The sequence below is a fragment of the Phoenix dactylifera genome, chromosome 11 (genome assembly GCF_051530095.1).
Source record: "Phoenix dactylifera cultivar Ajwa chromosome 11, Ajwa_hap1_PhDact_Kaust_v1.1, whole genome shotgun sequence".
In the NCBI taxonomy this organism is placed as follows: domain Eukaryota; kingdom Viridiplantae; phylum Streptophyta; class Magnoliopsida; order Arecales; family Arecaceae; genus Phoenix; species Phoenix dactylifera.
In genome coordinates, this window is record NC_143200.1 from 23,831,952 (window position 1) to 23,976,130 (window position 144,179).

The 144,179-nt window shown below is 41.0% G+C and overlaps 7 protein-coding genes, 2 long non-coding RNA genes and 1 other non-coding gene across 15 annotated transcripts; 5 read left to right on the forward strand and 5 right to left on the reverse strand.

Annotated features, from left to right (window-relative positions):
* The first annotated feature begins 284 nt into the window (after positions 1-284).
* Positions 285-5,147, forward strand: LOC103710067 (xyloglucan O-acetyltransferase 4). Its single transcript, XM_008795657.6, has 3 exons — positions 285-634; positions 768-1,048; positions 4,383-5,147. Exons 1-3 carry the CDS (start codon positions 463-465, stop codon positions 5,145-5,147), a joined length of 1,218 nt encoding a protein of 405 aa, XP_008793879.5. The 5' UTR covers positions 285-462.
* On the reverse strand, positions 2,448-14,041 carry LOC120111322 (uncharacterized). 2 transcript variants are annotated; one of them, XM_039128125.3, is made up of 3 exons: positions 13,935-14,019; positions 13,115-13,762; positions 5,381-5,732 (listed from the first exon to the last, which is right to left on the reverse strand). In XM_039128125.3, the coding sequence occupies exon 2, from the start codon at positions 13,727-13,729 to the stop codon at positions 13,115-13,117; it is 615 nt and encodes a 204-aa protein (XP_038984053.3). In that variant the 5' UTR covers positions 13,730-13,762; positions 13,935-14,019; the 3' UTR covers positions 5,381-5,732. The 2 variants fall into 2 exon arrangements, with proteins under 2 accessions (XP_089782292.1, XP_038984053.3); XM_089926166.1 differs by having other exon boundaries at positions 2,448-5,732; positions 13,115-14,041.
* A 19,693-nt stretch (positions 14,042-33,734) lies between these two features.
* On the forward strand, positions 33,735-39,333 carry LOC149751657 (uncharacterized). Its single transcript, XR_016397896.1, has 3 exons — positions 33,735-33,770; positions 38,260-38,436; positions 39,127-39,333. It is a non-coding gene; the product is annotated as an uncharacterized LOC149751657 (long non-coding RNA).
* Positions 39,334-43,749: 4,416 nt separating this feature from the next.
* Positions 43,750-49,464, reverse strand: LOC120111319 (GCN5-related N-acetyltransferase 5, chloroplastic-like). Of its 2 annotated transcripts, none has more exons than XM_088707342.2 (2): positions 48,819-49,464; positions 43,750-44,091 (listed from the first exon to the last, which is right to left on the reverse strand). In XM_088707342.2, exons 1-2 carry the CDS (start codon positions 49,367-49,369, stop codon positions 43,920-43,922), a joined length of 723 nt encoding a protein of 240 aa, XP_088563468.2. In that variant the 5' UTR covers positions 49,370-49,464; the 3' UTR covers positions 43,750-43,919. The 2 variants fall into 2 exon arrangements, with proteins under 2 accessions (XP_088563468.2, XP_038984051.3); XM_039128123.3 differs by having other exon boundaries at positions 43,750-44,178; positions 48,819-49,460.
* Positions 49,465-55,763: 6,299 nt separating this feature from the next.
* Positions 55,764-56,814, forward strand: LOC120106396 (MLP-like protein 423). The gene is made up of 2 exons (XM_039119392.3): positions 55,764-56,009; positions 56,349-56,814. Exons 1-2 carry the CDS (start codon positions 55,829-55,831, stop codon positions 56,618-56,620), a joined length of 453 nt encoding a protein of 150 aa, XP_038975320.2. The 5' UTR covers positions 55,764-55,828; the 3' UTR covers positions 56,621-56,814.
* A 450-nt stretch (positions 56,815-57,264) lies between these two features.
* On the reverse strand, positions 57,265-69,301 carry LOC103710042 (rac-like GTP-binding protein 3). 2 transcript variants are annotated; one of them, XM_039128120.3, is made up of 10 exons: positions 68,848-69,301; positions 68,597-68,709; positions 68,367-68,454; positions 68,149-68,258; positions 67,980-68,043; positions 65,733-65,797; positions 65,546-65,611; positions 65,348-65,451; positions 63,520-63,611; positions 57,265-57,820 (listed from the first exon to the last, which is right to left on the reverse strand). In XM_039128120.3, exons 1-9 carry the CDS (start codon positions 68,885-68,887, stop codon positions 63,539-63,541), a joined length of 723 nt encoding a protein of 240 aa, XP_038984048.2. In that variant the 5' UTR covers positions 68,888-69,301; the 3' UTR covers positions 57,265-57,820; positions 63,520-63,538. The 2 variants fall into 2 exon arrangements, with proteins under 2 accessions (XP_038984048.2, XP_008793848.4); XM_008795626.6 differs by lacking the exon at positions 63,520-63,611 and having other exon boundaries at positions 68,848-69,049.
* A 2,381-nt stretch (positions 69,302-71,682) lies between these two features.
* LOC103710043 (protease Do-like 9) lies at positions 71,683-84,766 on the reverse strand. Its single transcript, XM_039128119.3, has 9 exons — positions 83,939-84,766; positions 79,867-80,066; positions 79,492-79,672; positions 77,019-77,210; positions 75,084-75,316; positions 73,185-73,286; positions 72,976-73,026; positions 72,655-72,759; positions 71,683-72,161 (listed from the first exon to the last, which is right to left on the reverse strand). The coding sequence occupies exons 1-9, from the start codon at positions 84,534-84,536 to the stop codon at positions 72,063-72,065; spliced, it is 1,761 nt and encodes a 586-aa protein (XP_038984047.3). The 5' UTR covers positions 84,537-84,766; the 3' UTR covers positions 71,683-72,062.
* Positions 84,767-87,958: 3,192 nt separating this feature from the next.
* Positions 87,959-102,423, forward strand: LOC103710044 (uncharacterized). Of its 3 annotated transcripts, none has more exons than XR_016397812.1 (3): positions 87,959-88,314; positions 93,128-93,276; positions 97,282-102,276. It is a non-coding gene; the product is annotated as an uncharacterized LOC103710044 (long non-coding RNA). The 3 variants fall into 3 exon arrangements; XR_016397810.1 differs by lacking the exon at positions 97,282-102,276 and adding an exon at positions 102,283-102,423 and having other exon boundaries at positions 87,960-88,314; XR_016397811.1 differs by lacking the exon at positions 97,282-102,276 and adding an exon at positions 102,283-102,423 and having other exon boundaries at positions 87,960-88,314; positions 93,131-93,276.
* A 12,758-nt stretch (positions 102,424-115,181) lies between these two features.
* Positions 115,182-117,718, forward strand: LOC103710069 (protein RICE SALT SENSITIVE 3). The gene is made up of 7 exons (XM_008795659.5): positions 115,182-115,464; positions 115,577-115,630; positions 115,732-115,890; positions 116,048-116,153; positions 116,291-116,332; positions 116,412-116,468; positions 116,820-117,718. Exons 1-7 carry the CDS (start codon positions 115,328-115,330, stop codon positions 117,288-117,290), a joined length of 1,026 nt encoding a protein of 341 aa, XP_008793881.4. The 5' UTR covers positions 115,182-115,327; the 3' UTR covers positions 117,291-117,718.
* A 17,483-nt stretch (positions 117,719-135,201) lies between these two features.
* LOC103700842 (uncharacterized) lies at positions 135,202-141,324 on the reverse strand. Its single transcript, XR_005512500.3, has 6 exons — positions 141,187-141,324; positions 140,796-140,985; positions 139,798-139,928; positions 138,267-138,364; positions 137,151-137,759; positions 135,202-136,037 (listed from the first exon to the last, which is right to left on the reverse strand). It is a non-coding gene; the product is annotated as an uncharacterized LOC103700842 (transcript).
* Positions 141,325-144,179: the final 2,855 nt, after the last annotated feature.

A 144,179-nucleotide genomic window follows, 5' to 3' on the forward strand; every position in this document is an offset into this window, starting at 1 on the left:
TGGAATTCTTGCCAAAACTTTCAACAAACCGTATCCTTATGAGCTGTGGGTTGGACCGGAACAGAAAAAAACAAAAAAAGAAAAAGAAAAAGACACGAGGTAAGTTTACCGCGTCCGTCAATGCACCCGCGGCTTTCTGAAATTTTCTTTCGAGGCTTCCGGCGATCACGTCGTGAGCGCGCCCCATGCATGCCCCGGTCAAAATCCTCTCATCGTGGACCAATGGTTTATAGTCCTCAAAGCTCTTTATATAAGGAAAGTTTTTTTATTCCCTTGGCCATTCCATCTGTCGCCATGGCACCAAAATCTCCAAATACTTGCTCTGATCTCAAGTGGGATTCATTGTATTCCACCTTGCCCACAAACACCACCATCATTTCTTTTCCTCCTCCTCCTCCTCCTCCTCCTCCTCCTATATATACATAATTAAAGAGTTCATTCCTTACCCCTCCCACCACCAGGATGAGTTCAAGGAAAACCAGGTCCTTCTTTTTATGGCCGCTCGTGGCTTCCGCCTGCTTTCTTCTTTCTGTTGCCTTCTTTCCTAATAACCCTTACAAGGTCACCCCACAAAAAGATCTCGATCAAAGAGAAGACCCAAAACAAAAGCTTACTTCGCATAACTCTACCAAAGGTATGATCCTCGAGAAAACAAATGAGTCTTATTTATCTTTTCTGATTACTATCGAAATGGTTTATTTGATTAATATATATTTGAATATGCAGCCTTTTAGTTTGGATTGATGATGACTGGTTTTATTGTGCAGTTAAAATGGGTTGTGATTTTTCCAAAGGTAAATGGGTACCAGATTCTGGAGGACCTGCTTACACTAACGCTACGTGCCGGACCCTGATGGAGTCCAAGGACTGTCTGAAGTATGGGAAAGACACGGACTATCTGAATTGGAGGTGGAAGCCCAACGGCTGCGAGTTGCCAAGATTCGAGGCTAGGATGTTTCTTGACATTGTTAGAGGGAAGAGGATGGCCTTCGCCGGCGACTCGGTCGCCCGGAATCAGTTAGAATCGCTTCTGTGCTTACTCTCTGAGGTGACAACTGGAGTTCCTCTTCCTTTCACTTTTATTTAGATCACCATCTTATATTTTTTTTTCTCGAAGTTCAGTAGATTTTAATACTGGAATTTTTGAGCCTTTGACGTCGATAAAGATGCGTAAGATAAATGTAACATCTTGTTAAAAAATGATAAAAATGCTTATGATGACAGCCATTGCATATTCCTTGGAAACATTACCATAGAGAGGGCATGGCCAAATTAGTTATAATTAAACTAGGTCATCAGACATATATATAAATCAATGATTGATATATACCATGCTCCATAATTTAGGATATGTGCAATTCCTATTAAAAAAATCGAAATGTTACGAAGCGTTGTATCCCTGTGAATGAAATGATCATTTCATGCACAATTTTTCAATAACAAAAAGGGAAAATGTTTGGCAAATTCGTTTCTGTAAATAATCAAAAACTTGAATTTTGGTTTATATGCATTTAAATTATGTCAAGCTCCATAATATAGAGTAGATGGTCAATATGGATCGCTCATAAAGCATAACGAATTTAGTCGTGTCCTCGGAATATTAAAGCCATACTTTTATAATATTTTTATACAATAGTCCCAGCTGTTAACAAGAAAACAGCTAATTTACACAAAACAGATATCAGTTTTTATGTTAATATTAATAAACTATATTAACATTCTTTAATTAAACGGTATTGTAGAAATATATTAAATTAATTGATAATCATAAAAAGTACCATTAAAAGATGCCCTTAAGGTATCTGCTACTATTAATGACTCTATAAATACTGTCAAGATATAGGGTTACTAAATTTATTTAAAAAACAATAATTCCAAAAGAGGAATAGGTGCACTGCATCATCAGATACGAATAAAATGTGGAGATTATGGAAAATTTATTATGGTGGTCATATTACCAACAGAAAATTTATTATGGTTGTCAAGGTCTATTAGGGAAGGTGGAAGCCTGCTGTCTTTGTTCGACTTGGCACCTGGGAGAAAAGTTGACGCTTCTTATTTGGAATACTCACATGTAGAAGGTTGGAAAAAAAATAGCTCCCTCGATCCGGTGATCACGGGAAAAGAAAGCACGGGGAAGTTGAATTGATCACTATATGTGACTTCTTTTACTACTTCGTGATATTTGCTTCCTCACCAACTTTCACTTCATTGAACCTGGGGAAGAGATGCCTTCTGTTTTTTCATCCCATGGAAGTCCATGGTGGTTCAGCATTTCCTTTGAGTTATCTTTTCAATTGGTTTGGATCACCAGAGAGTTGCCTTTCTACATAGCACTCCATAGGAATCGAATTTTTCTTCTAGTCTCAGCAATTTTTGGATACTTTGAAGGAAAGAGTCTTTGGTTGAACACTTCAGTAGGGGAAAAATTGGATCATACAAATAAGTCCAGAAAATCTGAAATTGATTATAATATTCTATAGTTCAGGATACGAAACCAATCTCCTGTATCAAACTGACAATAGAAATTCAGAAGATTATTGCCCTTGCATTTTGTCTCTCTTGTATAGGACCTCCTTGGGAGAATGACTTCATTAGATCACATCATGCTAGATTTGCTTCCACAAATTGTTGCCAATGGTTTGGCTTTATGTTGGTTTATTATCTGCCTGACCATCATCGACAAGAACATTCAAAAGAATACGCGTACATGAATATGGTTAGCCTTCTGCCAATCAATTATTGGCGATATGGACCTTACCCAGGTGCTAGTTATATACTAGAAGTATATGAAAAAGAAAATGCTGCCCTCTAGAAGTACAAAAGCCGAAAATCTATAGTTGAAGAATAAGAAAATAATAAATCGAGAATAAATCAGTAAGGAACGATCGGTTAACACTTAGATTCAGATTTACGATACTATTTTGGTTCAAACCTCAAAAACCAACATATTTGAAGTGGCAGATTACTAAATAGAAAATCAAATTTTAGTTCTTTGTCCCAGGATACTATGAACCCTATGTAAGAACAAGCTGATTCTGATCAATTTAATGAAACTTTCTCAAAAAGCAGACAGACAAAATTGCTTCTCAGTAATCAACTTGGAAATTTATGGTGAATGCTGACCAGAAGTTACATTTTTTTTTCCAAAAAAAAATATTTGAGTTCTTTGAAGTTGATAGTGATCTGCTTGCTACTGGTCTCCATATTAGGAGGAAATCAATCTTTAATTTCTATCACTAAATCTACATTATATAAAGTAAACTTTGGCAATCTACTACATATATTCTCCACCACCAATCTTTCAAGATCAACAATCAAGCATTGTCATTGCTCTTTGCAAGCATTCAGTAAGATTTGCACTGTCAGCTTCTCGTCCGGTGTACCTTCTAGAAAGCCTCTCTCTCTGTGTGCGTGCGTGCGTGTGCATGCTTGCGTGTGTGAAATAATGTTGGAAATCCTTATTTCACCATGATTTTAGGTTGACCATTACTAAGGCCAATGAAGCTTGAATATTTAGTGACAGTCATAAAAAATATAGGGATTTTTAATGCAATCAGTAGAATAACTGCCCAGTTATGCTATTGTCTAGTGAAGAGGTGGACAAATAGTTCCTACGACCAACTATATTTATGACTTCCATAACTTTATTGAAATCATACCTCTTGTTAAACACAACTATTCACTAATAACGTAAATCGGGTCTTTCAATAATCTTGCTCCTCATCCTTCTTCCCCTTTTTGGACTAATATTGCCTTCCCATCTCGTAAAATATGCTCAATTTTCCAGCAAGTTTAGAAGCTATGTGAATTAAAAGTATAAAAAAGATGAAATTGTGGTCAGTGATGTAATTTTTTCCCTGCTCCCCCTACTGTAGTCCAGCTAGCATCTGCTTCTTTAACAATTTCGAATCAACATTTTTTCATATTCTATTTAATAAGAAGAATAATGTTTGTAAATCATTTTAACTACATCAAAATTAGATGCAGATGAAAACTCAGAGTATCATAAGAGTATCATAATATCCTACAGAGGAGTGCTAACATTCCAAGACACTTCTTTTTTCATAATGTAAATTTTGAATCTAATATACAATAAATGCATCCCCTTTAGGCAAAACAAAAACCAATTATGTGAAATATGGTTTGTAGAATCTCTTTCCTTTAATTCTTGTTGTTTAAATAGATAATCAAAGAATTCAATTTATTCAATGACCAAGAATAGCAACAAAATGCAAGTTGAATAGGACAAATAACTGAATCGATCAGCTCACTTGGAATGCCCTTAAATTCCACTAATAAAGAAACTAGAGCAAATGCACTATATCCAATCATAGTCCATATATTACATAACTAATGATAATTCTTGAATCGATTTACAGGTGGAGACTCCATTAGATGTGGACAAGGATGCTGAAGACAAATTCCGGACTTGGTACTTCAAATCTTATGACTTCACCATCATGAAGCTGTGGACCAGATTTTTAGTAGAAGAAACAGAGAGAATGATCAATGGATCAGCCTCTGGGGTGTTTGATTTGCACTTAGACAGGATCAACACCAAATGGACCGAGAAACTTCCTTTGATCAACTATCTTGTCATCTCTGATAGTCATTGGTTCTTCAGGAAAAATTATCTCTATGAGGGAGGCAAGCTTATTGGTTGTACGTTCTGCTCAGAGGCAAATCTTACAGATCTAGGAATCAACTATGCTGTGCAGAGGGCCTTCAGAACAGCACTCAAATATCTAAGTAAATGTGAAAAATGTGAGGGGCTACTCACCTTCTTACGTACTTTTACACCAGCACATTTCGAGAATGGGACTTGGAATTCTGGAGGGGATTGCAAAAGGATTAGACCAGCGAATGAAGGGGATGTGAGCTTCAGTGGGACCGATTGGGAACTTAGGAACGCTCAAGTGGAGGAGGTGAAGAAATTGCAAGTAGAAAAGCCAAAAGGAGCAAAACATTTCATGCTTTTGGATGTGACTAGGGCTATGACGATGCGGCCTGATGCACACCCTGGGTCACATTGGAACAATAAATGGATGGGAGGCTCCAATGACTGTTTGCATTGGTGCCTTCCAGGGCCAATCGACATGTGGAATGAACTGTTGTTTGCACTGTTGAAGGAAGACACACCTTAGCAATCATCAAGTGGCTGAACTTCTACAATGATAATGATACTCATATTTTTTAGTGCCCCGACATTTGGCCCAAATTTGAAACTAAATTAGAGAACCTCATATGTGCTGCCCTCCAGTCCATCTGGGCTGAAATAGGCTAAAATTTTGCATGACAGGTGCTACAAAGTTAACAAGGAGCACAAAGGTATGAAGAGTTTTTTTTTTCCTTCACAAAAAATGGCAAGACAGAGATATGATGATTCTCAGAATAATATTGCTAGTTTCATATGCATGTCAGAAAAAGAACTAGCAATAAAAACCATTTAGTCAGTATCACTTACAAATGAGAACTTTTGCACAACACATACTGAAGCCTCCATAATTTAGAGGAAGCACTTTATCCTGGGGGGTTAAAAGCTTGCTACTAGTAATATCTTGCTTTGTCCTTCAGAAAGGTCAAGAATGCAGACCTCCTTTCTTGTCATTAGTTTGATGTAGAAGGAATTTTGATTAGCAGATGTAACAAGACTGCTTCCATAAAAGACACCTACTAAGATGTAGTTTTGTGTTTCCACTGGAAATTTTCGATGCTATAGCAAATACTACCTGCCAATTATGCTTGATTAGTGACTTAAAAGCCAAATACATATCTCAGTTATTAATGTAAAAAAGAGAAATCAAATTTAGAATGTTGCATTAAATTAGTGAATTACCTAACTAGACAAATAATCCACCTTTCCCATTTACTTGCTAATTCAGAATTGCAGCTGGAAATAATTGAAAACCAGACTCATATATTTATAATCAAATAGTAAACTTTATCTCTACACTCAAAACAATCAAAAATGTTAAAAATATATCTAACCATTTATTTGAAAAATATCAGATGTTTCTCAACTATGTGCTGAGGTCTGAGGTTTCTTAGTATATAAAAGTCAAGGTATACTTTCTAAATTAGTTTTCCAGAATTCTATTTGTTTATTAACTGGTGTACTAAAAATTCACAAGCATAAGGAATATCAGACAAGAAATCCTTACTCCCCATACACCATATATTTTGACAAGAGGTGCCTATTGAGTTGATATTGGATTCACAGCTGATTAGCTATTCATATTGGGATCCATCAAAATATTGCATTCCGCATCAATTTTCAGATGGAAATCTCATTCTTTGCGAAGATAGTGTAAATTCTTAACACAAATATAGCAAAAATCCTTGGACAGAATCAAGATGGGACTAATACAGGGCCATATCAAAGCTCTGGGTATGATCGTTATTCACTTGTTACACATATGATGAATTTCCAGATGAAACCTGCTAGGTTTCTTGAACCAATTTAGTTTTTCCAGCATAAAGAAATTTGTTAATGATTTGATTTTTCTTTCCTGACTTTCCAGATTTTTCATTCTTCTTTTTAAACCTTATGGGGAATTTTGTTGGTTCCATCTGAAAGTTTATCTTAAAAAAATTTATTAACATATCCAATTCCTATGAAAACCCGATCTTATTTAAAATCCTTTCCAGTATATCCAAATGGATATTTTGCTCTTACCATAAGAAAAAAAAATATTTTGTCTACATGTTCTTCTTTATGTTACTCCAAAGGTACTTGAGAACAACTTGCTAGGAATTCAGTGCCTGCTGCTGAAAATGTCCTGCTTCCAACAACTAACAATTGAAGTGGGACTTGTCTAATACCTCATCACACTATACTTCCCTTTGTTGAGCCTTATATAGCTTCACATACTCTTGGACTATGCAGATAACTTGTACATTGAGGCATTATTTGGATGACGGAAGCCACTTTCCACAGATAACATCTGACTGGTTGCAGCTTATGCCCAGAGGTGAGGAAAGGGAGGAGATAAGGGTAACCGTTGATTTCCAATCCTGATTTTTTGTAAGGATACTGAAAATCACCTTGGAACTGAATTTTGTTGTTCCAGAAAATGAGGAAATTTACATGAGATGGCTTGATCCATTTTTGCTTCCTTTTTTCCTTTGCCTCTATACAGGGAAATACCACCAATCCAGAGTTTTCAGAGGATAGCAACTTCTATCATCCAAATAAGCTCAAAATGCCCAAATGCCTGTCTTTCAGCATAGCGGCTGGTGTATGGGTGCCTTAACAAATTAAAAAGATCAAGCACACACTTTGACAGCTTAAAACTCTTCTTAACCTCCCCCACCTTTATAGGTATTTTGCAGCTGTAGAGAAGCAATCAGGCTTTGCAATAATGCATCCAAATGCAGGACTGGCATGGGGTTTGGGTTTTTGAAACCCATCCACGTAGGGAGAGAAGAAGAAAGAGAAAAAAAAAAGAAAGGAAGGAAATACGAAGAAAAAGGAAAAAAAGTGAAAGGAGAAAAGAAGAAGAAAAGGAACAAAAGAAAGGAATGGAGAAGAAAACGTAAAAGGAAAGAAAGGAAGGAGAAGAAAAAGAAAGAAGAAGAAAAAGGAAAAAAGAAAGAAAGGAAGGGATAAGAAAAAAAAAAGAAGAAAAGGAAAGAAAGGATTGAAAAAAAGAAGAAAAAAATAAAAAAAAGAAAAAAAGAAAGAAAGGAAAGGAAAGAAGAAAGGGCGAGAGGTGGAGGATATCTACCGGAATGTTTGATCAGGACTACCGTCGGGATGGGGCGGAACAGCAGAGCATCCTATTCCACGGAGAAACTAGGGCACCACTATTTCATAGGATTTAAAATCTTGATCAAAACTAATGGAACCCCGGTGACTAAATTTTGCTGAAACTCAATAGCAGAGAATTTTTTTGGTTCAGACTAAGCTGAAACTAGTCCATTTCAGCCAAAACTTCTACCCTCAGTGCCAAGTGGCAGCTATGGTCACGGTACATTCTGAAGGTCATTAAAACTGCAAGAATGACACTTTTTCAACATTTCTTCGGTTTCTAAAGTCATCCTTCCAATTTACAAAATGCACATTCCTATCTAAGCAATTGCCACAAAATGTCTTAATTATGTATCAAACCCGTATGCATTGGTTGTGCTCCTTTTGCTGAAAGCAGTCATATCTTAAGTGATATCCTGATACAAGCAATATGTGCCACATGATAAAAAAACTCCAGCATCTCAGGTGAGCTAAAACTCATCAAATCAACACATGCTCGACCAATTACCCAATTACCCTTTTCAATTCAGTGAAAACCAAAAGCTAACTTACCTATCCTACTCCTACATGAAAAATTTGAAACCAAAACAAAGAATAGAATTTATTACACAGTTATTAACATGAGGACAAAACATGTACATCATCATTTCTGCAATCCGAATACACTAGTCATTGGTTTATATCACATTGCCTTATGAAATCCAGAAGGAAACATGAGGACAAGTCATTGATAGAGCTAGCAACTCCTCTGCAGCTCAGGGCATTTCACATTGCTCAGTTTAGCAATCACACATTCCTACATCTATTTGTGGGCCAAGCATCAATTTAGTCATACCCCAGATGATGTATATAAGCGTTGCATGCTGTAGATGATATAATACATTCTAAAATTCTGAATGTGCTTCTATGCTTTCATGTAGATTAATAGGAGATCTGCTATCCAGATCCGAAAAAGATAGAGTAAAAAGATGGAGGATTTCTGACTTTCTGCCCAACCTACTTAGGTACAGCCAACAGCTATTGATTCATGAAAATAGCCGAAATACAATTCTAGATCTGTTTTGCACTTCATACTTCTTCTGACAACGTAATCTCATCAGGAAAATCCTCAAAAAGGTAAAGACCCCTAAAATATGACTTAACTAGGATAACTAATGCAAATGATAACTTAAGCAATAATGACAAAGATACCCATCATATACCTTCCAAGGATTATAAAATAATCTAAGTTGACTTTTTCAAACATACAAAAATTAAAATAAGATGTCAAAACCCTTTAGAAGAAAAGATAATGATCACAGCCTCCTATAATAATGATTATTAAATTGGATACGAGGAAAGTCAAAGATTATCATACAGCAATATTAAACTTGATTCAACATAGAGTTCCACATTTCAACTACTCAATCAGACCTCAGCTTTGCATTTAAATCATTGAGACCAGATAGTTCTTCCAATGGATTTTATCTTTCCTTCCGAGACTGCCTTTCCAACTTTGAACTTAAGGACGCCTTTTATAAGGTCAACACATCTTTCAAAGCTGTTACTAGAAGTCCTAAACACACGTACCTGACATTCTTTGAGAGTTGAGATATTAGTCCATTCTTTTGTGCACTTCTCAAGGTAACGAGATGAAGAATGTCATCTTTCCAATTCTTCAACTGTTTAAAGATGGAATTGCTTGCTGCAAGAGATTGCTGCTCTAATACAAAACTGGCGTTTGATGTGATGCAACTTGTCTGTTCTTACTACGTTATTTTACAGTGGAGGGTTTTAAAATTTCCACAATGATATAGGATTTAATGCAAAGAACTAGAGCGGAAAATTGTGGATTCTCACCATATTCTGAACTTATTGGACAGAACTAATTGTGCAACAGCTTGTTGCTCCAAGAAACTCATACAACTAAGAGTCAAACAGCATACAGACTGCTAATCATGACAGCCATTTAAATACAACCTAACTCAAATGCCTTCATGTATCTCAAACAGTTTAGATCATATAAAAGCTACAAACATGCCTATAATAAGTTTATGAACCAAGGGATAACTAAGAACCATAACCTATGCAAAAATGTCACATAAACAAGTTTCTTTAACCTTTGATGTCTGCCTAAAAATCAATCAAAAAATAAACTTGAAAGAGAAGAAAATTTATGATATAGGAATTTATACAGCAAAGTTTTCTGCTGTTCTGGTCTCATATCTCCCAGCACAAATAGCTGGCATCTGTGTCTGTATGCTTTTTGTTTCATATCTGGCACCTAAACATGAACATCGGTACCTCTTTCTTCGCCAAGTCTTCTCTCCTTGTTTTTACTTCGCCCTTTTGCTGAAACTTTCTACTTTGCATATCATTGATCTCTGCAACTCATCAAGAAGCATGGCCTTTTAGAAAACATATGTTTTAATGCTCATTCAGATCGGTGAACACCATCACAAATCTTTTCCACTTTGTCTTTGTAACAACCCAGGATCTCACCCAAAATAGCCAGCCGGAAGTTATTATTTGGGTTCCTTGATCCTGTATAAGTACCCAAGATCTACCCAGCAAATAACCGATATGGGACTAAACACACGCCCGCACAAGTCCTCACATACTCCCTTCGTTCAAGCCTTGATGTCCTCATCAGGCTAAGGGTTCAAATCCATTCAAATCTAATCACAAGCACCACGATCAGTCCGTGGTCAGCCCCAATGGATCCGTGCTGCAGTGTCCCCTAGTCCACATAGATTATGGGCCGGGTCCACTCTGATACCATTTGTAACAACCCAGGACCTCACCCAAAATAGCTAGCCGGAAGTTATTATTTGGGTTCCTTGATCCTGTATAAGTACCCAAGATCTACCCAGCAAATAACCGATATGGGACTAAACACACACCCGCACGAGTCCTCACAGTCTTGTTGGATTGTAGTTTTTGTTTAAGTTTAGGAGCTTTAATCTAGACCATAGACTGTAATGCCAGTTGATGATTCTAAGGGCCCTGCAAATTTTCTATATAAGAAAATTAGTTTGTCAAAGATTTTGAAGAAGGTTTTACTTCAGCGCCTAGTAAGACTGTCTAACAAAGCAATTTCTTGCTCTAGGCTCATTGAGAAATAATATATTTCATAATCAAAAAATTTTAATGTGATAACCATGCATGACATTTAACACATTCTTCTCGCCATCACTCAATATCTAGCCAAATCAAGTGACTAAACTACAAGAGCCGGAAAAGTGCAAGAAGCACCTTTACAAGTACCATTCAGGTTATAGCCAATGCACCTACACAGAATTTCTGCTGCTAGAAAATTCAAATGTGAGACTGATCATGGAAGCATTTTTGTATCCTGAATATCCTTATCTCCTTCCTTTTTTAGATGTGCCAGAAAAGCTCCCACTTTGCCACATTCTCATCATCCTTGTTTGAATCCCTTTTACAAGAAATTTCTTAGATTACGCACACTCCCCAGATTAGTTTAAAACTTACAGAACAGAACACCTGATAAGTATTGGATCATTGAGTGTAACTGAAGTTGTCCTTTAGGAGATTAACACCCAATTTCCCACCATTCAAATCTCTAACAATTAGGTACTCCTTGAAACATTGTAAAGAATTGCTGTCTGTAACCAACTTGCAATAAAGCAGATTCTTGCCAATTTCATTTTGCCCAAGGGCATTAACATGAAACACCTTAATTTGCTCTCGCATTCTCTTTGCTCTGGTATGATGTTAAAACTACTAAAAACATCAAACAGCAGCAGTACAAGGTGTCACCGCATCAGTCTACTGCTAACAACCAAATAACTAGAACAGATCAACTTTTGGAGAAACAGCCCAGCATTAAAAAGTTCACTAGCAGTATCCAAACACCCTCCCCTCCCTTTTCCCTAAACTTACAAATATCCAAACATGATAAGCATAGCCTAAAAATAAATCAATTCCTTGACTTTATATTCAATGTACTTGTAACTCTATTTTCTTTCCACAACAATTTTATGTCTTTGAGGATACTGTTATCACATAATCCTATCCCATAGCATCTAAGCAATTCAAAGACTAAAACGAGGGGCATTGGTATCATCTTCACTACATAACAACCCTGGTTCAACACCTACAATGTTTTTAATCTTTTATCTCAACTAAGGACCTTGGCCGTGATGACCTCCATTTACATATGTTCATTTTATCCGCTGACTGATTTCCAAAACTTGGCCTAGCTATGTTTGCATTAACGTGTATAAAGATCAGAGTGTCACATGGGATCTCCTAACTTTACGAGTGCAAAGAGTCTTGTCACTTACAATGAAGGACAATTATTAGACTAGAATTGACACTTTCAGTGCAAAAATACGCAATTCGTCAATAGACTAGCAAATTATGAACAATGGTTTGACCTGAAGAATCAACACATGGAGCTAGCAAATGATAGAGGACCAGAAAAGATGCTCTCATGGGCATTTAAAAGGTGTATGTATATGGTATATAGAATAACAAGGATACGTTTGTTGAGCTAGTGACAGATGCTAAAAGTAGTCGTGCCAACATAAAGTGCATTTTTAGTCACATGGGCATATGTGAATGGTCAGCACAAGCCTAGAACTTTTAATATTGATTATATATGAATTTGAGTTTATTCAAAAAGATGCATCATGATTTATTGGCAATTTAGGAGACACGGATAAGCTTAAATGCTAAATTGGAATGATGGAAGAAAATACCTAGAGGACAAGGACTTGGTCAATAGTAAAATGTAAGACATTGTCTGAAATACAATTCCCATGAAAATTGAAGTTGAACATGAGGGCCTAGTCAAAATTAGTGACCAAAAGATACCATATCATAAACTTGGATTCAAAAATGGAGATATGCTTTAGGGGTAATACCTAAGAACAAACAAAAAGTTGTCAATACTGAGAAAAACACCATGTCCTTGTTAATAAAGAACATAAAAAATCGAAGTCCTAAATTTCAGAATGCAAGTGCAAAACAAAGATATGTGCTAGTTTATCAGCCTCCACGATCATTGAAAACATCCCAACCAAAGATTTTCCATAGCCATTCAGTAAATGAACTGCTCATACAAAAAGGCGAAGAATAAAAAAAAAAATATCCAAGCATTAGAAGGAAAGGTACCTTGAGCAACTATCATCAAGATGAGATTTTGACACTACCAATACTAGTGCAAACGCATTCATATTATACTTCTATAAGAAGAAAATCCAATAAACTTCGGGAAGTCTCGCTTCAAAACCACTCAACTTTGTGCAACAACATAAAGATAAGATTTTGACACCACAACGCAATCAAACAATCCACATGGAACAAACATTTCAAGAAGAGGGGAAAAAAAAAAATCTAAATCTGATGGTCTACCTAGGCATCAGGGGCGCTTCCGAGAGGGAAGAAGAAGATCTCCCGGACAGGCGAGAATTCCACGAGGCCGATATCCATGGCGTAGCCAGAAACGGGGAGCTTGAGGTCGCGGAGGATGCAGAAGGCCTCAGCCATCCGGCTTCTGGGGACGTCCTGGGCCACGGAGCAGTGGGGGACCCAAGCATCGGGCCGGAACTCCTCGGGCAACTCCACCCCTTCCTTCTTGAGGGCGTCGCAAAGCTGGGAGTGGACGTGGAGGAGGGCAGATGAGGGGGTGGGAGCGAGGAAGAGGACTCCGCCGCCGCCGCTGCCCGCGGCGTCGGAGGAGGAAGACGAAGGGAAGGCACCGACGGAGGAGAGGGATAGAGGGAGGGGGTCGAGGCGGGAGGCGAGGGAGCGCAGGGCAGAATGGATCTTGAGGGGGTCGAGAGAGGGGGAGGAGAGGAGAGTGAGGTGGGGCCGGGCGGCCATCTCGATAAGCTGGGTGCTGATCTGCCGCCGGGCCAGCACGTTCCACGCCTTAAGCACCTGGTTCTCCAGCGCCGGATCGAAATACAGCTCCACCGCGTACCCCAGCTGCGCCGCCGTCTCCAGCGGCGTTGCACCCTGCAACATCCCTCCTCCGTCTACTCACCGGCAGCGTTGCACCTATTTTAATTCAATAAAGGACGTATCTTGGGCTTAGAAAAGAGTCAAAAGACTCGGAGAAAGAGAGAGAGAGAGGAACAGACGGAGATCAGAGAGTAGAGAAGGGAGAGAAGGAGTGAAGAGAGGAGATGCGGAGGTAGGAGAACGGATCGGGTTGGGGGGAGGGGCGTACGGAATCGCTGAGACGGCGGTCGGGATTCCGTTTGCATTGGGCAGACGCGTTGCAGAATTGGCGTTGTGGATAAAAAGAGCCGTTTGACCTTCGGTCGGCTGTGATGCGCCCCAGGTGTAACCTGTTGTCGAGCCGGATCTTGACCTAGATTTTGTCATAGCCCAATAAGATTTTTGATGGTAGTCCAGTAGGCGGAACCAGGTGAGGATTTAGGCCAAGGCCTAGGTCCCGGTTAGCCCGCTGACCTGGGATTAGGTCCAGGTGGAGGAAGAGGCGTACTACAACAGTACAACCCCTCTCCGTTTCTTAAAAAAAAAAAAGAGAGGCGACACCACAGGACGGGCTCACAAACCTTGTGAATTGTTCACCCTACGTAAAATTAGTTCTGAAATTGAAAAAATAAAGAAAAAGATCCGTGGTATCTCCGAGAGCAAAGCCAATGCACAAAGTTGGTCTAACGGCGGATGAAGTATTTAGAGGTCTAACGACGCACACTTGGTCTCACAGCACTTGGGATATAGCTTCAGGTAGCATGGAAGGAGATCTCTTATGTTAAGAGGGAGTTGGCCGCAGAGTATGTGCACCTTGAGGGTGACTCATCGATCGTGATTGATTGGATTCGGGGAGTGGATAGGTATGGTAATGACCATCCTCTCATTCGAGAGTGTTGCAGATTAGTCCAGGAGTTCAGGGAGGTTCAGATATCACATGTGTTCAGAGAGGCGAACAGTGTTGCAGATTAGGTCGCCTTTCTTGTCGCCCGACACTCCATGCAATAGTTGGCTTCAAGATCTGTACCAGCAGATGACTTGACAATTTGGTGTGCTTTGAGAGCCGTGTGAAGCAAGATTCGATGGGCGACGTTTAGGAAAGAAGATCAATCATTATTCTTTTGCCCAAAAGATACAACACAAACTCGGTATATGATGGCTGTACAACCCTCACGGTATTCACTCCGATCTCAAGGAAAAATCTTCCCTGTGGCACCTTGTTTAAGCGGCCACAGAACAAAAAAAGCGCTTCCCGACTTTGATCAGCGGAGTAAAGAGCCCGAAGCAGTAGCCCACAAGCAACGCACAAGCAGCAAGAAACGATAAACCAAGTGCAACATTATGCCGGCGAAAGATCTTCTCCGGGCCTTCTGTGAAGACCCGAATTGGGCCCATCCTAGGGCCCAATGAACTGAAGTCGGCAAGGAGTGCCGACTTCAGTTGAGTCATCGTGGTCTCCCCACGATGACCACGCCGGCCGAACGGCCGGCGAATCCCCCGCAAGCCCCCCTCTTCCCTCTTCCCCTCTTCCCTCTCCCTCTCTTTCTCTTCTCTGAGAGCCCCATTCCTTCCTCTTCTTTTTCCCCTCTTTTGAGAAGATCGCCGGAGCCCCGTCGCCGCCGGAGCCGCCATCACCGCCGGGAACCCACTCGTCGACGACCGGAGGTGAGGAAAACAACCTATATATTTGTTTTATGGATTTAAGGGGAGAGAAAAGATGGGGAGCCATTCGGTTTTACCTTCCCCTGTTTCGGGGAAGATTTGGTGAATTTCGGCCGGCCGATGGTGGCCGGCCGGGGTCAATCCGGCCGAAATGAGTTCGGCCGGAGGTGGGCGAACGGGGGGCCGGGCTTCCCAGCCCCGGTCCCTCTCTTTCCTTCCTTTCTTCCTCTCCTTCTTCTCTCCTTCTTCTCGTCCGGCGCCGCTTGTGACAGCGGCGTGGCCGACGGCGGCTGGCCGAGCGCCGCCGCCGAGGGCCACGGTCGACCGCCGAGGGCCGACCGGAACCACCAGCCGCCCTCCTCCCTTCTCCTCCTTCTTCTTCTTCTTCTTCTTCTTCTTCTTCTTCTTCTTCTCTTCCTTCTTTCTTCTTCTCTTCTTCTTCTTATTCTTTATTCTTCCTGGGTTTTCCTTGCTTTGAAGTCCGTGCCTCATTTGTGAACCAGATCTTAAACCGGGTTTAAATTGTGAACCGGTTCCACCTATTTCATGAATGGGTTTTGTTATGGTCTGATCAGACCTGGTTTGGGTTGGGCTAGGAACCTGTTTTTGGGCTGAGTTGGGCCTGATTGGATCTGTGGGCTGGTTTGGGTTGGGCCCAAAATCTGATCTGGACCTGTTACCCGGTTTGGTTCAATTGGGCCTAATCTATTTTGGGCCACAATTGACTTGGGTTTAAAGGATTCTGATTTTAGGGTATATGTTTGATCTTAGGGGCCCATTCTTGGATTTATGAACTTAGGAGTTTAAGGGGTTGAAATTAGTTTAAATTATGTTTCTTAATTAATTAAATAATTAATATTTATGTTTAATCAGGAGTTCGTGATATCTGTCGCAGGGATTTTTAAGCGAACCCAGGTAGGTGACCTATTGCTTTAAAGTAGAATTTTAACATGTACATTGCATATGTTGATGTTATTATTTATTATTGGCATTATATGTTAGAATTAGAATTAAGCATTTAATTTCATAAACTATTAAATTATTATGGGCATTATGTGTTAGAATTAGAAATTAATATTTAATTTCATAAACTGTTATGTACTGTACTATTGGGAGTTTGTTCATGACTTGAGTTGGAAAGTTGATTTGTTGATTTTTAAAATCCGCGTGACTATAGTCTAGGCCCCGCCAATAGGATGATACGTTGGCCCTGTCGACTTGTACTGAGGAACTAGTTCTGACACTGCGACCACCGGTGATAGAATAGTGGCGGCACAAGGGGTGCATTTTGCTCTTCGAAGCGGCTCAGTGGAGCGTGAGTTTGGCACCAGGGGGTGCGGCACAGTGGTGCGTTGGCTCAGTGGAGCGGCTCTTCGGAGAGTTGTATTGGCACTTCGGTGTAACCATGCCACTGGGTGATGTGGCCGTAGTCATGCGGTTGAGTTATTTTGAGTCTCGGATCGGGTTTACGGATTGTTGTGTGAATTTTTGGATTCATGAGTTTTAGCTGCTTTTTATATGCATCATGACATGTTATATGATGACTTTATTGCATGATGTTGCCTACTGAGCTGTTAGCTCACTCCTACCATTTACATTTTTGCAGGTGATGATATATGATTATGGGGATTACGGGATAGAGTGATCATGATGTAATTAACTAGTAGATATGGACTTTCTTTTGACTTATGTATATATGGACATTTGATATGAAAACTGGAATTTATCTTTAATTAGTTATTGATGGTTGATCTGATTTATCTGCCTTGCGTGCCTGCGGGGTCCGCCCTGCAGGTGCGCGGCGTCTGCTCGTGGCCCGGGCCCCGGGTTCGGGGCGTGACAGATTTATTGGTATCAGAGCATAGGTTAAAGATCACTAGGGACATTAAAACAGAATCATAATAAATATAATAATAAATAATAATAATTAAAAAAATAAAAAAAAACTTAGGAATATAGGGACACATGTGAAGAAATGAGAGTGGGGTAGAAAATCTTATGGGTGGGTGGATCTAACACTAATGATGTGTTATTCAAAAAAAAAAAAAAACTTAGGAATATAGGGACACATGTGAAGAAATGAGAGTGGGGTAGAAAATCTTATGGGTGGGTGGATCCAACACTAATGATGTGTTATTCAAAAAAAAAAAAGAATATAGGGACACATGTGAAGAAATGATAGTGGGGTAGAAAATTTTACAGTGGATGGATCTAACCCTGATGTTGTGTTGTTTGTGTATGTATCAGCATGCCGCCCCGCCGTGCACGTGTGGCACCTCGCCGCCTGATCGAGACTATCGAGAGTGATCCAGCCACTTCTCATCCGACTGAGAGAGTCCAGGAGGACGAGACTGATCAGACAGTACTGGATGGACCAGATCATGGCCAGGAGAGCAGGATGGGAGGACCGACCCAGGTGATGGAGCTGATCAGAGAGGTTGTTGGGTTAGTTAGGCAGCAGAGGGGACCACAGCAGCTATTTCCCTCTGCTAGTTCTTCAGATCAGGGGAGGAGTATAGCAGAGTTCAGGAAGTTGGCTCCTCCGGCCTTCAAGGGAACTATCGATCCCCAAGAGGCCGAATGTTGGATAGATGAGATGGAGAAGGCCTTCAGGGCCATGGGTTGTACTGAGGAGGAGAAGATCAGATTTGCCACCTATATGCTTCAGGACCGGGCTCATCATTGGTGGGAGTCTGTAGAGAGGACCATGACGCGGGATGCATGATCTGTGACCTGGCCGGGATTCTGCGTGGCCTTTTACTCAAAGTATTTTCCTTCCAGTCGTATTAGGGAGCTGGAGAGGGAGTTTCTGAGCCTCTCTCAGGGGAGTATGACTGTGGAGGACTATGAGGCTGAGTTTGATCGATTGTCCCGTTTTGCACCATCTCTTGTCCAAGACCCTAAATCTAGGATGAGTAGATTTGAGGAAGGACTGAGGCCTCGCCTGCGTCAGGGTTTAGCTGCTGTTCACTCGACTGATTATGATGACCTAGTTGTTAGATGTATGCCCTAGAAGCCAATCTGGTAGACACATTATTTATTCTGGGACATAAATTTGTACTTGACTTTATTATTATTGAATAATAAATGGGCATCTTTTCATTCATATTGTTTATGTGTCTATGAATCGTCCAAGAAATTAATAAGATGATGATACATATTCTCAAGAGTTGAGAATTTGAGCCATGTATCATTGGTGATTAATTTCTAAATGCTCCTGATCAATGGATCATCACGAGGACGGTGATCGATCTGATCAGTGCACAGATCACTTTTCTTCTGGATGGACGAGACTCGAGTCCACAGTGTAGGGACACTGAAGTGATAGTGCAGGTGCTTGTTAGAGAACAAGGGTACTGAGCGTGACCAAGACAAGAAGTCACTTGGATGTCTATCCACTCGTCAGTGACTTGCTTGATGTTGCAGTAGTATGACTGGTCCTTTGACCTGCGGTGCTTTGGCTACTCACAGTGAGGTTATTGTAGTTTGACTACACGTATACATGGTCTCTAGCCATATGGGTCCTTGTAGTGTAGATTGGCTGCAGTAAGTTCACTGTAGGAGTAGGGTATGCACTTACATGGAATCTATCGACCTTGATAAAAGAGGAGTCATCCTATGTGATTTGTTAGACTGAGTTCAAAGACCTTGGCCAGGGCAGAAATATAAAATGGAGAAAGAGTTTTTCACTATCGAACTCAAGTCAAATAAATCTAGACATATGACAGACGACGGGATTTGACGAGTTTTCCATGACCTCCGATCTGTAGGGATCCACGATAGAAGGACTGTATCATACGATAACTGCACCTAGAGGTTCATCATTCTATTCTGCTGGGTGGCCACTACATACTGCTAGGTGTCACTGGTGGATGGTGAGACTCACAGGGATCATCTCGATGGTCGATAATCCCTGGTGAGTTGAGTTGAAATTGTTTCAACCCATTGAAAGGAGTTTTCAATGATATTGTGATAGAGATCATAATATATCTCACTACCAGTCAGAATGGAACCTATGGGGTCACACACATTAGAGGTATTGACCGATCCAATGGTTGAATGTGATTAGGAATCACAAATAATCAATTAGATTGATAAATAAAAACCCGCTAAGAGTTAGTGGCTAGAAGAAGGAATAATTGCAATCGGATTGTAATTTAATTTAATTAATTGGATTTAATTAATTGGACTTGATCATGAGTCCTACTTGGAGTGGGAATCATGGAGTCCTAATTGGATTAGGATTTCAAATTAAATTAGAGTCCTACTTGGAATAGGATTTCTAATGTCCTAATTGTCTTAGGGCTAAAATTTGAACAATTCCTGATTAGATTAGGATTTTCTTAAGTCCTAATTAATTTTAAATTTAATCTAATTAATTTTATGACTCCTAATTGGATTAGGATTGAAGAGTTCAATAGAGTCATGGTTCAATTAAGTCCTAATTAGATTAGGATTGGGAGGAAATTGAAATAGGTCCATACAAGTCCTATTTTGACTAGGATTGGACTCATGCACTAGACCCAAATTAAATCACCCATTAATTTGATTAAGTGGCAGATTTAAATGGATAAGAGGGAGGGGAATATGTCCCTCTTTTTGAGCCATGCGTGGGAGAAAAAGGAGGGGCGCATGCCCCTCCTAGGTGGCATGAAATAGAGATAAGGATGAGCTCCTAAAAAATAGGAGCTCATCTTTATCCCTTTGCAATTAAAAAGGGAGCATGGAATTTCGGCCAAAAAGAAGGTTTTTCTCCTCATTCGAGCCGTGAGCACCCTCCTCCATCTTCCTCCTTTGAGCCACAATCAAGAGAAGAAAAAGAAAAGCTTGGGACGCCCTCTTCCTTCTTCATCTTGGTTCCAAAAAGGAAGAAAAAGAGAAAGGCTGCGGGTCTTGTTTTCTTCTTCCTAAATCCGTCCTTCTTCTTCTTCCTCTCAAGCCAATCAAAGGTTGATTCAAAGGAGAGGACTTCAGCCATCCATAGCCATCTCTGCAAGGGAGCTAGCACCCCGGTGAGATCCAAAGGCTTCGATCGAGTCAGTACTTCGTGTGGATACCTGTAGAGGCCGGACGCGTGTGCGGCTTCCACTGAGCCTTGATCAAATACCACGTAAATCAGATTTGCGGAGACCATCTACCCGCACAAGGTGAAGATCTGATCTTCTTAATGATTTTAAAATGGTTTAAAATAATTTAATTCTAATCTATCTACAAACGAAAGGTTTTAAAACACGTTCATGCGATGAACGGATCCCGCATATGTTTTTCCGCTGCAATCTGAAAATTATTTCGAAATTTTCATGGCATATGTGGGATGCTAACAGTGGTATCAGAGCAAAGGTCCAAGAGTTGTGACCGATCTCCAGAAACTCTCACGCGTGATCGTGTGACGAAGCGTGGCTCTCCGTCCGGAGGCGTATAGAGATGCGTGCTCTGATAGGTATACATGGGTGTCACCCTATTTTTAATAGGACCAAACCCATGTAGGAGTGGAGACTCCCCCTAACAGTGGTATCAGAGCCATGGTTATGTAGATTAAGATTAGAATTAAATTTTTCAAGGCATTTTAGATCTGAAATTTAAGGGATTAGGCTTGCTGAAATTTATGTATGCAGAATTTTCAGCTTGCTGATTTTTCAGCATACTAATTTTTAGATGCTTAGATTAATGATTCTAAAGCTTTGATAATGTGATTACAAATATTTAGAGTCAAATCTAGCATGATCAGCAAGTCATGAGATGATATAATCAGTTAAATTACAGATCTGAAAATAATTTTTTATGCATGTGATGCGTATGGTGATGATCATGGATGGACCCTTTAAATGTGCTGAAATGTTCTGCGATGTTCTGTGATGTTCTGTGATGCATGTAATTTTAATTTTCAGATGCCTGCGTGCATCTTAAATTCATGTATTAGAGACCTGCGTGTCTCAATGAAAAGGGTTGTAATTTTATTTTTATTTTTATTTAATTTTTAAAGCAATCTGGGATGTAAACTGTGATGTGTGTTGCACGTCAATGGTTGATCGATATGTACATCAACAAGCTCAACATGCGCGGATCAAGATCAAGGGTTGATTGAAGATAGATCAAGGAGTTGATCACAATTGGACCTAGAGGATCAAGATCGAGTCAAGAGTTGAAGACGATCAAACCAATTGACGTGCATGTGCTTGTAAAATGACCCCATCTTGGATCCATGATCATCACCATTTAATTTTATTTTTGATAAATGCCTGGATGTTTAATGCTTATGTCTATGCGGGTAGACTTATATTTGCATGAGATGTGAATACGCGATCGAGTGAGACCTAAATCGAAACCTCCCTAATCAGTCGAGGGTGAACCAACATGAGTTAGTCATATTAGATTAATTGATCTAATTGGTGTCTAGGCAAGCCTATAAGGTGGTTACTTAATTAGGACCTTACTCTCTGAGTAAGGAGAGCCTCCCACCTGCTTACCTGGCCAATTGTTCGATTACCTCTTATGAAGAACTCAAGTTGCAAACACTAAGACTTGATTATGCAATATTAAGTCCATAGGTCTTCCACCGTAGTAGAGCTGCTAAGGTCTTTTCGGTGTTGATTTGTCTCGGCTGGACACAGTGGGCAAGTTGCATCGGGAGACTGGACCTCTCTATTAGACATGAGATGTTGTGGGGTAAAGGTGGGGTTGGGCACCAATAACTGTTAGGTGAGGACCCAATGACAACTTTATTTCTGCGGTTATATGGTGGGTCTGACTTAACTAAGTAATGGGGCCAATAACTGTTAGGTGAGGTCTTCATGACTTAGAGACCAAGTACCACTGCAATTTGCTTGAGAAGCATTGTACAAGAGTTGTACACTCATCCATTTATATGTCACCAATAACTGTTAGGTGAGGCGGCATGTAAATCGGTGAGACCGCAGTACCCACTAAAAATCCTAGTCGCGTAGGGTTTTCGTTTCTCTGTTAGGGGAGTATGAGGGATTCGAGAAAATAGTGGGAGCATATTTGTTTTAAAAGTCCCTAGAACAAATTAAGTTCAAGTACAAAGTCTAACTAGAATCTTTACTCTCTACAGATCACAATGTCAGCTTCAAACCCTTTGACCCGTATCCTTGAGACCAATCGACTAACCGGAACCAACTATAAAGACTGGCTTAGGAACCTGAAAATTGTTCTAAATTATGAGAAAATAGGGTATGTGCTCGAGAATGATATCCCTAGGTTATCAGCACGTCCTACTGATGATCAGCGTGAGACGCATCAGAAGTGGACTGATGACGACATTAGGGTCAAGTGCTACATCATGGCATCCATGACTAACGAACTTCAATGCCAGCATGAGAACATAAAGACTGCTAGGGAAATACTGGCTCATCTGCAAGAGTTGTATGGTGAGCAGAGCCGCACTGCACGCTTTGAAGTGTCCAAGAGGCTCTTCAAGGCAAAGATGCGTGAGGGGCAGTCTGTCCACGATCACTGTTTGACTATGATCAAGGACCTCGAGGAACTTGAGAAGCTCGATATGTCCATGCATAAGGAACTGCAGATAGATCTGATCCTGCAATCCCTTCCTGATTCATCTGGTCAGTTTATAGTAAACTACCATATGAATAAAATTGAATGCACAAAGACCGAATTGTTGAATATGTTGGTAACTATTGAAGGGGCCTTGAAAGGTTCAAGGGGCTCTGCTCTGGCTGCTGAGCTGACTTCTGGTTCCAAGAGAAAGTCTACTTAGAAGAAAAAGAAGTCTGCAAAGAAGCACAAGAAAGACAAAAAGCCTAAGAAGGAAGTTCATAAGAAAAAGGCTAATGACAAAGGAAAATGTTTCCACTGCAACGTCAACGGCCATTGGAAAAGGAACTGCCCTTCATACCTCGAGAGCCTGAAGAACAAAAAGGACACACCTTCTGAAGGTATGTTAGATTTGCTTATAATTGAAACTAACCTTACGGTTTCTTCTACTTCTAGTTGGTTATAGATTCTGGTTCTAGTGCTCATTAGTGCACTACTATGCAGGGTCTAAAGAAAAGTAGGAGGCTGGTGGAAGGTGCAGTGACCCTTCGGGTTGGCAACGAGGCAAGAGTTGCTGCTGTAGCTGTGGGCACCTACCCTCTACGATTACCGTCTGGATTTAGTTTATTGCTTAGAGACTGTTATTTTGTCCCTGCTGCTAGCAGGAATTTGATTTCTGTTTCGTGTTTAGCACAGGATGGTCATGTTTTGACCTTTGACAAAGACAGCTGTTCTATTTATTTCAGAAATAAATTAGTTGCACGTGGTTTCATGATTGACAGTCTCTATCACTTGCATATTGATGTGTCTGTGAATGTGTCTGAGCAAGTAGTGAATGCCATAGGATCTAAAAGATCCAGAGATGAGATAAACCAGAAGTATTTATGGCACCTCAGGCTTGGCCATATTGGAGAGGACAGAATGAACAAATTGGAGAAAGATGGGCTTCTCGGCCCATTGACTTCTGAGTCATATCTAGTTTGTGAGTCCTGTCTTCAAGGAAAAATGGCTAGATTACCTTTTGTAGGACATGGGGAGAGGACCACTGAAATACTTACCCTGGTTCATACTGATGTATGTGGCCCATTTGATATGTCAGCCAGGGGTCGTTATTCATACTTCATTACCTTTACCGATGACTATTCACGATATGGGTATGTGTATCTTATGAGAAATAAATCTGAGTCTTTTGAAAAGTTCAAAGAGTTCAGAAATGAAGTAGAAAAACAGACGGAAAAAATTCTTAAGGTTCTTCGATCAGATCGAGGAGGAGAATACCTTAGTGGGGAATTCCGGGACTATCTCAAGGAGAATGGCATAGTCTCACAATGGACACCTCCGAGTACACCTCAACTCAACGGGGTGTCAGAAAGGAGGAATCAGACTCTATTGGATATGGTCCGATCCAGATGAGCTTCACAGATCTGCCTATGTTTCTTTGGGGAGATGCCTTATTATCCGCGATTTATTTATTGAATAGAGTTCCGTCTAAATCCGTTCCTACCACACCGTATGAGATATGGCATGGTAAGAAGCCGAGTCTTGGTCATCTCAAGATTTGGGGATGTCCGGCCCATGTCAAAAGAATGCAGGCGGACAAGTTAGAGCCTAGACCATAAGTGCTCGTTTCATTGGATATCCTAAAGAGTCATTAGGATACAATTTTTACATCTCAGAGGATTACAATGTGTTTGTGAGCCGACATGCCGTCTTCTTGGAAAAACAGTTTATCCTTGATAGAGGCAGTGGGAGGAAAATTGAGCTTGAAGAGAGAGTCTCTGAAAAGCAACAAGTAATGGATCCTATAGAACCTATTCACATAGAGCCAGTACACGTTGTACCTCCTCCACCTCGTAGATCAAGTAGGGTCTCCCATCCTCCCGATAGATACTTAGGTATACTAGTAGAGGATACAGAGGAAATGTTCCTCATGGGAGATAGGGAACATATACAGGATCCCAATACCTACAACGAGGCGATATCTGATATCGATTCCGAGAAATGGCTGGAAGCCATGAAGTCAGAGATAGACTCCATGTATTCCAACCAAGTTTGGACCTTAGTAGATCCACCAGAAGGTATAGTACCTATTGGATGTAAATGGATCTATAAAAGGAAGATAGGTTCGGATGGAAAGGTAGAGACCTATAAGGCAAGGCTAGTAGCGAAAGGGTATAGTCAGCGTGAAGGCATTGACTATCAGGAGACCTTTTCACCTGTAGCCATGCTGAAATCCATTCGAACATTGCTTGCCATTGCAGCATTTCATGATTATGAAATATGGCAGATGGATGTGAAAACTGCTTTCCTGAATGGATATCTTGATGAAGATATCTATATGGAGCAGCCTTTGGGTTTCACTTCCAGTGATAGTGATCACAAGGTCTGCAAGCTGCAAAGGTCCATCTATGGACTAAAGCAAGCATCTCGGAGTTGGAACACTCGTTTTAATGATGCGATCAAATTGTTTGAGTTCATCAAGAACGAAGAGGAACCGTGTGTTTATAAGAAGGTTAGTGGGAGTGCTGTCGTGTTCCTCGTACTGTACGTGGATGACATCCTCTTGATTGGGAATGATGTTCCCATACTAACCTCGGTCAAGGTCCGGTTGTCAAAAGAGTTCTCCATGAAAGATCTTGGGGAAGCATCCTACATTTTGGAGATTAAGGTCTATAGAGATAGATCAAAGAGGTTGCTTGGCCTATCACAGAGGATGTACATAGAGGAGGTACTGAAGAGGTTCAGTATGAAAACTCCAAGAGGGGTCTATTACCCCTTAGGCATGGGATTCATCTCTCCAAAAAGATGTGCCCCAACACATCTGAAGAGATTCAACGCATGAGCAGGATTCCTTATGCTTCTGCAATAGGAAGCCTCATGTATGCCATGCTGTGTACACGACCTGATATAGCCCTTGCTGTGAGTGTCACTAGCAGATATCAGTCGAATCCAGGTGAAGAGCACTGGACAGCTGTGAAGAACATTCTTAAGTACTTAAGAAGAACTAAAGATTTGTTCTTGGTCTTTGGAGGAGCATTGGAGTTAAAGGTAGAAGGATACACAGATTCAGACTTTATGACTGATATTGATAATAGAAAGTCTACATCTGGATATGTGTTCTTGTGCAATGGTGGTACGTTAAATTGAAAGAGTTCCAAACAACCGATCATTGCTGATTCTACCATAGAAGCTGAGCATATCGCCACCTCTGAAGCTGCAAAAGAAGCCTTCTGGTTCAACAAATTCATTGCAGAGCTAGATGTAATGCCATCGAATGCCATCACACTCTACTGCGATAATAATGGCGCCATAGCTCTTGCTCAGGAGCCAAGATCTCATCAGAAGTCCAAGCACATAGAGCGGCGCTTTCACCTCATACGCGAATACCTCGAGAAGAAATATGTCGAGGTACAGAGAGTAGACTCCGCAGATAACGTGGCAGACCCGCCCACTAAGCAGTTAAATCAGCAGAAGACAGAAGCCCACCTTGAGAAGATGGGACCTAGATATATGGCTGATTGGCTTTAGTGCAAGTGGGAGATTGTTAGATGTATGCCCTAGAAGCCAATCTGGTAGACACATTATTTATTCTGGGACATAAATTTGTACTTGACTTTATTATTATTGAATAATAAATGGGCATCTTTTCATTCATATTGTTTATGTGTCTATGAATCGTCCAAGAAATTAATAAGATGATGATACATATTCTCAAGAGTTGAGAATTTGAGCCATGTATCATTGGTGATTAATTTCTAAATGCTCCTGATCAATGGATCATCACGAGGACGGTGATCGATCCGATCAGTGCACAGATCACTTTTCTTCTGGATGGACGAGACTCGAGTTCACAGTGTAGGGACACTGAAGTGATAGTGCAGGTGCTTGTTAGAGAACAAGGGTACTGAGCGTGACCAAGACAAGAAGTCACTTGGATGTCTATCCACTCGTCAGTGACTTGCTTGATGTTGCAGTAGTATGACTGGTCCTTTGACCTGCGGTGCTTCGGCTACTCACAGTGAGGTTATTGTAGTTTGACTACACGTATACATGGTCTCTAGCCATATGGGTCCTTGTAGTGTAGATTGGCTGCAATAAGTTCACTGTAGGAGTAGGGTATGCACTTACATGGAATCTATCGACCTTGATAGAAGAGGAGTCATCCTATGTGATTTGTTAGACTGAGTTCAAAGACCTTGGCCAGGGCAGAAATATAAAATGGAGAAAGAGTTTTTCACTATCGAACTCAAGTCAAATAAATCTAGACATATGACAGACGACGGGGTTTGACGAGTTTTCCATGACCTCCGATCTGTAGGGATCCACGATAGAAGGACTGTATCATACGATAACTGCACCTAGAGGTTCATCATTCTATTCTGCTGGGTGGCCACTACATACTGCTAGGTGTCACTGGTGGATGGTGAGACTCACAGGGATCATCTCGATGGTCGATAATCCCTGGTGAGTTGAGTTGAAATTGTTTCAACCCATTGAAAGGAGTTTTCAATGATATTGTGATAGAGATCATAATATATCTCACTACCAGTCAGAATGGAACCTATGGGGTCACACACATTAGAGGTATTGACCGATCCAATGGTTGAATGTGATTAGGAATCACAAATAATCAATTAGATTGATAAATAAAAACCCGCTAAGAGTTAGTGGCTAGAAGAAGGAATAATTGCAATCGGATTGTAATTTAATTTAATTAATTGGATTTAATTAATTGGACTTGATCATGAGTCCTACTTGGAGTGGGAATCATGGAGTCCTAATTGGATTAGGATTTCAAATTAAATTAGAGTCCTACTTGGAATAGGATTTCTAATGTCCTAATTGTCTTAGGGCTAAAATTTGAACAATTCCTGATTAGATTAGGATTTTCTTAAGTCCTAATTAATTTTAAATTTAATCTAATTAATTTTATGACTCCTAATTGGATTAGGATTGAAGAGTTCAATAGAGTCATGGTTCAATTAAGTCCTAATTAGATTAGGATTGGGAGGAAATTGAAATAGGTCCATACAAGTCCTATTTTGACTAGGATTGGACTCATGCACTAGACCCAAATTAAATCACCCATTAATTTGATTAAGTGGCAGATTTAAATGGATAAGAGGGAGGGGAATATGTCCCTCTTTTTGAGCCATGCGTGGGAGAAAAAGGAGGGGCGCATGCCCCTCCTAGGTGGCATGAAATAGAGATAAGGATGAGCTCCTAAAAAATAGGAGCTCATCTTTATCCCTTTGCAATTAAAAAGGGAGCATGGAATTTCGGCCAAAAAGAAGGTTTTTCTCCTCATTCGAGCCGTGAGCACCCTCCTCCATCTTCCTCCTTTGAGCCACAATCAAGAGAAGAAAAAGAAAAGCTTGGGACGCCCTCTTCCTTCTTCATCTTGGTTCCAAAAAGGAAGAAAAAGAGAAAGGCTGCGGGTCTTGTTTTCTTCTTCCTAAATCCGTCCTTCTTCTTCTTCCTCTCAAGCCAATCAAAGGTTGATTCAAAGGAGAGGACTTCAGCCATCCATAGCCATCTCTGCAAGGGAGCTAGCACCCCGGTGAGATCCAAAGGCTTCGATCGAGTCAGTACTTTGTGTGGATACCTGTAGAGGCCGGACGCGTGTGCGGCTTCCACTGAGCCTTGATCAAATACCACGTAAATCAAATTTGCGGAGACCATCTACCCGCACAAGGTAAAGATCTAATCTTCTTAATGATTTTAAAATGGTTTAAAATAATTTAATTCTAATCTATCTACAAACGAAAGGTTTTAAAACACGTTCATGCGATGAACGGATCCTGCATATGTTTTTCCGCTGCAATCTGAAAATTATTTCGAAATTTTCATGGCATATGTGGGATGCTAACACTAGTTGACAGAGCTAAAAATATGGAGATCATCTGGAAGGAGACACAGGATGCTCAGAAAGGGAAGTCGAAGAGGACCAGGGACTTTGATTCTGACGATGAGCGGCATCTGTGCCGACCTATGCAGTTCCGTTCAGGAGCAGGGCAGCGAGTTCCATATGGGAGGACTGCACCGAATCGCAGGGGGATATCAGGAGTGTGCTTCAGGTGTGGCCAGACTGGACATAGAGCTGTTGAGTGTCTTCAGACATGGCCCGGTATTGGAGCATGTTTCAGGTGTGGTCAGCAGGGCCACCGGATAGCTGAGTGCCCTCAGACTCAGACTGTTTCTGAAGTTTGTTTCGGGTGTGGTCAGCCGGGTCACAGAATTTCCAGTTGTCCTCGTACTAGACCTGCGCAGAGGCCACCGAGTTCTGTAGCTCCTCAACGACAGACTTCCTTCACTCCAGTACAGGCTACCCAGTCAGCTGTCCCCAGGCAGCAAAGGGGAGGAGGATCTTGTACCCAGGGACGAGTTTATGCGCTGACTCAGCAGGATGCTCAGGCATCCAACACTGTAGTGACAAGTACACTGTTGGTATCTTCCACTTATGCTTATGTGTTATTTGATTCTGGTGCTACGCATTCTTTTATCTCATCTTCATATGTGCATAAGTGCGATTTACACTACTCTTCCTTAGAGAGGAAATTATGCATTAGTACTCCAGCTGGGGGTACAATGATAGTTAGTCAGATCTGCATTTCCTGTCCAGTACTAGTTGAGGGTAGAGATTTGAAAGCTAATTTGATTGTTATGAATCTGCATGATTTTGATGTAATCTTGGGTATGGATTGGTTGGCTGCATACCACGCTACCATAGACTGTTTTCTGAAGAGGGTGACCTTCCGGATCCCGGGTATTGATGAGTTCAGTTTTATGGGTGATGACTGGGGTGTCTCTTCTCAGGTAGTGTCTGCTATGCAGGGCATAAGATCTCTTAGAAAGGAGTTTCCTATCTTTATGGCCGCAATTGCAGATTCTGAACAGTCTGAACAAAGAATTGAGGATATACCAGTAGTCAATGAGTACCCTGATGTCTTTCCTGACGATCTGCCTGGTTTACCTCCTGATAGAGATGTCGAGTTTGCTGTTGATATAATCCCTGGTACTGCACCCTTGTCTAAAGCTCCTTATAGAATGGCCCCTGCTGAACTAAAGGAGCTGAAGGACCAATTACAGGAGCTATTGGATCTGGGTTTCATTCGACCTAGTGTCTCTCCTTGGGGTGCCCCAGTATTATTTGTAAGAAAGAAAGATGGTAACATGAGACTGTGTATTGATTACCGGGAAATCAGTAAGGTGACTATTAAGAATAGGTACCCTCTACTCCGGATCGATGATTTATTTGACCAGCTTCAGGGTGCTCAGGTATTTTCCAAAATTGATCTTCGATCTGGATATCATCAGCTGAGAATAAAGAAGTCTGACATAGCCAAGACTGCTTTCCGTACCAGGTATGGACACTATGAGTTCCTTGTGATGCCTTTTGGTTTGACTAATGCACCAGCAGCATTTATGGACCTGATGAACAGAGTGTTTAAGCCTTTTCTGGATAAATTTGTCATAGTATTTATTGATGATATTCTGATATATTCAAGGAGTCAGGCAGAGCATGAGCATCACTTGAAGATTGTTTGGAGACTCTGAGGCAGAATCAGTTGTATGGTAAATTAAAGAAATGTGAATTTTGGTTGGACAGGGTGATGTTTTTGGGGCATATCTCTAAGGAAGGAATCATGGTTGACCCTAAGAAGATTGAAGCTGCGGTTGATTGGAGCAGACCGAGTAATGTGTCTGAGATTCGCAGCTTCCTTGGACTAGCCGGTTATTACAGAAGGTTTGTGGAGGGCTTCTCTAGTATTGCTGGACCCCTGACTTGACTCACTCGCAAAGGAGTGAAGTTTGAATGGTCGGATCAGTGTGAGAAAAGCTTCAAGGAATTGAAACACTGTTTAGTATCAGCACCTATTCTGACCCTACCCGTTATCGGTACTGATTTTACCATTTACAGTGATGCTTCCAAGAAGGGTTTGGGTTGTGTGTTAATGCAAAATGGAAAGGTTATTGCTTATGCCTCCCGACAGCTTAAGCCCTATGAAGAGAATTATCCCACTCATGATCTTGAGCTTGCAGCTGTGGTTTTTGCCTTAAAGATCTGGAGACATTATCTGTATGGAGAGACATGCCAGGTATTCACTGATCATAAAAGTCTGAAATATCTTTTCACTCAGAAGGAGCTGAACATGAGACAGAGAAGGTGGCTGGAATTACTGAAGGATTATGATTTATCTATTCATTATCATTCTGGGAAGACAAATGTGGTAGCAGATGCTCTAAGTAGAAAATCTTCAGAAAATGTTGCAGCCTTGATTACTACTCAGAAAAATATCCTGGAGGATCTGAGGAGGGCAGAAATAGAGGTATATCTGCAGGATGCTACCCTGAAGTTGGCAAACTTGCGAGTCCAGCCTACACTCATTGACAGAATTAAGGCAGCACAAGTGGATGACTCTCGGCTCCAGAAGATCAAGAAAGATGTTGAGTTTGGATCTCAGCCTGATTTTCATATACATGAGGATGGCTCATTGAGGTTCATTGGCAGAGTTTGTGTTCCAGATGATCCTAGTCTGAAGAAGAAAATTATGGAGGAGGCTCACAGTACGGGATATACAATGCATCCTGGTAGTACAAAAATGTATAGGGATCTGAAGGTTGTGTTCTGGTGGAACAATATGAAGAGAGAGATTGCCCAATTTGTATCTCAATGCTTAACTTGTCAACAAGTTAAGATTGAGCATCAGAGACCAGCTGGTATGCTTCAGCCCCTTCCGATCCCAGAGTGGAAGTGGGAGCATATTACTATGAATTTTGTGTCAGAGCTACCTCGTACCCTCAGAGGTAACGATTCAGTCTGGGTGATTGTAGACAGATTGACTAAATCAGCACATTTTCTAGCATTTAAGACTGGGATGACACTAGAGAAATTTGCAGAGTTGTACATTGAGTAGATCGTGCGGCTGCATGGAGTTCCAGTATCTATAGTGTCTGACAGAGACTCCCGATTTGTGGCTCATTTCTGGGGCAGTTTGCACAAAGCTTTGGGAACCATTCTTAGCTTCAGTACAGCTTTTCATCCACAGACAGATGGGCAGTCCGAGAGGACCATTCAGATTCTAGAGGATATGCTGAGAGCCTATTCTATTGATATGAGGGGTTCTTGGGATCATCATTTGTCGTTGATAGAGTTTGCTTATAATAATAGCTACCAGGCAAGTATTCAGATGGCTCCTTATGAGGCATTGTATGGTAGGAAGTGTAGATCACCTATCTGTTGGGATGATGTGGGGGAGAGAAAAATTCTGGGTCCAGAGATTATTCAGCAGACAATGGAGAAGGTTCAGCTGATCAGAGAGCGACTTCGGGCAGCTCAAAGCAGACAGAAGAGTTATGCTGATATTAGGAGGCGGGATCTGGAATTCCAAATCGGAGATCATATTTTTCTCAGAGTGTCCCCTTCTAAAGGGGTAATGCGATTTGGAGTTCGGGGTAAACTCAGCCCGAGATATGTGGGACCATTCGAGATTCTCGAGAGAGTTGGAGCTGTTGCATATAAGCTGGCACTTCCACCGGCCTTATCGGGGGTTCATTCTGTTTTTCATGTCTCTATGTTGAGGAGGTATATTGCTGATCCCAGTCATGTGATTGAAGTGGCACCTTTGCAGCTCCGCGCAGATCTTTCTTATGTTGAGCAGCCTATCCGTATAGTGGATAGGAAGGACTAAGTTTTGAGGAGGCGCACGATTCCTTATGTAAAGGTGCAGTGGAGCAATCACAGTGAGAGAGAAGCTACTTGGGAGCTGGAGGAGGAGATGAGAGAGAAGTTTCCTGCCTTGTTCTCGGATTGAGGTATGTTTTAATTTCGAGGACGAAATTTCTTTTTAGTTGGTTAGAGTGTGAAGACCCGAATTGGGCCCATCCTAGGGCCCAACGAACTGAAGTCGGCAAGGAGTGCCGACTTCAGTTGAGTCATCGTGGTCTCCCCACGATGACCACGCCGGCCGAACGACCAGCGAATCCCTCGCAAGCCCCCCTCTTCCCTCTTCCCCTCTTCCCTCTCCCTCTCTCTCTCTCTCTCCCTCTCTTTCTCTTCTCTGAGAGCCCCATTCCTTCCTCTTCTTTTTCCCCTCTTTTGAGAAGATCGCCGGAGCCCCGTCGCCGCCGGAGCCGCCATCACCGTCGGGAACCCACTCGTCGACGACCGGAGGTGAGGAAAACAACCTATATATTTGTTTTATGGATTTAAGGGGACAGAAAAGATGGGGAGCCATTCGGTTTTACCTTCCCCTATTTCGGGGAAGATTTGGTGAATTTCGGCCGGCCGACGGTGGCCGGCCGGGGTCAATCCGGCCGAAATGAGTTCGGCCGGAGGTGGGCGAACGGGGGGCCGGGCTTCCCAGCCCCGGTCCCTCTCTTTCCTTCCTTTCTTCCTCTCCTTCTTCTCTCCTTCTCGTCCGGCGCCGCTTGTGACAGCGGCGTGGCCGATGGCGGCTGGCCGAGCGCCGCCGCCGAGGGCCACGGTCGACCGCCGAGGGCCGACCGGAACCACCAGCCACCCTCCTCCCTTCTCCTCCTCCTTCTTCTTCTTCTTCTTCTTCTCTTCCTTCTTTCTTCTTCTCTTCTTCTTCTTATTCTTTATTCTTCCTGGGTTTTCCTTGCTTTGAAGTCCGTGCCCCATTTGTGAACCAGATCTTAAACCGGGTTTAAATTGTGAACCGGTTCCACCTATTTCATGAATGGGTTTTGTTATGGTCTGATCAGACCTGGTTTGGGTTGGGCTAGGAACCTGCTTTTGGGCTGAGTTGGGCCTGATTGGATCTGTGGACTGGTTTGGGTTGGGCCCGAAATCTGATCTGGACCTGTTATCCGGTTTGGTTTAATTTGGCCTAATCTGTTTTGGGCCACAATTGACTTGGGTTTAAAGGTGATGCCGGACCAACTTAAATGGAGGCAGGAGAAGAGGGGAAGAGAAGGAGGAAGAAGAAGAGAAGAAGGAGAAGGGAGGAGAAGAGAAGAAGAGGAAACGTGGGAAAAAGAAGTCTTTTAATTCTGCATTAAACCCTAATCATGAAAATAGTTCCCTATATATAGGGCCCAGATACACAATTTGCATAAACCCCCTTACACAGAAATAAATCCTAATAAACCCACAAATAACACAAATAAATCACAACTAAGCCCTAAAATGCAAATAAGCCTATAAATAAAATAAACCACAATAAACCCTAAAATGCAAATAAGCCCAGAAATAAAATAATAAAATAAATATGCAAATAAACGGGTCTGACTCAATCCGGGGGCTCAGGATCATCTGGATGAAGGATTCTGATGTCCCCATCAACTCCTCCCGGGTGAGAAAAACTCGACCCCATCGAGTACAGGTCTGGCCGGCTGTCATACTGCTCCAGAAGATCGGGGTCAAGGCGCTGCAACTGTGCTCTGGAAATCCACGTCACATCAGACTTTGGTCGACCTTTCCACCGAACAAGGTAACGTTGGTAACCACCGTTCCTGGTTGAAATAACCTGCTCATCCAATATATGTTCTATTTGTTCTCTGCGTGCATGAACTTTGGAAAGTGGTGGCTCAACAGCAGGTAATTGGTCAGGGTGTCCAACATGGGCAGGTATATCAATAAAGGGGTCAGAAGGCATGAATATTATCTTTTTGTATGGGACCAAATCTTCAATATTAAATGTCGCACTAATCCCATAGTCATCAGGAAGATCCACAACATATGCATTCGAACTGATTTTCTTTAAGATTTTGAACGGTTCTGCACTACAAGTTTGCAATTTCTTAAACATATCTGAAGAAAATCGTTCAAGCCTAATTCTTATCATGACGTAATCTTTTTCTCTTAACTCTTTATAACGTCTATGTAAATCAGCAAGAAATTTATATTTTAAATTATTAAAATGACTACAATTGCTGATTTCTTGATGCAATGAATGTGGATGTGAAGCAATTAATTGTGCAGACTCATAGACTCTATACTGATGAGACATGAAAAACAGGTCTATGGGTTGCCTAGGTTTATAATCATGCACCACTTCGAATGGATTTATACCTATGGACTTATGAACCGAACTATTATATGCAAACTCAACTGTCGGTAAAATTAAATCCCAAGTCCTAGCATATGCACTTGGGTTGAGCCTATGATGTGGAAGGTTGGGCAGAAATACTTCGGGAACTAGATCAATTGCGTGTTGGATATCACGCATCGGAAAAAGTGCATCCGGAAGATCATCAGGGACTACATCATTAAGCTCCTCTAGAAGGAAAACTACTATAGGGGAATGTTCAAGATTGGACTCCACATGGGTATCTTTAGCTACAAGTGCCAATTCAGGTGACTGACTCTCAATATCTGTCACTATCTCTTCCACAGTAGTGATGTGAAATGACTTGGTCGTACTTAGATCAATAATCTCCCTTTGGAAATCATTTTGGACAAAATCTAATTCTATAGGTTCGTCTTCAAAGTCTTCTTCATAGTCTTCTATATTTGGTTCATAGACTTCTTCGACATATTCGGCCTCTTGGTTCCTAACTTCTAGTTCAGTAATCGAGTAGGTTTTAGTGGAACATTGGGGCGCTATGTGGACGAATTGTTGACACCTAGAGTATTGGGTTTGGTGCCTAGGAGAGTGGGGAAGGACTACAGGTGGTGCGACCAAACCGATTTTAGGTTGGGCTGTAACAGGGGTTGGCGATTTAGGGGTCCTAGAACTTTGCACGAGCTCACGGATCTCTTGTCTGAATTCCTTGTATCCAGCCCGTATGGCAACGATCTGTTCCTTGATAGACCTCAAAATGTCGGAATTCATGGTAGCTACAGGGGTTTTAGGTTGACTGAGATAGTACTCCATATCACTACAGGTTGGCATGCAATGATGACACTGGGTGTGATGTGAAATGCAGTGTCACTAATGAAACCTTAATAACTATAATGTAGGACCAAAGTTGATGCTGGACAACCTACTAATGCAATCTGTTATGACTTCAGAAATCAGCAAGTCTTCACAATAATAACTTAAAATTTAAATGTTGCTGATTTTTACTTCGGTTATTCAGAATTAAGGATTAAGATTATTCAATTTAAGAAGTTAGATTGCAATCAAGTAGTACAGTTGTTCTGATCCTAAATCAATATGATCGAAGAATGTTGAGAAGCATCCAGTTGTTAGGGTGTGCTAATTTAATATTTAGATTTTAACAGGGCAAATAGGATGGGTTTGAAAGTAGGGGTTCTATGTTCTGAATTTTGACAACAATATAAATTTTCAAGTATATGGCTATCATGCAAGAGAACTAGAACATAATTAAATGAACAAATCCAAGAAAAATGGAAACCTATCACCTGTCGTGAAGTAGTCGACCAAAATTGTGTGCTCGTGGGCTGGGATGACGATTGGTGCGCGGCTGCAGCTGATGGACCCTTCAATTGGCTTCAATTTAGTTCTGATCACAGCACCTTGGTGAGTCTGCTGGGCTTGTAAAATCGCGGGGAGTGGACCTGTTGGTTTTGTGAGATCGGATCAGGCCTCTGTAATGAGGGCTTGCTGGCTTGGGCCCGTGAGGTGGGGTGGCCCGAAACTTGGGCCCAAAAGGGGCCTGTCTGGGGTCGATGGAGGGTTGCTCGGTTGAGCTGCAGTGGCCGAAGACGAAAATGAATAAGGGGAAAAAAAGGGGGGGTGGGGGGGGGGGGGCGCGGCGGAAGGTGACAGGGGTTCGGAATGGGGATGGCCGGCGGCGGCGCAGACGAAGCGGCAAGCGGGTGGCGGCAGAGCTGCGGTGACGACGGTGGCGCGTTGAGGTGGGGCGGCGTTGTGTGCGAGCGGAGGCGGAAACGGCGAGGCGGCGAGGGCGGTGCAGTATGGGAGGTGGGTTGGCGACGGATCTCGACGGCGGCGGGGTGGCGAGGCCGGAGGGGCGACGGCTGCGGCGGCTAGGGTGGAGCGACGCTTCACGGTCAGCGGCAATGCTGCGATCGGCCGCGGGGAAAGAGGCGCACGGCTTGGCGGCGCTGCGGCGACGGTGGGGCCGTGCTAAGCGGGCGGTGGCGACGGCGAAGTGGCGGCGGCGTAGGCGGTGGCGGAGAAGCGACGGCGGACGCAGTGATGCGGCTTGGCAACGGCGGAAGAAGAAGCGGCGGCCGATCGAGACGACGGACAGAGGTAAGGATTTTTCCTTTTTTTTTTTTTTTTTGTCGCGTGCAAGGCACGTGCTACTCTTTTTTTTTTCTTTTTTTTTCTTTTTTTTTTGAATTACAGGTTCGGGTTATCGGGTCCGGATTTTCTGGTGCAACCCGCTCCGATACCCGTTCATCCGCATGTGCAGCTCACGTGCGCTGCTTTTTTTTTTCTTGTTCTTTTTCTTTTCTTTTTTTTTTTTTTTTCCGGAACGGATCCGAGCTAGTGTGGCGGGCTAACGGGTCTGAGACTTACCCGTTTAGCTGGCCGTCTTCAACCTCCGACGGATTCGTTGGGGATGCGCCGGATTTTGTGGCGGTGGCTGCGAGGCGGGATAGAGATCGCAGTGGCGACTCTGGGGTTCGCAGCGACGGGCGGCGGCCGGCTACGGATACCCACGGGGCAGTGACCTCCTCCGAGGGTCGGACACGGCTAGCCGGTGACCAACACAAAGAGCTCGGGCACAGCGGCGCTTTCGTGGGATTGCGACGATCTCCAGCGATGAACTAAAGTCACGGCGGCGATGTTGGCGGTAGGGTGTGGCGGAGAGGAAGCAGCCGGCGAGGGTGGGCGTGGGTGTGGTGACGGGTGGTGGGGAGACCACCGAAGGGTTTCTTCTTTTCCTTCTTTTATTTTGAAATCGAGGGGTTGTTCTCTTTTTTTTTTTTTTTTTTTCTCCGGTGAAAACCGACAGAGGGGAAGGGGGCCTGGTGAAAACCGAGAGAGAAAGGAAAAGAGGAAACACGGGACCGTGGCTTTGGCAGCAGGGGCAAAGCCTCTTGCTCTGATACCAAGTTGATGCCGGACCAACTTAAATGGAGGCAGGAGAAGAGGGGAAGAGAAGGAGGAAGAAGAAGAGAAGAAGGAGAAGGGAGGAGAAGAGAAGAAGAGGAAACGTGGGAAAAAGAAGTCTTTTAATTCTGCATTAAACCCTAATCATGAAAATAGTTCCCTATATATAGGGCCCAGATACACAATTTGCATAAACCCCCTTACACAGAAATAAATCCTAATAAACCCACAAATAACACAAATAAACCACAACTAAGCCCTAAAATGCAAATAAGCCTATAAATAAAATAAACCACAATAAACCCTAAAATACAAATAAGCCCAGAAATAAAATAATAAAATAAATATGCAAATAAACGGGTCTGACTCAATCCGGGGGCTCAGGATCATCTGGATGAAGGGCTCTGATGTCCCCATCAAAAGGATTCTGATTTTAGGGTATATGTTTGATCTTGGGGGCCCATTCTTGGATTTATGAACTTAGGAGTTTAAGGGGTTGAAATTAGTTTAAATTATGTTTCTTAATTAATTAAATAATTAATATTTATGTTTAATCAGGAGTTCGTGATATCTGTGGCAGGGATTTTTAAGCGAACCCAGGTAGGTGACCTATTGCTTTAAAGTAGAATTTTAATATGTACATTGCATATGTTGATGTTATGATTTATTATTGGCATTATATGTTAGAATTAGAATTAAGCATTTAATTTCATAAACTATTAAATTATTATGGGCATTATGTGTTAGAATTAGAAATTAATATTTAATTTCATAAACTGTTATGTACTGTACTATTGGGAGTTTGTTCATGACTTGAGTTGGAAAGTTGATTTGTTGATTTTTAAAATCCGCGTGACTATAATCTAGGCCCCGCCAATGGGATGATACGTTGGCCCTGTCGACTTGTACTGAGGAACTAGTTCCGACACCGCGACCACCGGTGATAGAATAGTGGCGGCACAGGGGTGCATTTTGCTCTTCGGAGCGGCTCAGTGGAGCGTGAGTTTGGCACCAGGGGGCGCGGCACAGTGGTGCGTTGGCTCAGTGGAGCGGCTCTTCGGAGAGTTGTATTGGCACTTCGGTGTAACCATGCCACTGGGTGATGTGGCCGTAGTCATGCGGTTGAGTTATTTTGAGTCTCGGATCGGGTTTACGGATTGTTGTGTGAATTTTTGGATTCATGAGTTTTAGCTGCTTTTTATATGCATCATGACATGTTATATGATGACTTTATTGCATGATGTTGCCTACTGAGCTGTTAGCTCACTCCTACCATTTACATTTTTGCAGGTGATGATATATGATTATGGGGATTACGGGATAGAGTGATCATGATGTAATTAGCTAGTAGATATGGACTTTCTTTTGACTTATGTATATATGGACATTTGATATGAAAACTGAAATTTATCTTTAATTAGTTATTGATGGTTGATCTGATTTATCTGCCTTGCGTGCCTGCGGGATCCGCCCTGCAGGTGCGCGGCGTCTGCTCGCGCCCCGAGCCCCGGGTTCGGGGCGTGACACCTTCTCTCTTGTTGTTGAAGTGTGACGCCATGGCTTTGAGCAATACTACCAGTACCAACATCACTTGGAGGGATCCTTCACGATGACGATCTCCAATTTCTCAGCCTTCTCCTTCTTGAGCTTCTTCAGCGGATGCGCGCGAGAAGCTGGACCATTAGAGACGACGAGAATCTAAAACTTTTCCATCATTCAACTCCACGCACAAACTTGAGACTTGGAATGCAGTATATATCGTCTTAGGAGCTAGGTGAAAGCTAATATATATAGAGAGCGTACGAGGACAAGTTGAATCGGAATTGGAGTCCTAGTCATCTTAGGAATCGCGAACCATGCGGTTTTTTTTTTTTTTTTTTTTTTGTAAAAACCCTTTTGACGTCCTTTCAGCCCACGACCTGAAGGACGGTTGCAAGAGGCCTGACCCAAAACAAACTTGATAAAAATTAGCGCTAGTCTATTAACTTCAGACCCAACCCTTCAACGGCCATAGTTAGATCTTCCTTTCAGGTCCAGACTCAGCTCTATTGAACTAAAAATGCTGGACCAGGATCTCATCCAACCTACGTGCAACCTATTCTTCGAGGGATCCAAAGGATCATCTACTGAAAAGAAACTAGAGAACATCTTTGTAAAGTACGATGCCACGTAACAATTGAATATTATAGTGATAAACCATTCCACGTAACTAGAAAGTACTTCAAAGTCCGTGATCATGAAGCATGATGGATAAGCCAACAGAACTTTAGTCCAGCGGTTGTCACTCCTCTCCGCAGTGATGAATAGGTTTTGGTCCGAGGCTCGAACTAAGAAGACAGTATTCCACGGTATCTATAAAAAATCTAGAAAAAAACTATCATTGAGAAAGTTATATGGGTACCATATACTCTAAACTTCCAAACTTGCCAGGAAGAGAGTCCCCCTACGGGCCGGCTTGTTTAAATAATCGCACTGAAAATCCGATGAGATTTATGGGTTGAACCAGTGCAACCAGCAAAATCATAGGATTACATGTTAGGTTAGATCTATATTCATAAATACACTGGAGTAGCTTTGGAGTAGGTTGATCCGAATCCTATAGAAAAAAAAAGGACCTGCAGCCAAGTTGGACAAGGCCACGGCTACAAATTAAGAATACTAAAGAACTGAGATGTATGAAGCTGGAGCAACAACAACTCGAGTGACGATGCGCTGAAACCTCAGATGTTTCAATTCCCATGCATAGCTGTTACAGCAAACCTAGGTGATAGTCATGCTGCAGCATCTAAGCTTCTTTTTGCAAAATTATATGCAAATATCGTTGGCACTTAATGTGAAGCAACCAAGTGAACAGTGCTAATGGCGGTAACAAACTTGTAGGTGATCCAGTTACATGCAACCAAATGGACCCTTTTTTGAAGGGGAAAACCTGGAGTGTCAGCTACAGCCATCAATCTACATCACAACTTACTCCATTTATCAAGAAAACCTAGTTAGAAGAAATGTGTGTGAGATAGAGAGAGTTGCTGCAATTTTTAGCATTAGAATCCAAGTATACAAAAATTCACATAGGAACATAACTTAGTATAAAAAGTTATCAGATGATTTTGGCACATCTAAATAATAATTGGGTATCTGAGTTATTAGATTACTCTTATCCAAAATAGGTGGCAATTCTTTTGACATCAAGTATTTGCGCTGCTTAAGGGTTGGCCAAATCAAGATGCTGTCTGTCTTGACAACTTTATAGCAAGCCAGCTTTCTTATACAATCAGGATGGAATAGCATCGATCATTCTGCATTGAAAGTATACTTTTCTTTTACCTTTGATTCGACTTGTCAGTTCCTCGCATGCCTCTAGAAGATGCCCAACAATCCCTCTCCTAAAGTAAGGTATAAGGAAAAATCATACATTGTAGAACTCTAAAGAAACTATATAAGAGCATGCAATTTATTAACCTTTGATTCCATTAAAATTTTAGAATTTCAAGATAAAATTTCATAGTATACATTATTTGTTATCCAATATATGAAAAATTTATACATTAAAATTTTGGAATTTTGAAGCAAAATAAAGAGAACTCCCTATCTTTCAGAAGTACCTGACGTGATCTCTATTTTCTTATTTTATGGTTGTTTTTCCATAAAATAATCATGCTAATGAACTAATTGTATGATCTTGTCAAAGAAATCTGAGAGGCAAAATATGATGCTTCATGAATTATCTTGCAATTCCCCATTGTCAAGATTTCAGAGACCTTTTGCTATCTACAAAGGATAATCCAGTCTGGCAGATAAGTCTCCACAATCAGCATTCCATCTGGCTCCAACTCATCTTCTTTCTCCTCATCAAATCTTCCCTTTGCATGAATCCATTGTCTACAGGGTATGCACACACATTCCCCTTTATCCCTGAACTGTAGAACACAAGCAGAATCAGCATTCATTGGCACTAAGAGGGTGCCAATTGGCTCAGTTGTTGGATACCGGCAACCCGCGCTGGAGTCCTGGGCTCACCCATTTGCAGCTAGGCTTCCTCCCATCGTTGTTCTGAAACATCGATAGTAAGTCATTGTGGACTTCCTATATACTTTAATCTTTTTGTTCATTGGAAGAATCAGCAACATAAAGAAAGAAGAGTTAATTCTTGCTGCCTGCATAGAAAAGAACTTCAGGGGAATAGGTCAAACCTACAACCCACCATTACGAGTTGCATTCTGCACAAAAGACCTTCCTATGCTAGCCTGGAAAAAAGATTTGAAAAAAAATTACAAGTCTCAGAAATTTCAGACAATGAACGTCAGACTGTATGGAGTAAGGTTCGCTATATCACTTGGTACCGTACTATATCGAGTGTACTATACTGTACCAATACCAAATCGGTATGCAGTCTTGTATTGTACCAATACTCGGTATGTCTCGTAGTTTTGTACCATACCGCATATCGACACTGTAATAGGATGGTACTGTTATAGGTCCGGTACCGAAACGGCAAACTTTGTTATGGACACCTTGGTCAGTAGGTTGTCATAGTCAAGCGTATATGAGACGATCTATTGGATCACTATTATTTGAGTGCAATGTCTGCTTTTTGGAACTTCCTCTTTCTTTCTATTTCTCAAATCAGGATATTTGCAAGAACACAAGAAAGACTGATTATGTGGACAAATCTATTTCTTTCCACTCTTTGCTACAAGGATAAATATTTAGTTAGATGGAAGGCATTAACTAACAAAATTCAGTGAGGATGAGGCATTGGTGAATAATTATCGTATCATATAGATTGGATATCAGTGGTGCCCTCTGGTCTGTCCTGTTTCCACTCTTCCTGTAGCTGGTTGTCCATATACAAACCAAATTGTTTAGAAAGGAGAGGGGAGACTAGTAGAGCTGCCACGGAGAGCCACTTATGAGCAGCCAATATTTAGCTTGTTAAGAGCTTGAACAATAGTAAATTATTTGAGTTTGAGATTTACCTAGATCCTTCACTTTTTGCTTCGTTAAGCAAAAAATATAAACCAGTAAATGATACATTATATTATATTATTTATTATAACATATTGTTTTAGTTAGGATTTATCATAATCATCAGCCTTTGCCCTTGTTTAAGTGATTAAAGCTATTATTTATCTATAAATTCATAAGTAATGCTTCAAAAAGTAGGCTATCATTATACATTGGATTGTAACAGCTAGAAGTTATGGTGCACTATGACTCGAGTTATTGCAATTCTACCTTTACATTACACCAATTTTGAAACATCTTCTAGTTAAGAGGAGCGGTCTGCCTCCGGTATACAATTGTTTGGTCATGTTATCGTTCATAGGGATGTTCATCAGTCCTTTTTCAGTAGTAGATCCTTGTGATCCTCCTCCATAAGCAGTAAGCTGGCTGCACAAAATCGTGGTTCAGCTTGATTGATCATCCTACATAACTCAATTTGGATCTGATATATCTGTAATACCATTGATCGATTGCGTCGGCTCTAAATTTGAGAGTGCGCTAATTTTTATCAGGTCTGTGTTGGGTCTGACCAAAATGCTTGCATTGCAATCATACTTAGGTCATGGCTGAAGAACTGTCTGCTAATGTTAAACCCTAATTTGGGAAATTGGGAGTTGCCCAGCTACTGAAAGATGCAGGGAGGGCAGGCTCCCACTTCTGGTTCTGCTGCTGGTTTTCCTATCATCCACAGATTCTTGAGGTTCGACCAATATTTTCTCTCTCTTAGGTGAATGCTTTGAGATAAAGGTAATAAAAAGATTATATATCGAGCAATCATTTATTTGTTCAAACATCTGGCCTTACTCTTGAAGTCCTAGCCTATGACAGGTTGTTTTAAATTGAGACTGGACAGTGGCATTGACAGTTAATACATCATTAAAAAAGAGCAGGAAACAACTTACAGGAACATAGGAAACAACCATAAGGCTATTTCACGGCTTCCACCATTCATCAAGAGAACTTGTCACAATATATTCTTTCAATACATGTATACAGCATCCTCATCGAAAAATAGAACTTTAGCATACAAAGTTATCCACTGATTTTGTGGCACCACATGTAAATAATCAGATGGGATGTTAGTTGCAATCCGAGACATCAGACTCATTTTCATCATCTGCAATCGGTGGGAGTTCTTTAAACATCAAGCACCTGCGCCGTTTTAAAAACAGCCAAGTCAAGATGCTGTCTTTCTTGACAACCTTATAACCAGCTTTCTCATACAATCTGAATGGACCTTTAGAAGCCACTCTGCAATGAAGGTATACTTTTCTTTCAGCCTTCATCTGAATTATCAGTTTTTCACATGCCTTTAGAAGTTTCAAACCAATCCCTTTCCTAAAATAGAGAATAAGAACAAATCATATCATGCAGAATCTCTCAACAGAAATCATGCGTGAGTGCATGCAGCATGTTAGCCTTTGATTGCTTAAAATTTTAGAATTTAGAACACCCCCCCCAACCCAAGTAGTTTGAAAGACATTGTAACAGCAAGATGTTAATTCAGGATGACACCAGCAGTTTTCAGCTTGCTAGTTTGAAACCAGAAAGAGAAAAAGATAAAGAACATTACTGTTAGTGATGGAGAAACAAGTATCTTCGTATAGGAATTATGATAACAGTCTGAAAGCAAGTTTACAAAGTTGCATCAACAAATAATAAAATAGTACAAGCAAAAAGAATTTTAAAGGATTACCTTATAGATTAATAGTATTAGGCTTCAGAAAATGTTAGAGCAATTAGCACTTTGTACCCAAGGTATCATGTCAAGGTCTCATGAAAGAGTCTTCGACCTCTAATACATCATTGCATCTTAATCATAAAAAGGGGAAGATATTCTCACAAATATTTATCGTTTCATCACAAGAAACAAAAATAACAGTGGTAACCATAAATAACCCATTATGTAGCTAATTCCCGTTTTTCAAATATGCCCTTTCAAGAAAAAAAGAAACAATTAAAGTTGAAAATGTCAATATCAGCCATAAGAAGAGGGAAGAAGGGAGATAGAAAGCTTGAATCAGTTGGTGCTAATGGCACTTCCCTTAATAACAATCAGGCCTTGACAATCACCTTGAATAAATCTAAATATATGGACAGTCCAGTTCCTTTCTCTCAACCATGCATCTTCAAACCTCAAAAGTCATTACCTACAATCCATTTCTTTTTTTTTCCTTTCTATGACATTGAGACTTGCAATAAACTGAAACTCTGAAATTTTGTCACGAGTTTAAGTTCATGTGTTTTTTAAAAGATGGACAAGGATGGGAATTTGCCATCACAAAGTTTAAGTTCGTGTTAGATCAGACACTGCCGATTTGTATTTCTGAATATCGATTATGCAGACTAATCAATAGTCTTGTGCCCTGCTGTTCCTATTGAAGTTCTATGTATATCTTAAGCTTCTGGTTCTTACTCAATTTACATATTCATCAAGGTATCGAAGCATTAATTATTAAGGTTTAAAGATCTTGACAATCCTTTTAAAAAAGCAGAGAAAACATAATTCAGTACCACAATGAAGGATGGATTTGAAACATGAGAAGATATGCAGTTGAATTCTTTGCTGCAATTATTTAATCTTCATGGCTTGGTGATTTTTCAACATGATCTAAGCATAAGAAGATGAAAGATTTTTTATGTGGGACCTTGAAAAATTGCTAGCTCCAAGTAACTTCTATAGGGCCATGTAGTAACCTAGTCACAGATAGAATTGTTTAACTTTGATTCCTTTTCAACATGCTCTTAAATTTATTATGTAATGGAAAATACATAAAATCCTTCCTTCAGCTTTCAGATTTTGCTTGCCATACAAGATGAACATTAGAAGGCCTTTTTTGGCTAAGTATCCTTCTTTTGAAGCTTGCAAGCTTCATATATACCTTTAGATCACAAACCAATGGTCAATCAAGTTGCTATTGTGTGACCTTCACGTAGCATCATATCTACCGACATCAAATTGAGATCAAACAACAATTTATTACTGAAATTATTATAATTCACCAAAATAGTCTTGTGAGGATGTGCTCTGTTTCATGAAGTATTAATTAGTAGGTAATCTTCATTTGAGAATGTTTATGTTATTTCTGGCATTGGATATATATATTTGGCATGCCTCTCTCTCCAAGCATGTACATGTTTGGAAGATGTTACTACAGAATAAATTGTTCACTTCCATAGGAGACACCATAATCTGCTTATGAACCATGTTCTTACTGCATTGCATCCTGTCTTTCATACTCTGATTGTCATTCTTGCTATCAACTTCTTTTTCACATGCTTTCACACAACAAATTCTCTGGTATTTGGAAACTCTGTCCATGTCTAAATTCCAAACTGCTGAGTGATTTGCTGATAAGATGTAAGTTTCGGTTTCAAAACTATGTTCATGTTGATGATCAGATTGCAATTGGATGGGCTAAAACCAAAACATAAGGATCAAAAGTTGAAAACATCATTAAGAAACACAATAACAGAACAGTTGATAAAACAGTAGACGATATTTCAAAAGAATTTTCCTAAAATAATTGTAATGAAGCCTATTTTTTTTTCTCATTTTCCCCCAATACTGATAGGATGAACTTTAGCACTTGCAAATGTATGGTATTTTTTTTCTTTATTTTATACTGAGTTACATAACGACTTAGATTTCAGGATAAAAAAAAATGTAAGAATCAGCATGTCCTTCAAGTTAATACATATGGCTTAGGCTAGAGACCTGCTGTCATACAAACATGGGAGTAGTTTCAACGCTGGTGAGACCATTTGATGATCTGATATGTAGTAGAGGCCACCGATTCTAGATGTGGGAGGGTGCAGACCTTGGCATCTGTGCTCATGTGCATAGCATGCAGCTTCTCTTTTTCACAAATCTTGGTGCGTGATCAAGGCTAGCGCTGCATTGGACTATCAAATGATATGATGAAGATCATATTGTTGCGGGGACGGCATTCTGCCGGAGCCTCACACAACAGCCTAGCCCACATTAAGCTAGCAGAGAAAGAGGACTGCGTTCCTTCCGAGGTATTGTCCGCTTTGGGCGCTCCGGCCCGCGCGTCCAGCACAGACGAGGGGAGACCACTGCCCTTTGGGCGCTCCGGCCCGCGCATCCAGCGCAGACGGGGGGAGACCACTGCCCTCACGGTTTTGCCCTTCAAAAGGCGCCTCGAGAGGAAAGATTTTCCAACCCCCATTTAAGGCACAGAACCTTCCCGCTACTAGCCGATGTGAGACTAAATACAAGGCCCCTCCCCCTCCCGCAACATAGCCCCCCCAGCGGGAAGGTTATTGAGCCTCCACAGTCCTGAGGGGTAGTCAACGGTCAGAGGAGGCGCCCCTTCCTGGCGCACCATCTGTTGCGGGGACGGCATTCTGCCGGAGCCTCATACAACAGCCTAGCCCACATTAAACTAGCAGAGAAAGAGGATTGCGTTCCTCCCGAGGTATTGTCCGCTTTGGGCGCTCCGGCCCGCGCGTCCAGCACAGACGGAGGGAGACCACTGCCCTTTGGGCGCTCCGGCCCGCGTGTCCAGCGCAGACGGGGGGAGACCATTGCCCTCACGGTTTTGCCCTTCAAAAGGCGCCTCGAGAGGAAAGGTTTTCCAACCCCCATTTAAGGCACAAAACCTTCCCGCTACTAGCCGATGTGGGACTAAATACAAGGGCCCTCCCCCTTTCGCAACACATATAAACCTATATCCTACGAGCATTAGCATATTGTCTTAGGAAGGTTCACAATGCAACAGAGTTGCAGCTTTGTTAAAATCCAAAGGTTCCATGTCATGAAAGAGTGAGTCAATGCCCAATCTTGTATCGTAGTCTATGATATAATTGGTTATTGAGGACGGGATTTGCTAGTGTAGTGATTATTTTGATTCTAGTTTTAGAAAGAGCCTAGTTGATTTATACAGTTATAAGAGTAGTTGATCTATAATGCTCTAGGACTCCAACCAGCAAGCTCAGGTGATACACTTTTTTCTTATTACTGTTATATAGTTGGATCTGTACCAAAACCAAGCTTATTCTCCTCCCCTTTATCCCGTTCTCCATTATTCTTCTACTTTCATCTAAAATTTTCTTTATTCTGATTTGAATGTAAAATTGATGCAAGTATCCAATTAATCGTTTATTCAAACCAACTCCTGCCTATGCTACATCTAGATGCAAGTGAATCAAACACCTAGATCAAAGTCTGAACAAACTTGGGCGTATTAAATGTGGCCTGTAACAATCTAAGACCTCACCCAAAAAGGCAAGCTATTGGGGTTCCTTGGTCCTATATAAGTACCCAAGATCTATCCAGTGCATAGCCGATGTGAAACTAAACACATACCAGTACTAGTGCTCACGTGCTGCCTCCGTTTAAGGCCTAACGTCCTCGCCCGGCTAAAAGTCCAAATCTATCGAAATTCGATCATAAATGCTGTAAATCCAACCACAAACACCACAATCAGCTCCTGGTCAGACCAAATCGATTCATGCTGCACTATCCACTAGTCCACATAGCCCATGAATTGGGTTTGCTCTAATACCATTTGTAACAACTTAGGATCTTACATGAAAAGATTAGTTTATTTAGATTCCTTGATCTACCCAAAATCTATGCAGTGTATAACCGATGTAGGATTAAACATACGTCCGCACGAGTCCTCACACGGCCATTGCCACTATCATACAACATCATTCTCATGGCAGTGGCAGGTTTCCAGAAAGAGCATTACCCATTGTCCACCCAACCCATGACCAGGAAGGAATACAAGCCAAGTACAATTACCAGCGCTAGTAGCTTGCAAGCCAAAGATTCCAGAACCCATGTCGGCGATATCAGACACAGGAAACTCGTCATAGAGCAAAATAAGTAATCCATCAGCAGCAAGCATTCCATGGTTAAAGAAAACTGTAGCTGCTAAAATCAAGAATGGCAAGAAACGAAGGAGAGCAATTCTAAGAAGCAAACCGGCAAAGAAATAGATCCATACCTCCGAAGCGTCTTCGTCACAGAGACGTTGCCAATGTATGGACATTCCGTAGGGGGCCGAGGCGTGCCGACAGCAGGATGCGCCCCGAGAGCATCGAAAGAGATTTCGGCAGTGCATGCCAGCTGCGCCTCTTCGCCATCCTTCTCCTTATAGAACCCGACGAGCACCGCCGCATGCGGAATCACACTCCGCCGCTCGATCATATATTGCTTCACCACGAAGGCGAACATGGAGATGTTCCCGTCCGGCGACTGCTTGTCCCTGTTAAATGACTCGGCGAGGAGCAGGGCCACGGCGTCCAGCTCCTCGTCCTTCATATGGCGGATCTCCAGCCATCCGTGGCCGATCCGGCTGGTGTAGCGGAACTTTTCGAGGATTTGGCGCCTGTCGAGGCCGTCCGGTTCGACGGAGGGTCTCTGCGGGGTCTCCGGAAGAGAATGGATGGCGCAGGTTGGACGGCACCGAGGAGGTGGAGGTGGGGGAGGGAAGCGGCGGATGTGTTGCAGGAAGGGAGCTTCGTGGAGGGAGAGGGAGGTGGGGGGAGACGCCATTGAGCCGAGTTGGTCTGCGTAGGGAGGGTGGGGAATGGAAGGAGTGCATTTTCTGAAAGTGGGTACGTTGCTGCGGGGGAAGAGAATTTGGTTCTCTGGCACTTCGGCTTTCGGCTTTCGGCTTTCGGCTGGCGACTTTCCGAGCCGCGATTCCATTTCATGGCGGTTATTCTTTGCCTCCCTGCTTGCACTGAAGGGATTGGCGGTTGGGGAGGGAGGGAAGTTGAACTTGACCCGCAAAAGGAGATGCTCGATTCCTTTCTTTTTTTTTCGTTGGTTTTTTCTTCCGAGGAGTTCAGACTGCGTATGGCTGGCCAAGGGACTAACGAATTCCTACATGAGATATTCCTCCTCTTTTGTAATTTGATAGAATATACTTAAATTAAAGCTATATAAATTACCGTATTTATCAAAAAAAAAACTCACAAATTAAGTGGGCTCCACTTCTGGCTCAACTTTGAAGCTCGATAATTAACTTAGATTATAATGTAATCCATCTCAACTTTTAGCCGACAGTTTAGTTTATTCACTGCTGCATGCAAATCTTTCCGACAAATTTCATGTTCTATTACCCTAGCGAGACGTGTATATAACATGCACATATTCATATCGTAAGAATGATTTACGTCAAATACTTTCTATATTAATCTATCATCAATATTATATTTATTTTGGGATGGCTTGGCTCACCATTTTGCTCAAAAAAATATTCTATTAATCCTGTTTTATGAAAATTAATAAGAGATTAGGCACTTTTAGCAACAAAAGATAAGTTCTCTCTCTCCGAAAGAGAGGAGAAAAAGAAAAACTATTGTAGAATGATATTGGCCTCTATGGAGCTTAGGACCTAGGACGAGACGACATATGTATTTTTTTAGTCCTGTGACAGGTGTGTGTTCCAAGTCATGATAAAAGATATCAAAGCCAGTTATGATGCTTGTAATAAAATTCTTTCCTTCCAACTTCCAAGTTGATAAATTAGTCGATTTCAAAAAGATCGAGCAGTGGTCCTATTGGCCCGCTAAGACCAATGAATACGACTTCTTGCCTAAAGGAATGAATCATGAAGAAGGACATCTATATTAAGAAACGGCATTGAGATCCCAAAAATCAAGATGGATAGGTAGAATCAGGGCAAGCTTAGCTGCTATTGAACTCAGGTTTAGATGGTACAATCTTTTACATCCTAGGCATAGATAGAGGCTTGATTCTATAAAGCACCATTCTTTTGATCTGTGTCTTGATATCGCGAGTGCTAACGTCATGTCCCTAGGGGCCTAGGCTTCGATTTAGGTAGAGGAGGTAGGTATAGAATAACAGCTAAAGCTGGAACCTCTCTCGATCTTAGATAGAGGAAAGAAAGAAAGAAAAAAAAGTGCAAATTGTTATGAATAATATCAAAGCCAATTTGAACCATGAGCAATATAGCTACAAATCACTGTAGAATGAACCATTTTGGAATTAGTAACAAGACAGTCGTGATATTTGTAATTAGACTCTTCCCTTCCAACTATCAAGTTGATAGATCGATCAAGCTCAGAATGACCAAGGAGGGGCTAGTAAGTAGAGCTTCTTTCCTCAAAAAGTGAGTCACCAAGAGGGAACATTTGTATCAAGATAGTTAGAATCGGAATAAGGTACAGCCACCATCAAAATCTGGTTCAAATATTACAACCACTCACCCCTTTGGCAAGAAGCAATGGTTCGATTCCGTAAACCATTGTTCTTGAGGTTCGGCTCACGTTTAACTCTATACCTTGACAGGACCAGCCCAATCCTTAGGCGACTTAGGCGGTCATCTAAAGCTCCGGCCCAAAGAAGGCCCACCGCAAGAAAGGCCTTAAAAACAAAATGAAAAAAAAAAAAACACTTCTGTAAGTTCATCTTAGGCCGACCCACCGCAGAAAATGTCTCAAAGACGAGACGGCCTTTGGCCCCAAATACATTGGGTCACTTCTGCGCCCTGATACCACAAGTGCTATGCTTAGTCGCCTAAGGACCCGAGCTTCGATTGAGATAGAGAGGCTAGGGCCTGATCTTTGATGGAGAGGGTGGAGCCATAACCCTATCGGTCTCCGGGACACACACACACACACACACACACACACACACACACACACACACACCCCAACACCTCGCTGCTTCAAAAGCTGCTTTTTGTCTTCAAGGAAAGTCTATCTCCGCTTAGCTAACAGGGGGATATATAATATGATTAACTTTTGAGGATTAAGGGGGAACATATCTTGCTGGATCCCATTAGGCATAAATTCGTATCGTAAAAATTTATCTTCCCATTACCGCAGTATCCAATCCAGTCTGCTCATGAAGTCAAACTTCTGCTTGGAGCTCACCTTCACCATCAGCTTGTTCAAAAGGTGGTAGATTCATTTCTTAATTAATCACAGCAACCTTCAAATTAGTACATTAAAATATCAATAGATGTTTCTGACAATTAATCCAGCACTACTTAAAATCTAACATGTTAAAATAGACAAATATATATGCAATTCAGATCTCTTTTTGGCTTTCATCATATCTTCAAATCAGCATAAAGCACCTTCAAACCAATAAAAATAATAATAATGATAATAATAATAAAAGAAACTATTGGCGCATAACCAGCAATCACAGAAAGCAACTAATTACGTGTCCTGATATCATGAAAGAAATAAGTCCAAACTATCAACCACGAAATGGAGCGAAGGAGCCAAAGTGTATCCGGAGTAGGAGCCCACCCTTTCCATTTCCTCCCTCAGTAGCTGGGCGACTCTCGACATTGCAAACTGGGGTTCAAAGGAGATCAGTTGTAAAATTAGTGCAAAAGGAGTACCAGCCGGGCCAAAAACGAAGCTGATACGAATTAGTTCTTGTCTCTCAAAATTAGACTCAAACCATCTGATGAATAGTCATATTTTAGATCTCAATCTTGGATCCAAATCAGCTCTGCTAGGTTCATCAAGATAGACTGGGATGTCACCAAACCCACTCTAGCAGCCTGTAAATAGGATAGATCATGAAGGATCCACTGAAGAGGGACTGAAGAACAACTATATGAATGATGACACTGACCATTCTGGCCTAACAATTGAATATCAGATGCAAAGCATTCCACTTGATGTTTTTGAGTCGTTGTTCATAAACTGTGACAAGTGATCAGAATACATTTTGGTGAAGCTAACTGAGCAGTACACAACCTAAAACATATTGGCAAAACTATGCAAACCTTCAAAAAACTTACTTGGAGCAGGATATCCTTCAATGTCTGAAGTTTTTGGATGTCATAACCAGCCATAAGGCGGACAAGCAGATAGACACCAACGGACAATTCCAAGGAATTGAGGTATATGAAGCTAGTATTGCAATAACTTGAGTTCCATTGGAGCATAATAAATTTACTATTTGCACTAAGCTGATGCAATTTAATCTATGGCGATCTCTCTCTCTCTCTGCGCGCACACGTGCAAGTATGCATGCATGTATGAATCCAGCTAAAAATCAAAATAAAGGTGAAAACAACCAAAAATCTTGTGTCAAAATAAGAGAGTATACCAACTTTGCTAGTTGGCACTCTCATGGTATTAAGTCATATTCATATTGCAACATCAACACCATTTTTTCATGTTGAAATTATATGCGAAATTGTACTTGAAGCAAATGCTAGAAAAGCGCCAGCTGCAAGAACTAAACTCGCACTTAATCCAGTTACATACAACCAAACATAGCATCACATTAGAACAGAAGGGGGAAAAATGGCCACCACTCCTTAAAAAAAAGAAAATGGAAAAAGGAAACCAGCCAAAAATTGAAAGAAAAGAAAGAAAGAGGAAGAATGAAAAGTCTGGATTTTTTTAATAAATATCTACAATATTGATTTCAATTAAGACCAAACTAACCCATTTTTGTAACTCTAGACTCCCCTAATACTCCTAAAATAGGACTTCTAGAAGAACAAAGAGTCTTCCCTATGCTTTCCTAGCAAAAAAAGAAGCAAAAAAAAAAAAAAAAAACTTCTCTAAAATAGTAAATTTCATCATACTAGGACCCTACATAAAAGATCATGAAAATCTCTTCAAAGCACAATCCTAGTAGGTCTAAAACTCTCTTAATCAAACCAGTCCCTAGAAAATATAAATTCTAGAATCAACTTTTGACTTCCTTTTACCCACATTGCCTACGCTTCGCTATTAATATTTTTGATCTTCAACTTTGACTACATCTTGTTGCTCTAAGAAACTCAAACTTTCATGGAACATTTTCTAGAATGTCTTAACATAAAGGCAGTGAATGAAGCACAAACAAAAACAACACTAGTTCATAAGAAAGATTTAAGCAAATCAAAACAATTGACTTAAACTAATGTCCAAAGTTAATTTTCATAGGAAGTAGTCGTTAAAAAATAGACCATATAAGAAGCCACCAACCTGTTAAATGCAAAGGCCCATCAGCCCTATAAATATCACCAACTTAAGAAACTGATAAATCACCCAACCCTTTCCGGTGCATGGGGTCTGAGGTTAGCTTAGCTAAGAATAATACAAAAAGCTACAACAAACTATGACAAAAAAAGCTATTCATGATTAAACAAACCTCAAAAACATATAAACTCGACTGGAGAACATTTGAATAAGCATTTTATCTATTAACCCAATAAGTTTTCATAAAATTGTTTGTCCAAGCATACAATATACAAATAACCTCCATAAATTAATTAGAAGTCAAACTTGATAATACCTAGTAACATAGTGTGATAGCCAACACAAAACAAACCAAATATGTGAACCTATTGTGTAAAAGCTTAGATAACTGGCCCCCAATTATATCTTCTAAGGGCCTTGCATCTAAGTATATCTGCTAAGGGCCTGTGCAAATTCCAGACTTTAAACTGCATGAAGAAGAAAAGATTAATGATCTTTTTTTTCCTTTATATAACACTTGACAGAGCCATGCTTAAATGAGCGGCCTAATCCACGAATCCAGCGAGAAATTCAGCCCAATTTCACTGGATTACCCAAACAGGCTCTAAATTTTAAACCATTTGCATGGTACCCGAACCAAATAAACACTTCATGGATTCGTTGAATCACATCTATCAAAGGAAGTAATCTAAGAACATGGTGACATTGGTAAAAAGCAACTTGATATGTTACCTGCCTAACTAACAAAAATATGTTATTTTGGAGTGTTTACTACTTAGAAACCAGAAAAACATATCTAGTGCAACAAGTTTAAAAGTGTCGAGGAAAGAGAGAAGGAAAGAAATCATCAACAATGATGAAGGTCGGTCCAAGTATTACTATACTGTCTTGGTGGATTTTTACAGTGTTCTTATGCCTGCTACACGAGAACAATAGTGTTCTCCACAGTTGATTGCATTTTAATGTCTGGCTTGTGTGAAACATATTTCAGAGGAAGCTGATTTTGGAGCTACATGCAATAAAACGATGTCCCTTCATCAGAACAATCAAGCATCATTTATCATAGTACTAGGGATTAGGGTTGTATTTTTCGCACGAAGGAAGGATTCACCTTCCTTCACACGAATTCATCATTGGATTGCATAATAGTTGCTTGAAGATCTATGCAGCGGATGAATAAGAGAATTTGGAATGCTTTGAGATCCATGCAAAGAGCTATCCAATGATCAACATCATGAAAGAAGATTATTCATTCATTTGCGCGGAAGATACAACCCGAACCTAAAAAATAAGCCCCATCCTTTGGACCAGCCAGCTATAAAAGTGACTCAATAAATTTCCTAGGTTGGTCTGCCTCAAATTGCCGAGATTGTTAGTTGAGAGGCATGTGACATTTGTCGTCGAAGCATAGTAGCTTAGCATTTCTCACAATTTTATAAGAATAATCAATCCTACTGGCGTTCAAATGTCTGTTGACCCAAGTTCAGCAGCAACTAGAACGGATTAAATTTGGAGAGAAACATAACATTGAAAAAATAATAATTATACTAGTGAAAAGAGGAGAAATATTAAAAACAGTATACCTACATTTGACAAAGAAAAATATATCAAATTACAGGCAAGCAAATTAGTAAAAGATATTTCATGTCAATAAACTCGAGGTATTACAAATTAGGCTAGACACAGCAGTTGCACCTCTCCTTGCTTTATCTCTTTTGATATGACAGTAAATGTAATTCTTGCTTTCTCTGAAGGAAAAGTCCACCCCCAGGCTCAACCCTGCTTGCGGTTTGCTGAGTTTTTCAGTATCCAAGCTCTCAACTCTGCTCTTCCCCGCCGGCCAGAAATTTGACAAGCTGCACCGACAGGTAATAAATACCATAGCCTGCAGTTGATGGAAATTAAGGAAGCACTTAATGGCAAGTGCAGGTAGTTGGGAGTTACATCGAAATGAACACTATATATGCCAGGTCACCTTGTTTGGGATTCATGCTATCGAGCGTTTGGTATCAGATTGTGCAATAGAGAGAAAGCAGTGCCATCGATGGCCTCCAAGGCTGAAGTGGAAGTGGAGGTGAAGTCTCCTGCGGACAAGTTTTGGGGAGCTATAAGGGACTCCACAGATCTCTTCCCCAAGATCTTCCCTGAGCAGTACAAGAGCATCGAGATCGTCGAAGGTGATGGGAAGAGCGTCGGCACCATCCGGATTCTGAAATATGCTGAAGGTAGCAGCATCACTAGGTGTTCATTTAGGCACCAAATTAAAATATTTCTTTGAATTCCTAATACGTTGCTGAGGGCAACGAAAACTCCATCTAATCTCACAAAGCATTTTTTGTAAGGGATTTTGAAACCAAGTAATGAACTGAGCAACTCTTCTTGATAGAATACTGCTAACAGGAACAGAGAACAAAAGCAATGCCAAGCGGGAACTGAGTTGGCAGAATTCTATCAACAATAGTTGCTTAGATTCTGAGAGATCGTCCTCGATTTATAACACTGACACGTAGATGATGTTAGGATTGCAAGTTAATTTGTCCGAGATCATGTGGGCGTTTTGGCAGGGTTTCCAATTGTCACATTCTCCAAGGAGAGGATCGAGGTGGCGGACGATGCAAACAAGCAGGTCTCATGCAGCGTGATAGACGGGGAGCTGGTGGGCTTCTACAAAGCCTTCAAGGCCACTCTTCAAGTGGTTCCAAAGGGTGAAGGTGGCCTGGTGAAGTGGTGCCTCGACTACGAGAAAGCAAATGAAGAGGTCCCTCAGCCGGACCTCCTCCAGGAGACGGCGGTCAAGACCTTCAAAGGCCTCGACGCTTACCTCCTCCAGAACTAATATGTCCGAGTTCAGCTATTTGATGTGTTGGTCGTGCTGGAAATAATGGAAGTAGTCAGGATATCTTTACGGTAACCATGACTACTCGTAGCTTATGGGATCTTAGTGTATCGATTTGCTGGTAGCCATGCTTCTCTCGCTATGCATGGTTAAGCATCCTCTATGAATTATCCATTACTTTTTTTCTTATTAAACATCAGTATCCAAACTTGGATTCCTGCCAAGCGAAGTCCTAATTCCCGCGACTGTTAGCAAGGGAAATCATAAAATGCAACGCTGGGATGGCTAAAGTGAGCTATGATTTCACTGAGGTGGGCCGGTCGACGACTAAAGTGATGCTTGGTCTTCAAACCAGAACATGAAAAATTAAAATGAAGAGATATTTACTTTCGAGAGATGCTCGATAGGTTGGTTTCATAATTTCAGAGAAAATTGAGCACAAAGATAATGGCACCCTTGATCAAATGGTGGCTGCACTCCACCTGCAATAATCCAAGATATCGACGATATCCGTCGCGCACTGAGTGGCCTGATGGAAAATTGTGAAGAATCCCACAAGCCATTCCAGTATCATCCGAATTCCCTAGTGGAGATGATGGAGGTGCGAATTTTAAACCAATGATCCAATATGGCAGAGATAATGAGACCTCAAAGCTCTTTCGTTTGCGAGCTAGGTTCATAGAAGAAAACATAGCAGTTTATTGTAGGAAGGCATACAAGCCTCGCTTGAAAGCACTGTAATAGTTGGAGAGCACTGAACATGGAAGATTTGAGTTGTTCTGAATTACAAAAAGAAAAGAAAGAAAGAAAGAAAGAACCACTGCCATCTTAAAGTTTTACCCGCTGCGGGAGGTGCCTGAAACTAACAGATATGTCCTGCTAAATCATTTAGTTGCCTTGGTTAAGCTTCTTGATTCAAACAAAATTGATACTAAATGAACATAGCATCAAGAACAAACATCCTCCTCTCTGCAAAAGAACATATATTTTCTTGTTTCGTTGCGAACAAAATGATTCATTTACTTCTGATACAGCTGGCAGGGCACTTTACAGTTTCCAAGAGAAACTGCACCATTAACTCAAACCTCATGCACTCTTGGGCCAGACATCAGCATAGCATTTTCTGCAAGGGAACTCTATATGTGATCCTGAGGGTGCTTTTATTTAAAGCACACAAGTTTCCACCCAGAAATGATATTCCTGCAGTCACAACATGAAATTTGTTTCAATGCAAATTCTTTCAAAGATAACTTAAAGGTTTTGCACCGTTCATTCTCACATTATCAGTATTGAATCCTGGAAGCAACTCAGAAATCTATTGTGCATGGCCATAACATGAAACATAAACATTTCAGAGAAAGAACGCTGATGAAACCTGAAACATTTCTTGATTAAGATTAGTGCCAGTCCTCATTATGCTTCCAAGTTCTCAAGGTTCTATCTTACCAAACATGCTTTCGAACTAAGATCTGCACATAGGGCTCTAGAGAGTGTTCAAAGAAGGGGAGCACAATCTCTAAGGATTCAAATTAGGGTTTGTGCAAGCCACTACAGCAAACATATTTTCCTTGTAATCATAGAAAAATTCAAGTAAAAAACTTATTGGCAAGGCTGCCAATATATCTAACATCAAAAATATAAATTATTATTAGACAAACAACTTCCTCACCTAAGTTTCGCACATTGGACTCCTTAATCGTCTCCAACATCGCCATAAGAAACCTCACCTAGTCTCAGATTGAATTTTTTTCTGTAAGTTGGGTTGTGTGATGTAATATCTGTGGAATTTCTTCAATAAATCATGGGATTTGCTCCATTAGGTCACAAGAGATTCATCTACATTCTTCTTATAGAGAAAGATCTAGATTTCTTCAGTGATTTCTTGGATGGAAAAGATAGTCAGGAAGCATTTTTCCCAGGTGACAACTCTCAAAGAACCCAGGTGTACCTGAGTTAGCTTGGTAAAGAAGTTGATCACATAAGTGGCTAATGAATAGGAGGTTTCATGACACTTCCATGAGTCCCTATATTCCATGCAAATATATATGTAATACCAGGATACTAGTTCCCTTAATTTGGTATAAAATATTTACCATGAGCAGCTAAACCATCTCCAATAATTGGCTTATTCTTCTTTAACCATCAATTTTTTCAACGTTTTTTAGGGAGAAGAGCAACAAGTACTCTCTTTGATTCCTTGATTGCTCGGAATAAGCTCCATTTTCTTCCCATTTGATTTGGAAAGTTGCCTGCCTTGTTAGCATAGCTCGTCTTAACAATTTGAATTATAACACCATTTGTTCCTTAAGATTTTGGTAAGTTAGCATTGCTTCCATCCTTGGCCTGACTAGGTGATTTGCATGCATTATTGCATGGGTTGTGTGGATTGCTCTATGGCCATCACAAAGGAAATTGATGCATAAGAAGGACCTTATTTGAGTCGAAGTGAAACTCAACTTGTTAAGTCGAGTTTGTTTGTTATCGCTAGTTTTAGGACAAGAAGGTTTAGAAACTTGTTTCCACTCTTCCAAATCTCATGGTTGAGTTGGGAGAGTCAGACCCTTAGCACTGTTGTGGGGGTAAATCAAGTTGATTGGTTAGGGGTGGAAGCAAAAGGATATACACTTGAAGGAGTTGCCCCCTGCATAATCTTCCTAGAATTTCTTTGAATGATGATTCAAGGTCCATGATTTAAGTACCAAACCATATCAGGCCATACTAGGTGTATCATACCAAACCAATAGGGAACTGATAGTTGGTAGACCTCTTGCCCCAAGTGTCATATAAAGAGATGTGCCATAGGGACACACGTCATAGCCTATGCTAGTTAGGTACCTGTATGGGTGTTAAAACCGATCTTGGCAGGTTTTGACGTAGGGACACACGTTATGCATAGTTTTGGCAAGAGTTCCCTTGCACTTAAAGCAACAATAACAATATTCTGATATACAAAAGGTTTCCAAAAATTACTGTTCTTTGTAACAATGAGGATCCTTGAGTCTTGGGTATAAAAGAGCCAAGCTTAAGCAAACTCAACATCAGCTCTTTTTGTAATCTAACCAAGTTCGAGCCAACTCGGCTAATTTTGGGCCAAATTCCAGCTATTCAAGAAAGCTCATTTCAGGGAGTTGATAAAAACATAAGGTTTTTCAAATCTTTCATTTAAATATTTTGAGCTAATTATTTTGGTTAATTTTAATCTTACAGTTAAACTACATTCTATTTATATAAATTCTATTACTTTAAAATAAACAAATATAAAAGATATATAACAATAATTAAAACATTATATATAGATATGTATACAAATTATTGGTATATTGATAATATGGCCCATACTAGTAAGGTCCTATACTGGTTTGGCAGGTTTTACCATAGGGATGCATGTTATGCATGGTTTTGGCAGGGGTTCCCCTAACATTTAAAGCAATAAATACCTTCGCCCTCAGTTGGGGTGTCAGAGGGGGAGACAGTACCATTGACTAGACCAGTGTCGGAGGAGGAAGTTAGAGAGGCAGTGAGGTCCCTCGCGGGGGACAAGGCCCCAGGGCCGGATGGATTCCCACCCTTATTTTTTCAGAGATATTGGATGATAGTAGGTCGAGATGTGACGGCGGCTATACAGCAGTTTTTCCGCACAGCAGTGATGGCAGCAGATTGGCAGAGAACTTTTATCACCTTGATACCGAAGCGGCAGGATGCCACGGAGCCGAGTCACTTCCGTCCGATTAGCCTTTGTACGACCCTGTACAAGGCTACGGCGAAGATACTCGCCGTCAGACTGAGGGACGTCCTTCCCAGGCTTATTAGCCCGGAGCAGGGGGCTTTTTTGGAGGGGCGGAGTATATCTGACAATGTGCTTATTGCCCAGGAGTTTATGTTTGATCTTGGTAGAGCTTCGGTGAGGAGGAGTTTTATGGGGATCAAACTTGATATGGAGAGGGCCTATGACAGGGTGAGGTGGGATTTCTTACAGCAGTCATTGCAGGGATTCGGATTTCCTGAGCTGTGGATCAGATGGGTGATGGGTTGTGTACGTGCCCCGTCTTTTGCTATCCTGGTAAACGGGACGCCGTCTCGTTTTTTTGTGTCGTCAGGGGGGCTGCGTCAGGGGTGCCCACTCTCTCCCCTATTATTCATTATGTGCTCAGATGCATTATCTAGAGCCCTACGACGGGCAGTGGCCTCTCAGGAGCTGGAGGTTTATAGGCCGACGGTGAGGGCTCATCCGATCTCCCACTTGTTGTTTGCTGATGATTGTTTGCTCTTGGCTAGGTCGTCACGGCAGATGGCCCGAGTTATTTGTCAGATTATGCGGGATTACTGTGCAGCATCGGGACAGCGGGTCAATTTGGCCAAGTCAGCTATTATTTTTAGTCCGAAGACCAGAGTGGCGGAGAGACGGGCTATAGTGGAGATCCTGGGGGTGGGAGAGCAGGAGGGCATGATGACATATTTGGGGGTCCCGCTCTCCGGTCAGCGGCTGCGGCGTAGGGACTGTACTTCTCTGGAGCTTAGTATCAGACGCAGACTAGAGGGGTGGCAGATGCATACACTTTCCATGATGGGTAGGATCACTCTGGTCCGATCAGTCCTTACCTCGGTTCCCATCTATCTACTTTCCAATACTCTTATCCCAGTTACTGTCCTAAGGTCCCTTGAGCAGCTATTTAGGAACTTCATTTGGGGGAGGTGCAGTGGCAGAGGAGGAGTCCACTTGATGGCGTGGGATGTTGTGTGCCAGCCGATTATCCACGGAGGTCTGGGGGTGCAGTCCCTGGTGGCGATGCGGGAGGCCCTAGTGGCTAGACATGCAGTTAGATCTGTGCTTGAGCCCGAGAGTATGTGGTCATCACTGATGAGGGCCAAGTATGGTGCTTTGGCTACTGGGGTGCGAGCTGGTCGACGCCATTCACCGATGTGGAGGGAGATTTGCACGAGAGCAGGGGTGGTGCTTCCAGAGATTAGATGGTCCATAGGGGACGGCCGGTCTATTGATGTGTTGGGGGATAGCTGGGTGACCGAGTTTCCGATTTGTCGCATGCCTACTATGGTGGATTCGGCGAGGCTAGCTAGGTGCAGAGTTAGTGAGCTGCTGACTGTCGAGGGGGATCGATGGAGGGAGGAGATGGTCCGGGAGGTCTTTGGGGAGCAGCTGGCGGAGTCGGTTCTGGCTCTCCCGATTCCTGATGGTGGGAGGGCCGATAGGCTAGTATGGGTCCCGACGGGACGGACGAGGGTACGTGCCAGTGATCTCCGTGCATTGATCGGTAGGGAGCCCGTTCGTCGGATCGAGGGTGGTTGGATATGGAGGTTGCGGATTCACCCGCGTGTGGCTTTATTCATCTGGAAGGTGGCCTGGGGCTGCCTTCCTACGAGGAGTTTGTTAGTCCGGCGTGGTATGGTGGTCTCTCAGTATTGTGAGGAGTGTGCAGAGATTGAGGAGACGACTGAGCATGTTCTTCTGTAGTGTCCCAGAGCCAGAGAGATATGGAGGAGGTCACCAGTCCTACTACCAGACTCGATAGTCTATGTGCAGGATTTGATTCAGCTGCTGAGAGCTTTTATGCAGAGTCCCCTTTCTACAGAGGTAGGGATTCTGATGGCATACCTGGCCTACCACATTTGGTTGGACAGGAATGCCGGCCTATTTGAGGGGAGCAGGTTGTCCCCGAGGAGGGTGGTGGATAGAGCTGTGCTATATGCGAGGGAGATCATAGCGGCTACCGTCCGATTTTCTTCTGGGATAGTCAGGGACACCTGGGGTACTCTCTACGCTGTTTCAGCGCCCCGGTTTGCCTGTGTTTCTTGGGTACCCCCACCCCTTGACTATCTCAAAGTAAATTTCGACGGCAGCCGGTCAGTGGATGGCGCAGCTGGAGGGGTTGGATTTGTGATCAGGGACCACCTTGGCAGGATGATAGCAGCAGGAGGGAGGCGCACGCCAGGACTCACAGCGGTTGGGGCAGAGTTGCAGGCAGCCTGGGAGGGTATATCCTATGTGCGGCAGGTACTTGGTGCGGAGCGGGTCTGCCTTGAGGGAGATTCATCTGTGGTTATCGACTGGATCCGAGGGGCGGATCGGTTTGGGGATGGTCATCCCCTCATCCGGGAGATCCGTAGGATGGTGCTGCTGTTGGGCGATGTTCAGATAGGACATGTGTTCAGGGAGGCGAACAGGGCTGCAGACTGGGTCGCCTCTTTTGTCGCTCGGCATTCCGGGGATTTTACTTGGACGACAGCTTCTGATGTTCATCCTTTGTTGCATCTTTTACTTTCCCGTGATTTAGCAGGTTGTACTCAATTTAGAGCAATATGAAATGAAATGAGTAACCGCTTTTACCAAAAAAAAAAAAAAAAAAGCAATAAATACCAGCATTGTCATGTAATTGTCATGTACAACAGGTTACCAAAAATCTCTCTCCTTTGTAACAACAATGATCCCCAAGTCATGCGTATAAATGAGTTGAGCTTCAGCAAGCTAGACCTAGCTCAAGCAGCTCTTTCTATAATCGAACAAGTTCGAGCCAACTTAGCAAATTTCAATCCAAATTCAAGCTGTTCAGGAAAGCTTATTCAGGGATTTGATAAGAACATAAGGTTTTTCAAGCCTTTCATTTATATACATTAAGCTAATTATTTCAGTCAATTTTAATATTATACTTAAGATACATTCTATTTATATAAATACTATTAATTTAAATAAATAAAGATAAAAATGTGTATACAATAATTAAAATGTAATATACACAAATTATTGGTATATTTATATTTTGAGTTTAATCAAGCTGACCTCAAGTATGTTAAGCATAGCTCTAGATTGGCTCATCTACGAACTAACAGAGCAAAATTCAAGCTGAATTTTGAGGAGGACATGAGCTCGATCACGAAGAACTCACTCGTTTGATGGTAACATTCTCATACACAAAAGGTTGCCAGAAGCCTTTGTCGTTTCATAATGATGATCGTTCCCAAGTCCAAAGACTTCAATCTGCAAAAGGCAAAGCAAAGAAACTTTTCGATCTACTTTTTTGCATGTATCAAGCCATAAAGGAGTGCTTGCAATTATGGCAATTTGAAAAGCAACCTCCAAGCCCAATATTCTATAGGCAATCCACAAAGTCTTATCCAAATCATGGCATGCCTGATAGTTCCCTCCTTGGGTAGAAATTGGCCACCACAAGCATTCAATGGCATGAACTTAAACAGCAGAGAATCCAACACCTTCGTCATATCCTATCGTATGGAATGGGAAGACAAAACAAAAAATTATTAATTTGATGAAGCTCAAACTCATTACCAAGTTGCCACTTAGCCTTAAGATATCTCATATATAGGTATTGTAACCGGTCTTCTTATGATCAGTTTAATAGGAAATCCACCAAAATATGTCTAAGAAACCTCCCCACAAGGACAAGGTGTCATTAACCCCTTTCCACTTGTAGATCCTCTTCAAGAGAGTTAAGAGTTTTAATAAAACTTACTTAAGCTTGTTTGCCTTCTCTTCTATCACTTTGTAAAACATCATTCTAGTGTCTAGAAGCATCTTGTGCTACCTCCGCCCAACCATTCCCCTCCATTTTATATAGGTTGTTTCTCCACCAAGGGATTTCTTACTTTATGCTAATCACTCACAACATAAAGGGCGCCCTGAGAATCCTAGTAAATTACCATGAAGGTCAGGCTTGCTCATGGTTACTTTGTTGAGATGAATTGTCCCCTCCACATGAGATTGCCAGAGCAGATGAAGACAAGTATGTGTATATGCATACATAAACATATATGTATCTATGTATGTATATGTATGATGTATGTATGTATGTATGTATGTATCGAGAGTAAGAGTAGATCTAATATCATCCACACAGCACTAAGAAGGTTAGTCCTGACCAAATGAACAAGGGACCGGCAATGATGATCCGAGCTATTGGATGTAATCTACAATCTCTAAACTGCTTATTGTCAGAAAATAATGTGATTTGAAGATTCCTAGCCTATGCATCCAATGGTCAAAAAATATACATTGTTTCATATTTTTTAAATTATTTATTTGACTGCTAGATGTATAGGCGGTGCATAGGCTAAGAATCTTCAAATCATATGATTTTTTGATACTAAACAATTTAAAGATAGTAGATCAGATCTAATAGCATGAATCACCAATGGTCGGGCCACTAATTGTTTGGTCAAGACCGGCCTTACTAGGTCTGTTGTGTGTCTACCCATATAGTAACTAGACTCTATATATACATATATACACATAGTAACTCGCTATATGACTGCAGTGATCTAGAATGCCATGAGTACAGGGGAAACAAGATGAAAGTAGCTTTGAGAACTCCCAAAATACCATAACAACTCATCTTGAAGATCAATTATCAGACAATTCTACAAGCAATATTTAAGCAGAAACTCTCTCTAAGTCGAGAATCCATGAGATAGAGAGAGAGAGAGAGAGAGTACATAGATATTTACATTTAAGGTCAGCATAAAGGAAACAATATGATATGTTGACAAGGTCATGAAGCAAATTGATGAATCACAGCGAAAAAAGTTAGAAAATCTCAATAAGCAAAACTAGCAATATAAGTTGGATTATAATAAAAAATATTACAGATGCTTATTTAATTTAGATACTATATGTAGCAATCCTATAAGATAACCAATATAAATAAAATTTAAGATTGAGATGACTCATTTTCATGACCAAGGAATGCAGTTACTGACAATAGTGAACATCCATGCTGTGGCTTTTTCTTCTTCTTTTCCTTCTGTTTTTGTGGAGGCCGAATAACTATCTTGGTGGCAGCATCAAACACTGCTTTGACATTCTGCAAATTGCCAAACAAATCTAACACTAGTCAGTTGAATAAGAACATATTTGATGGGAGGAGATTACTGAATCTGACCAGCCGTTGTATTCACCTGTTGTGTTTTCGAGCTACACTCTATATAATACGCAGCGCCTATTTGCTTACGGAGTTCCTCTCCCTGACATCAAGAACCATGACCATTAAAATGCTAATTATTCACGTTCTTATGATAACGAAGATTGAAGTAATATTAAAATGAAAGTAGTATTAAGTCGCATGCCTCACAAGGAAGTCGATACCTGAGCAGTAGTAACAGGTATAATGCCAGGATGGTCTGAGAGAAAATATTTATCTTCACGAAGATCTGCAGACAATATTAATGCATAATTTAATTAAATAAATAAAAACAAAAAGAAATCCGATGTAAATGCATGGTAAGCATGTATATAGATAGCACAGATATGATAATCCATCTCCATTTTTTCAAGCATTGTTTCTGATTATTCATGGTTTTCCTTTTCAACAAGCATATTCAATCCAATTTTCTCCTAAAAAGGCTTCTTATCATTTTTCAAAGCAACAACTGTGAAAGAATTCTCATTCTCTCCAGGTTTTTTTTTCTTCAACAGTTGCAAACAAGTATAAAACTCTCTCCTTATCGAGGCCTTCTCTCACAATTACTTGCAAACATTATCACATAAATTTCTTTTCAAGCACTTTATTCTTAATCAGTTCGACTCCTAATAATAACAATAGTTGAGCTATTTCTTCACATCTAGATGGTTAAAATAATTTTGTCTGACTTCAAAGATTTCATCCATTAAAGCTTACATATGTGATAGGACAGAAGTAAATGTGTGCAGGAAATGGATTTGCTACTTCAGTTAAGGTATGAGAGGTGTGATTCAACAACAAATTAATTTCCAAGTAACTAATTGAACTGACTTGCCTACAGCACTTCTCAAGAAATGTTTTTAATGATTCGATACTTCAGTTTGCTAGTTCTGTTTATTAAATAGGGAGGATTTTGTCAATTTGGCTTTATATTTCTAATGTGTATTGAAGATAGCGCAACTCCATAACATCAAATCTTAACATTTCCTTTCATCTTCTAGCCTTTTCCTGCTCTAGAGGAAATTTGGAGACAGCAAAGCCTATTTGTAGCTAGCAAAGAATAATTATCTAAAATGATGGTTATCATTTTCTATCAAAGGATGGTTATAATCGACCACCAAAAGACGAAGCACCTTCCCAAACCCAAGAGCATTGTACAATCTTTTTGGTAATCTTAAGCAACAGAAGCACAAGATCTTGTTTTGGAATCTTACGTGATGACATTTACTTTAAAATAAAAAAGAAAAAGGTATCAAATGCACAAAAAAAGGTTATGCATAGGTGAAGGAAAAAGAAATAATTTGCAAACAGAAATGTAAGGGCAGTCAAAATGATAAGATTTAAGTTGTTGTCATGCTTCAAGCTAAGAAGGAAGTTTTTCAAACCAGACCCAAGTTCTGTACGCATCCAATTGAAACAGATGCATGTCATAAATCAGTCTGATTCCATCAGATGTCTTCTATCCATGTGTGAACTATGGAATTTCTAAAATTATGAAGTTGAGCCTCTTTTGCATGAGAGTATATGTTCAATTAATCAGACACGAAATGAGGCTAACTATTCGAACAGATTTAATCACACACAAAGTTTAAAGGAAATTCATCCACTACCGACAATCAGAAAATTTCAACAAAAAAAAAATGCAACAAGATGACACAGATTTTAAAGCCCAAAAAGAATCTCCACGCTTTAAAAGATGGTCAAAATGTGCAGTGCCCCTTATATACACCCGGTTGACCCTGTAGAATGCCCAAAAGTAGGGTGTCTACAAAAGCTTTAAAATAGGATAATGAAGGGCCAAGATTAGTGGATGTGTTTGTGAATAGCATAAGACCAATCTTATATTGCACCATATTCAGCAGTATGAAAAGATTGTAATGTCTAGCAGCATTCGTCAAAAAGTAGAGAAGAAACAAGGTCGAATATAAACAAGAGCTGCTTTTGTTTGGTAATTTTATAGCATACCCAGATCACAGTAAGACATTATTTTTATAATCAAAAGCAAGAAAAATCTGCCAATAACCATTGGCACAGTTGGCCGGCACCTCACCCCTAACGGCTTACCCTTTATGAGGTCCAAGGTCCAAGTCCCAAGTATCGCTATAAGAAGAAAAAGAAAAGCAACAAAAAACTGAATGAGCATATGAAACATCAAACATGAAGATAACTTATCTGACCACTTTAAGTTGCAGATCATGGAATCCTAAATCCATAACCCCACCAAAATGACACAGCTCTAATGTCGCAACTGTCAGCCTTTCATTTCAAAGAAGCAAACTATAAAAGCTAATTCGGAAAGGACCTTTTATTCTTTCACCCTATATCACTTTTGTTTATCAATGTACACATAATGTCCTTACAGGATTCGGAGCTTAGCTCCTCAGAAAGTTCTAAATGAACAGAAGAAATGGCAATAGCATATTTCACTTTACCCAATTTGGTGCCGACCAGCACCACAGGGACTCCCGGTGCAAAATGCTGAAGCTCAGGTATCCACTAAAAATCATCAACAAAAACAACCAAAAGCCTCGATATTTTAGACAACTTTAAAATAAAACCAAATACAAAACCACAACCACAAACCCACGATCTTATGCACACCTTCTTCAGAACATTTTCATAGCTCGCTCGGCTCACCAGCGAGAAAGCCAGCACAAAAACGTCCGCCCCTCGGTAGCTCAACGGCCTCAATCTATTGTAATCCTCTTGCCCTATCAAAAAATAAAATCCAATGAAATCAAGATTTGCTCAATTCGACATTTCTATCCGACAATCAAGCAACCCAAAAGGGAACAGAATTTGCGAAAGAAAATATTTACCAGCAGTGTCCCAGAGGCCTAAATTCACGGTGGTTCCATCAACAACAACATTGGCGCTGAAGTTATCGAACACCGTCGGAATGTAGTCCTAGAAAAGATCAAGAATAGAAACCGAACAAGTGAGAGAAATCCAAAAAAAAACTTTTTTTTTTGGAGAAAAAGCCGAAGAGGGATCAAAACCAAGAAAAGATTTCTCCTTTCGAAGAGGAGGGGAAAGAAGAGAAAATTACGGTCGGGAATTTGTTGCTGGTGTAGCAGATAAGCATGCAGGTCTTCCCGACGGCGCCGTCGCCAACGGTCACGCATTTGATGAACCGAAAAGCGCTGGACGCCATCTTCTTTGCTTAAACCCAAGAAGAGAAGAGGAAGGAGGAGGAGGAGAGAAAGGGAAAAGGAATGTGAAAGAAAGAAGCAGATAAAGAAAGAGAGAGGGGCAGGCGCCACTTTTGAAAAGGGGACGAGAGGGGGGATAGTTAGATACCGATGATTCTCACCGCCCGTAGCTTTATTTTGCTGCCCATAGAGATATAGAGATGGGGTTCTCTCTGTCTCTTGCGCGCCTCCCCGCTCTCCCCTTAACCAATGAGTCCAAAGAGAGGGAGGAGAGTTCTGGTTTCCGTTTGGCTGTCGCGCTTGCAGTGGCCTTGGAAAGCGGACGAGAAAGGAAGGAGAGAGAGAATGGAAGTGACATATGGACGAGTAATAGCAAACGAATTGGTCGAACTCGTTTCTGAGAGCGCAGACGGATGCAGTCCAGTGTGGTTGAGCACCGTTCAAACGTCACTAATTGCGAGTCAATTGGGTCTTGGCCTTCCATCTTCCGTCACATAATATAAACCAGTGAGCCAATTTAAGAAGTCACGGTGACGCTTGGTGGTAACCATCGTCTCCATTCATGTAGGTGCTAGTAAAATATGATGCCCTTAGTGTCTGTTATCATCCCCCCCCCCCCCCCCCCCCCCCCAAAAAAAAAACAACATGCAAGCTTGAAGGCATGGGAATACCGGACAAACATAAGAAGATTAATATAAGGATCCGTGCGTACGCGTATTTAGTCCCATATCGGTTATTCGTTAGGTAGATATTGGATATTTATACAAAATCAAGAAATCCAAATAATACCTTCCGACTAGCCATGTTGGATGAGGTCCTGAATTGTTACAAATGGTATAAGAGCGGGTCTGTCCCATAACCTATGTGCACTAATGAACACTGCAGCACGGATCCATTGGGGCTGACCACGGGCCGATCGTGGTGTTTGTGATTAGATTTAAATGGACTTGAATCCTTAATCTGACGAGGACGTCAGAGCTTAAACGGAAGGAGTATGTGAGGATCTGTGCGGACGTGTATTTAGTCCTACATCGGTTATTCGTTTGGTAGATCTTAGGTACTTATTTAGAATCAAGAAATCTAAATAATACCTTTCGACTAGCTATTTTAGATGAGATCCTGAATTGTCACTCTTAATCAAGAGCACATATATCAGTGAATTGACCAACTTCGCTTCCAATGGCAAAAGTGGGTCAGAAGTGATCGGTTCCTGTATTAAAATCGTCAGGAAGCGTACTGATGCTATTCAGGAACCGAATCACGAACCTACAAGGGTAAATTCCCAAGGAAAAACTTACAAGTAACTTGGATACGGTTCATTTTGGAAGGACTTTTATTTTTTTGAGGGTAGGAAAAGTATCCAGATTATTGCTTCAGGACAAAGGGATAGCCGAAGCAAGTGCAGTGCCAGTGATAAGGGGGTCATGAGGGGCCAAATGCCATCAAAAATTTACTTGGAAAGCAGGCCGAGGAAGTTAGGAACTCAGAAGAAGCGCCCAAGAATTCGCAGCCGCAAGCCGAAGTTGGCCGTAAATGTGCCCCATAACTCTCTCCGAGTGGTCGTATTTTACAAAATTACAAAAAGAAAAGGAAATTTAAACCTTGTGCATGTCAAACGATTTTGAATATCCTCATAAATAATTAAACTAGCATGTCGAAATAATTTTGTGACGTGGGTTTTTTTTTTTCTTCTTTTGAAACCCAGCTTGGTCTTCACGCAAACAAAGAAAATAAATTAAAATGATCGAGATAATAAAGTACTGATTAAGCAACCGCAGAGTTTTGAGCAACGTTTAAAATAATAACCCGAATGACGTTATAAAGGGCGAACGATTATGTTTCCCGGTTCGCACTACATAAAATTACAATCAAGAATAAAAATTACTAACGTGGATTTAAACAAATAATGCTACTTTATCCATGCAGGTAACTGATATTATTAATTTTCTTTTAAATTAAAAACTAGCAGTAGCTACTGTTTGATGATCTGGGGCCCAGGTGTAGTCAACTCAATCCACACAGCAAATGCCACGTTAGCAGACAACGGTCGGAGAGTTTTGAGGTGGGACAGCAGCGCGTTTATCCATTCCCGGATTCTCTCAAATAGGATTCTGGAACCGACTGATTGTGAGCAAATGGTTGGTGATCTTTAAAACGTATATGGCGTCAGATAGGAAGGTATGTATCAGGTCCGGACCATGGCTAGAGAGTGGGTTTCTCTAAACGCGATTGTAAAGCTAAATGTGAGGTATGAATCTTACCAAACTGGATTGTTGGAACAAAATTACCTCAAAATAATCAGCACCGACTAAAATTCGAACCCAACTCAATATGAAAAAACTGAGAAGGTTTGCAAGATTCATGAACCACATCCCTGCACCAGTTCAGGTCAGAGCCCTCCATCCACCCTATGTATAAATCATCACTCGCGACATGCATCAATTATAATTAATTCCATGCAGAAACGCTTCTTAGGTGAGGACGATACGACCGTCAGCCATCTGGATGATCTCCATCTTCTAATTGCAATACGACCGTCAGAAGTAACCTTTTTGAGTCAATAGTGAACTTTCAGCTATATTTAAGAGGGAATGGGTGCCGCAGCTACTCATTTTATGGAAGAAGCCACTAAACTGATAACGTGGTGCAAAAAAACTTTGGCCCACAGGCACAACAAGCCAAGTGAAATTAACAAGTGATTCCAGTCAAATAACAGGCAGGTGGATGCCTGGTTCCTAGGAGCAAATTTGGAGATGAAACCACGAGCGTGCATAGGCCCCAAGTGCCACGCATAGCCACTCATGCGCCATGCAAAAATGAGGGGTAATAACACCGAGCTCAGGGAAGTTGTATCCCTTGGAAGGTCTTCCCGTGAGGGAGACCCTGGCACGAGTCATTCGTGGATGCTGTTGAGGAATAGATGCATAATCCACACATCTTGTATGCGACCTTATAAATAAACCCTGGCAGACAAGCACCGGAATTAAAAGTTTAAAACAAAATGAATAACTTAAATATTCCATGGAACTTCAGTGTTTATCTTTATCTTTATCTCTTGGGATCATACAAAAAATCCCTACTGAGATAATTTACTTCTCACAGGAGTACCCAGCAGTGTCTAGACTGCAAGGAGTAACTTGGCATGACATCAGAAAATATGCTAGCTTACCGCTTGTCAAGAATAATATAGCTACACTATAAGTAGAGGCATGCCTATAATAGACAGCGAGCCCCTGATATCTGAGAAATATGAAATTTCCTTTGTAGCATCTTACTAACTGATTACATGGCTTAATTGGGACTTCTTCCAAAAGAAACCTGCAAAAGCCTGCATAATGCTTTCATCTTCATTCCGCTTCCTCTTCATGTCTTCAAATCGTCGGACATAGCTGAAGGTATACAATGTGTGAGGAGGATGTCCTTTGTAGCAGCCTTTGCAGTCTCTGTCTTGAGGACTACAATCTGTCAGCAGAACAAAAGATTGTTAGCGTTCATTCTCCCAACAGGTATTAATCTTGTAGGGCTTTATAAGAATACTTTGGTTTGCATTTTCTTTGACTAGAAGAGAGGTGCAAAGACCAGACATACAAAACATAAGAAAGAAAACAACATTCTTTTTTCCCTTTGCCACGAAAAGCTTCCAGCTTTTCACCATCCTACAAGACCACCACAACTCTACAAGAAGCGATTTGGTCGGAACATGTGAACTGAACTCATTTAATTTTAGCCCTCTTTCAATATCCATCAAATTCCTCAAAATGACAGTGCTGTGGCAGAGTTATTGCAGGAAAAAAAAGAGAGGTGGTGGCTGATGGTGATCTTCTGAGCAGAACCAGACAGCTAACTCAAGGGCTAGGAGCCTTAAGTGCTTGCTCACATGTGCAACAGTGCATGCGCATGAACATAAACACACACAGATATGTGCGTTGAGAGAGAGGGAGAGAGAGAGGGAGACCTGCTGGTACTCTAGATCAAACTGCAAAAATTCTTCATCACAGTTCTCTACCATGGATGCCAAGGTTTTCAGATTCTTGACTGGTTGACCATTGAAAGAAAGTACCTGCAAATATGGGCCATAGTAAATTGGGACCTTACAAGTAAAATCTTAAAATAACTACTAATATATACAAAATCATTAATCCAAATGAAGTTTGGCTAGAGATAAGATCTTTTCAATATTTATTTAAAAAAATGCACTAACACACCACTCAGCCAACCTCAAGAACTCAATAAGTATATAATAATGTCAGGTTTCTGTTCTCTAAGAAATTATCACCTGATTGTTGACAATATCTTCATAACCAATATTAATATCTGCCACAAGCACCTGGAAAGTTCGGGAGGAACAACAATGTCACTGGCTGGACTGCAGGATTTAGGTACTACGCTATCATAGCAAGAAAATAATGTATATTTGAATATAAATTGCACAAGAGTGAACTAGACTTTGCTGAGGAAAATAAATAGCATAGAAAGAGACTGAACCTGGGAAACCACCACGAGTTGCTCATCATGTGATTGCGCCATTGCATGTAAATGTTTGTCCAACAATTTTACGGGTGCATCATATTCATAATCCTTTCCATACTGAAGAATGATAAATTTTAGTAAGTATAGCAAAAGACTGCATTTTGGGAACACTAACTCATTGAAGATGTCACCGTAAAGAAGTGCTAAAAGATAACCAATGCACGTGTTGCACGTGTCTAGGAACGAACCCAATACATGATAATGCATAAAAGTGCTACATGAAACCAACCTCACTGTCAAGAAGTGCTAAAAGATAACCAATGCATGTGTTGCAAGTGTCTAGGCAAGAAAACAATACATGATAATGTATAGCGGTGCTACATGAAACCACTACATCATTTCTATTCCCCAGGTAGTAGGTGAGATGAGCATTCGTAAGTCCAATCCTACTAATAATACTCTCGAGTTTATTAAAAATTCTTCAATCATTTTTCAACTTCTCATAATATTTTCACTTCTGAAATGATGGAAAAATAACATCAGTGAACTTCTGGTGACTTTCAATAAACAATTTTCCTTTTTGTCGATGTACTCCCCAAAATTTACCAGATTATGGCATTTTGCCTTAACATTTAACTCAGATGTGTTACCATCAACACTATGAACATCCGAATAATTCTGGGTCTGAAAGAAGTGAACAACAGGAGCAATAGTGGCACATGTTACTTTAGTTGTTTGAGCAACTTAATACATGTTATAAATGGTTTATGGACAAACAATGCATACGGTTAAGCTGATGGACGTAACTAGAAACTACACAATTTGTGAAAATCGCTGTTGAAATTTTATGAGAGGGTTAAAAGATACAGCTGCTAAACTGTTGGAGCAAACTATCTGTTTTAGTTGCAAGTTAGGTGGCGTTTGGTGACCCCAGTGGGATCGCTATGGCGATCTTAGATTGCCTGTGATCCTCATCCTGAGATAATTTGATCCCCGATGATCTAAGATCACCGCAATTGGTATGCTATGTTCCAGTGATTAAAAATCCCCAGGTACCCATGATTAATTTGTTTGGTATGCCATAGGAATCCAAGATCACTAACCATGTAATACCAAAACTGCCCTTGGTATATTCTATATGTTTTGCAACTATTAAACAAAATTCTCAAATAAATCATATGAAAATACACATGAATATAAATCAAATTACTCTAAACTTGTCATTCAAAACCAATTCAACAAGACCAAAAATTAATCAAAACCTATCAAAATAACTCCATGGGATTATCAAACCTTCCCAATTAGAAGAACTTTTTTTATGGGATTATCAAACCCTTCCCAACTAGAAGAACTTTTTTTATGGGATCAGTACTTTGGGGAGAAAATATTTCAAATAGTTTTGTCCCCAAATTTCAGCCCAACATCACTACCTTGGGGTGACCTTGGAAGCCTATCCTCAAGGATAGGTTTAACATCACTAGGTTGAGCAATGATTTTAGGAGTAGGGGTGATTTGGGATCATTGCCACCTAGGGTACAACCAAACATGGTGATCTCGTCACCTCCACCCACATCGCCTTTGACCTTGGGATCATCAATCCATACCAAACGCCACCTCAATATTATCTAAATAATACTTTAACACTGTTAAACATAACTTAGAAATAAGGGAATACAATTATTGAATCTGTACCAATACATAATTTGAATATATATAAAATATCTATATATATACCTAGAAACCAAAAAAAGGGACCAGTTTTTGCTAAAGGAACAGAACCAGATATGCTTGGAAGAATTTATGATAATATACACAACCTGCACTGAGAGAATGTATATATTTATTCCACTTTTTTTAATTCATGAAAAATGTAACAATATGGAAGAAGATATATCTCTGGAGTTAACTGTGTACCTCTGAACGAAGATATGGAACAGAAATTGTAGTGAAGACAAAGCCTGCAATTATGTAATATGACGGAGGCTTCCCCCTGATGTGAGCTGGAACGAGCCTCTTGTGAGTTGCAAGTTTTATGTTAAACTCGTAAACTCTCTTTTCACGTAACACTTTAACCACGGCATTCTCCCCAGTGTACTTCTGAGAAACGAGGTAACTAAACCCAATGCGCTCTCCATGCCTGAAAGGAACTAAAGATCACAACAAGAACCCGTAAGTACAACATATAGGTAAGAGTGAGATAGTTTCTGAGAGAAGCCATTCTACTATCATTATCCTTTATGTTTGGAAATTCATTTGCATGCCTAGACCCAAAATAAAAGATCAGAATTTTACAAAGTGTTTTGTTAATTAGGAATACAAGATGCATCATGATTTAAACAAAAAAAAAGGGAAACCATGACGCATACACGTTTGGATCAGAGATAACAGATGATGGGCAAATTGCCTGAAAAAACAAATATTGAGGCTTATATCTAATAAAAATGCAACAATGCAGAGAGGCTAATTGAACATAGACTAAAATTACTCGCTAATGCAGTCAATGAAAATTTTTCGAGCAAAAGAAGGAAACTTAAAACATTGTTGGCACCAAGGAAGGCGAAGTGCCAAAGTATTTGGTTCCCAATAAAGAGGATATTTATTGAATGTATACGGTCAATCTACATTTAAAAGAGCGATCACAAATGTAAACTATGTAAAGAATATTATCAGAAAGCGTCACACATGTCAATGAAAATGATATAGTCCACTTGATTTTGGAACAGGGAAGGTAGACCATACTTTCAACAGATTGGCCCATGGGCTTTGTGTATTTCAACATGGCACTTGGTGAAAAATTCAAATATATCGATAACAGATAGAGCTAAAAATATGCCCCAGATCAAGTTGAAAACAGAAAAAAGACACAGTTACCTTAATTTTGAATTAACCAACACATTTATTGATTTCCAATTACTCTCTGCCTATCTTATCACACAAGCTCCAGAGAGCAACTTCCCCAGCTCTAAAGTCTGTCAACCATCACAGCATCTAAACTGAATGAATAATGGACTATTTTTCAAACAATTTGTGACCCTCATAAATCTAGATAACATTTCAGATCGACACAAGAGGATTGAAACGGAGAGCATTGTATCAGTCCCTTGTTTTAATATGGATTATGGAATATAGATATAATGCAAGTCAAGATTCAAACAGCTCCAATAATTGACAGTCAACATACCACCCAGGGTAATTTGATAATTTAAATCGATAAAGGATGATAAACGAACAATTCTTTTCCAACAGATGCAGTCCTCAGGGTTCTAAGCAATATGCACGTATGCACGAATGCATATACATGCATACTTACATTTCTGCACTCACAAGAGGATAAACAGAAAGATTGAAAGATGACGGGTGGAAAAAAAAGTGCATCATCAAATCCCTTCTTTTACACCATTCAGATAGAAAATTTTTATCATGTGCAGTTAACATGCCGCCACCACCAGTACCACTAATACACACTAAACAAGGGCACAAAGGTGAATTGCCATCACCTATTAGCTGGCAACTGAATATTCAGAGAAAGGAGCAAGGAGTTTATCCTTGCAACCATTACATGAAAAATATATCATGTCAAAGACCACGGGTTTCCACGTTGGGAGCAAATCAAGTGGGAAAAATCATTAAAAAAGGCAGCTGGTGCACGAAGCTCCAACCATTGCAGGATTTGGGGATGGTGATCTACGCAGCCTTACACCGACATAAGGAGGGCCTGTTTCCACATCACAATGGAGCAACCTTACCGTTGCACCAAGATTCACCTTCTAAGTAGAAGAAATCATTAAATATAAAATTCAAATTTTGAACTTAAATACAATTTTAATAGCGGCACAATGTCGTGATTACCAGTTCCATCATTAGCAATATCAACACCATCAAAGCTGAGAATAATATCAGATGGTTTAAGAAAGTCAGATTCTGGTGCAGTAGGCTCTACTCTCCTTACACGCACACCCTTTTGGTTAGGTGACATTCCTATTGCTTTCCGGAGATCAGGATTTTCCATTTTCTGCCACTCAATCCCAAGGATAGGGAATCCTGTAATAGGAATAAAATCATGTAAGCAAAATGAAAGTCTGCTGAGAACTCCAGTTAATAAAAATAAAAAGAAAAGGGAAAGAAAAAGCCTGCATGTCTGGTGCAGGTGTTGGAACAAAAGTGACACATTTTCATCCTCATGTCAATGTGAATACGAACTAAGGAATATCGAACGAAGCTAGACATAAATGTTTATGAAGATTAAAAAAAATAATCCATTAAAGGGGACAATAACATAGGATACAACTGTAATAGGCCTAGCACCTTATATATAACATGCATACTATACGTGAACATATTATGTGTATGTATTTAAAGTTTGAAAATATATAACTTAGCAAACTAGATAACAAGGCAGTTATTATTTTACCTAAAGAACCACGTATGCTGCTCATTACTCAGTAGACTAGACATCAAGAAGTGATCAGGTATGAGGACAGAAGTAGCAAAAGCCAAAAAGAAACTACTAATCGATCTAAATGCAATTCAAAGACTTAGAAAAAAAAAGAATGATCAGGTATCTGAATGGCACTTCTATTATCAAAGTACATACAAGTCGGAGGATCAAAGAGAAGAACCCTGCTGGAAAGAGCAATGAAGTTGAATAAGCAAAACAACAGTGAATCTAAAGCATCAATACTAGTTTGTTTTAAAAGAGGGGCATTAGACAAATATGCAGCCTCATGATCATATAGAAGATAGCAGCTGTTTGACCTTTTTCATGGGTTTTTTTTGATATTTAACAGAACGTGAACTAAAATTTATTATTTTCTTTTTATAAGGTGTCCCCATGTTTTTGCTAGTTTGTAGATTCTCACTTTGAAAATTTGCTGAAAATTTGCCATAGGACAAGGACTTGACTCGCTCTCCCTCTTCTTTTATTGTCTTCAACTTATGGAACTAATGTTAGTCAGATATTTTCTCATTTAAGTTACAATCTTTACATCTGATATTGTGACCTCCAAGAAATATAAGAAGCTAGCAGTCGTGCGTCAACTTGTTAACTTACCATCTCAATCAGCATTATATAGGCCCAGGATCAGCTAGCAGAGTATGCAGAAGAAATGCAATTTGAACTAAGCAAGAAACCCTGATACATTAGCTAGCTACAATCATCACAATTGATTTAAGATGAGATGGTCAAGTAGGAAAGAAAACCCACCAACAATAACAAGTACGAGCTTGCAGGGCACAACCAAAGCGTCAGAACTTCAAAGAAGCTCCATCAAATTATCAGCAAATGCATACATCCAAGTGAAAGGCATATGCAGCAACTTAATCTCGATAAGAATGCAACTTGTGACCAAGAAAGCATAAAGGAGTTGGATGCCTTTGCAAGCATATGTTTGAGATGCAGCCATGTGGATCCTGACAGCATCAATGCCAGAAATGATCATGTCATTAGGTACCATAAGAACATGGATATACCGGAAAACGAATGCAGAATGAGGATGGCGTGGTCATGATATTTCTCGGTAATTCTCACTCAAGAACAGCCAACAAGAATTCTCAAATTAAGCATAAGAATCCAAGTGAGTTTGCATAAGGCATTATTCAGACAGATACACTAATAAAGGGTAGGAAAGACCAGGAGGCTTTACTTTTAAGCCTCAAAAAGATGACTATGAGTCATAGGTTTTCTTCACATACATCTTATAGATTGCCTAACTAGGCAAGCACAGTAATAATCTATGTTCCAAGTCAAAAAGAAAATTGCTCCAGCCAATGCCATATTCTTAAGCCTCGTAGCAAGAATCTCATAAATCTCCATCAACCCTGCAAAATATGATCTTACACTTCCTTAGCAAAAACAATTTGGGAATGTGGCCCTAAAAATGAATCAGATGTCCCTACTTTTCTTGAAGAACTATTCTACAAGGATACACTGCTTGGAGGACTTAAAGGCACGAAGACAGCCACATATGACAGCACTTATGAGCATCGGATGATATAATCTCTCAGTGCATGTTTTTGGAGCCCTTACAAGCATGGGAGGACAACTTCTAGAGATTTCATACTATCTAGGCTGGATTTGCAACCATGCAAGTCTCCAAGGGTTCAAATAATACAGCAATACAAATAAATCACTGAAGAGAATGCTAGCCAATATATAGTAAAATCAGATAACAGAGACTAATAACACAAACATTATATGAGCATGCAATATGCACACATGCAGCCGATACATCAATATGCAACTCAATATATAGACTACATCCAGCACAAAAAAAATGTGTATGAAGAATGGCTGAAAATTTCCAGTCTTAGTTGGAGCATTTACCTGTATATTCTCCTGACTTCTCATAATCATTAATAAAGTGCAAAATAACAGGCGTTGGTATCACATAGCCTATATTTTCCACATCGTCATGTTTCAGGGACTGAAATGCAATACCAACACATTTGCCCTTGTCATTAAAAGCAGGTCCACCAGAATTGCCTGAGTTTATTGCTGCATCTATCTGTCAACAACAAACCATACTAGATATAGGTGATACGAAGGCAAGCCTAAGACAGCAAAGATAATTGTCATACAGGAGAAATTTCACATTGTAATATCAGACTAGGAGACAAAAGTACAGTAAGACATGTCACTCATAATGTAAACAAACTTGATTGACAGAACATAACAGGAGGATTGTTTTAGTTTCCAAACCTGCAGCCCTAAGAGCTCTGTGGAGCCATGGACATATGATAGTATCTCTATACGTGACACAACACCACTTGTCACAGAAATTGTGTCTCCTCCAATTGGGTAACCAACAACAGTAACAGCATCTTGGAGTGCAGGTAGAGACCCAAACTCCACTGGAGAAACACCCTCCCAAAATTCATCATCACTAACGGTCAACATGGCTGGGGCAAAAAATCATATGTGAGCAGTTAGAATGTAAAGCTGATAAACTTGGACCCCACATGACAGAAAACAAAAATGACTACGAAGCTGATCTGATTTGATGGCATCTTATGGACCGTTATATAGTCGCATGCATGGACTGGAAAGCACACATAGAATGCTGGCACCATCAGATGGCATGATCCATTTAACCATTTTATTAGTTAGTTATTGAAATATTTTTTTTGGTGAGAGCACAATAAAAGAGCAAATTTTGAAATCAATCAGTTACATGTTTACGGTAGTTTGAGTACATCCACATTGCCAAGGCTATAATTTAAGATTGCTTCATGGGAAGCAAGGATAAGAATGTTGACAGCCTGCAACCCAACTCCTATTTGATTCACTCTTTCCACAAAATAATCTGTTCAAATTTCCATACATCTAAAACTGCTAATGGAAGCAATATCTATACCACATGGTAAGAGATGCATTTCTTGCTTCAACATGCAAGCATATGTAATAGGATGGATGCCTCATAATTGAATTGAGTATCATTTATGAAGTAGAATCCAAAAATAATATATTAGACATGCCTATTAAACATAGCCATGAAAATGAATCAAGCATCGTCGAGATTAAAAGTGACTCTTGGAGAGGCAGAGTTGTTAAAATTTGGCAGAATTTTTATGAGTTAAAACAGATATACTTGTAGGCATGTCTAGCCACATTATTCCAGTTAGATAGTTTGGAATTCAATGTTTTACCGGATTGATGGTACCATAAACCATTATTTATTTAGCTAGAACGAGGCATGGTTTACAGGCTAATCTGATGGGTGAAAACTGAGTTTGACAAGCAGGGGTCTTGGTAATACTTAAAAGACCAAGGCATAATGAAGAGAAAGCAGCAGCACAAATAAAAGGCTTATGAACAAGATCTTCACAACAAATAATCACAACAGAGAAAGCAGTAGCAGTTAAACTAAGAGCTTATGAATGTGTTGTTTAGAACCAAAAGCTACAACAACTCAGTTCCAAGCAATGTGAACACAATAAAAAGTTTGATTTCTTAATCAACATTTAATAACTACAACAATAGTGAAGTGCTCGATGATTGAGGGCTTAAGGTCAACTTCAGTGAAATTTAGAGATTTTGCCATTCATAAAATTATTATTTGCAGTAGCCCAACTACAAGTTATGCCAACATGAACCGCACAGAAGGGTTCAAATTTGGGCAGATGTCCAGTTTTATATCTTTCTGGACATTTCCTAACACCTAGTTTAGAAATTATTAGATCTTATTTTAGTTTTGAGTTATTTTTTCAATAAAAAACTCATTGCCAGCCCAAAAAAGCTATAAAGAGTTGAAAACTTATTACTAATTTGAGATGAGCTTTGGAACATTGGCTGAATTTCGTCCACAAACCATTTCAACTAAAGAGTTCTGCAATCTACTTATTCATTCTCTCCTTTATCTTAATCTAATCCACCCCTTTATCTTTTGTTTTTGCAGTATTAGGTATCACAGCTCAAGGCATTTTGCATTAAATTGTATGTGCAAGTGGATGTGGAAATGCAACACCACACTTGTACTACTCATGATGCAGCAGAAAGCATGTGATTAATAATTATAGAACAAACTGTTGGCACAGCAGTAATCAATTCCCTACTTTGTAACCTTTAGAATCGTTCTTGCCATTAGAATAATCGTCACATACCAAGGTCAAAAAACCCAGTTTTGATGTCGGTATATAGATCAAGCCCACCATGTTCCAGTTTCCATGGTTTTGCCTTGAGTGTCGAAGTTTCATCCAAAAAAATTATGCAAAAAAATAAAGAAACCTAGAAAAAATAAAATAAGAACGGAAAGATATCACATACGTTTAGAGTATACTGTACAATTCATAGTATTTGGTTTTATGTGTTCAGTATATACAAGCTGAAAGCTTATGATTAAACGTTTTGTAAGAATCTTTAAGGCACCAAAAAAATTATTGGAAAAAAAATGATATCATGATCAATTGTTTGATAACAATTTAATTATCTAAACACCAAACAAAATCTTTAAAGGTAAAATGTGATTACATATTGTACATAAACATTGACTAATTATAATGATTGCGATCCTGTCAAGTATCCGATAGCAAAATATGATCTACGCGATATGAAAATAAAACTATAATTAGATATGCCACATCTAAATGCTTCTATGTATGAGCTAAAATCTAGCTACATCTTGTGAATACACTATTCCAGGGGATATATATCATACACATTCCTCTTCTTTGCCACTCTCTCAAAACCCAAAAAGTCGTCTACATCTAGGAAAAGATACTTTTCTATCAAATTTTCTAATATTGAACTTCCAGGTGCTTCCGATTTTCTAAAATGTGGCAAAAAAATCCAAATTCAATTTTAATTAAATACTTTTTAGGGGTCTGTTTGGATGCCTACACAAGCTATTCCACGGATAAAACTGCTTGACCTTACTCAAAGAGAGGCATTGCATTAAGGAAACAAGACACTCATGCATCTAGGGAAGCCACCAAGCATGAACAAGTTAGGATTATGTATATGCTTTTAAGGTTATTTACAGCATCCCTGCTTTTTAGGATTCTCCCATCCCTTAATCGACCCAACAATAGAAATTCTCATTCCCCACATTGCTTACCTTCCTCTCGTGGCCACCTACATTAGACCAATCCCACAGATAACTTACTCAAGCAACAAATAGGCCCTATCTGTCATATTTGTCAAATGTGAGAAACCATCTTTCTTAACTATGAAGAAGTGTTTAAAAAGGACCAAAACATTAAATTACATAGCTAATGTATTTAAATAAAGAAAGAAATGATCCAATATGCACCAAACTAATGCTTACAAAAGCATATAGCATGGGTTTTTGGTCAATTTTCTAAAAAAGATTATTGGGGTTCAGTTTTGGCCTTGTTCTGACCAAAACCAATTCATTTCAGCCAAAACTCCAGCACTTAACATATAAAGTAGATATCCCCATGTTAATCAATCCAAATATTTCTTTGTTTACATTGTGGGACATGTCACTGTCTTACCAATAGAAACTAGAACACCATGAATCCAAAGATTTTTTTGCTTGAGACATGTTACTGCTCTTGCTTCTTTTACATGACCAACTTAAAAAAGAAAGATTCCATCGCAAGGTGGCACTGTAAGTGCCCCATAGCCCCTTTCATAACCATTGTCATGTTCACCACCATCATCTACTGATGTAGGCAAATCACTGTGTGACTTCACAAAAGTATCACTCTCATTCTCCAAGGGCAAACAATATGCAACATCCAAGAAATCTAATGGCGCCTATAAAAATTAAAACTTTAAACTTTTCCCACGACAATGCTCGTAACAACTAGGTGATCAGTTAAGTGCATCGTAGATGTGATCCCTACATCACCATGAATACACGGATTCAATGCTAGCCTCCAATACCAAGTACCTATGTGAGTCAAGGTGGATCATCTACCTCATCAAGATCATGTAATTTTTGGAAGGCTACAATATTTATCCGTCAAAGCACAGAGAAACAATTACCAAAAAATAGATTGCTAGAACTGTCACAATCGTGTACTTGAAATCACCTGAACAGCTGATTATTTTCTAGCAAACCAAAATGAAAATTTTAATTAATTGTACAACCAAGCATACACCTCGATGCAAGTGTTCACTCCCCTATGTTTACATGATAACCTAAAAAGGAGAAAAATAAAAAAAGGGAGTTCCAAGTGCTATCTTAGTGCAGGTACTTTAGCTACTGTTCCATGCCAAGACTAGAATTCAAAATTCAAGATAACCTTGAAATTACATCAAGGCTCCAAACAATGTAATGAATCAAAATCCAACATTAAATCGTTACCAATATCGCACTCGGTCCCAATGGCCAGCACAGTCGCCACGTACTTGGTGTCCGACCCACGCTTCTTGAGCTTGACCTGGGTGTAGTGCTCAACCGAGTGGGCATTGGTCAGCACCCGCCTCCCGCTGATGATGAACCCGCTGCTGCTCGAGCTATACTGCCGTTTCCGCTGCCACGGGAGAGAAAAATTTGGCTCCGTATGCACACAGAAAACCTTGACAACAGCATCCCTCGAGGGCACCACCTTCACCACCTGGTCCCACCTCGGCGCCGGCGGCTCCATGGCCACCATCGCTAGGTTGTGCGTAAGAAGGTCGCTGGAATCCCCGTTGCTCGCCACCACCTGGGATTCCCGCCGGAGAGGGGAAGAAGAACCTTTCTCGGCGACGACCTCCTTGGATGTGTCCTGGCGCTGGACCTTGCGGGGCCGGCCCCTGCCGCGCTGGGGGCTGGGCCGCTCCTCGGGGACCTCGGCCTCGTCGAGGGCGGAGGCGGAGGCGGAGGCGGAGGAGGCGCCGGTGTTGGGCTTCTGGAGGTCCATGGTCTCGGCGACGGGCTTCTTGCGCTTGCGGCCCCTCTTCCTCTTGGATTGCTCCATGGATGGGGTTAGGGTTTGCTCCGGGATAGGAGAAACCCTAATGGGAGCAGAGATGGAATTGGGGAGGGTTTGGATGGGAGAAATGGGATCGGGGAGGGAGGAAATAATGAAAAACTTTCCTTTTATAACCGAAACTTATCCTTTTTTATTTTTTTTTAAAACAAAGAGAGTCTCATGCATATTTAAAAATATGTGAGAATTATAAATTATTATTGTTTCGTTGCTGCAATAGTAGTAGTTTCATCTATTATTATTATTATAAGTTCTGCAACTTTCATTTAGTTCCATTTTCGCCCTTGTCTTTTGCAAGAATTCTCATAAATCGGCTGTCAATTATGGAATTACGTTATATTTGACTGCACATTCCTTTTTTAGGAGTTTTGGGCAGTCCTGTCAGAAGAGATGGAGATATTTAAGTATATTTTGGACCAAAAGTTGTAAGAGAAAATTTTACAGATATTTAAAAAAAATCAAAACACCCTTTTTTTAATATAATATAGATATACAATGCATGATTAATAGCAAATTAAACAAAAGAATTCTTGATTTGCAATTAAAGACCGTGTTTTAAAGCATTGATTATGTGCACTCGAAAAGTTGATAGGTCCACTAATTCTAGGTTACGTACAAATTTGGTTTCCTTTCTTTTACAATATGGTAATAAATGTTGAAGTTGATGTTGGAGGCTCCAAAGGGGTTTATCCTTTTTATTTTATTATATAGAAGAAGAAAAAAAAGATGTTTGAATAATTGTCGTGTATGCTCAGCTCAAAAATAAAAGAATACATGACTAATTGCTTGTAATTTAAGACAAATTATTAATTTAAGATGAAAGGGTACTTGGTGGATAGTCATGATTTGATTGAGAAACTTCAAGAGGAAAAAAAAATCTATTTCTTAGATATAGAGAGAGTTGTGAGAGAGAGAAAGAAAAATTTGATGTGTACTCGTAATCTTGTTAATTAATATCGTGTTTAATATAAGAAAGAGCAATATTTGATGGACAATTATGATAACATGTTTTTACTATATAAGAAAGTTAGGGTGCATGTGTCAAAATTACGAGGTATGATGTTATGGAAATGGTTATTGGTAATTTTCTCCTTTGCTTCAATTATTGGAAAATGAGGGTTTGTTAAGGCAATTAAAGCATTCTTAAAATATTTACCAATATAATTTTTTTAGTTTCTCAGCGCATATCATAGATAAAGAGATCATGGACTTTGCAGAAGTTAGCATAAACAACACACATGAGAGGAAGTAAGGATCAATGTGATTCTTCATCAGATTAAAGAATACTTTCTATTATTCATGTATCTTGATAAAACCACCATTGAAATTTTGCAAAATATGTTATCCTCTGGATCCAGAAACAAATTAATTATTGTGCAGTTAATGGAGATAGGAGTAAATATAATGGAGAATGGAGTAAATGGATGTGTTAAGAGGTGCAGGTCCGTAGATTTAAATCAGAAAAACATGACAACATTAGATGCTGCACTAAGTTTGATCTAAAAGCTTCTTTGTTATATGACAATAAGAAGGGTACCGAAACAAAACATGATTATTATGTTGTATTTGTTTATATATTATTCTAATCTGCATTGGAAAAACTTCCAAGCAAGCGTACCCCATGATATGAAAAGAGTCTGCATGCATTCCTATTCTAATCAAAACAATTCATGAATACTTCAGAAGGCTGGGAGATCAGGGCTTTTATTTTTCTCCACTTCAATTTTAGTTGTCACAAATATTAAATACATGCAATGTACATAACTTGAAAAGAGTTCAGAATACTAAAATGAAAACAAAGCACATACTTGATTAGGGAGAATCAATAGACTTGAGATGGATCATTCTGGCCATTATGGGTAGGTCTAAACAGAATTTGAGAGCAAAGTCCATTACATTCAAGACTCAGTCAAGTACCAAAATTCGGGAAGCCCTAACTTATAATCCAAGAAAAATTTGGCAATGCGACTGAAGACAAACTTAATAATGCGTCATCATCTACCTGCTGCCCAAATTAAAAATTTAAAAATATCTTTATTTTTTATTTTTTATATTATCTTTTAATTATAAGAATGGGTTGGGCTTCACTAACATAAAAAAGAAAAGTTTCATCCTATTCTAATTAGAAGAGGAATCTAATTGAACCTCGATAAAATAGTAGGTTATTTGCAACTTCTCCTCTTTTAATTAGAAGAAGATTTTAACTTGAATAAAAAGAAGCTCACTAGTATAAATAGAGGGCATATTATGATTTTAAAAAATAGGAATAGAAGAAATGAAAGCACAAGGTAAATAATCTTTTTTCCACCAACTAGAACTTAAATAAAGAGAATATAAACAAAGAAGATGGAATTTACATTCTACCCATGATATACACCACTCTCCGTGGATAGTGAAAAAAATAATAAAAGTAAAAGAAGACTTGGACCATACTTTCACTTTTTGTTATTATTTATAATTTGAGTTGAGTAGGTTAAAAAAAATTCTTTCTTCTTCTTGATTGGTATTGTAGACTTTGTTACCAATATATCATTGAAATATAGTGAAGTCAAAAACTAGGATAGAGTTTACCACTACAATAGTAAGATGTATCTGAAAGTGAAATAAAGGATAAAACTTGTGTTTTTTTTAAGATTGACCAATATATGCAATATACTATTAGCGGAACTATTTTATAGAATCTAAACATAGGCCAATTATTTTTATTAAAAAATCTTTCACTTGGCACAATCCTATTCATTGTCATCATTTGACACAACAATAGACTTCACAAAAAATAATTTTTCAAATTCAAAATGGAGATGGAGATGCTACTTAATAGTTTCATACATAGATTCTATGAATCTAAAATTAGTTTCAATAGAGCAAGGTTTTAGATTTGATAGGATGATAATGTTCTAATTTCTCCACAAAATAAGATGTCCCATTGTCACCCTATCTTGACGACTGCGCCGATTGATGATAGATACCTCTATCTCTCTCTCTCTTTTTTTTTTTTTTTTTTACCTCTACTCCTTTCTCGTTTAATTTGTTTCTTTTTTTTTCTCTTATTTATTCCCTTCTTTTTCTTCTTCTTTCTTTTTTTTTCTTTTTTATATATTTTTTTCTTTCTTTCTCCGTTACTTTTTTTTTTCTTTTTTCTCTTCTTTCAATTTTTTTCTTTGTTCTTCTTTATTTATTTTAATTTTATTTTTTTTTCTTTTCGTTTTCCCTCCCTCCCTCCCTCTGTTTTTTTTGTCCCCCAAACTCTTCTTTCCACGGTTTGAATCCTTTCGTCCATGGGAAGTGAAACCAGCGGCCAGGGCGCAAAATACCGCTCCAATCCTTTCGTCCGTTCGATTTTTTACTAAACAATCTCTGCCGTTATTCCGTCAACGAGTTTTGACTGATGCTATCGCGCGAGTTAAAAGGGACGGTGGATAGGCCATCCAACGAGTGCCACCGCGCGGTCCGTGCACCTGTCCGCGGACCGACCTAACTCCGTCTTCTCTTTATGCGCACCTGGGGTGACCGGATACCAGCCTTTAATGCCTGACGGCCTGAGCGGTGGTGGCTTCTGCCCCTGGGTGGACGAGTCGGGGAAAAAGAAGCAAAAAGTAAAATCTTAACAAATTTTTCCGTCCCAAGGTTTAGATTTAAGTTTTCTCTTTTTTTCCTTCTCTAGGATTCATCGGCGTATGAATGGAGAAGATGGGAGCCGCCGACTCTCAGCTTGAGGACCTCTTCGAGCAGAAGAAGCCCGTCAGGAACCCTCTCGTCCCCGTCGGTAAATCTCCCCCAAACCCAAACCTTCTACTGTTTTCCAATTTCAATGCATTTCTTTACAAGATTTTTCGTAGGTATACGATCATTGGATTGCTGGCATCTTTTTGTCAAACGTTGATTGGATCTTTACTTCATTTAACCTGAATTTTGGGTGAAACCCCAAACCCCTTTTTGTTTGGTTGAAACGGTTTTGATTTGTAATTGATTTTTGTTAATATGAATATGACTCAATGCTACATGGTAATGGCCATTATATCATTATCTATATGATTGCATTGTTAGTGCATAATCACCATTCCTTAGCTTCCAATTCCAAGGGCTCTTTGAATATTTTTTAGAATTATCCAATTGACTAGGAACTCCAAAGAGATGCTGCCCCCTGCACCCCTGGGAAAAAAAGTGAGGTGGGGGGGCCTTCTTTGTTTGTCCAATCAAAAGAAACAAGCGGATGGGGCATCCACACATAGTAAACGAGAAAAAAGAGATAAGAGTAGGGGTGATCGGCAATATGGAAGATAAATATGAGTGAGACCAAGTACACCTGTTCCCTTCCGAATGGTGAAAGCCTCCAAGATCTTTAATTTTTATTTAATGTTAACCATATATTCCATATTAATTTGGTGCTTTCATGTTTATGTAATTTGTATCCTTTATGGACCAAGAAATATATCTAACTTTGGTCATCATGTGATGAGCATGTGATCACTGCCTCCAATATCATAGGCGAAAACAAATTAACAATAGATGAAAACTGGTTCAATAGACATAAGGACTAAATCACCCACATACATTTTAAAGGAACAAGGTTTAAGTATAGGGCAATATTCTTTGAGCAGTTGGTACATTGAAGGCTTGGATCTCCAAAACCTGATTAGATCACCATTTTGTAAAACACTGGCTGGTTCGGATGGTTTTGAGTGTTTCTTTAGCATTACTGGTTTAATTAAGTTATGGGGATGGCCAAGGGGTTGATTAACTAGTCCAACCTGTCTGTTTAAAACACCGTTGTGATCATACAAATTGACCTTTCTTTTGCTAAACGTATTCTCAGCAAACTAGGAGCTAAGTGCAGTTGGTAGCTTTTGTTGTCATCTCTCTCTCTCTCTCTGTGCGTGTGCGTGTGCGTGTGCGTGTTTTTTTGAGCATAGACCTAAGAAAAAGAAAGGTCAATTTGTATGGTCACGACAGTGTTTCTGGTGTGGACCAAAAAACATTGTTCTGAGTTCTGACCATTACTAATTGACCTTTCTTTTTACAAAGCCTATGCCCAATAAACCAGGAGCTAAGGCTGATTAGTTGGTAGCTTTTTCTGTGCATGCTCTTTGTGTGTATATGTGTCTTAGTGAAAGGAAAGGTCAATTTGTCTGGTCACAACAGTGTTTTTGGTGTTGTTTGTGTGTTGGGAGGGCAGGGGGTGTTTGTGAGTGGGCAGCAGGCTGGTTATTGCAAGCATATATAATCATATATCTAGAATAGTATTATTTGTTTAGAAATCATTATACCATATCTAATTAGTAACACACATAACTCTAAGTTCTTGTTAACTTGTGCCAAATACTATATTTTATGGTGTAAAACAGTGTTTTGAAATAATTTACTCTGTTTCCTTTTAGATATTCCCCAATAGCATTAATCTCAACGTTTCACCTGTAAACCTGCTTAGTGGATGGTAAGGATTTGACTATGCAAATATCATCTTTATCACTTGCATGAATTCACCAATCTATGTGCTAGACTAACCTTATGTTTACTGAACAGACCTTTCACCAATCTTAGTGTGATTGCTTTTTATGGTTTCCATGCTTGCCAGCAGACTAGGATGATTGTTCAAAGTCTTTAAAGGCCTATTAGTCGTAATTCCTTCTAAACTATTCAAGTGTATCATACAGAGCATCTAGTTTTTTTGTTTATCTCTGATTAAGGTTTGAGATTTGTTATTGGAGTAGCAGATTTATCATGCTTTTTATCGCTCCCTTTCCTACCCTCTTTTGGATTTCAGCATATACTTTTCCCTCTTCCCCATTTATCTTATCTGAAATGACACAATCATATTTCTTATGGTTAACAGATCTCATTATGTTTTAGGGTTCTATAAATGATTTACTTAAGAAATAGCATACCTATGACGTCAACAATTTGGAGTTTCTCATCAAATTACTTCCCATTTGACTCATTTCAAAAGTCAGAGTATGTAGTGCATGTGTTTACTTTATCATTGGTTATTCCTTAACCATCTCTGCTCAATATATCTCCTTTTAATGTGCTGTTATCGACTTTTATCTTCATTTCCATATTTTTAATAAGTCCCACAACTCACCTATGGTATGGAGGTGCAAAAAATTTCATAAAGGGTGTTGGAAAGTGCAGAGCAAATTACGCTATGATACAAAACATCTTTCTTTTGGATTGCCCCTTCAAGGTTGAGTGGTGGTAGCAGTTGACTCCCAGTGACAGGGGTAGCACCTCCTATAGTGAAAATATGGGTTAGTAACAACAATACTGGAACACGATCCTAAGTGTGTCAGCTAATTAAGCATTCAAGGCAACCAGTATTTAAAAATTTATTTGGAGAACTTCTTTGGCTTTGCATAAGCATGATCGATTGTTTCCATATGTGTGAACACAAAATAAGATCATGTGCTTTAAAATAGTTCAATATTGATTGATGAGAATTTCACTAATTATTCAATTTAATGGAGTTGAATAGATAAATTAAAAAAAGTAGAACTTAGGATGCCACCAGTTACATTTATTTTACATTACTTTAGCACAAATGTAGACATTTTAGTGGTAGCTTATTCTCAGGATAGAAGAAATGAGTTCGTCAAATTCTTGAAGTGTTTCTAGCAAGTAGGATCAGGATTCTACTTGCATCAGCCTTCACTTGGATTGTAGCAGAAACTTGCAGATGGAGGGACGTGTAAGCTAACATAATCTTTCTTTTAAGCATGGGGTTGGCTTGGGCTTCTCGATTAGTATTGAAATTTGAGTGTGGATCAACCTCATGTTTCTCCCAACAGTCAGGGATGAGATGTTGGCAAAGTGGAACAAAAGTAACAAAGGACAGATATGCATACTTAATTTGATTCCCCATATCTGTGGAAAATATGCGATGATCCACATGCCTCATTCAATGTGCTGATCCAGGAATTGGGACCTTAATAACTCATCCTCAATTTTTGAATGAGTTCCTTTGTAGCGCACTTATTTGGACTTCTCACTAAGACCTAAAGGGCTAATTAACTTTCATGGCACTGTTGGGACTTCTCTCAAATTCCAAGTGGAAGTTCTATAAACTAGGATGGAAGAACACGGGTGACTATTCAGGTCTTGTAAAAAGATGGGTTGTTTGGGAATATGCAAAAAGGGTGCATCATAACGTTAATAATTTGGTAAATCATGTGGGCCAAATTTTCATGATTTTCTCTAAATTGAAACAGCCATGTAAAACATATATCCCTCTAGATTTACAGGTACAAATAGAGAGGAATTGAGCAGTAGAATGAGAAGGGGACATTGGACATGGATCTTGAGCTCAAGCTGCACTCAATCCGAATGACAGATGCACATTCACATCTGCACTGTTGGCAAACCATTATGTGTTAAGTCTGCCTGTGTGGTTGTGATCCAGTAAGCAAGGCAGCATTATAAGCCTGTCTGTTTGCTTAGGCAGAACTATAAGCCTAAAATAAGTTAAAAGCATATACGGATATGCGTATGATTCTTCCCACCCAGTGTGATATTATTCAGTATTGAGAAATGTTGAATCACTTGTTGGCAAGACAATCAGTGTAGGGTCAAAAATAAATTTAGCACTTTCTTCAGTTCCTTGGGTTTAATATTATAAAAAGGAAATGATATGGTTGCTGAACTCTCATATTTTATCAGCCATATGATACTTAAGAACTGAGTGGCCGACCAGATTTTGCCATATGGGCATTCTAGGGTACATTTACCAATTAGCATCCTGACACCACTAGTTTGTATGGACTGGATTGATGCTTATAACATTCTACTTCTCTAACTTCATTGGTGCAAGTTCCTGATAAATGTCCTACATCGTTTAGCTTCTTCAAGCTGGATGCTTGCATGCATGTTGTGCTTATGTGGATATCTGTGCAGATGTGTGTGTGCGCATATGCAGAAAATTTCTAAAATGCTGTGAAAATTTAATGTGTTTAGTAAACAAATTGAGAAAGTACTTTTGGTATGACAAAATGACTATAAAAAAAATTGCATAGTATTATATAACAGAGCATAATAAAATATAATATATATTAATACATAAATATATAATATTATATAATATTACTATAATGTAATATAATATTATTATAATATAATAATAAAATATTGTTTACTATAGCATAATAATATAACATAATTTGATATTATATAACATAACATATCAATGTATTATGATATAATGTAATATAATATTATATTTATAGTATAATACAATAATAAAAATATAAAATATTATAATTATTATCATTATATATTAATATTTTATTAAAATAATATTTTTAGGAACTAATTTTTGGAATTTTTTGTTGGGACTCTGAAGATTTCTATACTATCAAGAAACATTTTTTGTAATTATAATATTTTATTATAGGTATTTTGGTTTAAAAAAAATTATAAATCAAAACAACTTTCTGGCGCATACTAAAAATGCTTTTTTTCAAGAAGCTGTTTTAACTTTTTGCAAAGTTAAAACAACTTTCAGTTTTTTTTATTAAACGCTTCTAATTCATTCAAAAGTATTTTTGGATGATCAGAAAGTACTATTTTGGTTGGTTGTTTTCAAACAGCAGGCACTCCTCCAACTTCCAGCATCCAAGACTAGGTCAGCACCTGCTTCGGCTGTGGTTGGAGCTACCGCCATCACACCGAGATGCAACAGGGGACACTCTAGTTGCTAGTCGGTTCTCGGTCAGTCTTCTCAAAGGAGGTTAAACCGGTACAAAAATATTCACCATTTATCTGGTTTTGTTCTCCTTTTCCTTTCCTCTGTAGCATTTAATTGATGGTAGGAAGATTGCAAACAAGTCCCTATCGAGCTTCAGGGGAGAAAGTCAAGGTGGGAAGTAAATGCCCAAGGACAGAAGCTATCTAGAAATACTGTGAAAATATTGTGAGCACCAGCAAGCGGCCCTATGGGCCATATAAAAGGAGAACAGAATTATGATTCGCAACCTATGTAAATTTCTGTGCTGTATGGGTATATATTTAGTTTCATATCGATTATTTATTGGTAGATTTTAAATATTTATATAGAATTAAAAAAATTAAATAATATTTTTTATCTAATTTTTTTTGGATGAAATTTTAAATTGGGACATCCCATAATTTGGTCTTATACTGTAGACATAGTCCTCTACATACAGTCTAGCGTATGTAGTGCTGTCCTAAAGATAATATTTTAAAGGGTTTTCACCGATTTTTGTTGTAGTTCTGTTTTGTCCTTTTAATTGTAGTGTCTGGCGTGTGTGAATGTAGGTGCTGTTGTATGCAAGTATTGAGCATGGTGAGAATTAGATTCATGGTGTATTTTAATGGGAGGCAAAATGGATCGTCCTATTCTGGCACGGAGCCATCCAACTCTGGCCAAGCAAACCTTAGAACCGAATAGGCCGAAGGAACTTCCTCGACCGCAGGCGACGACCTCGACAAGAGCCAGGCTAACCTCAACCCCGCCAAGAGCCAAAGCCGACCTCGAGTTCTATCGAAGACTGAGCTGATCTTAGTCAGAGGCGATCTTGGCTAGAGGTCCGCCTGACCTCGGACCCTGCTGAAGGTCGAGCTGACCTCACCAAGTACATGCCAAGGGTTATACCCTGTCACATCTGCCAAGGGCCATACTCTGCCATACCTGCCAAAAACCATACCCTGCCACACCTAGCTAAAACTATTTCTCATATGATGAGGATGATCTATATGGCAGCCACCTGGTCGTCCTTGTGAGGACTATAAATAGACCATACCAACAACACTCAGGAACTTTTCTTCTTTCCTACAAAAAATAGTCTCTCCAAAAAAACTCCACTAACTTAGCCTTTGGAGGGTGATCTCGGCGAAGGCTTTGTGCAGGTCTCCAGGAGCGCAGAAGGTAGCTCCCCTTCTCCGTCCCAGCCGGCGACTTCTCGTCCTCTTCCGGCGTGGTCACCTTCAGGCCTTCAACCACAACATATTCTTTTTAAATAATGATAAGGTGGTTGTAAATATTGTCTTATTTAATTACTTTCCACTCTCTTCTTTTCGGGCTTTCTCGAACATTTTCTTACTTTGAGTTGAATTAATCTGCCTGAAAAGACTCGACAATGGAGATACTTGCCTGTAATGGAGATACTTGCCAGTACAATCACATCATTAATGTCATAATAGCAGCTAGGTTGGTCCAAAGTGCTTTCTTATTTATAGATAACATCAGTTTTCTTCCAATCAACTCCACCGTTCATATAAAGGCGAGAACACCAACTTCAGTATCCAACAATATAGTCATAAACTAAATTGCTTCGTTGACATAATTGTTGATTGTTGTAAAATAATAGATAGAGAGAGGGAAGAACTTATCAGTTGAGGCGTGATTTTACTGTCCTTAAGAATAGATCGCGCCCCTCGGAGAATGAATCTCGGTGTAGCAGGTAATGGCGGCCTATCCTCTAGGATACAACAACTGGATCACTCCAAGCGCACACTCACAGATGCAGTGATCTTGTCGAACAGCCCAGAAGCGCTCAGGAAAATAAAACAGAGGAGAGTATCCTCTCGAGAAAACAGAGAGAGAGAGGCTCTCGGGAATCAGAGAGAGGATTAAGAGTCTCTCGGGATCGTAGGAAAACAGAGAGAGAGGAAGATAAGATTTTTCTTATCTTAATCCTCGGATCTGATAGGGTTTAAAAAGAAAGGAAGAGGCGTTTTGAAAAGATACGGGCGTTTTTTTAAAAGATGCGACGTTTTATCAAGAGATAAAACAAAACAAAAGACGCGACATTTTATCAAACAAAATAATTCACCCCCCCTGCGTGTGATGATCGAGCGCGACGCGCCCGGTTAAACGTTTCCGGATCGGATTCGTCAATTTTGGCTTGGACCTCCATTGGGCTCATGCGCGCGTGGGCTACTTACTTTCTTTGCTTCACCAAGTTAAAAGGTTGAATACTACATAAAGATCTTTTGAGTTTTATCCCTTTCCAATGTGGGACTAAAGAAAGTACACTAGACAAAAAGACAAAAGACAAAGAAGGGCAGACTCGAAATTTTGAAATATTCCAACAATCCCCCACATATTTTAAAATTCAATAATAAGTTAACGAGCGCGAGAGTTCAATGCATCAAAATAGTGTCTTTGAGACTATGAACCATTTTTAGGACTAGTAAGTATGACTTACAGAACTTTTGGTGAAACATAAAATTTCTATGAACCAAAAGTCCTTTACGTAAATCAGTGACTCATAGCCTACATTGACCTCTCAAGTTTTGGGCTTGTTCTAAACGGGTTGGTGCAAATAGGCCATGCACCTTACCTGGATATTCATGAGTGCTTTAGAGAACTGACTAATTCTCATAGGAAGCGGCCCCACTCCCACACCCATATAGGTGGATCCATCAAGTGTGTACTGCAGGTAGACACAACATTTTAAAGGACTATGGTATCCATTAAGAGCTTTACCTCATCCTTATCTACTGCAGTTTGCACTATCTACACCATAGGGATGGATTTTTAAAAATTAAATATGATAGTGTACTCACAGTCAACTAGCGACTTGTTATTACCCATATGAACATGCTTCATGGGATCTCCAATCACACATGTTGGGTTTCTGTCGTTATTGACTTTGATATAGGCATTAGTCCCATCCTCCTCGATGTTTCACTCACTAGTTTTCTACCTAGTGGTTTTGTCAAAGGATCGGCCAAATTCAACTCTGACTTTACAAACTCAAGAGATATAATCCCATCATCAAGCAGCTGCCTTACAATATTATGTCTCAACCTTATGTGTCTATTCTTCCCATTATAAACTTTATTCTTAGCTCGATATATAGCAGCTTGGTTATCACAAAGAATAGACACAGAAGGTGTTGATTTATTCCATAATGGAATATTCCCCACAAGATTTCTAAGCCATTCAGCTTCATAACCTGCCTTTTCTAAGGCAATAAACTCGGACTCCATTGTAGACCGAGCGATACATGTTTGCTTGGATGATTTCCAAGATACTGTACCCCCACCAAGAGTAAAGATATATCCACTCGTGGATTTCATCTCATCTGAATCAGAGATCCAATTTGCATCACTATACCCTTCTAGTACAGCTGGAAATCCACGATATAACAAACCATAATTAATGGTTCCTTTCAAGTACCTTAGTACTCTATGAACAGCACTCCAATGATCCTTACTAGGATTATGAGTATACCTACTTAATCTTCCTACTGCATAAGCAATATCAGGACGAGTACAGTTAACTAAAAACATTAAACTACCAATGATGCGAGCATATCCTATTTGTAAAATACCATTTTCTTTATTTTTCCTTAAATGTATACTAGCATCATATAGAGTAGATACGGGTTTACTATCATAATGCTCAAATTTTCTTAAAATTTTCTCAATATAGTGTTCTTGTGATAGCATAAGTCCATTAGAACTTCTTGTTATTTTAATCCCAAGAATTACATCAGCTTCACCCATATCTTTCATATCAAAATTTGAAGCCAAAAATTTCTTAGTATCTATAACTATATTCAAACAGTTCCCATTATAAGCATATCATCAACATACAAACATATGATCACAACAACATTATTAACAACCTTACTATAAACACACTTATCAGCTTCATTAATTAGAAAGCCATTAGATACCAATACTTTATCAAATTTTTCATGCCATTGTTTAGGTGCTTGTTTTAATCCATATAAGGATTTTACTAATTTACAAACTTTGTGCTCATTACCAGGAACAACACAACCTTCTGGTTATTCCATGTAAATTTCTTCATCTAATTCTCCATTCAAGAATGCAGTTTTTACATCCATTTGGTGAATTACTAAATTATGAATGGATGCTAATGCAATGAGTACTCTAATAGATGAAATTCTAGAAACTGGTGCAAAGGTGTCAAAATAATCAATATCTTTCCTTTGTGAGTATCCTTTCGCTACTAATCTTGCTTTAAACTTATCAATTGAATTATCTGGTTTTAACTTTCTTTTAAAAATCCACTTACAACCAATTGATTTAGCACCTGGAGGCAAATTAACTAATGTCCATGTATGATTAGACATAATAGATTCTATTTCATTATTAATAGCCTCCTTCCAAAAAGGTGCATCAGCTGAAGTTATTGCTTTTTTATAACTTTGAGGTTCATTATCAACAAGAAAAGTGAAAAAATCATTTTCAAAATTTTTCTCTTTTCTAGTTCTTTTACTTCTTCTTAAATCAACTTCATAATTTTCATGTGCCTCCTTTTCTTGTTTATTATGAGGCAGAGAGTCAATTTTTTCTTTACCTAGTTTCATAGGAAAGATATGTTCAAAGAAATCAGCATTTTTAGATTCTACTATAGTGTTGGGTTCCATAATATTAGATTCACATTTTAATACCAAGAATCTATAAGCAGCACTATTTAATGCATAACCAATAAATAAGCAATCAAAAGTTTTAGGTCCCAACTTTCTTTTCTTTGGTTCAGGTAATAGAACTTTGGCCAAACACCCCCACACTTTAAGATATGTAAGGTTAGGTACATGACCTTTCCATAACTCATAGGGTGTCTTACCAATTTTCTTATAAGGTATTCTATTTTGAATGTGACAAGCAGAGAGAATAGCTTTCCCCCACAAATAAAGAGGTACTCCTGAGCTTATTAACATAGCATTCATCATTTCTTTTAGAGTTCTATTTTTACGTTCAGCAACTCCATTAGATTTAGGAGAATATGGTGGGGTAATCTCATGGATTATACCTTTATCTTCACAAAATTTATTGAAGAGATTATACTCATATTCTCCTCCTCTATCAGTCCTTATTCTTTTAATTTTCTTATTAAATTTATTTTCTACTTCAGTAACATATTGCTGAAATTTTTCAAAAGTTTCATCTTTAGTCCTAAGTAGATATACCTTAGTGTATTTAGAATAATCATCAATAAAAGTTATGTAAAATCTTTTTCCTCCTCTAGTTGGAGTGTTTTTCAAATCTCCTAAATCAGAATGTATTAATCCAAGTAATTCAGTTTTTCTTTCTATTGACTTATGACTCTTTTTAGTAGATTTAGATTCTACACACACTTCACATTTATCATTCACATTTCCAAAGGTAATATTATTTAACAAGCCTAGGTCTTTCATTTTCTTGATATAAGAAAAATTAACATGTCCTAATCTACCATGCCATACATCAACAGAATCAATCAAATAAGCAAAAGATGATGCATTTTCATTCATAGTTTCGGTTACATTCAAGACAAATAAACCATGGTTACAATAACCCTTCCCAATGAAAACATTGTTCTTAGTCATTACAATTTTATCAGACTCAAAATACACTTTAATTCCAGCCTTTCCTAATAAAGATACAGATACTAAGTTCCAACGGATATTAGAAACATGCAGCACATCATTCAGGGAAAGGACTTTTCCTGATGTTAGCTTGAGGAGTACTTTTTCTTTGCCAACCACTGGCGAGGGTCTCGAATCACCCATGAATACTGGCGAGGGAAAGGACTTTTTCTTTGCTTGGTGGTAGCAGTTGACTCCCAGTGACAGGGGTAGCACCTCCTATAGTGAAAATATAGGTTAGTAACAACAATACTGGAACACGATCCTAAGTGTGTCAGCTAATTAAGCATTCAAGGCAACCAGTATTTAAAAATTTATTTGGAGAACTTCTTTGGCTTTGCATAAGCATGATCGATTGTTTCCATATGTGTGAACACAAAATAAGATCATGTGCTTTAAAATAGTTCAATATTGATTGATGAGAGTTTCACTAATTATTCAATTTAATGGAGTTGAATAGATAAATTAAAAAAAGTAGAACTTAGGATGCCACCAGTTACATTTATTTTACATTACTTTAGCACAAATGTAGACATTTTAGTGGTAGCTTATTCTCAGGATAGAAGAAATGAGCTCGTCAAATTCTTGAAGTGTTTCTAGCAAGTAGGATCAGGATTCTACTTGCATCAGCCTTCACTTGGATTGTAGCAGAAACTTGCAGATGGAGGGACTTGTAAGCTAACATAATCTTTCTTTTAAGCATGGGGTTGGCTTGGGCTTCTCGATTAGTATGCAAATTTGAGTGTGGATCAACCTCATGTTTCTCCCAACAGTCAGGGATGAGATGTTGGCAAAGTGGAACAAAAGTAACAAAGGACAGATATGCATACTTAATTTGATTCCCCATATCTGTGGAACATATGCGATGATCCACATGCCTCATTCAATGTGCTGATCCATGAATTGGGACCTTAATAACTCATCCTCCTTAATTTTTGAATGAGTTCCTTTGTAGCGCACTTATTTGGACTTCTCACTAAGACCTAAAGGGCTAATTAACTTTCATGGCACTGTTGAGACTTCTCTCAAATTCCAAGTGGAAGTTCTATAAACTAGGATGGAAGAACACGGGTGACTATTCTGGTCTTGTAAAAAGATGGGTTGTTTGGGAATATGCAAAAAGGGTGCATCATAACGTTAATAATTTGGTAAATCATGTGGGCCAAATTTTCATGATTTTCTCTAAATTGAAACAGCCATGTAAAACATATATCCCTCTAGATTTACAGGTACAAATAGAGAGGAATTGAGCAGTAGAATGAGAAGGGGACATTGGACATGGATCTTGAGCTCAAGCTGCACTCAATCCGAATGACAGATGCACATTCACATACTGCACTGTTGGCAAACCATTATGTGTTAAGTCTGCCTGTGTGGTTGTGATCCAGTAAGCAAGGCAGCATTATAAGCCTGTCTGTTTGCTTAGGCAGAACTATAAGCCTAAAATAAGTTAAAAGCATATACGGAACGGATATGTGTATGATTCTTCCCACCTGGTGTGATACTATTCAGTATCGAGAAATGTTGAATCACTTGTTGGCAAGACAATCAGTGTAGGGTCAAAAATAAATTTAGCACTTTCTTCAGTTCCTTGGGTTTAATATTATAAAAAGGAAATGATATGGTTGCTGAACTCTCATATTTTGTCAGCCATATGATACTTAAGAACTGAGTGGCCGACCAGATTTTGCCATATGGGCATTCTAGGGTACATTTACCAATTAGCATCCTGACACCACTAGTTTGTATGGACTGGATTGATGCTTATAACATTCTACTTCTCTAACTTCATTGGTGCAAGTTCCTGATAAATGTCCTACATCGTTTAGCTTCTTCAAGCTGGATGCTTGCATGCATGTTGTGCTTATGTGGATATCTGTGCAGATGTGTGTGTGCGCATATGCATCAATCTAGGTGGGTGTGGTATGGGAGGGTGCATGGCTGTGTGCATGTGTGAGTGTTTGCGCTTGTGTGCATTCATGTCTGCGCATTTGCACTTGTGCATATGCATGTCTAGCAAATATGTCCTTTAAGGTTTAGGTTCATGATTTCATCAAGCAACTAGATATCGAAGGTTCTTGGCATACACCGGACATATCTATACATATCCTTTTATATTTTAGCTTCTTCAAGCAGAGAGATATTGATGATACATGTGCGCACACAGGCGTATTAGGAATGACCAGGCATGGGTTAAAAATGAGAAACTAGTTTATAGCTTTGTATTGCTTTTAATTGTATTGTACCTTGTACATTGAGAAAATGTGCACTGTTACAGCTCAACATAAAGCAATGCAATCCAACACAAACAGTATAATGGTGCATTCTCCTGTACCATGCCCATATTGCTTGCACCATGCCCATATTGCTTGCACGTTACATACCATAATACATTGTATGATATGGACTAATGTGGTCATCCTTGGATGAGCATGGACATAGAAGAATTACTTGTGAGAATACCTGAATACCTAAATTGGAGAGAAATCCCATGCTGAAGGTTTGCCCTGGATAATGGCATATATGCAATTACTAGCAGGTTAGGTGATGTCCTGTGGTACTTTTTGAAAGGTTTAACTTCTTGTGAATACATAAGCGAAGTACATGGGGGACTGGCAAGGCTGGGGGAAGATCGAAACTTCTAAGGGATTCACCTCCTTCCGGATTCCTTCTAGCGCTTAAGGTGCGTAGCGGATTGACTAAGAGATGGGGCCGGTGTTGGGATACCTTTGAAGATGACTCTGAGTATAGGAAGGAAGAGGTTGGGGCTTTCTTTCTTTTCTCTCCTGTTTAGGAAGATAGCAGGCATCAAGACGAAGGGAGAAATTCCTCTGAATCAAAAAGGAAGGCTAGCGGTCAGATCTATTTCATTTTTGGATCACCATATTGAAGCCAATATTATGTCAAGTTAATTATGTATTACTTCATGATGGCTGTTATCAAATCAAATCAAAACGGATTGTTAAAATTAAACTGGATATCATATAATAAGTTGATTGAGTATGGGTGATCTATTATCCTAAAATTCTTAATTTCATAAGCAAAGGTGTTTACCCAAGCCACAGATTTTCGATTGTGAAATTGTCTACTTAATAGCATATATGGAGCTCAATATGACAACTTGAGGAGAAATTTTATTTTTCAAAAAGCAGATTAAAGCCTATATACGTGGACTTTAGCTATCGCTGCTGGTAATTGGTACATCTATTTATTATTTTGATGCACATTTTGGATAATTGTAACTTCTTATAGTTTGAAACATGTTGAGTGGGACATAGCTGCAAATTACATTATTACCTATTTCTGTTCTTTGGAGATGTTCATCCATAGGAACCTTTATTCTTAATTCTTTTTGTATTTTTTCTACATTCATATCTAACAGTAGAATTACTCAGGTGCACTTCTTACCGCTGGTGTGCTTACAGCGGGCCTGATCAGCTTCAGACAAGGAAATTCTCAACTGGGACAGAAGCTAATGAGGGCTCGTGTTGTAGTTCAGGGTGCGACGGTTGCTCTGATGGTTGGCAGTGCTTATTACTATGGAGATTGATTTATGGTTTCTAAGAAATGAAGTGACCTTGAATAAAAATGGTAGGGAATCGTGCTTTTTGCTCTGTTCCGTTATCTGTGGCTGAAGGTTTTTTTTCCTAAAATATTCTGGACCATAATCCCTGTCACGAAAAGAAAATCTTCTGTAAACAGAGAGACAGCTGATGTTATCACCTGCAGAAATATAGTCATGACTAAATGAATAATGTTCAGCATTATACGCTTGCTACTGCTAGTTTATTGCAGCAATTGTATGGCTAAATTTTATGCATATTTTTATGATTTTATGCCTGTAATATTTAGTTGTGATGGAATCATGTAGAATTCTCTGTTTGCTACCTTCCTAGTTTAGTTTGATTAGCTTGGGAGAACTTGCACTTGCAAACACTCACATCTTTTAGTTCGGATGTTGATCTACCGGGGAATATTCTTCATGGGATATATGAGTGCTCCATTAACGTGTCTGACTTGTGAAAATACTTCAGAAAATAGGATGACTTCACTCGGTGGTGAACTGGTGATAATATCTCATAGATAAAAAAACTGAAAGTCCTTTTCCTTCTGATTACTCACCAGGTGGGGATAGTTGTTATTCATGTAAAAATTGTGAGTTCCATGCTTGCTAATTACCTCCGTAGAACTTGCTCTCTTGCCCCTTCTTGCAGTTTTTAATGTTCCTTTATTCCTGCCTACTGTTGCGTCTTTTCCCCTTGTGGTTCCAGTCCTATTTCCTGTCTTTTGCTCTCCATGCCCTCCTTGGGCTTGGCATTTGGCTTTCCTTGAAACATGTCTGCCGGTCTGTGGTCTATTCTTGCCTCTTTGTTTGGTCTTGCAGAGTGTTCATTAGATTCATGAAAGCATCCATTTGTTTTCTCAGACTTATCCACAATGATAACCATAAGGAACAGGTATGGGGTCGGTGAGTGTAACGAACTGTAAGAGAAAAGCTGAGGCAGCACTGGTAACTCCAAAAGCATTTCAAGAAAAACCATTTGTGGGTTCCAATATCCCTGAAGAGTATCTTTGCCATCTCTACTACCTTTCATGATGTCGTTTCAAATTTCTTGAGTTTTTCACGAGCCATGTTTATCAGCAGAGGCCGCCTGAAACACTGCTATGCTGAGCACAAGCGCCTTTAAATGACCGCATTTTATTATGAAGTGTCCATAAGCTGATAATGTTCTAAGGTGACCTCCCATGTCATCATGCAACAAGGACAGCAACCTGCAGTCCTTAACTATTGTTCATCATGGAGTATTGGCAGATGATATCCCTCTTTTAGTTGCAATCTGAACCAGATTTTAAATCAAATGGGCTTTTAACCATCTTTCTTGTTTATACACATCGTCATCAATTCGGAGATATAGCTAGCTACATGATACTGACCTCGCCAAGTTTATTCTGTATGTTTTTGACAACTCAGTGATGTATTCTTTTAAAGAACACATTGAAAATATTTATACAGCTGTAGGGGGCACATGCTTATGTCCTTCGGATTTGAGGACATTCTGTAGACTTTTCTAATGGTTGCATTGGAACCAACCATATAAACCCCACTAGGTTGTTACTCTGAGCACCGACATTGGCTGGGTCCCTTTTTTTTCTTTTCTTTTTCTAAATCCTGCTATTTTTTTCTACTTTCAGTAGCCTTCAAAGTACATTTCACATACCATGCTTTGCAAGATGATAAGCTACAGCATTAGCATTAGTACTAGAAGGTTACCCTTTGCCTGTGAATTCATCTGTTTGCTAATGTTTGCTACCAATTCACACCTGATGTTCCTTGATGACATACGGAACGGCCTAATGTATTCTAGTGCAGCAATTCAGGCCATCGGTCATGCATTCTGTCGTATGGATTTCATCTAGGAATCCATTTCAGATCATTATTGTGTTGAACATACTGCTGAGATTGGCAATGGAAGTTTGAGTATCAACTCTCAAATCCTTGTGGGAAAAATGGAAATATATGCACCTTATTATCTTTAAAAATTACTGATGTTACTGCTACCGTCAAGGTCATGGTTTGGTTCATCATGTGATTGATGAAAACTAACATTAAGGGAAAAAAATGTATGCTGCACATGTAACTAGGGTTTTGGTTAATAATGCCTCACATACTTTCGATGCAAATCAACTAGATTCCCATCTTGTTTGTAAGCTCTAAAATTTCATCGGCTGTCTTTTGTCATAAAATGGCAGTCAAACAAAGGTTCCAGAATCAATTTGCCCATTCAGATATCCAAGATGATCCTTTTGTTCCATATCATTGTTTTGTTTAATTTTGTTTGAGTGCACAGATCCATCCAATTTATCTCAAAATCCAGGTGTCCTCTAAATTTTTTGGAATTCATATACTTTTATATTATGATATATGAATTTATATTGCATGTCTAGAATGAATGGGCTATATTAATAGAACATGTTTCCATAGCTAAAGGAATGTGTTTAAGATTCCAATGCATGTAAAGTGATGATGCTAATGAGATTTTTTCCCTCCAATTATCTTGGTGATTTGAGTATATTAACATTCTTCTATCAATAGATTTGGTGCAAGAAATAGTTGACGGTTTATATTCTGACATTAGATTTATGCTCATTATGTATGATTATCCTGGAGCCCTAGAAGTTCATTCATTACTAATTTAGTAGTCTATCATTTAGGATGCTCAGCTCTACGTCAAAATAAGATCATCACTTATGGAGCGACCGGTTAATCACTACAGCACTTTATTGCTGTTGGTGATCAATAAGGAATCTGTGACTATATCCTAAAATTATATATCTAATTTTTTTTCCCTTTTTGCATTTAGCGAAATCATATTTTGACAAAAAATATTCATCAAATTTCGTATCCATGTTTTACTAATAATGGATAATTGATTGCATCAAATGGTTGAGCTTTTGACTTTTAGCAAGCCGTGCCTAACAATTTCCAACACATTATGAAGGTGGTTTTTATATTTTTCTTTGATATAAATGGAGACTAAGGAGTTTAAACCTCCATAGCCACCAAAATTTTTAAAGGTGCTCAACAATAACAACTAAAACCGGTGTCCAAATACCTTCCTCCTTTAAATGGCATTTGGCTCTAGAATCTAGTTCAGATTGCAACCTGCTTTAAACTTTATAACCGTAACCATAACCTTCCAACTTTTTCCCAACTATCTGGGTAGATTTTTGACTTCACGAATCCTCATTAGCAACCTGTTTTAAACTTCATGTCATCCATCAATTATATATAATTTATATAGGAAGAATCTTCAGCGACATTTCCATTCCCTTGACTTCTCTCTCAACATTCTTAGCTTCCCTGCCATTCTGGAGGTGGCATCACCATCCACAACAAAATCTGCAAAACAGTGTTGGACTTTCGAAGTTGAACACAACGCCATTATGAACCTTGGATTTACCTTACAATGCCTCTCAAACTAATAAAGAAAAACCTCAACTCCTACTTCTCTTTCAAGTTTCAGCCTTGTGTTCTGCAAATCCTCCTCCTCTGCATTGGATGGAGATCCAATACTTGTTAGGGTCCATTTGACGAGCTTTTAGAGTTGTTGGTGTGCCCAATAATTGAAAGTCCGTCACTAACTCCTCAGATTCCACCATCCATTAGGCTGCCAATTTTCTACATCAACTCTGACAAGCTTTAAGAGATAACCCATCATGCTACCAAATCAGGTACTCTACCTGCTTGTTGTTTGGTGAGGAATCCATCAATCAAAGAGCACAAGAAAGGAGTAAACCACCGGAAATCCATACTTGATGCACAATATTCTCCTCCTCCCCATGTGACATCCCTTCTGTAAAGAGCTGAAATCCCAAAGAATCTATATTGGCATGAGTTGACATTGTACTCTTAGATCGACAGTATCCATTCTGATGGGGGTAGGTAGCAGTTGGGTAAAGAAACCTATGAGAGGCCACACCCCCTTTGATTGATTTATTGGTCCTCTTTTGGTGGGTCGCTAACCCTCAACTCTGATCGCTTGCAACCCCATGCAGTACGAGGGACTTTGGAGATGGGCCTCATCTCTTAGGATCCATCCCTCTACGGCTTTGCTTTGCTTTGCAGCCTTGCCTAAGCTTCACATGTAAAGAAAATGCTACAAGGATGTCCGGACTTGCATGCTACGACCAAGTTCAAATTAAGCTTGTGAGTCAATTTGTTCTTTTGAAATGCCATGCAACATGGTCTGTTTTGTGGACCCTCATGGCAATGATGCCTTGTAATGATAAGTGTTTACCAGCATTACTCATCCTCGTATGATTGCTCGGCACACATATCATGCCAAGAGGCCTAATCCTTTTGAACTTGCATTCATTGCTGATACCTCTAAGGGTCTACGCAGGCGTGTGTTTAGTTCCATATCGGCTATGCACTTGGTAGATCTTGGGTACTTATACAAGATTAAGGAATCTAAAAAAAATATCTTCAGGCTATGGCCTTTTGGATGAGATTTTGGGTTATGACAAATAGTATTGAAGTGGACTCGGCTCATGATTTATGTGGACTAGGAGACACTGCAGCACAGGCCTATTGGGGCCGATCATAGTGCTTGTGATCAAATTTAAATGGGCTTGAATCCTTAGCCTGGTGAGGATGTTAGGGCTTAAACGAGAAAAGTATGTGAGAATCTGTGCGGATGTATATTTAGTTTCATATCGGCTCCTGGGTCGTGACAATAACGTTCATAATAATATCATAAGGATGTTGTGATGGATGTAGATGCTCAAATTCTCTTGTTCGAAAGCTTTTAAGTTTTCATATGCATTTGCTCTTCCAATAAAGTAGGTCTTCAAGGGTGGAACTAGGTGTCCATGCTTCTGGTCTAGGTCTACATCTGTCTCTCTGTTAGAATTATTGGCTATTTTAGTGTTTTATTAATATGTGCCCAAATTGCACACCTGAAGATCACTAAGGCATTTTAGCTTCATGATCACAAACTTCACCGAGGATAAGTTTCAGTTGCATGGTGTGTTGCGGGGACGGCATTCTGCCGGAGCCTCACACAACAGCCTAGCCCACACTAAGCTAGCAGAGAAGGAGGACTGCGTTCCTTCCGAGGTATTGTCCGCTTTGGGCGCTCCGGCCCGCGCGTCCAGCGCAGACGGGGGGAGACCACCGCCCTCACGGTTTTGCCCTTCAAAAGGCGCCTCGAGAAGAAAGGTTTTCCAACCCCCATTTAAGGCACAGAACCTTCCCGCTACTAGCCGATGTGGGACTAAATTCAAGGCCCCTCCCCCTCCCGCAACATAGCCCCCCCAGCGGGAAGGTTATTGAGCCTCCACAGTCCTGAGGGGTAGTCAACGGTCGGAGGAGGCGCCCCTACCTGGCGCGCCATCTGTTGCGGGGACGGCATTCTGCCGGAGCCTCACACAACAGCCTAGCCCACATTAAGCTAGCAGAGAAGGAGGACTGCGTTCCTTCCGAGGTATTGTCCGCTTTGGGCGCTCCGGCCCGCGCGTCCAGCGCAGACGGGGGGAGACGACTGCCCTCACGGTTTTGCCCTTCAAAAGGCGCCTCGAGAAGAAAGGTTTTCCAACCCCCATTTAAGGCACAGAACCTTCCCGCTACTAGCCGATGTGGGACTAAATTCAAGGCCCCTCCCCCTCCCGCAACATGGTGCATTTGCATGCTCCACCTAATCATCCGCTTGTAACAACAGCGCATCATCAGCACACAAGTACTTGGATACAAGTGGGATAATGAAGGTGTTGTTTAGTGAACTTTGAACTTGGCTATAAATAACTTTCTTCTTTTTTTTTTTGATTAAAGGCTATAAATAACCTACTACCAATTACCATTGGATAAAAGTATATGCTCTATGTTGCATTAATACCCCCACCCTTTTTTTTTAAAAAAAAGGAAATATAATCGCATTACATTAAAGGGAGGGGTACCATTGTGCTGATCGCCTGATCGCATGTTCTACAACCAGAGCTAGGATACCTATTCCATATTTCTAATGCTGCAAGTCCCTTTCAATGCCCTGAGAAAAGATGGAAACATAATAAAAAGCTCTCCCAGTATTTCTCATGCAATGGTAGCTACCCAAAGCCCGGCTTCATCCGATCAACAAATCATATATTCTGTAAATTGACATGCTAACTAAAGCATTACAACTGCTGATCTAATAAAGCTGATAGTGTTCGATTAAGGCCCTGTTTGACAAAGCTGTTGGCAGTAGAACTTTCGAAAATAAGGTCTTTTGAAGTAGAATTTTTATAAAAAGTCATTTGCCATTTGCTAACTATATTTCTAAAATGCTGTGAAAATTTAATGTGTTTGGTAAACAAATTGAGAAAATACTTTTGGTATGACAAAATAACTATAAAAAACATTGCATAGTATTATATAACAGAGCATAATAAAATATAATATATATTAATACATAAATATATAATATAGTATAATATTACTATAATGTAATATAATATTATTATAATATAGTAATATAATATTGTTTACTATAGCATAATAATATAACATAATTGGATATTATATAACATAACATATCAATGTATTATGATATAATGTAATATAATATTATATTTATAGTATAATATAATAATAAAAATATAAAATATTATCATTATTATCATTATATATTAATATTTTATTAAAATAATATTTTTAGGAACTAATTTTTGGAATTTTTTTGTTGGGACTCTGAAAATTTCTGTAATATCAAGAAACATTTTTTGTAATTATAATATTTTATTATAGATATTTTGGTTTAAAAAAATTATAAATTAAAATAACTTTCTGACGCATACTAAAAATGTTTTTTTTCAAGAAGCTGTTTTAACTTTTTGGCAAAGTTAAAACAACTTTCAGTTTTTTTTATTAAACGCATCTATTCCATTCAAAAGTATTTTTGAAGGATCAGAAAATACTATTTTGGTTGGTTGTTTTCAAACAGCAGGCACTGCTCCAACTTTCAGCATCCAAGACTAGGTCAGCACCTGCTTCGGCTGTGGTTGGAGCTACCGCCATCACACCGAGGTCCAACACGGGACACTCTAGTTGCTAGTCGGTTCTCGGTCAGTCTTCTCAAAGGAGGTTAAACCGGTACAAAAATATTCACCATTTATCTGGTTTTGTTCTCCTTTTCCTTTCCTCTGTAGCATTTAATTGATGGTAGGAAGATTGCAAACAAGTCCCTATCGAGCTTCAGGGGAGAAAGTCAAGGTGGGAAGTAAATGCCCAAGGACAAAAGCTATCTAGAAATACTGTGAAAATACTGTGAGTGCCAGCAAGCGGCCCTATGGCCATATAAAAGGAGAATAAAATTATGATTCGTAACCTATGCAAAATTCTGTGCTATATGAATATATATTTAGTTTCATATCGATTATTTATTGATAAATTTTAAATATTTATATAGAATCAAAAAATTAAATAATATTATTTATTTATTTTTTTTGGATGAAGTTTTAAATTGTTACATCCCATAATTTGGTTTTATACTGTAGGCATAGTCCTCTACATAGCCCAGTCTAGCGTATGTAGCGCTGTCCTAAAGATAATATTTAAAAGGGTTTTCATCGATTTTTGTTATAGTTCTGTTTTGTCCTTTTAATTCTAGTGTCTGGCGTGTGTGAATGCAGGTGCTGTTGTATGCAAGTATTGAGCATGGTGAGAATTAGATTCATGGTGTATTCTGATGGGAGGCAAAATGGACCGTCCTATTCCGGCATGGAGACATCCAACTCTGGCCAAGCAAACTTCAGAACCGAGTAGGCCGAAGGAACTTCCTCAACCGCGGGCGACGACCTCGACAAGAGCCAGGCTGACCTCGGCCCCGCCAAGAGCCAAAGCCGACCTCGGGTCCTACCGAAGACTGAGCCGACCTCAGTCAGAGATGATCTTGGCTAGAGGTTCGGCTGACCTCGGACCCTGCTAAGGATCGAGCTGACCTCACTAAGTACATGCCAAAGGCTATACCCTGTCACATTTGCCAAAGGCCATACTCTGCCACACCTGCCAAAGACTATACCCTGCCACACCTGGCTAAGACTATTTCCTCCTATGATGAGGATGATCTATACGGCAGCCACCTGGTCGCCCTTGTGAGGACTATAAATAGACCATACCAACAACACTCAGGAACTTTTCTTCTTTTCTACAAAAAATAGACTTTCCAAAAAACTCCACTAACTTAGCCTTTGGAGGGTGATCTCGGCGAAGGCTTTGTGCAGGTCTCCAGGAGCGCAGGAGGTAGCTCCTCTTCTCCGTCCTAGCTGGCGGCTTCTCGTCCTCTTCCGGCGTGGTCACCTTCAGGCCAGATTTCAACCACAACATATTCTTTTTAAATAATGATAAGGTGGTTGTAAATATTGTCTTATTTAATTACTTTCCACTCTCTTCTTTTCGGGCTTTCTCGAACATTTTCTTACTTTGAGTTGAATTAATCTGCCTGAAAAGACTCGACAATGGAGATACTTGCCAGTACAATCACATCATTAATGTCATGATAGCAGCTAGGTTGGTCCAAAGTGCTTTCTTATTTATAGATAACATCAGTTTTCTTCCAATCAACTCCACCGTTCATATAAAGGCGAGAACACCAACTTCAGTATCCAACAATATAGTCATAAACTAAATTGCTTTGTTGACATAATTCAGTGTAGAACATGAGATTATCTGCTGATAAAGATGCGTAGAATGTAAGATAGAAACTTGCTTCGACAAATCTCTTTTTCGTCGAAGCAAAATCCTATCTTAACAGCAATGCTTAACAACAAATCCAAACAGGGGCTGCATGCATCAAAGAAGAATCTGCAGCAGTGTAGTTCAATGATTACATAATAAGCCGGCAGCAAAGATTTTTTTTTTTTTTTTTTCAGAATGCTGATTGCAGAAGAACTGATTTCAACATCAAATTCAATGGTTCAACATGCATCAGTCTGATAGTGCATTGCCCACTTGAACAACAAGCTGCAAAGTTGGGAAGACCGGCTATTATCAAAAAAAAGTTGGGAAGACCGCCACATATGTTTGATGAGGTCGGCTTGGCCTTTCCGACTATGAGGTTTGTTCGATGGTGCCCCGAGCTAGGGCTGACGCATGTCGTTGGAGATGCTTAGCGCCTCGAGCTCAAGTCGGGGCGCGCCGTTGGATATGCTTGGCGCCCCAAGCTTAGGTCGGGGTGCGTTGTTGGAGAAGGTTGCTAGCTGCAGGTCGTAGTAGTAGAGAGATCTGGACAAGGTTAGCCGGTCCTGGTCGGTGCTGAAATCTGCTCGGTCGGAATGGGATAATCCCCTGTCCTGAGCAGGACGATCCATTTTATCCCCTATCAACTACCAAAATAAGTTTGTGCGATGCTTCTTTTTCTTTCTATAAATATTTTTTTGCTGGTCGTTTCAACTAGAAAAGAAACTAAATATTATCAGGACTTTGATTTATATGTTGATTGGAGAAAAGAAAGGTAGAGAGGAGAAAAGTTGTGGGGGGTGAGGAGAGTCATGAAGCTCCTAATTGAAGCCCTGTTTTGCTGCAGAAAGGCAGGGTAAGGGTGGCACCATCTTTGTGTCATCGGGGGAGTACTTAAAGCCTTTAGAGACCAAGATTGTGGCTAGCAAAAGGCTTCACGTGATGAGTTTGGAGTCTTTCTCGGTGGAGAAGTAGGCATTGGCAGCACTGCTTTGAAGGAGCATTGACCAGACCAACTTCCCCTGTGACAGATAAAAAATAATAAGAAAAGGAAAAAACCCATCCCTTCCTTATTTTTGCCCTCTTTCACACTGTAATCTTTTAAATATCAGTCTAATCTTGTAGAATGTGCTGTTGAGTAGAGACGGTGGCTTCAATCCTCATACACTCCATTTACTTCCTATCTTCATCCTTTGACAACATTAGCAAGTGGGTGGCTCATGGCATACAGCTTAGCCAGGACTCTTGCCCTCCACTCAAGTAACTACTTGGAACGAGGAAGATAGATGATGCAATATAAACCAGTGCACCATTTTTCCACATCTGAACTCAGGTTCTAAACATGGCCAAAATTTGTTTGGATCAGCAATAACACTTGTATGCATTGTAGGCATAACAATTCTAATAATTACTAGAAGGATCCGTGCAGGCGTATGTTTAGTCTTACATTGGTTATTCACTTGATAAATTTTAAGTACTTATACAGGATTAAGAAACTCAAATAATATCTTCTACTTAAACATTTTGGGTGAGATTATAGGTTGTTACAATTATTGCCTTTCGTATACTTCATCTGGACGCACGCAACATTAATGTTAAGGTTGCTTGACACGAGCATTTATTCAGGTGGGAATATATTCGGAAACAAGTCTATCCACCTGAATAAATGCTCCTTGAGATATAAGGGCAATCTACTAAAACTTTCTACAGAGCTACGAAATAAGCACAGTTGTGGTTAATTCTTACATGGAAAAATTAAGGAGTGTGGAGAGTGGATTATTGGCTGGTGTTTTCTGTGTCTGGAAATTTGTTTCAGGAACCGACACATGAACTTATGAAGCCATGAAATGTGATCAATTTGATATATTTTATCATTTATGGAGGTTTGGAGTTGGAGGAGAATGGGATGATCAAAGAGTCCAGCTGTGCTATTAGAAACAAAAGGATGCTCTATCGGTATCCCCTCCCTCCAATACCCACCTCACCGTTTCATCCCACTGTTTTCCAACACTCATATGAGATAGATAACAAAAAAATAAAAAGAAAAAAAAGAAAGATATGATCCCTTCAACGCTAAATACCCCATAACAAATCCATACCCATGCTACCCAACATGCTCCCCTTTTGTTTGTCACTCTCGCAGAGGTAGCCATGCACATATATAACCCTTACGTAGATTAAGAAGGTGGGCATATTAATTTGCCCTTTTGAAAGTCTCTGCACACTCACAAAAGAGGACGGAAAAAATTATTAGAATAGGCGTGGGTGCATGTCCTTGTCATGACCAAAGCTGGCTGTGCTTTTGGATGAATGGTGACTTTGGCTACATGGGCACTCATTCATGAGCACTTTGGGCTGTACAAGGCCTCTTTATCAAGTTTCATGAAGGGTCAAGGCGATGGAATGATGTGGATTAGACTTTAGGAGTTTTGAGTGATGATAGTGTGGGTCCAAGTTTTGCTGTTCATGTCAGCAGGGGGAGAGATTTGAAAGCTGTGTCATGATATCTCTGAAGTCATTTCCTCGTCATCATGCGATCTCGGAGGACAGGGTACACTGCTCCATTTCGAATGGCGTAGGGGTATCTTTTCTTCGTTTTTTTTCTTCGTCCCCCGGTTAAGCCAAGTACATTGAGGAAGGACTGGGCTTGGTATATACGCAGTCACAGTTTCCCATGCCATGATCCAAATGGATTGCTTTCTAGGTGGAAGCATTTAAGAGAGACATATGCACATTGTCTACGTGCGCATGGTCTTTTTTCTTTTCTTTTTTAATGTACGTAATCCGATCAACACAGAGAGTTCGATAGTTACGACCATCACAATAGCATTGCACCGTGGGCACATTAACAGCCATTTGGCCTTCTATCATTGTTCATAAAATTTTATATTAATTTTTTAAAAATAATTAAATAATATGATCTAAATATAGTACGCCAATAACATCAACATTTTGCTAGTATAAAGTGTTTTAATATATGCTTTCATGACCTACAGCACTATCAGCACGTGGCTGTTAACATAGACAAATGCCCAGCAGCAGATTGCTGCATATGTATCTTTGAGACATAAACCTTAACATAGGTAAGAAAAAGGATTATATCTTTTGTGCAAAGAAAAAGTTCACCTTCCCACTGTTGGATTGCACAATAATCGATGTAGTCGGCTGAATAAAGAAGTTCGAAGTGCTTTAAAATCTATGCAGGATGCGATTCAACGGTCGATGTCGCAAAAAAAAAATAATCATTTTTGTGCGAAAGATGCAACCCAAACCCTAGGTGAGTAACCATTTGCTCGTAATACTATGCTAGCATATCCAAGTAATATTTTCTGTCCAACATGGTAGGAGGAGATTGGGGTACTTCAAAGTGGGTTGATATTTTTTGTAGATATAGGAGATTAGGTCTTTAATGCCTTTTTAATGCTTCTTTAATGCTGAAGGGTCTTTTTGGAAAAAAGTAAAAATGGAGTGATTCCTGTCTCATGTAAAAGTAACTTTACAACTTTTCCGTCTCTCTCTTTTGAAAATTCCAACCAAATAAGAGGCATTTCATTACTTTTCCGTTGACCATATTTTTTTCCTTCTTTTTCCGCAAACCAAATGTACTCTTAGTGTTTTGCTTGTCCATAAGGAATTCAATTTCATATTCGTGTGCCCAAAGATTCATATATAGCCAAAACTTATTTGTTCTAAACAACTTCCTCGACTTATTAGAGTAAGTTCCTTTGTTTCCAGTTTGTCTCATCGTTGTGATGTAAAAATTCCTTATATTGTCCGCCTTTTCTAGCTTCACAAAATGGTCAACATCTTACTGTAAAGTGGTTGAATACAAATTCGTCGGTGACCGAATTTTAGAATGCAATAAAATGAAGTCCACCCTACGTGTTTGGCAGGACCTCATTTTGCGGTCTACGGAATATTAGGCTTGGCCGTGCTCTGACCCAATAATATTTCGGAGGGCAAGGACCGAAGAAGTCGGCGGGGGTGGGAGAACGTGACCGGTGGAAACCGGGAGGAAAAAAGTGAGGCTCTAAGAGTCTAGATCACATTGGTAAAAGATTTAACTCATGTTTAAACTTGTAGCCGTAGGAGAATAGATTTGGGTATATATATATATTTGGGTATTGCTCCTTTGGAGGGTGGCCTTGCTAATAGGAGGATAGAGGGTGAGAATTTTCTTTCTCCTCCAAGGAATAGAGAAAGGGGAGTCCTATCTGTAAAACCTTTTAATGGAGGAGCAACTCAACCCCTTAGCTGCTACTCATCTCCTCCAGCACACACTGAGAAGCTTGTGCATCCATGACAACTCCCAGTGGGTCTATGCTGTGTTCTGGAGGATCTTGCCTAGGAATTATCCCCCACCTAAGTAAGAAGAAAACTAGAGCGAAAGAGTGCATTCCTTCTATTCAAGGCCACAATTTATTAGTTCATAGCTTGATGCACCATGTTTCTCAATGTTTCTCTTTCACTTTTTGCAGATGGGATCTCCAGGGAGGGCCTTATGACAGAACTAGAGCAAACAGAAGGAATTGGTATAAATTTGATTTCTTGTTTATACAGAAGCTTTCTCTCTCTCTCTCTCGCTCTCGCTCGCTCGCTCGCTCGCTCGCTCATGGCTTATAATGTGTTCCAGGATACTGGTGTGGGAGGATGGGTTCTGCAATTTTGCTGCTTCCTCATGCGAGCAGAGTTGCCCCGGGGGCTCCTCAGCCTACGAGCCTCAGCAGATGAAGGGCCTAAAACCTGAACTCTTCTTCAAGATGTCACATGAGATCTACAACTTTGGAGAAGGGTCCGTAGGAACGAAATTAGTGTGCTCCATCTAATCTTTTATTTCATATATTTCTTTTTTGGTTAATGGTTCCATCAAATATTTTCAAGCCCTTCTTCTACTTCTTCATGTGGTGCAATTTAATATTGGTCCAGTATTTTGTTCATCCTGCTCGCAGTTTGATTGGAAAGGTGGCTGCAGATCACAGCCATAAATGGGTGTTCCAGGAACCCCGGGATCATGAAATCAATTTCCTCTCCCCATGGAACGACCCTGCTGATTCTGTAAGTAGGCCTTCTCTTCCGCACCACTTATCACTTGCCCACATGAGCCGATTGTTTAGGTTTCAACACAGCTTATTTTGGGACTAGCTGATAGATTGCCAAAAAATTATTTCATCCTTTTGTGATCTTTCTTTCAGCACCCAAGGACTTGGGAGGCTCAGTTCCAGTCTGGTATCAAGGTCCAGCTCAGCACCATCCTTAATGTCACCATTTCCCTTACATCAAAGTTCTATACTAATTTGCTTCTAATTCATGCAGACAATTGCTCTGATTGCAGTCAGAGAAGGTGTTGTACAATTAGGAGCTGTTAACAAGGTCTCTCTCTCTCTTTCTCTCTCTCGGTAAACATTGCGGTGTTGAGGTCTCTTTCATGAAATGAAGGTAAACATTGCGGTGTTGAGGTCTCTTTCATGAAATGAAGAAAATTCACCTCCCCCACCTCCCACCACACACATCTACATCCCCATGCATGACAAGCATCACATTTGTGTACGCGGACGTGCATGTCGGTGCCGTGCATGGACGCGTAGAACACCTTTGTTCCAACCACAATGCCAAATTATAATGCTGGAATAGTAATAGTTTCTCCACTAGAGCAGCATAATGCTGTGAACTTGTCCTGGCTCAAATCCTTCATCATCATCTCTCTCTTCTATGGTAATGAAGGTGATGGAGGACATAAGCTCTGTGGTTCTACTGCGCAAGAAGTTCAGCTTGCTCGAGAGCATCCCAGGCGTCCTCCTGCCGCACCCTTCGGCGGCGGCCTTCCCTATGAGGATGGAATATGGGTGCAATGCATCTGAGAATTGGCCGGCGATGGCACCGCCCATGGAGTTCTACGACCACTACTTCAGCCCGCAGGTAAGGATCACCCCGTCAATGAGCAGCCTGGAAGCACTCCTCTCCAGGCTCCCCTCGGTGGGGCCTGCACCGTCCGGGTCCTCGACGGGGTACTACGAGATGCCGCCTGGGCTCGTGCCAGCTCCGAGGCCTCCAATGGGGTTGATGGGGATGGCCAAGGAAAAGATGGAGGAGTATGGGAATGAGAGAGGCATGGACTTTCGTGGGGAGAGCAGCAGCTCCGTGTCCTATTATTTCAATGCGACGCCGACTAAACCAAAGGAGGGCCAGTTTTGAGGAGGAACACCTTGAGCAAATAGAGAAACTGACTGAGAGTAGGTGTTCTTCCAAGACTCCAAGTACTGAGAACTGTTCTTATGCTATGCAACTTCTTTCATCTTTTGTAGGCTTTGGTATCTACGAGGCCATGTCAGTTTGATCCAGTGGGTTTTTGCACTTCTCTTCTCAGCTCCCAAGAAATTAAGGACATGGTGTGTGCTAAGGGGAATAACATATATGGTCATAAAAAACCGTACCAAAATGCATAAGCATTATTCACGGATTCGTATCCATGGCATTCCAGAAGAGATGCATCTACCTAGGAATCATTTCTTCAGTATTCTCTCGATGATGAGATGTGCGAAGTGCCGCATTATCGTTACGCTGACAAGAATAGCATGACGGGCCAACAAATCTTCTGAATTGGATAATAATTTGCTATAATTTGGTCTAGATCAGATAAAGGCTCGCAACTTGAATTTGATTTCCTGAAAGTATGCAACAGAGTGAGATATAATTTCCTAGATCATAAATCCGGGTGGAGCCTGTCTCCTGCCGTTCGTAATTTTTTTTTTAAAAAAAAACTTATATCGTGAATTGCCATCTTCTTACAATATCTAAACTCTAAAAAGGTTTGGAGTACTTCAAAGATTTGATCTCTGGTCTCATAAGCTTGAACTAGTCTTTAAAATCTCATAGCAGACCCTCTCTTGTTTAAACTTACCTTGCCAAATAATTTGATACACTATTAAATGGTTAATATTAGGTTGCTACTTGACCCAGGAGTGGCCCAATGTATTTTGGGGCTAATAAGGCCATTTTGTCTTTGAGGCATTTCCTGCAGTGGACCAGCCTAAGGCGAACTCACAGGGGGCTTTTTTTCTTTTCATTTTGTCATCGAGGCCTTTTCTGCGGTGGGCTTTTTTTGGCCTAGGGCCTTAGGCAACCGCTTAAGTCGCCTAAGAGTTGGGCTGGCCCTAACTTGACCGTCGCAAAATACTCCATAGCCAACTCAAATTTAACAGAAAAAGAGTTTGGATAATGAGTGACGACTAAGAGAAGTAGGGAGTTCAGAAAATACATATAGATGAGTGATAGCATCTAGTCAAGTAAATTTTGGCAACTGGTTCTGTGGTTAGACTTGCGCGCGCGCGCGCGAGAGAGAGAGAGAGAGAGAGAGAGAGAGAGAGAGAGTCTACTGCACCATCTTGATGCATCAAGACCCATATTGCAGTGAGATGGCAGCTTCTGCCAATACATGTGATCCAATGCTTCATGGTCATCCCATAATACATGGGTGATTGTGATTACAAGCCGGACCATAAAGTTTGATCACTGACCTTGAGACGATCCGATCTCTTTCTGTATAAATGCATACATGTTTGTGTATTTATGTAAAAGCCTAATGATCTAATGCACCATCTAATGGGCCAGCAACTACTTGATTTCACTCAAGCCAGCAGACTGCTGGGGACTAAATCAGAGTAACTAATCCAGAACATCTTCCTCTTGAGCAACTATCAGCTAAGAGAAGCTTTTGCAGCCTAGAACTATAGGCTAAATCAGCTAGGCCGCAAAAACTAAGAGAGCCAATCCAAGACTAGAACATTTCATTACTGATGTTTGTGGAACTTTCTATGCTGCACTAATTAGACCTTGCTTCCCTGGCAGCCAAATTGGACTCATGACTGGATTCCACTAAAGTTCCACCATGAATGTTTACGGCCCAATCTACAACTTATAGTTCTTGACCCTGCCAACAACTAGGGCAGCATCCTGTTTGTCAGTGCTGAGTGCAATATAGCAAACATGCATCTCAAAATCCACTGCATATTGATTTCTCAACAAAGGAAAAAAGAACAAAAAAAAGATGCACTGCATGTTGCAAGATAATTTCCATAATGCAAACTTAGTTTCCACCTCATGGTTGGCCTGAAAAGGCTTTTCAACATTTAGGCCTTGTCAACTAGGCATGTTGTTCTCAGCCCTTGATTTTAATGACCATTTGATTTTTACTTGCTAACATGTATCTAAAACAATAACTTAGGTATTTATATAAGACTAAAAAATCTAAATAATATCGCACGATCCGGTCTCTTGATGAGATAAGAATCCTGCAAGTCAGGAAGCACTTTGAAAGTGGCATTAATGTGCGCCCGCAAAGCTAGACGAGGAAGGCTCATTAAAGAATCGCTGCCTTTATCCTTTGTTACAGGGAAAGATAACTCCCTAAAGATAAATCTCTTTTAGTGATTTCATCTTTCTTTACCATCTTTTTGGGGATTCTGGTGCTGCTCAATATATTCTCTAAGGAATAATGGCATTCGGAGGACTAGCTTTTCAGTTCAAAGGCTGCGAACGAGTCCTTGAATCAGCTGCCATAGAAATAGTTATCCCAAACTCGGCTGGTTATCTAACAATGTCATGCATTCAGCTCACACTACGACTGCTACCACATACCAGCATATAGATGATGAAACAAGCCTTGGCTTTGATTACTTTGGTTCGTACGATTTTTATCCTTTTCAACAAATTGTTTTTTTTTCTTCTTTTAAATCCAGTTTTCTTTCCTGCTGTGGCTAACTCATGATTATGATTGTTGGAGGAAAAACCCAAGTCATGCCGCCTCGGAGGCGCTCGACCAGAAGGGCGCCGACCAGCAGCGCTCAACTAGAGGGCGCCGCCGATCAAAAGGGCGCCGACCAGCAGCGCTCAACTAGAGAGCGCTCAACTAGAGAGCGCTCAACTAAAGAGCGCCGACCAGAGAGACTCAACCAAAGAGCGCCGAATAGAGGCGCTCGACTAGAAGGAGCCGACCAGAAAGCGCCGACCAGAAGCAACCCCGCCACAGGACATTCCCTTAGGTAACCAGCTCGGCTCGGAACCCGGGCCGGGCCCTTGCCTTAGCCAAACTCTCAGTCCCCGCCTAACCCTCTGAGGGACCTGACAACTCCACTACAACCTGCCACCATCTCTAAGCCATCAAGGCGCAAGATCTCCGCAGGTATTCGGCACGACCTGTCATTAATGCATGAGACCCCCTCAGGTCTCCGATGCACTCAGTCATTAAATGAACACGGCTCAAGATGATCTCCGGATCACTGAACCATCAAAGCGTATGGCTCTCCCTGACCGCCGGTTCACTCGGTAATTAATGCACTTACCATCTACGAACCTCAGGCCCACCACGGCCGACGGTTCAACCACTCCAACGGGTCTGATCAACCGCGACAACTCCCTGACTCCGGTCTGATTCGGCCTTATTCTCCACTACGCCATTAATGAGCCAAATCGTGCTCAATTATCACGAAAGAGGACAAATCCCCTGTCACCTCCCAGGTAACAAAATACCCTTCTATAAAAGGGAACCTGGGGGGAAGGAGGAAGGGGACCAACACGGACACAAATAAACAGCACAGACACAATAGAGGAAAAACAGTTCCTCTCCTTTACTCCTCCCACATATTAGCCTCCTCTGACTTAAGCATCGGAGGGCCGGCGCCGGAAAGCCCGGCCACCGGCTTTTTTGCAGGACTCTCCCTCTCCAAGGAGGACGCCACCAGCCGGCACACCGCCGACCACCGTCCATGCGGCGGAGCTCCTCCCCTCTTGGCTCGCGGCGGCCCCCGAGTCCAATTTCCAGCAACAGTTGGCGCTAGAGGAAGGGCCCGAGTTACTGCCATGAAGCTAAAGAGTAAAGGGGCTTCCAATGCCTCTCGACGTCCTCCACCTAGTCCTGAACATTCTGTCCAAAACTCGCCGCCTCCGGCCGAGTCAACTCCTCAAGTTCGGCCGGAGCAGTTTAATGCCCTGGTGCAACAGGTGCAAGCCTTGGCTACCGCTGTCCAAGGCTTGCAACCCAAGGGCATCCCGACGGCACCGCTTCCTCCGGCTCCAGTTCAACCGGAGCCCCCTACAAGCGGACTTCCCCTTCGAGGTCAGGACTCTCAAGTCCAGGCCTCCCTCTGGAGAGAACACCCAGTCAGAGGCCATGGAGGCTGGCCACAACCTTCAGAAGCTGAGTCGGTTCCAGGGCAACTTGCACCCGAACGAACCGCTGCAGCAATCCTCCAGAATGATGAACTCGACAAGAAGGTCGAGAAACTAGAGCGCCAGATCCAGGCACTCCATGGAAGGAAATCGGGACGTGATGGCGACTTCGAGTTCACCACGAAGTCGCCCTTCTCCCCGGAGATTGAAGATGAACCGGTTCCACTACGATTCAAGATGCCCCAGGTGGAGCCTTACAACGGCAAGGCTGATCCCCTTGACCACCTAGAAAGTTACCGGGTCTTAATGGCCCTACAAGGAGCCTCGGAGGCCATGATGTGCAAGGCTTTCCCAGTGACACTCCGAGGACCGGCCCGGCTTTGGTTTACCGGGCTGAAGCCGAGTACTGTTTCCTCTTTTGAGCAGCTCGACAGACAATTCGCTGGCAATTTTGCTGCCAGCCAGCCCCAGCGGCGGACATCAGACTCCCTCCTTGATATCAAACAAAAGGAGGGAGAATCCTTCAAGGAGTATTTGGACCGTTTCACTGCTGCAACATGGGAAGTCCGGGAGCTTGACCAGTCAATTGCCATGTCAGCACTAAAGACTGGAGCACGGTCTTACAGGTTCCTCTTCTCTATCGAGAAGAATTTTCCTGCGGACCTCACTGAGATGCTTGTTCGGGCACGGAAGTACGCCAAGGCTGAAGAAGCCGTGGCTGTTAGGCGGAGCGGGACCGAGCAGAACCCCAGGAAACAGAAGAGACGCCGCGAGGAGCGTGGCCAGCCCAGAAGCCCGTCCCCACGCCGAGCCAAGAATCCGCCCCGCCTGAAGAGTCCACCCCGACTACGGGGACCGCCTCAGCAGAGGTCACCACTTCGCCCGAGGTTTCCGCCACGGGCCCGTGCATCCGAAGGGAGGTATGAAAACTATACTCCCCTCAATGCTCCTCGGGCCGAAATCCTCATGGAAATTGAGGGTCGGGACTGCATCTGGCTCCCACCTCCGAAACAAGATTTCAGAACTCGGCGTGATCCCCGGAAGTATTGTCGTTATCATCGGGATCACGGCCATGATACCGAGGACTGCTATCAACTCCGGAACGAGATCGAAGCACTCATCCGTCGAGGGGTGCTTGATCGATTCGTGCGAGGTCGGCGTGAAGAAAAGAAGCCAGCCGAAGGAGCTGCGCAGCCTGAAGGTTCAGATGCCAACAGGCCCATCGCCGGCATCATCAACACCATCCGAGGCGGGGCCTCGGCTGGAGAAGCTTCGGGGGAAGGAACCTCCTCGAAGCGCCTGCGCGCCTCTGAAGCCATCTCCTTCTCAGATGATGATCTAGAGGGAGTCGAAACTCCCCATGATGATGCTGTGGTCATCTCCATGATCATAAATAGATTTGATGTAAAACGCATCTTGATCGATAATGGAAGCTCGGCGAATGTTTTGTATTTTGGTGCCTATTGTAAAATGGGGATGACAAAAGAGCAGCTACGGAGGATGAACGCTCCGTTAGTTGGATTTACTGGGGATTCAGTCCCAGTAGAAGGCGAAATCGACCTCCTGGTCACAGCCGGGCTCGCCCCCCGTGAAAGTACTGTGGGGATGAGCTTCCTCGTGATACGCCTGCCCTCAGTCTACAATGCCATCCTTGGAAGGCCAGGTCTCAATGCCCTCCGAGCAGTGGTCTCGACCCGCCACCTGCTCATGCGATTCCCCACCAGCCAGGGAGTCGGCGAAGTTCGAGGGGACCAAATGGTAGCAAGGCGATGCTACCTGGCGACCCACGAGGCAAAACGACCAGCCGAGGTGCCTGTTCCAGCAACCGACCAGCCCCCAACTAAGACTTTGGAGGCACGGGTCAATCCTCAGAAAAAGCGGGTAGAGCCTGGTGAGTTATTAATCCAAGTTCCACTACGCGAAAACTTTCCCGAGCTAACCGTGCAGGTCGGCTCTGGCCTCGACGAGCATGAGAGGGGTCGCCTCGTCAACTTCCTACAGGATAACATGGACGTCTTCGCATGGACGCCTGCGGACATGCCGGGGATAGATCCAGAGATCATGGTCCACCGGCTCCAAGTAAAGCCAACTTGTAAGCCCGTGCGACAAAAGAAGCGAGGCACCGCCCCTGAACGACAGCGAGCAGCAGCCGAGGAGGTCAGCAAGCTCCTTGAAGCTGGTTTCATCCGGGAGATATCCTACCCGGAGTGGCTCGCCAATGTGGTCCTCGTCAAAAAGGCCAGCGGAAAATGGCGCATGTGCGTGGACTACACCGACCTGAACAAAGCCTGCCCGAAGGACAGCTTCCCACTCCCCAGCATCGACCAGCTCGTGGACTCCACCTCGGGTCACGAGCTCCTAGCCTTCATGGATGCCTTTTTCGGATACAACCAGATCCGCATGGCGCCAGAAGATGAAGAAAAAACGGCCTTCATCACCGACGGGGGAACCTACTGCTACAAAGTGATGCCATTCGGCTTAAAGAATGCCGGGGCAACTTATCAGAGGCTGGTCAGCCGGATCTTCAAAGATCAAATAGGCCGGAACATGGAGGTCTATGTTGATGACATGCTGGTGAAAAGCAAGGTGGCGCAAGATCATGTGGCCGACCTTGATGAGGCATTCTCCACACTCCGAAGATACCAAATGAAACTCAATCCAGCCAAATGTGCATTCGGAGTCACCTCTGGCAAATTCCTCGGCTTCATCATCACACAGCGGGGAATCGAGGCGAATCCTGAAAAGATCCGAGCCCTCCAAGAAATGACGCCTCCCAGGACGGTCAAGGAGGTACAACGACTCACGGGCCGAGTTGCAGCCCTCGGGAGATTCATCTCCCGCTCGGCCGAGCGCTGCCTCCCATTCTTTGCAGCTCTCAAGAAGCCAAAAGACTTCCTATGGTCGGACGAGTGCCAACGGTCTTTTGAAGAGCTCAAGCACCTTCTGGCTTCCCCTCCCCTGCTCACAAAGCCTCAATAGGGTGAACTCCTTTACTTATATTTAGCCGTTTCCCCCGTAGCAGTGAGCTCGGTCCTGGTCCGAGAGGAGGGCAAACTTCAAAAGCCAGTATACTACACCAGCCGGGTCTTGAGGGATGCTGAGACCCGATACTCGAAGCTGGAGAAGACTGTCTATGCTCTGGTCACCTCAGCTCGGAGACTCCGGCCCTACTTCCAAGCCCACACAATGGCTGTGCTGACCGACCAGCCAGTGAAGCAGATCCTGCAAAGATCGGACCGTGCAGGCCGGATCACTAAATGTGCCATCGAGCTCGGGGAATTTGACCTCGAGTACCGACCCAGACCGGCGATCAAAGCACAAGCGCTCGCAGACTTTATAGTCGAGTGCACCATACGTCCATACCGGATGAGGTCGAGCCCGAGCCTGAGCCACCAACAGAGCAGACCCCGAGTTTGACATGGACTCTGCATGTCGATGGCTCTTCAAACTCGGGGGGTAGCGGGGCAGGTCTCATCCTCACCAGCCCGGAGGGGGTGGTCGCTGAGCAAGCCTTGCGCCTCGAGTTTCCCGCTTCCAATAATATGGCGGAGTACGAAGCGCTTGTCGCCGGGCTCAAGCTAGCCAAAGAGCTATGAGTGAAGGACTTGAAGGCCTTCAGTGATTCTCAACTCGTCGTCAACCAAATCATGGGTGACTTCGAAGCCAGAGACCCGACCATGCAGAAGTATCTTCAGAAGGTACGGGATCTCACCTCGACCTTGGAATCTTTTCACATTCAACATGTTGCCAGGTCAGAGAATCTCAGGGCCGACCAGCTATCAAAGCTGGCGTCCTCCCGCATGAGCGAGCTTCCCAAAGCGGCAGCACTGGAGTATCTTCAAAAACCCAGTACGGAGGAGCCCGAGCAGGCCCTCTGCATTGAGTTCGAGCCAAGCTGGATGGACGAGCTCATCAGCTATCTGCAAGACGAAGTCCTCCCCAGTGATGAACGAGAGGCTCGCCGAATAAAGCGCTCCGCCGACCCGGAACTTACAAGCTAGAGTCCCTAGATGGGGCTCCCATTCCTCGAAGCTGGAGTTCCGAAAATCTCCGCGTGTACTACCAGTAGAACCCCAAGGGGTCCCCCACTATTCAACCATGAATTTCATTTTATGATAAACTTGTGATGGTTTGCGTATTTATTCGAGCTCACCAATTCTTCTAAATGTCTCATGGTACCAGGCTTGTTCTCCTCCCCCGACCACGGTTGGGATGCCCCGATATCTCGGGATGATAGAGTACCTGCATGGACTCCCTGAAGATGTTCGTGAGCTCGTGATGCGTTCTTCGACGAGCTCGGCTCGTTCTCCATCGGCCAACGAGCTCGGCTCGTTCTCCTACCCCGAGACGTCGGGATGCCCCGATATTTTGGGATGCCCCGATACGTCGGGATGCCCCGAGACGTCGGGATGCGGTCTTCACCGACCAACGAGCTTGGCTCGTTCTCCATCGACTTCAACCGACGAGCTCGGCTCGTTCTCCATCGACTTCAACCAACGAGCTCGGCTCGTTCTCCATCGGCCAACGAGCTCGGCTCGTTCTCCTACCCTGACCACGGTCGGGATGCCCCGAGACGTCGGGATGCCCCGATACTTCGGGATGCCCCGAGACGTCGGGATGCCCCGATACGTTCGGATGCCTCGAGACGTCGAGATGCGGTCTTCACCGACCAACGAGTTCGGCTCGTTCTCCATCGACTTCAACCGACGAGCTCGGCTCGTTCTCCATCGGCCAACGAGCTCGGCTCGTTCTCCTACCCCGACCACGGCCGGGATGCCTCGAGACGTCGAGATGCCCCGATACGTCGGGATGCCCCGAGACGTCGGGATGCCCCGATACGTTGGGATGCGGTCTTCACCGACCAACGAGCTCGGCTCGTTCTCCATCGACTTCAACCGACGAGCTCGGCTCGTTCTCCTACCCCGACCACGGCCGGGATGCCTCGAGACGTCGAGATGCCCCGATACGTCGGGATGCCCCGAGACGTCGGGATGCCCCGATACGTTGGGATGCGGTCTTCACCGACCAACGAGCTCGGCTCGTTCTCCATCGACTTCAACCGACGAGCTCGGCTCGTTCTCCATCGGCCAACGAGCTCGGCTCGTTCTCCTACCCCGACCACGGTCGGGATGCCTCGAGACGTCGAGATGCCCCGAGACGTCGGGATGCCCCGATACGTTGGGATGCGGTCTTCACCGACCAACGAGCTCGGCTCGTTCTCCATCGACTTCAACCGACGAGCTCGGCTCGTTCTCCATCGGCCAACGAGCTCGGCTCGTTCTCCTACCCCGACCTCGGCCGGGATGCCTCGAGACGTCGAGATGCCCCGATACGTCGGGATGCCCCGATACGTCGGGATGCCCTGATATGTCGGGATGCGGTCTTCATCGGCCAACGAGCTCGGCTCGTTCTCCATCGACTTCAACCGACGAGCTCGGCTCGTTCTCCACCGACTTCAGCCAACGAGCTCGGCTCGTTCTCCTACCCCGACCACGGCCGGGATGCCCCGACCACGGTCGGGACGCCCCGATGCTTCGGGATACGGTCTTCGTCGACCAGCGAGCTCGGCTCATTCTCCTGTTCATGATCAGCGAGAAGTCCGTGGTTGGCAATAAGCTGGATTTTTCTCTCTGCCAACGTCCTCAAAGAACGGACTCCGAGCAGAGGAGCGTCTTCAGTCGCCTCGGCGTAAGAACGCTCACGGTACCAGGTACCCATTTATTTAATATTTTTACATTATCTTATCTATTCTTGGATTTCTCTCTGCCGATGTCCTCAAAGAACGGACTCCGAGCAGAGGAGCGTCTTCAGTCGCCTCGGCGTAAGAACGCTCACGGTACCAGGTACCCATTTATTTAATGTTTTTACATTATCTTATCTATTCTCGGATTTTTCTCTGCCAACGTCCTCAAAGAACGGACTCCGAGCAGAGGAGCGTCTTCAGTCGCCTCGGCGTAAGAACGCTCATGGTACCAGGTACCCATTTATTTAATGTTTTTACATTATCTTATCTATTCTTGGATTTCTCTCTGCCAACGTCCTCAAAGAACGGACTCCGAGCAGAGGAGCGTCTTCAGTCGCCTCGGCGTAAGAACGCTCACGGTACCAGGTACCCATTTATTTAATGTTTTTACATTATCTTATCTATTCTTGGATTTCTCTCTGCCAACGTCCTCAAAGAACGGACTCCGAGCAGAGGAGCGTCTTCAGTCGCCTCGGCGTAAGAACGCTCACGGTACCAGATACCCATTTATTTAATGTTTTTACATTATCTTATCTATTCTTAGATTTCTCTCTGCCAACGTCCTCAAAGAACGGACTCCGAGCAGAGGAGCGTCTTCAGTCGCCTCGGCGTAAGAACGCTCACGGTACCAGGTACCCATTTATTTAATGTTTTTACATTATCTTATCTATTCTTGGATTTCTCTCTGCCAACGCCCTCAAAGAACGGACTCCGAGCAGAGGAGCGTCTTCAGTCGCCTCGGCGTAAGAACGCTCACGGTACCAGGTACCCATTTATTTAATGTTTTTACATTATCTTATCTATTCTTGGATTTCTCTCTGCCGATGTCCTCAAAGAACGGACTCCGAGCAGAGGAGCGTCTTCAGTCGCCTCGGCATAAGAATGCTCACGGTACCAGCAAGCTTAGTTTATACTAAGCCCGGTGAATCCCCGTCACGAGCTGACGAGCATTCAACCCATTCGTTGGAAAGGAATCCGGTCCGCCCCTGCAACTCGAGGCTCGGACCCAAAGTTCACTAACTTTGCTAAAAAGTTTTAGGTCCTAGTGACCGTCCTAGGGCCCGGCCGAATTCTGGGCTAGGCTCGGAAAGACTCCCCGAGCCCAAACCCCTTAGACGTAAACATTGCTATACCGCTGGTCGAAGGACCGAGCAATGAAGCTCGGCAAACCGAGCCTAAACACAAGTCCTGTGGCGGACGAAGTTGGGGCCATGGAGCCCATACCCTTGGAGCCTAAAGAGAATCCAAGCAGAGGAACCAAAGTATACCAAAGACAAAGCATCGCAAGTATAAGGAAAATACGTGTATATTCATTTCAAAAAAGCCCGTAGGCTAAGTACAAAGACTCGGGCTCGGCCCTTACAAATGTGGGGACCATCCCGACTTAAAAAAAAAAAAAAAAAACTACTACACTAAGGCTCGGCTTCGGCAGCTTCGGGAGCGGCCGGCTCTGCAATCGGGGCTTCCTCTTCGGCGGCCTCGACAGTAATAGGAGCAGCCTCCGAGGCAACCTCGGTGACTTCAGGGACCGCCTCGGGCAGACCTCCCTGGTCGGCCTCCAAAGCCTCCGACCTTTCGACCCCTGCTCCCGGTTTGAGCAGGTCTACGTCAAAATCCGGAAGGAGCCGCCGCAATTGGTTGCGGAAGTCCCTGAAGCCTTGGACCAGCCCGTTTACACCTTCCTCTTCTAGAAGGTCACGGAACTCATCCGACTCCCGGAAGAGCGTCACCGCGCTCTGAGCTTGCTCCCGAGCCTCGAGCTCCCGAGCCTCGTGGTACGCAGCCTTCCGCTCGAGATTTCTTATTTCCCGCTCGAGCTCTAAGTGTCTGAGGCGGGCATTCCCCACCTCCTGCTCGCGGGAGGCCAGCGCCAGCTCGGCCTCGGCCAGACGAGCTTCTACGGCGCGCACTTCAGACCTCGCCAGGGTGTGCGCGCCTTTCTCCTCGTCGAGCTCGGCGGTCAGAGCTCGAATCTCGTCTTCGGCCGCTCCCACCCGTGCTTGGAGCACCTGGCGCTCGGCCTCGGAGGCCTGGCATCTCGCCTCGGCCTCCTCGTACCCACGCTGATACTTCCGGGCCCGCTCCCGGTAGTCTTGTACAACGTGCATCAGCGTCTCCGTCTCGTGCAAGTGCTGTAAAAGAGGCGTGAAAAACGTGAGGAACTACAAGTAAAAACTTTTCATAATTATACAGATAGGAAAACTAACTTACCCGGACGGCATTACAAAGAGTGGCGTCCATGAAAGCGCTGTAGCTCATGGACCGTATTTTCACCTGGTCGGCCGGAAGCAGCGCGACCCGAAATACTTCGCGCGCCACTTGAGGGTTATCGAGGGCTGAATCGCCCTCGAATACCGACCAGACGGGTGCGATAGGCACCCGCTCCCCCGAGCCTGATGGGCCCGGAAGGCCAGCTTCGGCTGGCCTGGGCGAAGCCGACCCCGAGGCTCCCTGACTGCTCCCCGGCTCGGAGCTGGAGGGCTGAGGTCGAGTAGGCGGCCGATCCGACTGCCGCAAAACTGGAGCGGGGCGCGCAAGCGCTAGACCCGCGGAACTCCTCCCCTGGTCGGCAACTGGGGCATCCTGCCGACCAGGAACTTGCGCCAAAGGCACCGGGCACGGGAGCACCACCGAAGCTCCCCGAGAGCCCGTGCCCTTGGAATCCGCGCCCTCCCTCCGACCAGCATCGGAGTGCGCGGGGCGAGAAGCGCCCGCCTCGGCCACTGATGTTGCTGTCGCCGGGGTCGCCGAGGTCGCCGAGGTTTTTGCTTTCTTCCTCGGCTCGGTAGGCTCGCCTGAGAGCTCGGCTGCCCTCTTCTGAAAGCGGGCGTAGAGGACCTCGCTCTTAGTCACCATCTTTGCGATATCTGCAAGGACGAGCAGGATTAGAACATTAGAACAGTGATAAAATGGAAAAGACACCTTGCTACTATTCTTACCATGGGGACGCGCCGAGCTCAAGCCAACATTTACTAGAGCGTCCTCACTTATGAGGCCTCTCAGTAAAATACCGCCCCCGAGGCTCCGGATGGTGTCGATGATACCCTGCTCACGTGGAGAAAGCTTGGGGGGTTTGTTGATAGACCTGAGCTGGGTCGGCCCCCACCTAGGGTCAAACCCCCAGGTCCGTTCAGAACCTAGGAAGAAGAATTTCTTCTTCCAGTCATGAATGGACAAGGGAGCGCCCTGAAAGAGTGGCCGACCCGCCCGAAGGGCGATGTAGAGCCACTCTCCGTCTCCCGGATTCGACTTTAACACAAAAAGTCGCCGGAAGACGTTGACAGAGGTCGGAATCCCTTGCAATAAGCACAAGGACAGGAAACCGATCACTGTCCTCCAGGCGTTCGGAGCAAGTTGTGCCGGAACCAGTTGGTATACCGTCAACAACTCATTCACGAAGCCGTGAAGAGGAAATCGTAGGCCGGCCCAGAGTGATTCTAGATACACTCCAATTCGGCCTACCGGAGGATCAGTTACCCGATCCCCCCGCCTGGCGGGTTCCAAACGGAACCCGTGAAGAGGGAAAAACCACTCTTCGGTCATTTCGACCTCCAAGACGCTCATAGTGGACTCGACTTCACTCGGGATAGACCCCATTATGAGGAAGAGAAAGATTAGGAGGAAAAATGGAACCTGTGGGAGATGCCGGAGAAAAAGAACTTCGGGCTGAAAAGAACTGAGAGGAAGAAGGCAATAAGAAGAGGACGGAAGGCCAGGGGAGAGTTTATATAGACCTCCCCAACGGCCCGGATCAGCGAGAAAAACGCTGTATCCCGTTTAGATTACGACACGCGTCGGCCCAAAAGACAGAGCGCCGCATTTAATTCAAGATGACGCTTCGAACACCGAAGCGCCCCATCGGATCGTGCGGCCCCATCATGAGCCCACGACGCGAGGACGCTTCGGAGAAGGCGTCCCAATAATGAGATATTTCGGAAAGGAGGAGACGCCGCCTATTAAAGGCACCTCGAAGCGCCCGATAATTCGAAGAGCGCAATAATTTAAAATTTCCGGAATCTGTAATGACCCCACTAAAACTACTTCCCGCGCTCAAGCTGGTAGCCAGCTGGAACTCGGAAGTCGGGGGGTAGTGTTGGGGGAAAAACCCAAGTCATGCCGCCTCGGAGGCGCTCGACTAGAAGGGCGCCGACCAGCAGCGCTCAACTAGAGAGCGCCGATCAAAAGGGCGCCGACCAGCAGCGCTCAACTAGAGAGCGCTCAACTAAAGAGCGCCGACCAGAGAGACTCAACCAAAGAGCGTCGAATAGAGGCGCTCGACTAGAAGGAGCCGACCAGAAAGCGCCGACCAGAAGCAACCCCGCCACAGGACATTCCCTTAGGTAACCAGCTCGGCTCGGAACCCGGGCCGGGCCCTTGCCTTAGCCAAACTCTCAGTCCCCGCCTAACCCTCTGAGGGACCTGACAACTCCACTACAACTTGCCACCATCTCTAAGCCATCAAGGCGCAAGATCTCCGCAGGTATTCGGCACGACCTGTCATTAATGCATGAGACCCCCTCAGGTCTCCGATGCACTCAGTCATTAAATGAACACGGCTCAAGATGATCTCCGGATCACTGAACCATCAAAGCGTATGGCTCTCCCTGACCGCCGGTTCACTCGGTAATTAATGCACTTACCATCTACGAACCCCAGGCCCACCACGGCCGACGGTTCAACCACTCCAACGGGTCTGATCAACCGCGACAACTCCCTGACTCCGGTCTGATTCGGCCTTATTCTCCACTACGCCATTAATGAGCCAAATCGTGCTCAATTATCACGAAAGAGGACAAATCCCCTGTCACCTCCCAGGTAACAAAATACCCTTCTATAAAAGGGAACCTGGGGGGAAGGAAGAAGGGGACCAACACGGACACAAATAAACAGCACAGACACAATAGAGGAAAAACAGTTCCTCTCCTTTACTCCTCCCACATATTAGCCCCCTCTGACTTAAGCATCGGAGGGCCGGCGCCGGAAAGCCCGGCCACCGGCTTTTTTGCAGGACTCTCTCTCTCCAAGGAGGACGCCACCAGCCGGCACACCGCCGACCACCGTCCCTGCGGCGGAGCTCCTCCCCTCTTGGCTCGCGGCGGCCCCCGGGTCCAATTTCCAGCAACAATGATGATCATTCACATCTTTTAATAGAACATCCTTTCTCAAAGAGAGAAGCTTTTAGCAGAACGTCGTATGGTGGATACCATTAAAATTCCCGAGGTTTACAGATTTGCATCATGAAGGCCTATTGACTATGGACAGAGAGATCAACTATGGAATCTAAATTAAAACATTATAGCTTATCATTGCCCATGCTGCAGAGGGCTTTCAAGATATACCTGTTATTTATTTGTTCATAAACCTAAAAATGAAATGCTTGTAGACCAGTAATATTTGCTAGAATTATAACTCCTTGCTTACCGCAACAAATCTTTTTAACCCCTTTGATTTTTCTGACCAGATTCTTTCTTCATATCCTTCTCTATATATCGATTTAGCAATTTGCTGCTCTGCAGATTGATCAGCGATCCCATAAGGCCTAATTAACTCATCCATCATAATCTGAACACAAACATGATGCACTTAGAACTTCATGGGAAGTTGCAAGGAACTTGGTCAGCCCATGTTTCACTGCTGCAGTTTCTTTCTTCATTGGTGCAGTTGTTCCAGCAGATAAACGCAGGATTCCTATGAGTACGGTCCAAAAATTGTAGAGCAATGGCGTTGTCGTTGTTAATTGTTATTCTCAAGTAAATAACTTAGACAATATGAAATAGTTTGAATTGTTTTTATTTGTAATCTCCGCGACGGAATTTAAGCGACCTGTATCTCTTTCTGCATTTTGTTGATTTAAAGAGAGGATTTTTCACATAGGTGTCTATTTTAATTTCATTTTACTAAAATATATCACATCTTTTTCCTATGTTAGAAATTATCTTTTTGAACTTTTCTGGAGCATTATACTCTCAACCCTCAAATCAGTGCACGAAAATCTCTGCAAAAATCTCTGTTATCATAAAACAAACTCCCGTATTAGGACTCCATCCTGGAAGTTGACTTCAATATATCATGATTTTGAACTTATTCCTTTCTGAACGTGACACGACACTACACTTCGACTTTATTGTATTACATCAATGAAACTTCGACTTTATTGTATTACATCAATGAAAGTGTATATATATATATATATATATATATATATATATATATATATATATATATATATGAGCCTCCAGTGTAGTCCTGAATCCCGAATCCTCTTCTCGTTTCTTTCATTTCTTTGTTTCTTTCTCTTAAAATGCAGGTGCACTGCACATGCTAGGGAAACATGATGGTTAATATGCTTGTATTGAACGTGAGCGCAACTTGATACACATGGAAATCATCTTTATAATAGTCATGAGGACGAAAAAATAAAAATTTGATAAGGCTCAAAAAGAGTTGCATTTTATGAATTGGGGTTTATTTCAACATTCATACCTCTCTACCTAATAACTAGAGCTTCCGAGGTTGGTTCTTGAACGACGTATCTAAGTATTTAACCCTAGATAATTATAGTGTAAGTCTCTATTTTAGATTTGATGAAGAGAATATTGGTCATCCTGACCTCGGGTTGTTCTGATCTCCTTGACCTCAGTCTTGACCGAGGTGAATGAACTCAATATTGGCCGACGAACTATTCTAGTTAGTCCGACCTTGGAGTAACGCTAGAGATCATTGAGAGAGTTGCAATTATGGTATTGGCAATGATCGATCGAACTTGGCCATAAACACATAATCAACATCGTAGAGAGTTGTTACCATTCATTAAGCAAATAAAGCTAGCTATCGCTATGCAATTATTACGCTTTCCGATGAATAAAGTAACAAACACTCACCCCATCCTATATATAGAGGTGACCGGAGGACTCTGACATAAGCATTCTCAAGCTCTATCTTTCTCTAGAACTCTTCTGCTCTCTCTCTCTCTCTCTTTCTCCCGTTGTTGCTTTAGATCTCTGTTAACTTAAGCATTGAAGGGTCTCATGTCTGAAACTTTCCAGCAAGTGAACTTTTTTGCAAATCATGCTAGCGTTCTAAAGCGACAGTATTAAGTTATCGGCATCCTAATGCTACTCCTTAGTGTACCTCGAATGGTGATTGAACTCAACTCGAATCATAACAGCAACAAGTCTGAAAAATGCATTTCTAAACATGAAAATAAAATATTTTTTTCTTGCAAAACCATCGCATTAAAATAAAAAAATCATACTTGCTATATATTTGTCATTTGAACCAAGAATAAATTGAAGGATAATTTTCAAAACAAACTCAATATTTGTGCACTTGTTAAGCTTAATCCTTACCCCCAACTACGAACTCAGAGTACTCAATTTTTTATTTGTGCCGTTACCTCTCTACAGTATCTATTTCGGTCGCAATATTGCAATCGCTATTCCAATTCCATGGCGAATAGGGATTACCGAATAAAATTCAACACTCCGTGCATCACATTAATCTCTGAATCTCAGGCAGGAGAGGGTGAAAAACATCAAAGGGCATGAACACGGTCATACCCTGCTTGAGATAAAATTGCAGTTGCAAGTCTATTGCCATCCAAAACGTCTCCCAACCTCCACATCGCCCAAACTACTACAATCCATTTTGAAGGACGCACGGCCAAAATCAGGCCTCTATCAAGACAAGCGACAAGAGAAGGGAGCTCTACTAAAGTAGGAGTGAAAATGGATTAGATAATTTCTGTTCAAATTCGTTTTGGTATCCAAAACTATCCGAATATAGATAAACATTTAAGCATCCGACTAATATCTGTATCTATATCCATAAAAAAAAAATGAATATAAATATAGATAGATAACTATCTTATCCGTATTCAAATATCCGGTTCTATTTATAATTTTATTTAATTTTATATAACACTCGTAAACTTTAATAAAAATAAATAATCATATTAATATGCTATTAATTTGATTTACTATTTACCTAATAATATCTTTAATTCAGTAGTCATAAAATTTAATCATTTTTATATTTATATCTACATTTTTTGTATCAAATTTACATCCGTATTCATTTAAAATACATATAAATATAAATTTTTGCAACCGATTAACATACATATTTATATTTATATTCATCAAATAAAATAAATATAGAAATGGATATAGATATACTAGTGCTCAATCTTTATCCAATCCAATTTCAGTCCTAGGTGGCTGTGTCACCTAACAAGCGCCGGATGAGCAAAGAAAGGTAAGTGGGTGGCAGCAGCCATCTGTGGCACGTACCAGACTGCAGTAAATAGTTCGTGATTGAAGCCTGAAACAATAAGAGAACGGGATAAATGTAAATTGAAATGATTTTTTCCATTTTTCGGCAGCCAATAATCAAAATAATTGTCAAAAGAAACAACCGATTTTCTGGATGAATACATCGCATAAGGATCCAACCTTTTCTACTCCCATCAAAGATATTTTGATTACAAGGCTTCACCGGAGAATACTTGCGAAGCAGTTCCAGATCCCAGATTAATCCTCACTATGGCTTCCAATGAAAAAGGCCAGCTTTCTCCCTCATGCATTCTCCAAGGAGAGTTCATCCGATGCATCCATTGCCACTGAGCATGGGTACAGCACACAACAATATCATTTGCAACAGCGGATAACTCAGCAGAAACTAACCAGACGGTTAGGGGGAAGAAATGATAGGATAATTAGATCATATGGATCTCTCTCATCTGCTGCCTTCTGCAACCGGACCAGCGATCTTGAAGGAATGTTGCCCCTACCATCCTTGTTGCTACCCACAGACCCATCATCATTCACAGAATCCGGATCTGTAAGGGGAGGGTTGTCAACCAAGAGCACAGAATCCATTGCTCGTGGTAGTCTAAGGGGAACATCAACCCTAGTCCTAGGAGCTTCATTGCTTTCTGGCATGGGGGATGGAAAAGGTTCGGATGGAATGAGCTGAATTGTTGACTTGCGCCATTTCTTCCTCCGGCTTTGCTGAGACACATTTTTATGAACCTAAACAATAGCAGTTTGAGTTAGCATGTCCGTGCTTACTATCTAAAAAAGGGTATCTGACATTGATAGCATTCAGCACATGTAACAATGTTTATGCATAATAGAAGGCTGCATGACTTGCATGAAATAAATCAACTTCAGCAATTTGAGGATACAACATAATCAATAAAACTTCTAGTATTAAATCACAAATTTTGCATCTAAGCCAATACTTCATCAACAATAGTCATTTTCATCAGCTAGAGATCAAATGCTACATATCACCGAAGCAAATAAATCTTCATTATCAACACTTCAAACTAAGCCCAGGTTTTGGGAATCAATTTATCCCAAGAATTTTATATTTTCATGACTAATAGCAATGGCAAGATGATCTATTATCATCTCTGACGAAAAACATAGGCTTCTGCATTTTGTTGATTGAAATAGTATCCTAAATTACTATCCTGATGTTTGCACATAACTGAGATGTTTACATTGAAAATGGAAAACTATGATTGCTTGAACGCCCATTAAAGAGTTAATAAAGTACCAGGGTTTTTATACAGTAAAAATTTATTGCAGGGTTTTGTGAAGGGGTTTGACTCTTGACTACTACTACAGAAACAATTCAGATATACCAGAGAAAAATTCAAATTCTCGGCCATTGAATGTTCACACACCCTTGTACTAGTGCTTGCATCTTTCTGATAGGTACATATGTTTATATACACTCATACACTCTTGATAAAAAAGAAAACTTTATAAAATAATTAAATTTCCAGTCATACATGCAGATTTTTTCAAAAATTTTATATAATAAATAATAATGTTGTTTGGAAAGTAATGACTTGGTACTCTGAAAAGCAAACATCAAACCCCATAAAAATTCATGTTGAAATATATTAGTTCAGTAGTTAAGCAAAAGTATTTATGGAAAAGCCTACAAAGAAGATGCAAAGTGTTGCTTTAAACTAAGAGAGCAAGAATATTACAGCGGCCTAATTATTTGCAGGCTGATAATAGAATATACTTCAGTACAATCAATCAGGCAGTGCTGCTGTTTTGATGTTCTCAATGCAGGAATAAAGATGAGTATTGAATACTGGATCCTGGAAACAAAATAAGACATACCACGGTATTCGCAATATCAGACGGGGGCTTTCTTGGCTGCATATCTTGATTTTATTTGGCTAACCACTCGCTCAGAGCACTCTGAAGCAGCATGGCTCCATTAGAAACCAGTCCTCTGCTCTTCTTATCAAGATGATTTAATGAAGAATGACTTCCATCATTCTCTGTTCCGTCTGCAAGGTATGCTTCTTCCAACTCATTCTTAACGACACCACCTTCTCTGTTACTGCATCTTGAAGGTATGCACCCACAAGAAGTGGTGCATGGACTACCAGCAGCTCGGCATTCGCATTTCTTAGTTTTACAGAATGAGATCTGTGAACAAGAGCAACACTGATCCAACCTATTCTTTTAAACTTTAGGTTTTCCATCCTCTCTAGATATATCTGATTTCGAATTTTCCAGAGAATGAGCATCTTTCAAGTGGAACTTCTTTTTTCGAGCTGCTTTAGAACACTTTTTCACCATCTTCTTTCCAGATTCTACCCAATCTTCATCACCCAAGTCAGATTCAAATTCATCTGACTCCTCAGTATCAGATATGTCCATGTCGTCCAACAAATCTAGAGTATTACTAGCTCGGTTGAACAACTGGGAAGTTTGTGGACCCTATACCAAATTGATACTTATTAGACATGAATGATATTGTTCAGAAAACAACTATGAGTGAAAATTTGCAATTTTAGCTTACTTATAAAAAAAAAATTGCAACTGCATGATCACAAGAGATCCTCTAAGTGAGAACGGATCACATGTAAATAAGCCTCATACAACAGTATATATCATGTTATGACCAGGCATTCGAGACACATTGTCACGAAATAAATCTAGACAGCAGGATCTCTAAAACAGTGCATATAAATAGATCCTAAGTTTTTTTTCCATCACGAGTGCATATAGAACCAGAAACAATATAACATTTATGACCAAAAACTTTAATTAAAAGTAGAATCATGAAACCACAACTGCTGAATAGAGGAATATACATTCCAAGAAAATATAAACAAGTTGATGGTAGCAGGTAGATTACAAAATTAAGCAAAAAGTGAACAGAGATTAAATAATACCACCCCACAAGGTGCACATGATGAAAGGCAATATGCATAAGCCAGATACCTTGCACAGAGCATAGGCATGCCCATCTTCTCCAGAGCCAGATATGGGCCCCAAAAACTTCCAGCAGATCCCTTAGAATTTCTATTCGAAGAAGATTTCTATTTAAATTAAAATAAATTACATAATCAGACAAGGAAAAGAATTGATAAAAGATACGGTAATGAAACAGAGTCACGGCAATGTCAACAAAAAAATGAAAGTCAATCAAAAGCTAAGATAAAAAAAGAAGATAGCGTAGCATAAGCGAGAAAACTGACACATACCTGAAGACAGGTTATGATAAAAACAACAAAGGAAGAAACTCTATGAATCAGAATATTGCACAATATCAGGGCCATTACCATATTGCATGAATGAAAATTTTGAAGCAGATGGAAGGTAAGACCACAAGCATATGAGTAAAATAAACAAATAAGAGAGACTAGCAGAAGCCACGACAGAAGAAAAAGTGAGGAATAGCAACTGATATGGCTTTGACATGTGCCATGAGGGATTAACAAACAGTAATTATTTGGTCTGACTAAAAGCTATTCTAGTGATGAAGATTTACATTCAATTTTTCAATTTAGCCAAAGGTAAAAAGGAGAGTTCTAATTCAAGAGTCAAGACACCCCTCACACAAATCAGAAGCATAGACTCACTTTAATTGCATCCTTAACCCCTGCCAAGACACGACCAAATGGTAGCATAAAGCTATAAAAGCTCGAACTAATTTTTTCATATTGTATGTGTTGCCTTACACAACATATCTTATATCTTGCACCATGCAATTACAGTCATAACCTTGGAGATGAGTACAAATGACATTATTTACAGGACGCACATGATATGCAAAAAGTTGACCAGATACCTCCATTCATTTGATCTCACATTATTTACTGAGGGCAATGTATTTCATTTTACTTCTAGACTATGTGAGATAATTCATAATGCCAACCTGATGATCGATTTAAGGCTCATTAATATGGGATGGCGATTGACGTGAAAGTATTATGATTATGGCTTGAATGGAGTTAATTCCTTCTAAAGTCTTGAGTTAAGGAAAGACCTCTTTTGAAAATTAAACTGTGAAAGCAGTCATCTCTCATCTGATTGTAAGCAGTTCATTCATGCCAACAGATGACTGACTATAGAATCTCGATTTCTGCAAGGGATTTTCTCAGTCGTTTCATGTGACCGCAAGCAACTCTAATGCTAGAAAGAGTTTATTAAATCATTGATCCAGTCAAAGGTGAAACAACGTATTCTAGTTCAACAAGTGAGACACCTGTAGTGAATATGAAATAGAAATGAAGAAATCAAAACAAATCTCAGAAATTTGAGACCACAATTATGATGCCATCGGTCATAAAATCTAGAATGAACTTACAAAGAGAAAGTAGTTTCCATATTCATGGACTGCATTAGAAATTTTAGTAGTAACATAAGGAAATGCCAACTTGGAGACAGTTGAAACATATTGATTTTCCGATAAGCTAAATCACCAAATTTTTTTTTTTTTGGGGGGGGGGGGGGGGGTGCGTGAGTTAACCTGCTGGTTTTGCTTATGCAGTTCCACAATTTGTGCTTCCAACTGTTTTTCCAGGTTATTAAGTCTAACCACCTTTTCCCTTAGCTTACTCCTTCTCTCTGCTATTCACCCCTTTATCCCAAAATTGGCACCTAAAAAGGAATAAAGTGAAAGAGCTGTTAAGTTGCAGCAACTTGCCAGATATACAAGCGTTGTGGTGGTTCTTTGTCACTTAAAGATGCTATAAGTATTTGTTTTCATTAGTATATATAAAATCTGTTTACATAGATGATAGATCAACATATAGAAATCCATATTTCCATTCCACTTGTTTATTAAGTCAAGGAAAACACAGTCAACTGCAATGCGAGAACCAATTTGGAAAAGAAAGGATATGTAAACTTAACACATGCCTCAAAATGCAGAAAATGTTACAGAAAACTACAAAATAGACCATTGAAAATAGATAAACTTTCATATATAGATTTTTGGCACTGTCAGTACCACAAAGAGAACTTTATCAAACAAGATAACTACCATAAACTAGAGAAAAAATTTCATAAAGGTCAGAATAAGCAAATCATTGAACTCCACCTAATTAACAAGGTTTCTAAATTAATATAAACGAGTTAATCCCATGTTCAGGAAAACCTACAATTCCAAAATCCTTCTCAGGAGCACATTGCAGTTTTTCAGGTTGAGGTCCCACTGGCAATGGCCAAGACCTCAACTTCTCAAAAAAAATTCTTTTTTTTGAGGCAGAACATAACCAAGAGCCATCAGAAACAAAAGAAATAGCATTGCTTAGAGCAAAAATTCCATAAAGGGTCCAAAAAGGAAACTAGAAAAAAAAAGGCTTGAAAAACCAATCAGTGAAACTTCAAGAAACGTCTGAGATTAAAATAAGTCTTACAAAACAAAGAACTTCTCATGTATTATACCAAAATGATTCAGGTAGCCAAACATAAAAGAAGAGGGGAAAAGAAAAAAGATAAACGTTACACAAGAGCAATACAAACCTGAGGCTCCCCAGGAACAACGGTGACACAATCAGTGCACCCCATGAGGAGCTCCGTGGTGATCAAAGGCCGGATGTTAACGGCAACCTTGACGCATTCCTTCTCTGATGCCTTCGCCTCATCCGAGCTCTCCATCAGTAGCTCTCAACGCAAGATCACAGGGCAAGAAACCTCAAGAAGCTTCGAAACCCTAAAAATCCAAACACAAAAGCTTAGGATTTCTTGAAATCAGATCCGAAACCGCCAAGAACCAAGAATTTTCCAACAAGGGACACCAAAACCTCAAATTGTGACGGACAATCAAGAAAAGAAACAGCGAACGGAAGGAAAGATCGGGTAACGGCGACATCGGACCGGAAACGATCGAAGAGGGGCGAGTGGAAGATGTTACCTTCGAGAAATCTGGGGAGAAAGAGAAAAACTAAGGCTAGGGTTTTCTTTCTTTCGTTCCTCGCCGTCTCTTTTCGCCCGTCTCTTTTCGGCGGACGTGGAGATCGGAGGTGGCGAAAGAGAGAGAAGCCAGAGAACAGCACAGGCGAACGGGTGAGAGCCCGCTAACGATTTGAAAATGGTGGGGTGGGGGTCACGTGACCAGGGAGGCCTTGGGTCGCGAATCTAAGAGGCTTGCACGTGAGATCCTTGGCTGTACTTATTTCAGATAATAGTAAATGACTATAATACCCTTTCCAGGGATTCTATTTCCTTCGAAGCCGGGGTTCTCCGCCGTTGCGGATTCGAATTTAAATAAGTGAAATGACTCATATACCCTTATATATATATATATATATATGTGTGTATATGTCCATTAATCAAATGCAAAAAATGGTCTAGTAAACTTCACTTACACTTTAATCAAATGCAGTATGTGACACCATATTTAATCTCTAGGATATTAATCCAAATTAGGAGTGAGATAACTATGGGAGGTAAGATTTTGAGTTCAAATTGTAGAGTCACGGATCATCAATTCTGACCTAAGGCTATATCAGGTCATTCTGTTATTGATGTGATATTACTATGTGAATAAAGCACAAACCCAACCTTTTCTAGATCAACTTTCTTCCTCTATTTTCACTGTTGGGGTTTGATTTAGATTATTTGACTCAAGTTTTAAATGGGTTGAATTCAGGTTATGTGGAGTCCAGCCAAAATTTTACAATCAGTTCATCGCTCATTTTTAAATTTCTTGTCTGAATTAGATTTTCTTTTATGATAAATTCACTGCAATTTTAGAGTTGTGAAATATGTTGGTAATCCTGAATATTAATAGTTAGGTTGGGGGCTTTGTTGTTTGCTTTTACATAAATTTAGAGCTCCATGAAATCCAGATGGATTAGGTAAATTGGACGAGTTGAGTTAAAACGGATGGAACTAGCTATGAGATTTGGATGAAAACTAGTAAAACAAGTTATATGTAAATTCATAAAATCTAGAATTTAGAAATTGCCATGATAAGTTTGATAAAAATAAAATATCAATGCAGATTTTTGCATTTTCTTCATATTTGATATGAAAAATCAACCCATCACTTTACTCCTCGTTAACAAAAAAAAAAAATCCTTTATTCTTGCCAAACCTAGCTCCACCTTACCAACTTAAATGTCTCTAAAAAGCTCCTAGACATTTATTATACAATTCTATAAGAAAATTTTATTCTTTTGGATTCATAAATCATCTTTTTTGATTTATTCTTATGACAACACCTTACTAATTTATGATATACTCCAATTTTGTCGATAAATGAACCTCCACGCTGACCCTTCTCCTCGGCTCGAAGCATAAGAAAACCTATTTTATTTCAAAGTTCTAAATGTTAGAATAGCCTTAGACAAAAGAAGAGATAAAGTGTCATTCAATTCCAAGTATCAGAAAAGCCCTCAATAGTACGTAGCTCAAGGGGTAAAGCAAGAATCTTATCTATTTGCTAGGATCACTGTGATATGAATAATTAACTTCAAAATATAATGACTTAAGATTTTTAGGTTTGGACCAGATACATCAATCTCTTCTGGCCTTAAAACTCTCCATCCCTTAATAAGTGGCAATAGGTTACTGTGCTAATGCGTTTGAGCTCTAGAGTCATGCCTGATAAGCTTTTTGATTGCCAATGTCACATTCACCGTTGGGACCCTGATATCAACTCATTATTACATCATTAAGAAATAATGAATTATTTTCTGCTTCTTGAAAGCCAACTATTTCCATCCACCAGTCATAATCCATATGAAGACTAGGCGATTTTTTTTTTAAGATTAAGTGATTTTCGACATATGACATTTAAACTTTGCCTAAATCCTCCGATTTTGAGAAAATTCTAGTATCTTTTGCTTCTTTATGTTTTTGGTCTTTAAAGCCCCTTGCTCCCTTCTATGTTAGGCTCTCAGCATAAAATACAATTGATATCCATGAAGTGCGAATAGTATAAATATAGCCTCCCACTATCTTTCGTAAGCCCAGATCCTACCCTTGTATAACCACAAACTCAGATCTTGACGAGAAAAAACGAAGAAGCTTCCAAGAAGAATTTTCTCTAGTATTTTCTCTTGAAGGAGACATGTCAAAATACTACCAATGCTAGACGAAAATCAAATATTACAAAACTAGAAAGCAAGATCAGCTATAGACGTCCATAAAGTAGATCTTATATAATTCGCCACATACGTTGCCATTCAATCAGCAGCGCTATTCATCTCTCTATAAATATGCAAAATCTCAAAAAATCGTAAAGATTATAATAATTTCCATATAAAGTAGAATGACACTTACACTCTGAATGAGTCGATCAGAAATTCATCAGATAACTATTATAAAGTCACATTCTAAACAAATCTATAAAGCCTGTAACATATGTACATTATAATTGAGACCCTCTCATGCTGCTCTCAACTCAGCCCTCTAACCGTAGTATCAAAAACTGTAACACCAATTGAGGCCACCATCAAAATTGATCTTGATGAAACAGGAGATGGTGGCTCTCAAGAGAAATAAATTATTCTGAAAGACATAGAAACTGCGAAAGAAGTGCCACTTCGTCACTCCAAGATTATAGCCGTTGAAAGGATCTTCAGAGGATTGCAAGGTTGTCATCTCATGCGCCCATCTGGTCATTGACATGCACCCTTTGGCCATTATAAGCAATGGTTTAATGATTGATTGCTTTAGATCAAGTCTGAATTCCACAGCAGTGGAAAGAAATTGCCTCCACTAATTCATATTTATTTGGAAGATGTTCTGTTGTTATATGCCAGGAGAACATTTTACAAATTATGGCTACTCGTAATAAAAAGATTGAGATGTTTGGTTATATGGAAAATTAGGAACGGGCTGGAAGAAACTAAGGTGCTCTTCCAGTGCTGAAGGATGCGGTAGCGGAGATGGTGATTG

Coding starts and splice junctions, on each gene's coding strand:
- LOC103710067 (XM_008795657.6), top strand. CDS start 463: ATGAGTTCAAGGAAAACCAGGTCCTTCTTTTTATGGCCGCTCGTGGCT. Junction 635..767: donor TTCGCATAACTCTACCAAAG/GTATGATCCTCG, acceptor TTTATTGTGCAG/TTAAAATGGGTTGTGATTTT. Junction 1,049..4,382: donor TTCTGTGCTTACTCTCTGAG/GTGACAACTGGA, acceptor ATCGATTTACAG/GTGGAGACTCCATTAGATGT.
- LOC120111322 (XM_089926166.1), bottom strand. CDS start 13,729: ATGTTGCAGGGTGCAACGCCGCTGGAGACGGCGGCGCAGCTGGGGTAC.
- LOC120111319 (XM_039128123.3), bottom strand. CDS start 49,369: ATGGCGTCTCCCCCCACCTCCCTCTCCCTCCACGAAGCTCCCTTCCTG. Junction 44,179..48,818: donor GTGACGAAGACGCTTCGGAG/GTATGGATCTAT, acceptor TCTCTATTTTAG/GAAAGGGATTGGTTTGAAAC.
- LOC120106396 (XM_039119392.3), top strand. CDS start 55,829: ATGGCCTCCAAGGCTGAAGTGGAAGTGGAGGTGAAGTCTCCTGCGGAC. Junction 56,010..56,348: donor GATTCTGAAATATGCTGAAG/GTAGCAGCATCA, acceptor GCGTTTTGGCAG/GGTTTCCAATTGTCACATTC.
- LOC103710042 (XM_039128120.3), bottom strand. CDS start 68,887: ATGGGCAGCAAAATAAAGCTACGGGCGGTGAGAATCATCG. Junction 68,044..68,148: donor ATGAAAATGTTCTGAAGAAG/GTGTGCATAAGA, acceptor GATGATTTTTAG/TGGATACCTGAGCTTCAGCA. Junction 65,798..67,979: donor GCTGGTCGGCACCAAATTGG/GTAAAGTGAAAT, acceptor TATTGTCTGCAG/ATCTTCGTGAAGATAAATAT.
- LOC103710043 (XM_039128119.3), bottom strand. CDS start 84,536: ATGGAGCAATCCAAGAGGAAGAGGGGCCGCAAGCGCAAGAAGCCCGTC. Junction 80,067..83,938: donor TGGGACCGAGTGCGATATTG/GTAACGATTTAA, acceptor TTTTTGCCCCAG/CCATGTTGACCGTTAGTGAT. Junction 75,317..77,018: donor TATTGCTAATGATGGAACTG/GTAATCACGACA, acceptor TGTGATCTTTAG/TTCCTTTCAGGCATGGAGAG.
- LOC103710069 (XM_008795659.5), top strand. CDS start 115,328: ATGGAGGAGCAACTCAACCCCTTAGCTGCTACTCATCTCCTCCAGCAC. Junction 115,631..115,731: donor AGAGCAAACAGAAGGAATTG/GTATAAATTTGA, acceptor AATGTGTTCCAG/GATACTGGTGTGGGAGGATG. Junction 116,154..116,290: donor GGAACGACCCTGCTGATTCT/GTAAGTAGGCCT, acceptor TCTTTCTTTCAG/CACCCAAGGACTTGGGAGGC.